We start from the raw sequence: 112,353 nt of genomic DNA on the forward strand, positions 1-112,353 counted from the left end.
AATGTGTATCTGCTCTTTCTGAACATTCTGTGTGTGAACGTCGGGTATGTGCATCGAAACCGCTGCTACCATTACCGTAAAGAACACAAGAAGTGTTTACAGTGCTGCTCGTATCCTCATCCAGTGTTACTTGTTGCAAACTCTGTGTTATGCTTGTTTCATCGCCCAAAGGTGAGGCTGTCTGTGAGGTCTCCTTACTGGATTCGGGGTGTTTTTTTCCCGAAGAGCTCTGAAGTCTGTCCTTACTGAGCCTCTGATCATCCACAGCAGAAGAAACATTCCTCTTTGGATCAGTAGGCGACATTGGAGGGTCTTGAGGTTTATCCACACCAGCGGCAGAAGTCGTATCCTCCTTCACTATTCTTTTTACAGAGAGCTGTTTCTTTTCCTTCTCTTTGTCCCTGATATTAGCGATTGCGCACCTCACATCAGATGATAACCACGATTCATCCTTCTCCAGAAGTACGAAGTCCTCCTCGGTAGGCTCTGAGACCACCATCTCTGTCGTATCTTCTGTATCGGAGTCACTGTGCCCACCGCCAGCCGGGGATTTACTCCTCACTTGTCCTTCCATTGTAGTCACCCCTTTCTTACTACCCACAGCTTTCTTCCGTGTTTTGGGTTCTGAGCGCTGTGTGCTCTTCTCAGAGTTCAGGGCACTTTCTGGCATCTCTATATTATGTGTGACAGCCCTGCCTTCACTGTCCCCTCCCTCGTTCCCTCCCCCCACGATCAAGGGGCTCTGTTCCTCACCTAGAGATGGGCTCATTGGCCCCTCACTGAGGGTGTCTGTCAGGGCAGGGGTGGCAGTGAGCTCATCGCCCCCCTGCTCAGTGGCCAGGCTGCTGCTGACACTCAGTCCCTCTACTTTCCCATAGCTCCCAGTCCCAGCGCTACTGCTATCGCTGCCCTGTTCACTGGGCTCCAACTGCGCCTCTAGGTCCTCCACTCCCCCTTGCTCCGACTGCTCTCCTCCATTGGAGGCATTTGTTGAGACTCCCTCCTTTTCCGATACTTTGTCCAGTTTCTGACCCATTTGTTGTTGTAGTTGTTTTTTCTCTAAAAGGAAGAGAGATACATGTCAAGACACAGCAGTGGTAAAGGAACAACTCAGTGTACAGAGGAATTCTTCTTGTCCATCTCTTAATTTGACATAAGGCCTTGTGCCAAGCCTCTCACTCGCTCACCATCTCACCCCCTACCTTTCTATATTTCTGTATATAGAATAGGAAATAGAAATGAAATATATTACTCTCTCTTTCCACTCTCTTCAGTGAACTCTATCTCTCCTCATTCTGTCCTGTTGGAATGTTGTGGTGCTATAATTAAAGTGGCTCTCACTGCCACCAGTGACTCACAGGGCCAAAAGGGAAACGGAACAACTGGGATAATAGAATCAGTCACCAGCCAGGTGCCAAGGTCAAACACTGAGGGCTGTTTGGAATGTGAACCGAACAAAACCAATGTCCATTTCCCATTTCAAATAAATATATTAGGCATATTGACATATATCTACAGAGCATGATCTAAGCTCACTCTTAGAATAGTACAGTAAGGCACACAACATAATTAAACCAATCCACTCATGTCCCATCAGTAGCATCATGCAGTCTGAGGTCAGCTCCGTTTCCATTGACACTTTGAAGTCAACCCAGGTTGGGCTGGCATTGGTGGGCTAGCTCAAATTGTGTTTTCACTGCCTCCAGAAATTTGAAATGATGTCATATTGCTTGGTAGCCAATATATGACTGCAGCTGGCTTCGCTAATGTTGCTAGGTAGCTAGCTAGCTAACAAGTTGAATAATTTAATTCACCCTCACCCTTTTTTATTTCACCTTTATTTAACCAGGTAAGCCAGTTGAAAACAAGTTTTCATTTACAACTGCGACCTGGCCAAGATAAAGCAAAGCAGTACGATAAAAACAACACCACAGAGTTACATATGGGGTAAACAAAACATGTCAAAAATACAACAGAAAATATATATATACAGTGTGTGCAAATGTAGTAAGTTATGGAGGTAAGGCAATAAATAAGCCATGGTGCAAAATAATTACAATTTAGTATTAACACTGGAATGATAGATGTGCAAGAGATTATGTGCAAATAGAGATACTGGGGTGCAAATGAGCAAAATAAATAACAATATGGGGATGAGGTAGTTGGGTGGGCTAATTTCAGATGGGCTGTGTACAGATGCAGTGATCAGTAAGGTGCTCTGACAACTGATGCTTAAAGTTAGTGAGGGAGATAAGTGAGGAGGTGTTTGCTTTGGGAGTGACCAGTGAGATATACCTGCTGGAGCGCATACTACAGGTGGGTGTTGCTATGGTGACCAATGAGCTAAGATAAGGCGGGGATTTGCCTAGCAGTGATTTATAGATGACCTGGAGCCAGTGGGTTTGGCGACGAATATGTAGTGAGGACCAGCCAACAAGAGCGTACAGGTCACAGTGGTGGGTAGTATATGGGGCTTTGGTGACAAAACAGATGGCACTGTGATAGACTATATCCAATTTGCTGAGTAGAGTGTTGGAGGCTATTTTGTAAATGACATCGCCGAAGTCAATGATCGGTAGGATAGTCAGTTTAACGAGGGCATGTTTGGCAGCATGAGTGAAGGAGGCTTTGTTGCGAAATAGGAAGCCGATTCTAGATTTAACTTTGAGATGCTTAATGTGAGTCTGGAAGGATAGTTTACAGTCTAACCAGACAGCTAGGTATTTGTAGTTGTCCACATACTCTAGGTCAGACCTGCCGAGAGTAGTGATTCTAGTCGGGTGGGCGGGTGCCAGCAGCGTTCGATTGAAGAGCATGCATTTCGTTTTACTAGTGTTTAAGAGCAGTTGGAGGCTACGGAAGGAGTGTTGTATGGCATTGAAGCTCATTTGGAGGTTTGTTAACACAGTGTCCAATGAAGGGCCAGATGTATACAAAATGGTGTCGTCTACGTAGAGGTGGATCTGAGAGTCACCAGCAGCAAGAGCGACATCATTGATATACACAGAGAAAAGAGTCGGCCCGAGAATTCAACCCTGTGGCACCCCCATAGAGACTGCCATAGGTCCAGACAACAGGCCCTCCGACACATTGAACTCTATCTGAGAAGTAGTTGGAGAACCAGGCGAGGCCGTCATTTGAGAAACCAAGACTATTTAGTCTGCCAATAAGAATGCGGTGGTTGACAGAGTCGAAAGCCTTGGCCAGGTCGATGAAGACGGCTGCACAGTACTGTCTATTATCGATTATCATATTGTTTAGGACCTTGAGCGTGGCTGAGGTGCACCCATGACCAGCTCGGAAACCGGATCGCTGCCAAAGGTGATTCTAAAATGTATTAACTCAGGGGGTTGAATACTTATCTAATCACTATATATTTTATTTTTCATGTATTTTTTTAATTTTAATTTATTTTTCTTCCACTTTGACAGAGTATTTTGTGTAGATTGTTGACAAAAAAAGGATAAATAAATCCATTTGAATCCAACTTTGTAAGACAACAAAATGTGAAAAAAGTAAAAGGGGTGTGAATACTTTCTGAAGGCACACAATAGCAATACATTTTCAATGTTCATAGGGTGTTGATTTAGTAGACTACAACATGGACAGTGACTAAACATATAATAGCCTATGGAAGGAAACCAAATGAAGACATCCTGTAGCCTTTAATTCAATTTCCTTGTTCCAGGCTCTGTTTGATTCCGCAGGGTGACGTGATTGAGGACAGACAGGTGACAACCTCTTTGACCCTGCATCACTAATCCTGCCCGCTGCCTCTCTAGCTATTTCAGGCTTAAGTGGTGCTGAGAGCCACTCACTGATTTTTTTTAGGCTTATCCATGTAGGCCTAGGAACACGCTTGTCCAGGGCTACTCATATATGAAACATTATTTCAGTAAGCACTCCAGACAATTATACTGCATTAAACCCAGCCCCGCAGTGATCAATGTTTTAATAATCGTTGAATTTGAAATATATTTTTTTACATTAAATTCTGACAGGTCAATACAGTAGGGAAGAGTGGGTAAGTTGAGCCAAAGGGGTAAGCAGAGCAACCATTGTTCATAGGAAACCATACACAAAATTCATAATTTGACTAAATATTTAGGAAGGGGTCATCATTTCTGAAAGAAGTGGTAAGCAAGTCAGGTCCAAAAAACTGATTTTCACCAAGTCAAATGTATTTGTGTTAGTGGTTTCATGATGCTTGTATCTAAACCAAAGTAGATAATTTTAAGATTGTTCTATACATCAGTTGGAGTCTCTATAAGCTTCAATATGAGGTCCTAAACCTAGCATTAAAGTGCATCCTTGTAGCTAATATAATCAACATGTTTGCCTTGGGGTAAGTTGAACCAATGGTTGATCCAATGTCAAGTTGAGCAAATGGAAGTGTTTTCTTCCCAGGTGTAATGCAAGGCATTATCACTAGGATATGAGGTAATACCAGGGCCTATGTTAAAAGTGTTTAAAAAAGTACAAAAGTGTTTGTTAGGCGTTAAGCCTGTGTTAAAAAATTATACAAATGATAAAAATGCAAAAAGCGATTGTGATTGTGTTGGGGTAAATAAAGATAGACATGGTTTTAAAAAGGTAGTGGTAATATTTCATTCAGTACAGACATTTGTAGGCGGCTAAACTTACCCTGTCCCGTTGCTCCATTTACCCCATAAGTAAGTTGTGGGGTAAGTTGTGCCAAGAGACTACTTTTTTTGGACAAGCTATATTTTCAAAACTGTAGTGTTTATAAGAATTCTGATTATTTCCAGGGATACACATCATCCTGAAACATATGCCGATATCGTTGTTAGAAAGAATACTATACTTCCCTTGACGGAATGATGCTGAATGTAAAAAAAGGGCTCAACTTATCTCACTCTCCCCTACAGCCTCAATTTTGTGGACCAGTTGTTGAATTGAATAAGAGATATAAACAGGTCTGACGACTTTGTAACCTTCAACTGTCGAGAAACTAGCCATGATCATATCATATATACATATCATGTATACATAATAAGAGTGGTCCAATTAATTTATTATATTCTCACAATGTTGATATGATGTTGCAGCAACTAAATAACATTAGTGGTATGCGCATTGCAGAGTTCCTTCCGTCTTGTATCTAAGGGGTTATTTTGAGATGGATGTGTACAGGGTCTTAAAATGGCAGCAGCTGGCAGCTGAGGGAGGCATCTGTGACAAAGCCCTCACCCAAATATCCCCTCCCTCCCGCTCTTTCCATTTCTCCCCTATCATGCGAGGACACTGAGCCTTTATGAGAGACGTGTGACTCAGATTGAACAAACTATTAGCAACTCCTGAAAGTCCCAATATAGGCTGTTTGGAAAAAAAACAGTCCCAGGCCCTTATGAAAATTAGTGCCACATAGGATACACATTTAAAGAACTAATAATACAAGCGGCAAATAGGTAACAGCTATGCAGAGCCTAGTGTGACAATAAGCCTACTTTGTAATTATTTGGTAGGCCATAAACAGAGAACGACACAAATACCTCTGCTTACTTTTGTGGCCAACTTCAGAACAGTCTATTGAGGTGCAAACATGGAGTTGGCTCTGAATCATCATGGCCATGGATGGAGTGGGATGGTTGAGTGTCGATTCCTTTTACCCAGGAGTTACATCATGACATAAACAACTGAGGCACATGCACCATGTTGACTGACACATGAATGCAGAAATGTGTCACTCAGCGTAACATCAAATAATATGCTGCTCTAGTTGATTCCCCAGAGAATTGAGAGTATAACATTGCTTTAACCCACACATCAACAAACACAACACAATCAGAATTGATGTAGCCTATGCATAAAGTATACATCTCTGTCATCATGTTAGAGCATTTGCTTCGTGTCATCTGAGGATAGAGGTGCAGAACGGAGGTAGGTTAGGCACTCACCTCAATCGGAGTTGTGGAAGCCGCAGGCCTGCCTGTCTGTCTAGCCTGTTGACCTGAAGGACTAGTCTTTTTGTTGGAGGTACTCCTTCTTCCACTGTCACCAGTCTCCTTTGCACATCCCTGCCCATCCCGTGATGTCAGAATGACTTAATTTGACTAACTCAATAAGAGTTCTCTGCCTTGTGGATTTAACCAAGCCCATGCAAAAGGGCTAACGCAAACAGATACTGCTGTTCACAAGAGACCAAACCCTCCTTGCAAATCCCTGCAAAACAAAAGCAGATCTCAATAACATCCCCTTTATTTGACGCACAGCAGTAGACTATCAGTCCTTTCTTCTAGTTAATATAAAGCTGAAACTCTGCAAGGTCTATAAACGGGTAAACACAAATCAGTCATTATATGGGTACCATAACATTAAGATTCCAGTGAACCATATTTAAAACTATAAATAAATGGCTTGTATTTTATAAAATGTTTGCTTCACGCAGTGTGTAGGAGGAAACGGTGGAAACTTCAACCTGGCTGCTTAATATAGCCTATTAGATTGGCTTTCCTTGAGACATAATTTCGTTTGATGCAGGAATGTCAGATTAAGGTGAGCCTTGGAACTTATTTTCTTGTGTGGTGTGATTCAGAAAAGATTGGGAACCAATGGTCTATGTGCAGTGTGTAGTATGATCCACTACAGGCCAGCAGATAGGTTATGCAAAGAGGAAATGGTTTATTCCCATGATACACATCCACTTGACATCCTTTTAACAAAATGTAAAATAAAATGTAAAAAAGTGCATTATACATTAACATAGTGCAAACAATAAGTTACAGCTTAAAATTTAAAAAATATATAATATTAACAAAAACAATCAATGTAACAAAACTTACTCTCAACATGATTATGTATGTTTTAGGAGTTTTCATTCATTTATGCCTTATATGCAAAAACATCTCCTTAACACTTGTTTATGGTGAGGAATTAAGATCAGGGAAAGATGGCAACTTGTACACTTGACATACTCTTGACATTAACTACTAGAAGTTCCTCCTCTTCCTATGTCTCAGTGTCTCTATATCCAGCTTTCTGTCTCACACTCAAAGCATTGACCAGTTTAAGGATTGTCAGTAAGGGCGTGTGAACCCTAAGATGCCTGGGAATGTATATATAAAACTCTGTTCTGTGTCCATTTGTCCAAATAAACCCCTCAGACTTTGGTCTCAATAATAGCAAACAAAATACTAGCAACTGATGAGCCTGTCAAGCAAATGCTCGTGTGGGAGTGAGACAGCTTGTGTGTTTGTGTGTCAAGATGTAGCTAACGAGGGGCATCAGGATAATTATTTTGGGGGCAGAGGGCAAGTGGCCTTTCCATGGATACACTCATTTACAATGAGTCTGCAAAGCCTGCGACGAGGTTAGGACAGCCAGAGCTAAGGCCAGGGTTAAGGCACTTATGTAGAAATATAAAAACACTAAATCAAAACAATGATGCCAAAAAATCTAACATAGTGCAGTAGCTTTAAACATAGCATCAGTTGTGATGGACTAGTTCAAGACACTCCTTTTGACAGCACTTCAATCCTCCATCATATGGCCTACTGTTCACTGCTACGAGCATGACGTAACACTGAGCACCACTGGCCAACCAAACAAATTCTATAATAATGTCATCATCACAACATCATGAAATAAATAGTTGATCTTTCGGGATCTAATTCCACTCTTTATAATATTATAGGGTATTCTGTTAACTTTTATAACCTGCTATGTCAGAAGTTACATCATGCTTATAACAGCCACATGAAGGCATTATAACAGTGGGTTGGAACAAAGCGCAAACCCAAATTATATAAATAGTGACCTCAAGTGCTAGACATCTGATTGGCTGAACTGGATTCAATTAAAAAGCGACGGGACAGTTTGAGACAAATCTCAATTTAAACCCTACTAATTCCTATTTCATTCTATTAACTGTATTTTCTGTGAGGCAACCTCTTTAATAATTGAATACCTACCGTTGAACACAGGCAAATTCATCCAGTGCCATAAGTGCAGTAACTCAAAAGCCACAAAGTGTTCACTGACCACAGAACCCAACCCATTATGTGGCTTGAACCCAAATTAAATGCAAATTTGCTTTGACCAGTACCTCTGAGTAACAAACACTGACAATAGTTACTAATATAACAAATCCAGAGACACTCAGCTGATTAAAGGGATAGTTCACCCAAATTACAAAATGACACATTGGTTTCCTTACCCTGTAAACAGTATACAGTATACAGACAAGGTATGACAGCAATCCATGCTTTGGTTTAGTTACCATGGCACGGTTTCCACATGCTAATGTTTTAGCATTTGTGGCACAAACTCAAGTCATGGGACCGATATTAGCATTTTCTGCACATCATGACCAAATCATCTGAAAGTATCCAAAATTGATTGTGAAACTCAAAAAATGCTAATATCGCTCCCATGACGTTGAAACAGTGCCAGGGAAACTAAACCATAGCATGGATTGCTGTCATACATTTACATTACATTTTAGTCATTTAGCAGACGCTCTTATCCAGAGCGACTTACAGTTAGTGAATACATTATTTTTTTTTATACTAGCCCCCCGTGGGAATTGAACCCACAACCCTGGCGTTGCAAACGCCATGCTCTATCAACTGAGCTACATCCCTGCCGGCCATTCCCTCCCCTACCCTGGACGACGCTGGGCCAATTGTGCGCCGCCCATGAGTCTCCTGGTCGCGGCCGGCTGCGACAGAGCCTGGATTCGAACCAGGATCTCTAGTGGCACAGTTAGCACTGCGATGCAGTGCCTTAGACCACTGCGTCACTCAGGAGATAACCTTGCCATACCTTGTCCATATACTGCTTACAGGGTAAGGAAACCAATATGTAATTTTGTAATTTGGGTGAACTATCCCTTTAAGAGCGATTTTCATTTTCTTTGTTCAGTTATCACAAATCAAGCGCAATGTTGTCTACATATAGTATAGGCCGTTGCATCAGTGGCAATATGTACCGTTCAATTGAAAAATGTTGATTGATCCCCTACTTTAAAAGAGTAACAGTTGTTTTGCACTCATACACAGCCAGCTTTTCCATCTTCCCATAGCACTCATATTACAACCATGGTAATTTACTCCTGATATATGCAAGCGCCTGCACACACACTGCCAATCATCACACATTTTATCCTTGCACACTCAACATGCCAAATACAGTAGTTATAAACAGCCAAACATCTTCCAAAGCATAATAATACCCTTGTGGCAAAGTAAGTTTAGGCTGGCCACAAATAACTCAACTACCTGCATAATATGTGCCAATTTATCAAATTAGAACACGTACAAAATAAATACTCTAACTAACTGATAAATAAAGGATAAGTTAAGGGAACATTGGTCAAACAGCATGCGGGATGGCAGTGCCCCCAGTCAGACTTGGCCTGTTGTACTGTACTACTGCTTAACAGACAGCTTTGGAAGTTTCTCATGTCTGCTCTAAACGAACAAAGATCCTAGTAGCTAGCTAGTGATATTCGACTGACTGCAACAGAAAGTAGAATTGTTACCCCTTTCTGAGCAACTATGACGGTAGATAATAGTCTGTTCCTTCCAATGCCTCAGCTTGTTTTTGTCCTAACTTCCTTGTTTGGCTGTTAGCGTTGCTCTGCTAATGCAAAAGGCTGAGAAAAGCTGGTTCTTTCTTGTGCCCCAAACATATCCAGCTAAAGCCCATTAGTCTGTGCTGCTAACATCACAAAAACTGCTGGGTCACATTTGGAACTCCCAGGTCTGGGAAAGCAAAAACAAGCTGTTCAAACAAATATGTGACAGTAGTTCTGCTTCAATGTATGGCAACGATTCCGTTTTTTTTTTTTTTACAGTACAAATAAAGGTAGTCCAATGTTGCTCTGGCACAATGACAGTTGATTAAAGCCGGTTTCACAAAGCTCCTACATCTACTGTGCAGTAGCACAAACGTGTGTGAATAGGGAGGGGAGGAGAATAAATAAAAGATCAATGTTGTCAGAAAAACTTGAACCTACTGTATGTGATTGCCTTTTGAGATTGATGCAGAGATGGAGGAAGAAAAGCATGGTGTCAGACATAGTATGGCTTTGACTACAGCTGGTCTGGAGAGGAGAGGACAGTGGACTATCAGTGGTAAAGTAGAGTAATACAGCGTTGTGAAATCCAATCCCAAAACAATTTCAACTCTTTCAGTTGCCCACAAATCCTCTCAAACCATACAAGGATGATGATGAGTTCTCAATCAGATCATTGAACTACTGTACCTATTGCCATTGCACAGCAGTGGTGAAACAAATCCAACGTTTATATGCTCCCTCTAAACTGCCTCAAAAGAAACAAAGGAATCCAGGAGAGAATGGAAAAAAGGATTTCGTCAATATTTCTTCCCATCATCCCTAGCATGCTCAAGAGGCTGTAGCCGCGACGACGAGGACACGTTGTGTAACACTAGACTGTCATGAATAGAATATTGACCACTTTTCAAGACATTATTCCATGAAGTACCTCAATGGAGGAGGGCTGGTTGAGCCAGTCTATGAGAAGAGAGGCAAGTCAACAAAAACAGTCATGGACCAAAATATTATTGAGATGCTTGTGTTCCGACTGAGGTACACTGCTTTGCTTGAAGAGGCAGGAAGATGCTCATATGATGAAGTTGTTATTCTGCGACACAAAAACGGGAGAGGAAAATACAGTGAGTGAGGATTCAATATTCAACAGTCAGTCTGTTCAGGGGCACATGAGGAGATGTTGAATGAATCAAAACAGAGGCTCAGTTGCACACATTCATTGAGCTCCTTTGAGAGTACCTTCTCAAATAGTATCTCTTATTTGGATTGATAAACAGAGTACATGTATGTATAATAGGAATTATTTTGTTATTTTTCTTTCTTCCAGCTAATGTGCTGCTAATATGTCTCGAGAGACCGAAAGGAATCTCCAGGCATGTCTCCAGGACACCTCTAGCAAACCTGGCAAACCTCTCCCTGCTCCTTCAAACCTGCTCCCTCTGCTCTGACACTGTCTGGTGGTTTAGACACAAGGAACCTGTCTGGAGTAGACACACTGGAAACACAGTCAGCTCCTGGGGGTGGATGGGGGCTCAGAGGGCTAACCCTCCCCCTGGTGTGGAGAGGGCAGGCTGGGGGCTCGGTGGAGAACAGCTGGGCCTGATCGTCAGCCAGGTCTGAGAGGTCCTCGGTAGAGAAGGTGAGGCCTCCCAGCTTGGCCAGGGAGCTGGAGCGTTTGAGCAGGGAGGGGACAGTCAGGCCGGCGAGCCTCATGCGGGTCTCTATCTCCTGGGTGCGCTGCTGGACCAGGCCTTGGTGTCCCCCGCGGTTGCTGTGGAGGCTGTCGCTGCTGGAGCTCCGGGTGAGGGTGGAGCCGTGGGGGGAGGACACGGGGGTCCAGGTCTGGGCGGACCCCTGGGGGTACGACACCGGAGTGGTGTTTATCTGGGGGTCTGCGGCTGTGACTGTGCAGCTGGTAGATGGAATGGGGATTTCAGAATGCACCCCTACACCCCCCTCCACCTCCATTTCCTCCCCCGCCAAGTTCAGGTCCATCTGCTCAGCCAGCCCAGCCCCTGAGAGTAGACCCTCCATGGCCAGGCCTGAGAGCCTCTCCAGCTGCTCTGCTCTCTGCCTCACCAGCCCCATCCCCAGCTCCAGCCCTGTCCTCTGTAGCTCCACTCCATCACCACCAGGAGGCTCCAACTCCACCCCAGCAGGCTGCAACTCCACACCCTCACTAGGAGGCTGACCCACTGGCCTCTCCCCCCCCAGGCTGAGCTTCATAAATGTGAGCTCCGTGATGGCTCCGGTCCCAGCCTCCCTGCCTGGCCTTGGCTCCTGCTCTTCCTCCTCCTCCTCCTCATCCTCCTGCAGCTCGTCCATGTCCTCTGTCTCCAGGGAGCAGTGTCTGTCTCGAGGCAGCTCCTCGCAGCTCATGGGCGACACCAGCCGCTGGCGGTAGGCCTCCAGGCGGGCAATGGTGGCAGGGAGGGTGCAAGGGGAGTGGGGGGCAGGGGTGTTGGTGAAGTGGGTGTCAGGGGGGTCTATGGAGATGGTGGGGACCACCCCGCAGTGGCGTGTGGGGTTAAGGCGGTGGGTGCGGCCTCCTGCCGGGCGCTCACAGCGCCGCCCTGGTGGCAGACGCAGGCAGTCTTTACACGACTGGTAGGAGGGCTTCACTTTGTAAGGGTTTCCTGTGCTAGCACTGTCCTAAACAGAAGAAAGAGAGCGAGGGAGGGAATGCATGGTCAGGCAGAGGGACCTGATTAAGGTCTCGAAGCTAATAAAACACAGATATTATGACACCTATAAGATGATGATCCCTGAAATGGATGGGATCAAACAATGACAGAAACATTAGGCATTACAAGGCATTACAATTACCCTCATATAAGCTTAATATCTTCACCCTAACCCCAAGCCAGTTCAAGTCAAAATTAACCCAACTTTTACATCATCATTTTTTATAGATACAGGTAGCTATTGACTGCCCCACTCACGTCGAAGGTAGCGGGGCAGCTGCGCTTGGCAGCCAGGCGGTTACTGTTGTTGGCGTTCTCGTTGTTAAAGCGGTTAATGTTGACCTGCTCCTTCCTCTCTTCGTCCTCCCTCGCTCCCTCTCCTCCTGCAGGAGTCCAAGCCAGGGCGGCCATCTCTGCCTCCTCCTTCTGTGCCTCCTCCTCATCCTCCTCCTCCACCGTGCTGAACTCTAGCCTCAGCCTCATGTCCTCCAAGGGCTCCAGGCGGCCCCCACAGGTCTGGGCAGCGGTGCCCTCCCCGGGCAGAGCCAGCTGGGCCATGGGGAAGCCCTCGTCCTCCAGAAGGGCGTCCCTCTCCACATCCTCGATCTCAATAAACACCCTCTCCATGCCCAGCAGGGGAGGACCGCGCACTGGGGTGGAGGGCTCGCTGTCTAGGGCCGTGTCCGACAGCCGTCTGAAGTAGTAGTTGTAGTTGAGGGGGTCCAAGGGCTCCACCTCCAGGCCCAAGCCCCGGCAGGGGGAGGCTCCGCAGCCCTCTCCCCCCCAGGCCTCACCCTCCACGGGGGTCTCCTCTCCACCACAACACTGGCCAGACGCCTCATCAGGGTTGTCCTCCCCTCCCTCGGGCCTCCACAGCTTGTTGTGGCGCTGCTTACTGGGGGACGGGGTTAGAATGACCATAGGTACAGAGCATATGCATTGTACAGTATACAGACAGACATCATAGACATAATGTGATGCTTAGCAACTAATAAAGTTTTTAGAAGGATCATTCAGTCCCCATGATCTGCAGTCTGTAGTCTCTCTAGCAATACACTAATAACCTTACAGACTGCTTACCTTAGCTGACCCGGTCTAGACAGCTACTGTGGTAATTTAACGGTCACATTTGATCTGACCTCTAGGCAGCGAGTTAGGTTGAGCATAATTCGGTTGAATACCTCATGACTGCAGTGGAGTGAGAATGTAAATGAATGGCAGATACTCCTCGTGAGAAAAAGTATTCATACCCCTTGACTTCTTCCACATTTTGTTGTGTTACAATCTGAATTTAAAAGGATTAAATATATTTTCTTTCTCACACATTTACACACAATACCTCATAATGACAAAGTGAAAACATGTTTTTAGAATCTTTTTCAAATGTACTGAAGTTTGGACACACCTACTCATTCAAGGGTTTTTCTTAATTTTTTACTATTTTTTACATTGTACAATAATAGTGAAGACATCAAAACTATGAAATAACACATATGGAATCATGTAGTAACCCAAAAAGTGTTAAACAAATCAAAATATATTTTATATTTGAGATTCTTCAAATAGCCACCCTTTGCCTTGATGACAGCTTTGCACACTCTTGGCATTCTCTCAACCAGCTTCACCTGGAATGCTTTTCCAACAGTCTTGACGGAGTTCCCACATATGCTGAGCACTTGTTGGCTGCTTTTCCCTCACTCTGCTGTCCGACTCATCCCAAACCATCTCAATTGGGTTGAGGTCGGGGATTGTGGAGGCCAGGTCATCTGATGCAGCACTCCATCACTCTCCTTCTTGGTCAAATAGCCCTTACACAGCCTAGAGGTGTGTTGGGTCATTGCCCTGTTGAAAAACAAATGATAGTCCCACTAAGCCCAAACCAGATGGGATGGCGTGTTGCTGCAGAATGCTGTGGTAGCCATGCTGGTTAAGTGTGCCTTGAATTCTAAATAAATCACAGACAGTGTCCCCAGCAAAGCACCCCCACACCATAACACCTCCTCCTCCATTCTTTACGGTGGGAATGTTCACCCACACTGCATCTCACAAAGACACAGCGGTTTGAACCAAAAATCTCAAATTTGGGCTCCAGACCAAAGGACACATTTCCACCGGTCTAATGTCCATTGCTCGTGTTTCTTGGCCCAAGCAGGTCTCTTCTCATTATTGGTGTCCTTTAGTAGTGGTTTCTTTGCAGTAATTCGACCATGAAGGCCTGATTCACACAGTCCCCACTGAACAGTTTATGTTGACATGTGTCTGTTACTTGAACTTTGTGAAGCATTTATTTGGGCTGCAATTTCCGAGGCTGGTAACTCTAATGAACTTATCCTCTGCAGCAGAGGTAACTCTGGGTCTTCCATTCCTGTGGAGTTCCTCATGAGAGCCAGTTTCATCATAGCGCTTGATGGTTTTTGCGACTGCACTTGAAGAAACTTTCAAAGTTCTTGAAATGTTCAGTATTGACTGACCTTCATGTCTTAAAGTAATGATGGACTGTCGTTTCTCTTTGCTTATTTGAGCTGTTCTTGCCATAATATGGACTGGACTTGGTCTTTACCAAATAGGGCTATCTTCTGTATACCACCCCTACCTCAAATACCTAGGTGTCTGGTTAGACTGTAAACTCTCCTTCCAGACTCACATTAAGAATCTCCAATCCAAAGTTAAATCTAGAATCGGCTTCCTATTTCGCAACAAAGCCTCCTTCACTCATGCTGCCAAACATGCCCTCGTAAAACTGACTATCCTACCGATCCTTGACTTCGGCGATGTCATTTACAAAATAGCCTCCAACACTCTACTCAGCAAATTGGATGTAGTCTATCACAGTGCCATCCGTTTTGTCTCCAAAGCCCCATACACTACCCACCACTGTGACCTGTACGCTCTTGTTGGCTGGTCCTCACTACATGTTCGCTCGTCAAACCCACTGGCTCCAGGCCATCTATAAATCACTGCTAGGCAAATCCCCGCCTTATCTTAGCTCATTGGTCACCATAGCAGCACCCACCCGTAGTCTGCGCTCCAGCAGGTATATCTCACTGGTCATCCCCAAAGCCAACACCTCCTTTGGCCGCCATTCCTTCCAGTTCTCTGCTGCCAATGACTGGAACGAATTGCAAAAATCTCCCTCACTAACTTTAAGCATCAGTTGTCAGAGCACCTTACCAATCACTGCCCCTGTACACAGCCCATCTGAAATTAGCCCACCCAACTACCTGTTATTTATTTTGCTCTTTTGCACCCCAGTATCTCTATTTGCACATAATCTCTTGCACATCTAGCATTCCAGTGTTAATACTAATTGTAATTATTTTGCACTATAGCCTATTTATTGCCTTACCTCCATAACTTGCTACATTTGCACACACTGTATATATATTTTCTGTTGTATTTTTTGACTTTTGTTTTTTTACCCCATATGTAACTCTGTGTTGTTGTTTTTATCGCACTGCTTTGCTTTATCTTGGCCAGGTCGCAGTTGTAAATGAGAACTTGTTCTCAACTGGCTTACCTGGTTAAATAAAGGTGAAATAAAATAAAAATAAAATAAAACCTTGCCACAACACAACTGCTTGGCTCAAATGCATTAACTTTTAAGAAGGCACACCTGTTAATTGAAATGCATTCCAGGTGACTACCTCATGAAGCTGGTTGAGAGAATGCCAAGAGTGTGCAAAGCTATCATCAAGGCAAAGGGTGGCTATTTGAAGAATCTCAAATATAGAATATATTTTGATTTGTTTAACACTTACTACATGATTCCATATGTGTTATTGTCTCCCGAGTGGTGCAGTGGATCATAACCCTACAATGTTGTTGATCCATCCTCACTTTACTATGTAACTGTTTTAAAGTCACCATTGGCCTCATGGTGAAATCCCTGAGCGGTTTCCTTCCTCTCCGGCAACTGAGTTAGGAAGGACGCCTTTATCTTTGTAGTGACTGGGTGTGTTGATACACCATCCAAAGTGTAATGAATAAACTCACCATGCTCAAAGGGATATTCAATGTCAGCTTTTTTTTTTTTTTTTTACCCATCTACCAATAGGTGCCCTTCTTTGCGAGGCATTGGAAAACCTCCCTGGTCTTTGTGGTTGAATCTGTGTTTGAAATTCACTGCTCAACTGAGGGACCTTACAGATAATTGTACGTGTGGTGTACAGAGATGAGGTAGTCATTCAAAAATCAAGTTAAACACTATTATTGCACACTGAGTCCATGCAACTTATGTGACTTGTTAAGCACATTGTTAATCCTGAACTTATTTAGGCTTGCCATAACAAAGGGGTTGAATACTTATTGACTCAAGACATCTCATCTTTTCATTTTCTTTATTAATTTGTAAAAATGTCTACAAACATAATTCAACTTTGTCATTATGAGGTATTGTGTGGCACACAATCTCAATTAAATCAATTTCAAATTCAGCCTGTAACACAACAAAATGTGGAAAAAGTCAAGGGGTGTGAACACTTTCTATATACAGTAAAACTTAGCAAATAGCCGTCTGTCCCTTTTAATAGCCGGGCATCTGCACACATTTCAGCAAATAAACGGCTATTTCAAATAAACGCAGGGTCTAAGTCAACTGTTTATGAGTGAACTTCAGTAACGTAAAGATTATGCGAAATAAGATAAAAAGGAGAGCAACATCATTGCCATGGATGAGACAGCAGTGTGGTTTGACATGGTCGGCTCAACATACAAGGCGCAACTAGGCGCAACGAGTGAGAATGGTGCCGAAGCACGAAATCGGGGTGTATGATAAGCAGCCTAGTCTTTGCAAGTCTGCGATGGATTTGTTATTCTAATATTTATACTGGTCACAAACAGTGTGGTAGTCTTTTCAAAATTGTATTGAGCAAAAGCTGTGTGCATTAAGGAAATACACGCCTGGCTCAAATAAGCACCGGTTGTGTGTGATTGAAGCAAACAAATGCCCTGGCTATTAATCTAAGTTTTACGGTATACCTGTAGAGTACCCCAGTATACCCTGACTGACTCACCTAGCATCCAGGATGCCCTCGTACTCGGCCAGCTGCCTCATGAAGCCAGCGTTGGGCCGAGTGATGCTCCTCTTCTGCTTCACAAAGTTGTAAGCCTTCTCCAGAGTCCAGCCATACTCCTTCATGGCATACGCTATGACCGTGGAGGCTGACCGGCTCACACCCATCTTACAGTGGACCAGACACTTAGAGTGGTTCTTCCTGTGGGGCAATAATGTGTTTTACATTGAAAGCCTGTTCATTTAGAAGAAGTCTTATCCATAGTTACTAGGCTGTCCACATAGTTTTAGTTTATAGAATAACTTAGACCGAGACACTACCCACTATTTAATAGCCTACATTATCTTTATTGATGTTCTGTGGTAAACGCTTCACAAGCTGCCATACATTTGAGCTATTCAGGGAGTTGGGTTTAGTTTGTTTGAGAAGTAGGCACTCACTTGGCTCTGACGATGAAGTTGTAGGTCTCGTTCCAGTGAGCCAGCAGGTCTGTGGCCTCCTCGTCGTACACCCGGATGTTGTGGTAGGTGAACGTGCCCGGGAAGAAGTTGTCTATCTCCCTGGTCACGTTGAGGATGTAGCCCACACTGCATCAAGAAGAAAAAACATGTCAGTATTTAGTTCAGTGGTGCTATCAATGTTCTAACAACATACCTTTATGTATTGGTAGGCCTTTTGAAGGAGAGATGGAACAATTACCTGATATACATGTATTGTCCTTGGCATGGGAATACAGAATAATACAACACTATGTTTGTGAGCCAGGGCTGGTGGTTAGGGAGCAGTTCTAGACATTGCTTTAGTGTTTGTGAGACACCCACTCACCCACAATCCCGTAGTTCCTCTAGATTGGAGGCATTCCACTCAGAGCCCTAGAAAAGACAAAACAAAGGAATGCGCATCAAGACAACTTAGTCAGGTTACAAGGGTCAAACTAACTGTAACTACACCAGGGTTACAGTGAGAGTTGTGGCAGGAGTTCAGAGGTTAGCGAGGAGGACTGTAGTTACAAGTTAGTTTACATTTTACATTTGAGTCATTTAGCAGACGCTCTTATCCAGAGCAACTTACAGGAGCAATTAGGGTTAAGTGCCTTGCTCAAGGGCACATAAGCAGATTGTTCACCTAGTCGGCTCGGAATTCGAACCAGCGACCTTTCGGTTACTGGCCCAACGCTCTTAACCGCTAGGCTACCTGCCACCCTGTGTTAGGGATACAAAAGTATGTGGCAGGGTCTACAGACAATCACGGATTACAAAGGGAAAACCAGCCACGTCGCGGACACCGACGTCTTGCTCCCGGACAAGCTAAACACCTTCTTCGCCCGCTTTGAGGATAACACAGTGCACCCGACGAGGCCCGCTCCCAAGGACTGTGGGCTCTCGTTCTCCGTGGCCGACGTGAACCCTCGCAAGGCTGCTGTCCCAGACGGCATCCCTAGCCGCCTCCTCAGAGCATGCACAGACCAGCTGGCTGGAGTGTTTATGGACATATTCAATCTCTCCCTATCCCCACTTGCTTCAAGATGTCCACCATTGTTCCTGAACCCAAGAAAGCAAAGGTAACTGAACTAAATGACTATCGCCCCGTAGCACTCACTTCTGTCATCATGAAGTGCTTTGAGAGGCTAGTTAAGGATCATATCACCTCTACCTTACCTGAAAACCCTAGATCCACTTCAATTTGCTTACCGCCCTAATAGATGCACAGACGACGCAATCGCCATCACACTGCACAATCCCATCTGGACAAGAGGAATACCTATGTAAGAATGCTGTTCATTGACTATAGCTTAGCATTCAACACCATAGTACCCTCCAAGCTCATCATTAAGCTCGGGGCCCTGGGTCTGAACCCCGCCCTGTGCAACTGGGTCTTGCACTTCCTGACGGGCCACCCAGAGGTGGTGAAGGTAGGAAACAACACCTTCACTTCACTGATCCTCAACACAGGGGCCCCCACAAGGATGCGTGCTCAGCCCCCTCCTGTACTCCCTGTTCACCCATGACTGCGTGGGCAAGCACGCCTCCAACTCAATCATCAAGTTTCCAGACGACACAACAGTAGTAGGCCTGATTACCAACAATGACGAGACAGCCTACAGGGAGGAGGTGAGGGCTCTCGGAGTGTGGTGTCAGGAAAGTAACCTCTCCCTCAACATCAACAAAATGAAGGAGCTGATCGTGGACTTCAGCAAACAGCAGAGGGAGCACCCCCCTATCCACATCAACGGGACCACAGTGGAGAAGGTGGAAAGCTTCAAGTTCCTTGGCGTACATATCACTGACAATCTGAAATGGTCCACCCACACAGACAGTGTGGTGAAGAAGGTGCAACAGCGTCTCTTCAACCTCAGGAGGCTGAAGAAATTCGGCTTGGCCCCTAAGACCCTCGGAAACTTTTACAGATGCACAATTGAGAGCATCCTGTCGGGCTGTATCACCACCTGGTACGGCAACTGCACCATCCGCAACCGCAGGGCTCTCCAGAGGGTGGTGTGGTCTGCCCAACGCATCACCAGGGGCGGTGTCATCCGATGTCATAGGAAGGCCAAAAAGATCATCAAGGACATCAACCACCCGAGCCACGGCCTGTTCTCCCCGCTATCATCCAGAAGGCGAGGTCAGTACAGGTGCATCAAAGCTGGGACCGAGAGACTGAAAAACAGCTTCTATCTCAAGGCCATCATACTGTTAAATAGCCATCACTACCCAGCTACCACCCGGTTACTCAACCCTGCTGCCCTATATACATTGACATGGAATCACTGGTCACTTTAATAATGTTTACATACATATGTATATACTGTATTCTATTCTACTGTATTTTAGTCAATGCCACTCCAACATTGCTCGTCCTAATATTTATATATTTCTTAATTCCATTAATTTACTTTTAGATTTGTGTGTATTGTGAATTGTTAGATACTACTGCATTGTTGGAGCTAGGAACACAAGCTACATCCGCAATAACATATGCAAAAAATGTGTATGTGACCAATAACATTTGATTTGATTTGAAAGAGACAATTAGGATGTCAAGTTAGGGAAAGGTTTTCACCAGGTAGAGGTGGTCGAAGATGAGTGTGGCTTTATCCATTTGACCCAGGATCAGCAGCATCTCGTTGTCGATGAACTCTTTGTACTCCTTCAGGTTACAGCTCATATGCTGCTCCAGCTCCACACGGATCTGAGGGGGGCATATCAGGTATTAGGCTGCACCATTGTACTATACCATCCAGAGTTAGTCACAACAAACTCATCTGTGTGATATTTATGCCTCTTAACTTTCTCACTCATCATTACTCACGATTCATTCAGGATTATGCATAATCATGGTACCATCCACATTAATATAGACGTGTTTAGAAACATATTCTATTCTTATTTAAAATAAAAGTGACTCCAAAATTACACAATACATTATTTACCATTCATTTCTATTGGGCACAAAATAATCTGAAACACAACCAAAACAAACAGCAAATGCATCCAACAAGTTTGTAGAGTCACAAGCTTGATGTAATCATTGTGTGCTAGGAATATGGGACCAAATACTAAACCTTTGACTACTTTAATAAACATAAGTGAAGTTGTCCCAATAATTTTGGTCCCCTAAAATGGGGGGACTATGTACAAAAAGTGCTGTAATTTCTAAACGATTCACCCGATATGGATCAAAATACCCTCAAATTAATGCTGACAGTCTGCACTTTAACTTCATAGTCATTGTTTCATTTCAAATCCAAAGTGCTGGAATACTGAGCCAAAACAACAAAACATTTGTCACTGTCCCAATACTTTTGGAGCTCACTGTACCTCCTTGGAAGTGACATTCTCCAAGTCCCGGAACATCATGATGCTGCGTAGTTTGGCTTTGATTGCACACTCGGTTCTCTCGCTCTCCGTTGGCCTGATCAACATACGTCAATATATTAATACAATTATGAATGTAACCAATACATGTAATCACATTTAATTTCAACTAAAAAAAGGCCTGGTTAACACATTTTTTACATTTACATTTTAGTCATTTAGCAGACGCTCTTATCCAGAGCGACTTACAGGAGCAATTAGGGTTAAGTGCCTTGCTTAAGGGCACATCGACAGATTTTTCACCTAGTTGGCTCGGGGATTAGAACCAGCGACCTTTCGGTTACTGGCACAACGCTCTTACCCACTAAACTACCTGCCGCCCTAATGGACATACATTACCAATCTGAGAAGGTACTGTAACTGGAAATGAATCATCCTAAAATAATTGAACTGAATTTCACTAAATCGGATGACTGAGGTCTTACCGGTCAACGAACATGGCAGGTGAGTCAGGCCGTGTGGTCTCCAGGTCCGTCATAGCGTTCCACTCGTTGATGCAGCTCTGCTCTGAGGTGATACAGCTCTCATAGTAGCCCATCCAGGTGAGGGCCATGCCCCCTGGGAAGTAGTTGTACCTGCGAGACACTTCGCATGCCTTATGGAGGATCTGCAGGGCAGACCTGAAGACACAGGTAGAAGAAGCTCTCAGTCATAGCACAGGTTCAGAACAGCAACTGTTCAGCAGCTATTCCACTGATCTAATGATATGGAGAGTCAAGTCTTTCGATCATTGATTTTTAATGACGGCAGGAAATTCAGAGCACATTAAGGCGGCTTGTCAAATCCAGAGCAAAATATGAGTCTGCTAAGAATGAAAACAAATTCTAACAGTCTATTAACCAGTAGATGGTGCATGGACTCAACACTGTCAGCGTTTTTTTAGCATCACACAGTGTTACCTGCCTGAATAATTCCACTAGTAGTTTATGATTTTCCTTCCATTTATTGTTGATATTAAGATGGAACCAACACCACAAGCTCAAGGTGGTACAGTACAGTCCATGGACAGAGTCACTGTATGGTTTCAGGGAATATAAGGTCACCAGACAATGATATTTTAAAGTACCCAAACACAGTATCAAATAAAAACACAAAACAGACACTTACCACATGGCCTGCACAGAAACAGGCTTGAAGACATGTGATCGTCCTCCTGTGGTCACACTAAATCCTCTGAGGAGAGAGAAGATGGGAGGATGAAGGATAAGGTTGGGTTCATGGATAGAGAGAGAGGGAGATTGAGAGAGAGTGGTTTGGGAACACAAACAGGGGCTGAGCTATAGTGGCTCAGGGGACTATTCAGGAAACAACCCAATGGAACATTCCTCCAGCATAGAGAGAGGGATGACTTTAACAGCTCAGCAAGAACTCATCTGCCACATGGAGGGATGAAAACGGCTGTAGTTGACAGTACTGCCCACTGGAGGGCAGATTAACTCATTCTGTGTCACTTACAGGGCTGAGCCGTTTGAACGGGCTTAACGATCATAGATACTTCATGGTTAACGGTGTGAATGCAGCTTGATTGTCTATGGGATGTACTGTGTGTGACACATACCAAACCTTTGTGGAAAGTTCCATGTATACGTATGTGGGGGGTAACTCTACTGACAGCTATGTTATTGAGGAAAAATATACTTTCTATGCCTGTGATATGTGGTTGTCCCACCTAGCTATCTTAAGATGAATGCACTAACTGTAAGTCGCTCTGGATAAGAGCGTCTGCTAAATGACTAAAATGACTTACCCATCTCCATCTAAATGGATCTTCGTATCGCTCCATAGCGGTAGCACCATCCCGATAGAGCAGCTTTTACTGGGAATAATACAACAGAATACATTATTTCTCTACGATAACAAGCCACATTGCAGTGTATTGCTGCTGGCTGAGGAGGAAAGAAGGGTGGGTACCTGTCCTTATCAGTGAAGTCCATCCCTAGCAGGATATTCTCCTCTGTGTCCTGGCGACCGCTGGTGTAGACCACAACCATGTACCGCACACGGTCAGACCAACCACTCTCTAACCGTACAGCCTGGGGAACAGCAGGAGGAATAGGTTACACTGTGCAGCATCTGTGTGTCAATCAAAATGGATGGTAAGTACATTTGAGATGTCCTTCATGGGGATTTGACTCACCAGTTTAATGCGGTCCTCAGAGCGGAGGGTGTTAATCATGACCTGCAGGTGTTGAGGTAAGTCACCTGGGAGAGAAGAGAACCACATACTGTACCATAATCCACTCTACTGCTTCAGGTGGTGTGGCCTTGATCAATCAAACCTATCTACCCATCAGCCATATCTTGTATAACTATGTCCCGCTCTGCTATCCAGGCCCCTATTTTGATTAGTACCTCCGATTATACCCACCTGCAGGTTGATCCAGTTCCAACCACAGCAACACATGTCTGTACTGAAGTTACACTGAGCAGAGCAAAGCCTGAACATCTCATGACAGGACATGAAAATAATTGGGAATGGTGTACCAGAACATCTCATCTCAAGTACAACCCTCAGCTAAACTGATACAAACATGCAGAAACACAGTCAGTCATATGCGTAAACACACAGACAAATGCATGCCAGGTTTATCAGAGCTAAGCATTGACTTGAACGTCTGGTGATGTAATCAAGGAATCCGGAGTGCTCCTCACATTGATCTTGTGATTAACCTGCGTATCATAGGGGAGGAGAGGGGAGGGGTGTGTTTGGACTCCAAAATGAGGGGATAGCACTCCCCCAATCTAACAAATCTCAACAACAACCCTGCTATGAGACATGCTGTATCAGACACACATAGACCTACAGGTAACATCAGCTGCACTGCGGGCCGGTTAGTCCAGCTTGGTGAGCTTATGTAATATCTTGATGGGAAAATCAAACAAGCAGGATCTAGAAAACCAGATCTACAAAGCCCCTTAATGCTAAAAGCAATACCTGCCTTGAGGGCACTCAATCAAAGGCCAGGTAATCATTCAGTGAACATGGGTTAAACACAGGCTCCACCACAAAGGCCAAGCCAACCTCAGCAAATATGACCTTTTCTTTGAATAGAGCTTTAGCAGTGGCATTGTCACAGTTCACTGAACAATGGGCCCAGTGTGTGTCAAGAGTGTTTGTAGTTACCTGCGAGTTTGTGGTGAGTGGGTGTCTTGGGTCCCAGTGCATTGGTGCCCTGCTGCAGGAAGAGGGCAGCTCCTTTGACCATGAAGAAGCTCTCGCTGAGGCTGAAACACAGACAGACAGGAAAACACAGACAGACAGAGAAACACAGACAGACAGGAAAACACAGACAGACAGAGAAACACAGACAGACAGAGAAACACAGACAGACAGGGAATCACACACAGACAGAGAGGGAAACACACACAGACAGACAGACAGGGAAACAGGGTTTACAGACGTCTCAGACAGCATCAGAATCTAGCGGTTTGATATTGTAACACAGAGAATGGGGAAGCATTCATTTGAGAAGTGAAAGAAAGAGTACATATTGTACTGTAAGTAGGCAACAGATCATCAGAAAGCCTAAATAGCATTTTGGGCAAATCATTGTACTGCTCAAACAGCTTAAGCAGTGTCTGTGGGACACTGTAATTCTACGGCGTTCTACTCTAGACCAGAGGACATTAGAAATATTCACTCCATTCTACAGCTGCTGGGTCTCTCTTCCCCGTTTTGTTGTGTTCCATTTATGTAGGTCTACAGATTAACAGGATGTCTGTTGTTGCAAAATTACTCAGCCATTCCCTACTTTACTTTCCATGTCTTTGACAGACACCAGTGAGTTCACTTCAGTGAGGTAAAACAGCCATAGAAAGTTATGTGGAAGCTCTGCTGCAGACTATCCTAAGGTTGATGTGGTTCAACTAACTGTCCAACCCACAGTATTCTTCTCACTTATCAATAAGTGAGGCTGTTTTTCTCTAGAGCCAGGAATAGAGACAAATGGCCTGGAAATGTAGAAACACACAGAGTGAAAAATCAGGGAGCAGAGCTACAGTGGAAGAAAGAGACAGGGTGGGAAGGCTGTTAATTGCTTTTCTAAGGTTCAGTGACCAGCAGAAAAGGACATTCTGAGCTCATCAGTAAGTGAATGTCAGCAGTCTTTAGAGACCTTTCCTTGATGAAAAATTTCCCTCAGATAATGAACTGACAGAATATGATTAGGTCCCCTGACCTTTCGGGGGGCAGATAATTGTGCCCACCACTGTAATATGTCCTCTCTCCGGCCAGCACCATCCCTACCTTGTCTGACCAGGGATGGGCTCTCCTGACTGCCCTGTGCTGGAGGCACTGACCACCCCCGGATTAAAGCTACTTTTTCCTTGGACTCCGCAATGTCCAGGAGAAACAGAGCTAAGTGTTCGCTGGCCATAACATTGACCAGGAGGATCAGAGCTGGGCTTTGTTAACAGGCAGGCTGCCTTCTCGCTCTGCCACCACACAAAGCCTGGTATGACAGAGTGGGTCCGTCACAAGAACTTTTGTTTCTGCTCAGCTGTTACTGTTATGTGGTATTGTTTCTTTTCAGAATGTCCTGAAAAGATGAGGATGATGATGAGGATCATGAGGGTGGCCTCGGTCAAGATGTCAGAGAGCGGGGTACCGCAGGAAATCAGTTGGGTACATAATACATAATATTATGTAGCTCATCTTTAAAATGACCAATGTACTGGAAATGGGATGTACTGTATCAATAATCACAATCCAGAAACAAGAGTGAAAGATTATTGAATAGGCTCCAGCTACTGTTACTGAGAACAATCAGAGTCTGTCCCCATGTCTCTAAGACAGCTGGGAACAGTAGACACTCAAGAAGATATCTCAACAGCCATTAAAACAATACCCGTAAGCAATTCTAAAAGTACGATCAAATGTAAGATTAAAGTACACTTTGTATTTATGTCTTAAGAAAAATAAGTTGTCAACCATTGGAAAAAAAGCACAGAGCTATAAAAATGTATGTTACACTTTTATACCAATGACTAATACAGAAAATTCAGGTTGCACAATACATACACTTACAACCATTCAAACCATCTTTGCTACCACTTATCAAGGTAATAATGCCAGTGAGAGATACACTTAGGATAGCCTATCCTGGAGTGAGTGTGCTGAGGACTTACATTCGGTAGATCTCTCTCTGAGTCAGGACTGCGTTCTCCACAAAGTGAGGCAGCATGGTAAGCATGGCTTCCTGCGAGGGCTCCACCACAAGATGCATCCTGATGCTGGTTACTGAATCTCTCCCTCAGTCCCTCTGCAGCTCTCTGGCGTCTACTGGCTTCCTCACAAATTATAGCTTCATAGCACATCCATGTGCAAAAATTACATTCACAACCATTTTGTGCCTCAGAAACTACATTTGGCTTCTGAAGCACAATAGCCAAGATTGCTCTGGGTTTCTTCTTTTTTTCATGTAAAAAAGGTGCAGATTGGGTTCAACTAGTCTGATCATGTATCCTGTCTTGGCCTGGTGTGTCCGTGTCTCCCTCCTGTCTGTCTGTGTTGTGAGGATTAGTCTTCAGACTTCTGCGGTGTCTGCTCAGCTCTGCTGTTTATCTCCTCCTCACAGTGCGCGCTTGAGCAATCAGCACTCCCTCCGCAACACTCCTTCACAAAAGCTCTATTCAAGCATATTTTGCGTTGGCTGGGTTGGGTGGCAGGGAATCTAGCTCGGCTCAGCTTCAGTCTACAAAGCACGCGTCTGTAGAGTTGAGGCTGTTTGACATGAAGGATCCCAGAGGATCTCTGATGAGACACTGAGCCAAAGGAAACATACTACTCGCTGAGTGGCATATTCAACTTTGTATGAAGCATAACTCGTTCACAGAACACATCCAATGCCATAACATTCCAAACATAGAGTGTGAAGCAATTTAAGCATGCTGCTAATTAGACAACACACATACCAAGGATATCTCCTCTTTCTAAGTCCCTGCACGTAAGAACACATACATTTCCAGTCGTGAGGTGAGCTCTCTCTTTGGCTGTTGCATAACCCTGTCTGGTGCTTGGGGTTTCTGGCTGAGGCAAGCATGGTGCTGTGAGAACCAAGGGCTGCTGGAGGGTAGAATGTGGATCAGGTTTCTGCCTGACTGATACAGTACGGCCTTCAGAGAGGGCAGGTTGACGTTTATTGTCATGAGTCTTGTCCTGCAGGCAGACCTGAACGATTTCCCCTTAGATATGCCAGCTGCAAAGTGAAAATTGGCTATATTGTAAATATTCATGAAAACAAAAATTTGCTTTTTGGTCTTAAATTAAGGTTAGACATTAGGGTTAGCAATGTGGTTAAGGTTAGGTTTAAAATCAGATTTTATGACTTTGTGGCTGTGCTAGCTAGTGACCACACAAAGAACAAGATTCATGATGAAAAAAGCTAACCTGCTCAGAGAGGCAGACTCGCTGACATCACTTGGTCCTCAGGACTGAGAGAGGACGAGAGGAGCAGGTCTAATGTGGATTGGGCAGGGCCGCTTCCAAAACAGACTTTTCAATAATCAATGGTGTGACTATTCCGCCCTACAGCGTGTCTCTGTGTTGGTGACTCTTTATCACTTTCAACTCAAGTCTTTGCTTTAGCCCAGGGGTTCTCAAACTTTTTGGGGTCTGGGACTCCTTTTGTGGTAGCAATTTCATCAGGGATCTCCTCATAATCAGAACACAACTTGAGTTAGATAAAAATAGCATACCAGGCGTTTTACTATGACTTCAGCACCCAGACCAACCAAGTCTCGGGTCCTGGGAAGGAACATTTTAAAGGCCTGCCCCTTGACATCAGAGTGAAAATTTTGCAGTTTTCAAACAAATTTCCTGCAATTCTACACATCATCATAGGCAGAGATGTTTTGTTGTTGCAGCTTTAAAAGCTAATATTCTGCAATCCTGCACACTCTAAACATATTCCAGACCCCTTGGCCAAAATGTATTTAATCTGTTGTTAGTAATATAAAATATAAATTATGATTATTTTTGATCTGGCCGCGGATCCCCTGCAGCACCTCCACTTTGCGAACCCCTGCTTTAGCCTTTTAACCAAAAAATAACATGCAATGATGCTTGATGCAAAACCACTCATATCAATAATTTGAGAGAGCAGGCAAAAGCAGCTCTGAGGAAACATTTTACATCATCAAAATCTGACTCCATCCCAACTTTCAAACATTCCTCTATCTGCCTGGTACCACCAATAATGTATTCTACCTTGTCAATGTGTGTATCTTGTCTACCAGATGGGGGAATATGTTGTGTAAGACTGAAACCCCCCTGGCCCAGCCAGGTTGGACTAGAGAACTGAGTGTGCAGCCAACACTAGGCCTACTACAACAACATGGCTGAATAAGTCTTATCACCTCTCTTACCAAGAAACTCTGACAGTCTAATCTAGAACAAAACAAGCCCCGGCACAACACCATGACATCACATCCTGCTGTAGCCGAGCAGAGGATTCCATCTGTGCTACTCACCCCCAGCTCTGCGATACAGCTGGATAGTGTTTCTGGTTTGATGGAATGTATGATGGTGGTTGATGGGAATGGTAACTGAGGGTTGAACCATTATCACTGTTATTACCGTGGATACAACTAGGCCTACATCTGGGTGTATAAGGGTCCTCTGATGTACTACTGTAATGGACTACAATGGTTCCATCCCTTTTGCAAGCATTCAAGGTGTGGGCCTATGCTTTTTAATGGATATAACATTAAAGCAGGAATAATAAATTCTTCATCCAGACCAACATAGACCTACAATATGTGTAATTCAGCACCAGCGTCCATGTTATTTCTCCAGGACATTTCTGTGTGCCTCCTGCTGTAACTCAACCCTGGAATTCCCAACCCTGGCTTACCTCTGATTTGCTCTCCGGTCATCATCAGTTCCAAAATCCTGCAAGACAAATACAAAGATAAATTATACATATACTGTAGGGCCCACTGGAAACATTAACCCTTCCATCATTGCTGTGCAGACAGTACAGTCGTAGCATGGATTGCGCAACAGCAGCACATGACCATATTATGACCTGCTATTTCCTTATATGCTCCATTTACTGACCTTGCTATCATACCTCATCACAATGTCACAGTAGAATGACTCAGAGGATTCCCCTCGACTGGTGGGGGACATCAGAGAATCCTTTTCTTTAAAGGTTTGGGTATATAGACCATTACTATGGTGTTTTTGATTTATGTGAACAAGTAACTAAATAAAGTCCTAAGGCCTACTGTACAGTAACAGTTAGAGCAATGCTGTAACTCCCTGAGGACAGAGGGCAGAGTAATTGTGGTTGTCCGTTGCATTAAGTAAGAGATCTGCATAAAGCTCTCTCTGTGTTCCATGAAAGGTTACAGAGGTTATGGTGCCCAAAAGAGCACTGACATAGGCCTAAACTCTGTGCTTGATCTGTGGTAATGTCGAAGAGGTTATTTAATCCAACAGCTCAAACTAATCCACTCACTTGTAGCAACATTCTCTAGATACTTTCAGGTATAGAAGAGAGGAATACACAGGATTATACTGTAGGTCACCAAATCAGTATGAAATCATTTCTGCAGCAGTATCTTTAATGATGTAATTAGTATGACATCATTTCTGCAGCAGTCAGCCATGTGTGTGTGCGCAATTGCCTGCCACGATAGGAATTCAAGCCATGATGGGTTCATTGGCCTTTGAAAGTCATGGTCTAAAAAAAATGCATCATATGCTTCATAAGGAAGATCAGAAGCCCGAGTGCTGTACTACTGTGTATGTTTTAACTGAACTTAGGTTTTAAACGTTCAATACACTTGCATTGAATTTTGAATACAGTGTATCATCGCTCTCTACTGGCCATACCATGTCACTATCTATGATCTCATATGTTTTGAAATATTAGCTCACACCTGCCACTGCCACCGTAGTATTTTGCCAGTGAGTTGAACCCTTAAAACGAGCGGGTACCAACCGCAGCATCCCTGACTCACTAGTGATGTCACGGTGCATATTACTAGGTAAGTACGTAGTTGTACAATTCTGATAAATCTCACTCTATTCCATATGCAAGCCAAAGCAAAGGAATTTAAACAAATGACTTTCAAAATGTGCAAAAGCCTGAGATAATGCTTTCATTAAAGTACCTACTGTATAAACGCATATTTGTCTTTAAAACCACACAAGCTGAAGGCAGATATAAAATGCTGCCACATGCAATGAATGCATTGTTCTGGTAACTAATCCCCGGCTCAGATTTTGTTTACAAGCTAACGTCGCGGGGCTGGACTAGTTGACCATTCTAAACGCCATGGATTCCATTAAGTCAACTATTAAACAATGTCCATACAAAACTGTTTTACCGTGTTATATAAAACGTTACTAAATTTCAAAAATTATATTGACAGCTGAACGCGTTCTCTGCAATGCTGGGCCTAGTGGATGAGGGACGTGGGTATAGGGCGCATCCCCGGCGTTTCCTCCACGGCGCTGCCTATAGCGAACAACCCCCGCGCTAGACAGTTTCCACTTACCTCCCCCGCGTTGGTGGTGGCGGTACTGGCGGTGGATGCTGCGCTGGGGGTGGGAGAGCGCTGCAGGGTTACCAGGGCCATTGTGGGCTGCTGCTACGGAAGAGGGGAGTCCTTTGAATGGGAGAAGGAAGGCGCGTTGCTCTGGGACAAGATGCGCCGAAATTGTCCCTGTGCAGCACAGGAGAAAAAGCTCAGGATCGCATTAAATATTTTTAGCCCCTGATTTCACCATCCTGATAAACCCATCACCGGCTTCCGCCTCGCTCATCCTCCACAATTCGCTTTAGAACAGTCATTTATAGTTGTAAAGGCAAGTATAACATTTCATCCATCTGTGTCATATGCCACTTTATCACGCAGACAAACAAAACATCTCAGGTTGCATGCGGAGCAGAAATTACATGCGCTTCTGTTTTACTGCCGGATGCTATGATTGGCCGCTTCAATTTGCGTGCGTGCTGTCATTGGGCAAATGTCGTCAAGGTGATTCTGGCCAGACTATAATTTGAGACTACAGACCACAGACCATTCTCTGCCGAGTCCCCATCAACCGGATGTTCCGGTTCTCTTTCGTTTTAGTAACTGGTCGCCGAACGACCTATGGGAACTCCTTCCCCTTCACGTGATGTGATTGAGATGCTTAATATCACAAATATGTTTACAGTGTGTCACGCCACACCCTTAGTGTATCCACGTGACCTGTCACTATAAATGGCGATGCGGCTAGATAGGTCTGTCGTTTTTTCCCCCACTCTCACATTTTTGTGTTTTATATTATGAGAATGCTATTAATTCCCTTTGGATTACGTCCTTACTGAATTACAATTATTCAATGACTAGTTGAAGTAGTTGAATTTGATCAAATCTACTCCCCCTCTCTCTCCTTATATTGCCTGCCCATACTAGCTAACTTTTATTGCTTTTTCGGGCATTTCCATCCTTGTGTATTAGCTAGTTAGCTTCGGGTCTATCCCGTTACCTCAGAGCCACACATACACTATACATACAAATGTATGTGGATACCCCTTCAAATGAGTGGATTCAGCTATTTCAGTCACACCCGTTGCTGACAAGTGTATAAAATCGAGCACACAGCCATACAATCTCCATAGACAAACATTGGCAGTAGAATGGCCTTACTGAAGAGTTCAGTGTCTTTGAATTTGGCACTGTCATAGGATGCCGCCTTTCCAACAAGTCAGTTCTTCAAAATTCTGCCCTGCTAGAGCTGCCCCGGTCAACTGTGAGTGCTGTTATTGTGAAGTGGAAACGTCTAGGAGCAACAACGGCTCAGCCACTAAGTGGTAGGCCACACAAGCTCACAGAATGGGACTGCCGAGTGCTGAAGCACGTAGCGTGTAAAAATCGTCTGTCCTCGGTTGCAACACATTAACGAGTTCCAAACTGCCTCTGGAAGCAACTTCAGCACAATAACTGTTCTTCGGGAGCTTCATGAAATGGGTTTCCATGGTCGAGCAGCCGCACACAAGCCTAAGATCACCATGCGCAATGCCAAGAGTCGGCTGGAGTGGTGTAAAGCTGGCCGCCATTGGACTCTGGAGCAGTGGAAACACATTCTCTGGAGTGATTAATCCCTACGGACTCAATGTTATGTCCACACCATCAGTGGGGTCTGTGGTTCTGGACACGGCACGCTCTCTCAACCCAGATAAGTGTGTGTACCGTGAACCTTGTACATACTTCCCAACTATCAGTGAGATGGATGTTCTATACAGAGGCCTTCCCTCTTTGTGCTGTTGCACCCAATTGAAGCCTCATGTTGTAAGTTCTAGCTTTCAGCTTGCTTGTGTATACGGTTGTATACAACAGTTGAAATTCTGTGTTGTGTTCTGTTGGGTAATTATATTCTGTTGCGGATAAAAGGACATCTCAGGGACTCATCTGGACTAAGTTAAATGATGAGTCTCCAATAGGTCGTTTGGAGACCCGTTCTGAAAACAAAAGAGAACGTTGAATTACGGATGTAACCTTGGTTCTCTGAGTAGAGTAATGGGTCGCCAAGCTTTCATGTCGTTCCTCCACCTCCGTGAGGTTCGAGTGAAGTAATTGACAGTATGTAAAAAATAGAAAGACAGTATGTCACACCACACCCCCTTTTATAGTGACAGGTCACGTGGGTACCAGTGGAGGCTGGTGGGAGGAGCTATAGGAGGAAGGGCTCATTATAATGGCTGGAATGGAATTAATGGAACGGTATCTAACGCAAATTGGATACTGTTCCATTAATTCCATTCCAGCCATTACAATGAGCCAGTCCTCCTATAGCTCCTCCCACCAGCCTCCACTGGTGGGTACAGTAAGGGTATGGCGTGAATGTAAACATCTTTGACATTAAGCACAATCACATCGTGTGAAGGAGTTCCCATAGGTCATTTGTCGACCCGTTACTCTACTCCGAGAACCAAGGTTACACCCATTCCCCAACGTTTTCAGGTGAAATGGAATGTGCCTTGTTAACGCTTTTGGACGTTAACAAGGCGACACTCCAGCTTAACTCCTCCTCCACATTTACTGGATTGGTTAAACAGTGCAGAAGAGAACTTCAACAGTTTTTTTTATTTCTCCTCAAGACCAGTATGTAAGGGCTCTAGTTTCAGGCGTTTCTTTTACGCCTGCTACGTTAGTCTGTAGTAACCTATCACACTCCCCACCCAGAAACCAAATGCTATTTATCATGAAATGTATTGATGTGAATATTTGCAAATTTATATTTATGTTGTATTTTTCTCCCCAATTTTCGATCTTGTCTCATCGCTGCAACTTCCCAACGGGCCCAGGAGAGGCGAAGGTGGAGTCGTGCGTCTGCCGAAACATGACCTGCCTAACCGCGCTCCTTAACCCGGAAGCCAGCCGCACCAATGTGCCTTAGACACTGTTGAACCAGTGACCGGTGTCAGCCTGCAGGCACCCGGCCCACCACAAGAAGTCGCTAGAGTGCAATGAGCCAAGTAAAGCCCAGGCCAAACCCTCCCCTAACCCGGACGACGCTGGGCCAATTGTGCGCCATCCTATGGGACTCCCGGCCACGGCCGGTTGTGGCACAGCCCGGGAATGAACCGCTGCGCCACTCGGCAGGCCCCCTTATTTGCACATTTTAAGTGGGAAATTCAAGCAAGGAACAATAGTAGACAAATCTCAGAACTCATGCACCTGCACAGATATTCATTATTGCAATACATGGGTGCATATGGAGGTATTCTTTATTGGCATGTCTATATTATCTTAAATTATCAAAATAATTATAGGAAAATTCATAGAGAAATTTGAAGGGGTTCTCAGTCTCTCAGGCTATACAATATCTATAAATACTCAGTCATCAAAGTCCTGTAAAAAAAAATGCTGGTGTAGAAATTTAAGTGTAGTCTTGCTAATGTGCTGTAACTTGAGGTCTCTTCCCATCTAATAAGGTCTGCGTGGCGTTCCAGCTTGTAAACTGTCCCATCTTTATTATGCTTTTGTGTGGCATCTGAGGGAAAGACTGAAGTGGGAATAATCAAGTCCTCTTCATTTCTCTCAACGCCTTACTCCACCCTATTGTCCTCATCAGCTGTTATAGGATGATCCATAGCTGGTGTGCGTTGGAGAATCGTCAGAGCTATTTGACATCTGGCCTGTTTCCATCTCCTCCTGACCGGCTGTGATTCGACTAGACTCCTGCAGGCCCAGGCCTGTGGTCTCAATGGGCAACAGCATGGACGCGCCTGTGGCCAGCAGGCAGAAGATGCAGTACACGGACAGTGTCAGGTACACAGACTTCTTGAGCAGCACCTGTAAGGGACAAACAGCTGAAGGTTAGCAGTGCTGGGGAGCCAGAGGGCCGTAAGTCCTCTGAGGGGTTAGGATGTCTTAGATTCAAATTAAGTACAGGGTTATGATTACCTGTGCTACAAAGGGAGTTAGGAGGGCACCCACCCTGGCCATCCCACTGCAGGTCCCGATGCCCAGAGCTCTGGTGGCTGTGGGGTATACCTACAAAAATACTAATTTATACAAAAAGTCCTCAACAGCAGAAGTTGAGGTTTTGTATCTACCTAAAAATGCTTACCTCAGGTGTGTAGACATAAGCAACTTGGAATCCCCCAGTGATGAATGCTCTGGCGATGAAGATGAAGACTGTGAGAGCCACCCTGTAGAGCGAGAGTATGAGACATCAGCAGAGCATGAACACAGCTGTGTCACCCCCACACAGTGTTAAGAGAATGGGTGAAGCCAATCAGTGACTAACTGGGCCAGTTCAGATTGAAGGCCCTTGATTACCAAGGTTCTCCAATCTCGGACCTGGCCAAGGTGAAGAGAGCACTTACCTTCCAACACAAGCGTACAGGGGCAGAATGCACACAGAGAACATCAGGAAACACATCGCCATGCTTTTCTTCCTGCCAATCCGATCGATCACAAACAATGTCAAAAAAAGTCCTGCAGAGACAGGATAAATAAAAACAACTGACATGGCCGCACACATACAGAATGTCCCACTCAGCACATCAACAAAACACAAGATTCAGTTCCGTTGAATTACTGCTGAACAGTATCTACGGTACATAAATGCCTTAAATGTTATTCACCTGGAAATTCAGCTAAGGTGGTCCAGAGTAGGTCTTTGTAGTCATCTAACGTCAAGTATTTGCATTCCAGCTCGCACTTTGGCTCAGTCTTGGCACCTTGGGTGATGGCTGGAGGAATTTTTGTATTTTTTTTTAAACATTAAGTCAAAGGTTCTAAAAGAGCAACTAGAAGTGCAGGCTTGCAGTACTGTTTAACATGTTTGATTGTTAGGGCGGTGCAGAAGTTTCTGCTTAAGACTATCAAAAGGAAAGTTTCAACCTTTTAGAGTAACATACAGACCAGCTGTCACTCACCACCACACGCGTCTCCTGCCTGAAATAGCTCAGTGGTCAGGAGGACCAGGCCATAGTAGGAGAAGGCATTGACAAACCTGAGACAGACACCATGCAAACACAGATCACACAAAGGGCCCAACTCTGGGTTTCTGAGGTTCTCCGAACTGGGAGGACAGGGTGCACTGGTTGAATCAAGATAGTGAGCTAATGAGAGGTCTGAAAATGAGAGCAAAATCGACTTACCATATAAACCACAGGAGAAGAGTGGTTCTGCGATATTGAGGAGTTAAGAGATCTCGGATCCTACCACGATCCTCCTCCTTTACAAATATGGAAAAAGCACATCCAAGCAATTGTCGTGAATACACAAAATGTTGTAAGCTAAGATAGTCTCAGATAAACACATACCACATGAATGCACACACACCACACCAATTATACGGTCTCACATGTTTATTGTCAATAAGCTCCCCAACTGGCATGCTCTTCCCGTTGTTGGCAGCGATGAGTCTTAATGTTTTCATAGCATTTTTCCTGTTTCCCGAAAGCACATCAAAGCGGGGACTCTCCGGCAGCCACTGTATCAGACACAGACACACATGCATATGACACACTTCATCCACTACCTATGTGTTCAGTATCACCCACCTTTGTGATGCATGTCAACCATTGTTTCAGAACAATACATACTGCAGGTCTCAGTTCAGTCGTATTACTTACAAAACAGAGGGTAACAAAGACCACCAGGGGTGCAGTAGACAGGCCAAGCAGCCAGCGCCAGCCCATGGTAGGCATGATCCAGATGGCCAGAAGGACCTCAAACACAGCGCCAAGGGCCCAGAATATCTGATGGCCGCCAAGACAAGAGGATTAGTCACTGTAGGATGGAACACTACTCCAGAAATGGTTGATTTTCTTATGAGATAAAACTAATGCAATAGTAAAAATATGATAAAGGCCAGTGGACAGAAAGTACCTCAATCAGCATAATGCAGGTGGCTCTTGACTTCCTTGGGAGGAACTCAGAGTACAACGTCACCCTGAAAGAAAATGTCCATTAATGAATCTAAAAATTACTTTTCTACCTGATGCAGAGCACACCTATAGGGAATTCAAATAAGCATTGCATACAACATTAACTTATACAGGTAATAGGGCGGCCCGATATTGGTCAGAAAGTTAAACCGTTGCCTTGGCTATAAAATAACAGGTTCAACAGAATCAGTTACATTCAGTACAAAATAAACTACTTTAACAGTCAGTATTTCAATAACAAAAGCATAACAAAAGGCAGTATGTTCTGGTTCTGAATCATTGAGTCTGGAACCAGTTCTATCACTCAGACTCAGGGCTAAAAATACACTTGTTTTGTTCCTGGTTGGAGAGTTATTGTCGCTCTGCCATCTTCACAGGTCTAACTGTCCCAAGAGAGAATGCCGGTGTGCTACAATAACAGTGTTCTGTTAATTCAGCCTGATCAGCGCCACTGCAGATAAACCACATTTAGAAATGTTCAACTCAGAGACTAACGCAGTAATTTCAAAGACATCAGTAATTTCAACAGTATTTTACAGTGCATCTCGATGATACTGTACAAGTGGCATTTAGGATGAATTTATGATGATCATCTTTCATGCATGACTGTCATCTTGGAAATCTGGACAGTGACATTGTTGTACAACAAAGTCTGATGTGTTCTATTCCACTGCATTGCAACAGAGTGCAGCACTGAGGAAGCCAGGTCAGGTGTGCTGTCTGTGCCTTACAGAGTACATCACTCACGACTGTGGGGCTCCTCCGATGCCAAAGCCCACCAGGCCACGCAGCACCAGGACCCAGCCATACGCCGGGGAAAAGGCACTGAGGAAGCCGTAGTATAGGACCCACACCATACACATCGTCAGACCCTGTTCAGCACACAAATACAGTGTACAAAACATTAGGCACACCTTCCTAATATTGAGTTGCACCCCCTTTTGCCATCAGAACAGCCTCAATTTGTAGCGGCATGGACTCTACAAGGTGTCAAAAGCATTCCACAGGGATGCTGGCCCATGTTGACTCCAATGCTTCCCACAGTTGTCAAGTTGGCTGGATGTCCTTTGGGTGGCAGACCATTCTTGATACACACAGGAAACTGTTGAGCGTGAAAAACCCAGCAGTGTTGCAATTCTTGACCCAAACCGGTGCACCAAGCACTTACTACCATACCCTGTTCAAAGGCACTTAAAATCTTTTGTCTTGCCCATTCACCCTCTGAATGGCACACATACACAATCCACCAACTGGACTATAAGATAAATCCATTATACTTCGTAATACAAAAAAAATAACACCCTTCAAACTAACCCTACACTCACAAGCCATGTCTCAATTGTCTCAAGGCTTAAAAATCCTTCTTTAATGTGACTCCTCCCCTTCATCTATACTGATTGAAGTGGCTTTAATAAGGGATCATATCTTTCACCTGGATTCACCAGGTCAGTCTGTCATGGAAAGAGCAAATGTTTTGTACACTCAGTGTATTTCACCATCACATGACCAAATCATAGCTGTAAGATCTCAACCTTTTATACATGTTAAACAATTGCAGACTGAAACTTACTACTTTTCTGCCATACTTGTCAGATATATTTCCCCATAGAGTCGAGCTGAACATCATCCCAATGAACACCACCTGAGAGAGAAGAAGTGACCTGATGACATCACTGTAACATTGACATCAAATGAATGATTACTACAAATACTTTTTAAATGTTGGCTGTATGCCTAAAGCATTTCCTCTCTAGCTGGTGGCTACCCTTACAAGCCTTAATGAAGCCTATATGATTAGGACAAATGTGATGAATACATGGCGTAATCAAACTAATGCGATAAAGCTTATGAGAGAATAACCCCAGTCTAAAAGCCTAAGAGATTATGTTTAGGTGACAGAATGAGACTGACCGCTGTTAGCATAGCCACCTTCCAGCTGGGCAGCCTCCACTCACAGTGCAACTGAGGGGATATGATGCTCAGGATCATCATCTCCATGGCGTCCGCCATCTACAGTAAACACAACATGAGAGTCAGTGAGCAGCTCATGATTAGAAAGGGTTGTTGATCCACAAATTGAAAATATTTAAGATCATGTCTGTCTTAGGAATCAATCCCAGTCTCTAACCCATGACAGTCCAGTAAGGATAGAAAGCTTCCACTGGAACTTTCCAAAGCCAATGGCCTCCACTGCATCCTCCACCGTAAAGGTATCTGACAGGGCAGAGAGAAAGAGGTGGCAAGTTATAATAAAATCCCAAAACAACATATATTCAATCACATTTTCTGTTGTTCACAAACTTACCCATACATGCTGCTTTTTCTACAACAGACCAGGAACTACTTAATTAATATTATGAACCATGATCAGAAATGGTTACTAAAACAATGTAACAATTGGACAAGCGCTAACATGATATTAGGCGCTGAATGATGATGTCAGAAGAGTATTCTAGTTGAGAGAGATTGATTGGTTGTTTAACTGGCATAGACGTTTGTGTCCAATTAGTGTTAATTGGATGAAGAGTTGGGTAAAGTTCAAGATAACAATGCCATAGGCGTTCTCGTATCAATAAGTAAAGGTAAACTGAGAAAAAGTGTTGATGAATTGAGTGGACAGTGGTTTAATCAAGCTCAATCTTTGGGAAATGTTGTATGGTTCAGTATTTAGTTTGAATAGCATATTTTCATAAATCCATGGGTTCAAGAGCATCAGGTAATTCTAAACAACAAATGAGCAGTCAATAGATGCTAGACGAAACAAAATATAAATCAGTGAAACCTTCAGTGGGGCTGTTGTGTGATACGTGGGGTCCTGTACTGCGCTCCCCAAGGTCCACAGTCTGCATCCCCGTGGTGTAGACCTCATAGTCTCCACACTGATCCTCATCATCGTGACACAGACTGTCTCCCCCTGTACCTCGAAACGTCACCACACTGAAACCAAACAATACACATAATAAACAATACAGAGAAAGTAATAGATCAAGAGAATGACAACATCCTGATGTGACTTCATGAATGCCATAGGTTTATTTCATACTGAATCTACTGTATTGTCCATGATGACTATTCAATATGCTATTCAAACTACTCCAAATAGAGAAATTATGTGACTAAACTGAATAAAAAGAAGAAACTATACTATGAAACAAAGATAAATAATATAAAGAATGAAAGTAAAAAGCTTTGGAGCACCTTAAGTTATATTTTGGGCAAAAAGGTAAACTCAGCTCCATCATTCATTGAATCAGATGGCTCATTTATCACAAAACCCACTGATATTGCCAACTACTTTAATAATTTTTTTCATTGGCAAGATTAGCAAACTTAGGCATGACATGCCAGCAACAAACACTGACACTACACATCCAAGTATAACTGATCAAATTATGAAAGACAAGCATTGTAATTTTGAATTATGTAAAGTGAGTGTGGAAGGGGTGAAAAAATTATTGTTGTCTATCAACAATGACAAGCCACCAGGGTCTGAACTCTTGGGTGGAAAATTACTGAGGATAATAGCAGACAACATTGCCACTCCTATTTGCCATATCTTCAATCTAAGCCTACTAGAAAGTGTGCGCCCTCAGGCCTGGAGGGAAGCAAAAGTAATTATGCTACCCAAGAATAGTAAAGCCCCCTTTACTGGCTCAAATAGCCGACCAATCAGCCTGTTACCAACCCTTAGTAAACTTTTGGAAAAAATTGTGTTTGACCAGATACAATGCTATTTTACTGTAAACAAATTGACAACAGACTTTCAGCACACTTATAGGGAAGGACATTCAACAAGCATGGCACTTACACAAATGACTGATGATTGGCTGAGAGAAATTGAGGAATAAAAGATTGTGGGAGCTGTTTTGTTAGACTTCAGTGCAGCTTTTGACATTATCGATCATAGTCTGCTGCTGGAATAACTTATGTGTTAAGTCTTTATAAGTCTGCTAAGTCAGTTAAGTCTGCTATAACAGAACACAGAGGGTGTTCTTTAATGGAAGCCTCTCCAACATAATCCAGGTAAAATTAGGAATTCCCCAGGGCAGCTGTGTAGGCCCCTTACTTTTTTCAATCTTTACTAATGTCATGCCAGTGTGTCTATGTATGCGAATGACTCAATACTATACACGTCAGCTACTACAGTGAGTGAAATCACTGCAAGTCTTAAAAGAGCTGCAGTTAGTTTCAGAAAGGGTGGCAAGGAATAAGTTAGTCCTAAATATTTCTAAAACTAAAAGCATTGTATTTGGGACAAATCATTCCCTAAACCCTAAACCTCAACTAAATCTTGTAATAAATAATATGGAAATTGAGCAAGTTGATGTGACTAAACTGCTTGGAGTAACCCTGGATTGTAAACTGTCATGGTCAAAACATTTTGATACAACAGTAGTTAAGATGGGGAGAAGTCTGTCCATAATAAAGCGCTACTCTGCCTTTTTAACAACACTATCAACAAAGCAGGTCCTACAGGCCCTAGTTTTGTCGCACCTGTACTACTGTTCAGTCGTGTGGTCAGGTGCCACAAAAGGGACCTCGGAAAATTACGATTGGCTCAGAACAGGGCAGCACGGCTGGCACTTAAATGTACACGGAGAGCTTACATAATAATATGCATGTAAATCTCTCATGGCTCAAAGTGGAGGAGAGATTGACTTCATCACTACTTGTTCTTGTAAGAAGTGTTGACATGCTGAATGCACTGAGATGTCCGTTTAAACTACTAGCACACAGCTCGGACACCCATGCATACCCCACAAGACATGCCACTAGAGGTCACTTCACAATCCCCAAGTCAAGAACAGACTATGGGAGGCGTACAGTACTACGTAGAGCCATGGCTACATGGAACTCTATTCCACATCAGGTAACTGATGCAAGCAGTAGAATCAAGATTTAAAAAACAGATAAAAATACACCTTATGGAACAGCAGGGACTGTGAAGAGACACACACACAGGCACAGATACACGCTTACACATACACATGATAAGACACGCACTCTACACACACGTACACATGAATTTTGTATTGTAGATATGTGGTAGTAGAGTAGTGGACTGAGGGAACACACTTAATGTGTTTTGAAAAGTGTTATGAAATGTAATGTCATGTCATATTTGTAATTGTATATAACTGCCTTAATGTTGCTGGACCCCAGGAAGAGTAGGGTCCAGCAATGGGGATCCTTAATAAATACAAATACAAATGACAACAACAGCAACAGGAATCAATCTACTGATAACATGGCAAGCCCAGTGTACCTGGGTCGTTCCACCAATTGGGTGCCTTTTGAGTAGTGTAACTTGGTAAAAAAATAAATAAATTTGATTTCACCTCATTTTAACATTCTGTCATAAAGAGCACATGTTCTACATTAAAAAAACAAATCTTCCCATCTCTAGAGAAAAAAAAAAAAAGTGCCAAAGAAAGTATCAAGGTTGACTGTAACAGGTTGAAGATTTCATCTTAAAACAGCCATAAATCACCTTGTGACAAGGGGAATGGACGTTTATTGTGTGCAACACGGAGGGGCAATTCAAAGTAAGCTTCACAATTTTTTTATATTAAAAACTTTCTAGCCTGTCTATGTATGGGTAACAGGGTTGACATGTTATCTTTGACCCGCTCAAAAACAGTAGAACCAGCTCTATATCTTTTTTAAAGGACTAGTTTCACCACATTAAAATAAGAGTTCAGTTCATGTAAAAGGGTTGACCTTAAAATGTAGGACAGATGTAAATAAATCACTAATGAATCACACATTTAATAAATAATAATCTTTAGAAATGACTTTGTCAAAGCAATTTAATAACTAGGACTTTACAATGGTGGTGAAAACTTGGAGAAATGTTGGGATTAAGTGGGTTAAAATCTTCCTAGAAGTCACAGAGGGTGCATAAAGGGACACATCAAAATACAGAATTTATATTAAAATTCAGATTTATTAAATTCTCTATCTGATCTATATTAAAGGGCACTTTAATATACTGAACAACAATATAAACGCAACATGCAACAATTTCAACGATTTTACTAAATTACAGTTCATATGAGGAAATCAGTCAATTGAAATAAATTCATTAGGCCCTAATCTATGGATTTCACATGACTGGGAATACAGATATGCGTCTGTTGGTTACAGATACCTTTTAAAAAATGGGCCTCAGGAATTCGTCGCAGTATTTTTGTGCATTCAAATTGCCAATCGATAAAATGCAATTGTGTTCGTTGTCCATAGTTTATATATCTGCCCATACTATAACCCCACCGCCACTATGGGGCACTCTGTTCACAATGTTGACCTCCGCAAACCGCTTGCCCACACAACGCCATACACATGGTCTGCGGTTTTGAGGCTGGTTGGACGTACTGCCAAATTCTCTAAAACGACGTTGGAGGCGGCTTATGGTAAAGAAATGAACATTACATTTGCTGGCAACAGCTCTGGTGGATATTCCTGCAGTCAGCATGCCAATTGCACATTCCCTCAAAACTTTAGACACCTGTGGCATTGTGTTGTGTGACAAAGCTGCACATTTTAGAGTGGCCTTAATTGTCCCCAGCACAAAGTACCCCTTTGTCATGATCATGCTCTTTAATCAGCTTCTTGATATGCCACACCTGTCAGGTGGATGGATTATCTTGGCAAATGATAAATGCTCACTAACAGGGATGTAAACAAATGTGTGCACAACATTTTAGAGAAATAAGCTTTTTGTTTGCATGGAACATTTCTGGGATCTTTTATTTCAGCTCATGAAACATGGGACCAACACTTTACATGTTACGTTTATATTTTTGTTCAGTGTATAACAGGCTTTTAGAATTCAATATTGGTGCACAATTTCTACTTAAAATATAAAAGGCACTCATTTCATGGAACGACCCACCTATGCAACTTATCCGGTTTCCTTCCCCCTATGATTCCCCTACAGGTATTATCTAATGGAAAACTAGGTCATTCACCTTGCACTTCAACATATCATTAAGTGTGATTCCTTTCATAGAAAACTCCAGTAAGCTACAATTTATGAGAGTTTGATATTTACTGTACCTGATTTCAGGATTCCTCCATTGCTGGTAACTTATCTTGGATGTTTTCCCCCAGTTGCTCATGTCGATAAGGCTGAAGAACAGGGACTGAGAGCACCTGGTTTCAGGTGTTGTTGAGTTGGTTAAACCTGCTGGGGTATCTTCTATCTCAAATTACAGTCAGTCATCCAATAGGAATAAAGCCCTCAGGGAAGGGAGAGGGAGGAGTTAAATCTACTGTAAACAACATTTTGGGAGTGGTAGGAAAAAGAATGTAAAAGACAATGAACTTAAAACCATTGGCCTCATACTGCCTAATTGTACCATTGTCACTACTATGTATTACGTTTACATAAGGATTATACAACCACTTTTACAAATGATACTTGGGATATGTACAGTATGGATATTAAAATAACCACTTTGTCGCAATACTCTAGACTGACAATAGACGGTGCTCTTGCATCACACTATTGCCTACCTCAGTGCACTATTGACATTCAAGCGAACAAGCTGAAAAACCTCAAGGTCAAAGGTCAAATAGGGGGCACTTATATTTGTCCAGATTCACACAAGTGTGTAACCTGTACAAGTGTGAGATGTGAAATGGAAATGTGTTTTTTGCATATCCCACATCCCTTGAGACACCCTCAGAGAGCAGGGTCACGGCCATCAGAGGGGTATAGCTGTCTGTCAGATTCATCTCAAGATTGAAGTCTTTAGTAACAATAGCAAATGGCATCTGCAAATATTTCTTCTGTAAATATTTACAGTTAGACAAATCCATAGTAGCCACAGGAGTCTATTTTCAGTTTCAAATAGGTGAATCTGCTAAGGCTTTAATACCTTCACATTAATAATCTTTAGTTAAAAATGTTTAGTTTTCTAAAATACATGAACATGTAAAAGTCCTCTATATTACAATAAAAAATAATTGTTGTAAGGCATGACATCAAGAGTTTACTCAGAGCATAGTAAATAAATACAAATGAACCCAAATAAATACACAGAAAATGCAGAGATAATACCTGCCTAGCAGTACTATAGTACTTCAAACAGACTATCAAGCTACAGTACCAAAGTCAAATCCAGTAAAATAAAAAGTATTGTTTGCACAAGATAGTAAATCAATAAGACTTTACCTCCACAAGGAATAGCCTAGATAACAGAAGAGTTTCACCGACAACATCTACGTATCTTCACAGAAACCAACATTGACACCGGCTCTTGTAGAGATAAAGTGGCATTGCATTTTACCTCCAAAGATCCACACACACAAACACATTATCCTCATCACTGTAAAAAGCTGACAGACCCAATCAAACATACCTACGCTTGTTGATTTTGGCTGCTTCTTATGTGCTTTGGTGTAGAAACAGGAATCAGTAAAAAACAAAAAACATACATAAAAGGGGCGAGACATCCTGTCAGGTGGGGAAAAGTTCTGGATTCTCATACAGTTGGTGCGGGGACTTGCAGGTTCAACAGTAGTGGTCTTCCCATAGTCTGTCCTAGTGTATATCAGTGTTTAATACACTGTATATCAGTGTTTCACAGTCAAAGTCAGAGCTGGGCGATGGCCTGGCCCCCGGCCTCTGTGGTGGTGATGTACTGGGAGGGAACAGCTGGGGTGGTGTGGCTGGTGTACAGCCCGGCCACCTGTCGGTCCACCAGGGGCTGTCCAGTGCTGGGGCCAGTCAGCCCACAGTCAGACAGGCACAGAGGAGAGTGGTTAAAGGTACCCAGAGTCTCCAGGCTGAAGCTTTCCTCCCTCATCTCCTCCCATAGGCTCCCTGAAAGACAGAAACAAACACGTTATCACAGGTTAAAACAAATCATTAACCAAATCACCATAGGTTAAAACAAACAGTTATGGTGAAGACAAATATGTCATTTTCATTTTAAACATATGGTAACATCCCTCCTATCCTCATCAGAACCTACCGGCAAACTCCATGATACTGGGGTCCAGAGCGTCCACCTCGGCTGTGACGTCTGGGTGGAGGCCGTACAAGCTGTGGCTGTGGGGATGTCTGTAGGGCTGCTGCTGGGGGAAGGGGCTGTGGGAGTAGTCTGGGACAGCATGGAGGGGAGGGGTCCGGGCGGGTACAGGGGAGCTGGGTTCTCCTAGGAGGGTGTGATTCTGGGCCTGGTGGTGGAAGGGGAGGGAGGCCTGCAGATGTCCAGACAGCGGGGGACCACAGGGGCTGGAAGGGACACATGTCATCCTAGGGTCACAGGGCTTTCTCCGGCAGCCGTCCGGTCGGTCTGTGATCAGCCTATCCAGCTCATCTGAGAGCCAAGACAAGAGCATTAGCTATAAATACTCATCAAGCAATATTATATAATGAATCAGAATGTCGCAATTCTTGTCTTGTTTCCTCTCCCATCCTCCCCTGCCAGGTCTCACCAGGGTTGGCCATGCTGCGGCGGATGGCAGTCAGGTCCTTGCGTTTCCACTTCTGCATCTCCTCCTCCATCTTGTTGATCTTGGCTGGGTTGAGGGCCCATAGACAGCCCTTACGAGTGGAGGAGGAGGAGCCTCCCTGCTTGTTCTCCACCTTCTCAAAGCACTTGTTCAGAGACAGGTTGTGTCTCACAGAGTTCTTCCAGCCGTCAGGTGCCGTCTGTAGGGTGGAGAACCATACATCAGTAAAAAACATTATACTGATCATATACAATGTTGCTGATGTTCCCAAACTTCCACGAGCCCTGAGAATCTCATGTGTGTAAAGCAGCATCTCCCTGCTCCTCACCTTGAAGTAAGGGAAGTGCTCCTTCATGAAGCCGTAGATCTCACTGACAGGAAGGCTGCCTGTCCGGCTGTTCTTCAGAGCCATAGCAATCAGGCAGCTGGCGAAAACCGTCAAAATATCATGCATTTTCATTTTTGCTCAGTTCCAATTGTTCTGACCACTAGTCTGCTTTACAAACTGTGTTAAAACGGTACAGATGAAATGTCAATGGAAAATGGAGAATTGAATGCGTTAGTGTGCCCTACCTGTAGGAGTAGATAGGTTTAGGAAAGGCCTTGAGTTGTTGTAGCAGATCCTGGTTGCTGTGGGGGTTGGTGATGCTCATGACTGCTGCTTGCTGATCATACAGGTTATGGTTATGGTAGGAGGTGCTGTTGTACAGGCTGCTGGGGGAATGCTGGGAAAAAGCAAACCAAGCCACATATAAGGCTGTCTTTGAATGAATTACAAGTGATAGAAATACTCTGCATCTCTCTGTTATAAAGTCTTACGTTCATAAGAGTTCAGAAACACTTCTGAAACAGTCGGTGGATGTGTTACCTGTTGCACAGCCTGAGCTGGGCTGTAGGCCTGCTGGGGGGAATGGAAGCAGTGGACCGGGGAGGACTGGTATCCTGAGGCAGGCACACCACTTCCTGGGAATCCTGCCATCTGAAACACAAAGACACACAGTAGGAGGGGAAGAACAGTGTTGATTAAAAAATAACTACAACAGTAAGACCTCAAAATATACTTACATTTCCATTTTGATTGTTGAGGTAGTTCATTCCAATATAAGTGTTTTGCATGTTGCTATGTGGAGGGGCCATGGTATTATGTCCTAGTGCTGTACTCATGTTGCTTTGCTGGTCTGAAAAAAAGAGTTTATGTTTCAGGCCAGATTGTTTTTTGGTTTGTTTGTGTGTGTGTGTATGTGTGTGTGAGTGTGTATTGTGTCTCACCTGTGTGTAGTTCCAGTATGCTGCTTTGGGGCCCTGTGTTGTTGAAGGCCAGTCTGCCTGTGGCCATCTGCTGCAGCCTGGGTACATCCACGGTGGTTAGCCAGGACAGAGACTGCAGGTCCCCCAGCTCCTCACTCTGCAGGGACGGCTCAGTGGTCAGCAGCCTGACAGATACACACACAAGGAGCTGATTATATCTACTGTAAGGGACTTACGGGATAAACATATTCCTTATAATGTATATTACCACTGCCCTCAGCTTATCAAGACAAGAGGTCACTGAAACTTTAGCAACTCTTCTTTTTCTGCTTGCATTGAGTTGAAATGTAAAATACACTGAACAAAAATATAAACGAAACATGCAACAATTTGTAAGATTTTACTGCGTTACAGTACATATAAGGAAATTAGTCAATTGAAATACATTCATTAGGCCCTAATCTATTGATTTCACGTGACTGGGAATACAGATATGCATCTGTTGGTCACAGATACCTTAAAAAAAATGTGGGGCGTGGATCAGAAAACCATTCAGTATCTGGGAAAGACCACCATTTGCCTCATGCAGAGGGACACCTCTCCTTCACATAGAGTTGATTAGGCTGTTGATTGTGGCCTTTGGAATGTTGTCCCACTTCAATGGCTGTGAAGTTGCTAAATGTTGGTGGGAACTGGAACACACTGTCGTACACGTCGATCCAGAGCATCCCAAACATGCTCAATGGGTGACGTCTGGTGAGTATGCAGGACATGGAAGAACTGGGACATTTTCAAGCTTCCAGCAATCGTTTACAGATCCTTGCGACATGGGGCCATGCATTATCATGCTAAAACATGAGGTGATGGCAGCGGATTAATGGCACGACAATCTCGTCACGATATCTCTGTTCATTATGCCTGCCCATACCATAACCCCACCGCCACCATGGGGCACTCTGTTCACAATGTTGACATCATTAAACTGCTCACCCACACAACGCAATACACGTGGTCTGCGGTTGTGAGGTCGGCTGGACGTACTGCCAAATTCTCTAAAATGACGTTGGAGGCAAATTATGGTAGAGAAATGAACATTAAATTTTCTGGCAACAGCTCTGGTGGACATTCCTGCAGTCAGCATGCCAATTGCACACTCCCTAAAAACTTGAGACATCTGTGGCATTGTGTTGTGTGACAAAACTGCACATTTTAGAGTGGCCTTTTATTGTCCCCAGCACAAGGTGCACCTGTGTAATGATCATGCTGTTTAATCAGCTTCTTAATATGCCACACCTGTCAGGTGGATGGATTATCTTGGCAAAGGAAAAATGCTCACTAACAGGGATGTAAACAAATTTGTGTACAGAATTTGAGCTAAATCAACTTTTTGTGCCTATGGCACATTTCTGGGATCTTTTATTTCAGCTCATGAAACATTGGACCAACACTTTACATGTTGCGTTTATATTTTTGTTCAGTATACTTTTCTGACCTAATTTGCATAAAGGACATTTCCAGACACTGAAAAACAAGGTGATGTAACATCAGGTGACCACTGCTCCTAATGCTCCATTGGCTGAATCACAATACACAGGGGCACACCCACAGTATTGAAAATGTGTAGTAGGGTCAGGGACACTGTGCACATAGGGTCGGGTACACTGTGTGCAAATTGTCTGCAACAGTTGGTCTGGCCATTGAATAATGATTAGTTTTTGTGTCCCGAACAACAGTCCCCAGCCCAGTGGCACGTGGCTCTATTGTTTCCAGAGGGCTGTTCCCTGATTGTCCCAACCCACTCCACCCCCATCCCCATGATGACCAAAGCCTGCATTAATCTGGTTGAGTGACAGCTAATTGACAAGAGAGTTAAAGGAGAGCCATCTGCTTCTCTGTCACCACCAGACCCTATGCACTACAACCAACCGCTCTCTAGTAAAGGGGACTCCCTGAGGGGAGCAATAGCCTGGCAGGCAGGCTTAATGCTGTTGACTCTGCTAAACAGACATTACAATAACATGCATGACTGTAATGCATTTTTTTTGTGCATAAAAATGACATCAGTCTGGCCTTACAGTTTTTTTTTACATAACCTTTGAGCTCCACCCACACACACTGTTATCAAAAGGCAGATTTATTTTTAGTCACTTGATAAATGTGTTGCTTGGAGACCCTGTGTGGGCGGTTTCATACCAACAAGCCAAAAAGGGAATGGTTAATAACTATAAGTACTATAATGTGAAAACCCGGTCTATAAACTGTAGCAGGCCATTAAAGTTTGATTGTGGTTCATTTGACAGTCAGGGTTTGGTCAATGTGTTGAATTAACTCCATTGAAAGAAGGCTAATGACTAAAGAGCTGATCTGGTTTTCAATCAATGGGCCATAGGCTTTAAGTTAAGAAACTAGTTAGTAAACATAAGAAATTAGACTACAGTGAGAACATTACAATAAAGTTATATTAATGTGGGAACAGAATATCCAGCATGATAAAAGTGACTGAAGTTCATTCAATGACAATTTGACTGCAAACAATCTCTGAACTTGATTGCTTGAAAAGTAACTTCACATAAAATCAGAAAAAACACCAACCTTTTGGAGGGAAACATCCATGTAACTGTGCCAAAAATAATACCCCTCAATTTAGCTTAGCACAAAATAATGATTCCTTCTGATGTAAATGTCCCTTTACTCAACAACAACAATGTCGCTAGGTGAACTCCAAATAAACACAATGAGAAGACTAGAGACAAGCAGGTCCAGTGCACTGAGCCACAACCTAGCTGACATAAGCTCTGATTGACGAGGAAAAAAGCTGTTCTTTACTCTAACTTGTCCACTCTAGGAAGAAGTGTTCGATGTGTGAACGATGTGTTCACCCGTTTCGATTACCAGTACAAATTAGAAAGGCAGTGAAGCAAGTCCTCCCCCCAGGGGTAACCATAAGCACTGTCCCCTTGTTTTCTATTTTTGAGGCCACCCCCTCCAAAGTCCCCACCACCAGACACCCAGGGATATATATCCCCCTCTCCTCCCTTTCCCCAACAGCAGGACTGAAAACAAAGCTGATGGGCGCTGACATATCCATTCGGACCAAAAATTATTCATTGTAATGTTTTTTGTGTGTGCATATTTTCACACACACACACGCGCGCGCGCGCGCGCACACGCACGCACACGCACACACACACACACAGGGGAGGAGGGGGGGGTGATGGAGTGAAAGAGAGAGAGAGGGGGGGTAGGCTCTTAGCAAACCATAACGTTAACCTAAACCATAAGGTTTGCCTGCCAAGCTTTCCAGAGTTAGCTAGTTCAGACAAGTGACAGCCTGATGATGTGATTAACGTTAGCTAGCTCTACCTGAAATCCTGTGATGAGGTGTGATGATTAACGTTAACGTTACTTCCAGAATTTCTGAGAATTGCCGTCATTCTGGGGGTGGTATCCTCTCCTGAAAGATAAATAGCCACTGTTACTGTAGCTAGCTAGCTAACGTTAGTTCAAAGATTTTCAATGTTCTATTTGTGGTTAGTTGACAAAACTGGCATACTGACAGATACAGCTAGCTAGTTAACATTTAGCTATCCCGCTTAGTTACCTGACCCATACCTGACTGTCTAGTTAGCTAATTAACGTTGCAAGCTAGCTCCCAATGCTACTACAATAGTATGGGACAAGTATTTAACGTTACTGTGCCAGCTAGTTATCAGAGATAGCAGAGATAGTTATCAGAGATAGCTAGCTACGTTACATGAAATGTAAACAGCTGTATTAACAACACCTTGCTAACATGTTCTGAAAGAATCCAAAGGTGTTCTTTTCAACGTTAAGTTTGATTCCATTCATTCACCTTCCAAAGCGTTTTAAAACTCACTCTTCTGTCTCCGACTGTCCAGTGTCGACTCCACTCTGGCGAGGAGCTGTTCATCAGCACCACTGGCACTGTTTGGTTCGAATTTCGACCCCGCGCGCTTGGCTGCGCGGTTTGATGGGCTGCGGCGGGAAGGTGGTCGATGAGGCGCGGAGAGGGGAGGAGGAGCAGTAGCGTCTGTTTTCAGGCTCAATGATAGCAGTGAAATAAGCAGCAAACAACATGGACAAGTGGGGATGATGCTATTTGAAAGGGGAGGTTATTCAACAGTTTGCAAATATTTATATTGCTTGTATAAAACATGTTTAGCGTATATTTTGCTCAATAGGCCGAGTGTTCCTGCTAAACAATTACTTAGCCTAGGTCCGTCCACCTCCCAATTTTTTTTAGGCGATTTCAATACTTTTTAGCCGTGCCAATGGAGTGGGCAAGTTTATCGTCTAGTTGCTCTTGAAATGTATCCCCCCCACAATCATCAGAACTGTTACACATAGCCTCGTTCCCATAAATTAATAATCTGAACACACTCAATTTGCCCCAGGTATGGTATGTTATCAACAGCAGCAAACAGGAAATGATTACTGTATATTATTTGGATCGTTATCAGTATGTTGTAGGCTATACTAGTTTCTATCTAGCTGACTTAACTCAACGCCATGGTGAAGGAAGTTTCTGAGTTGAGTTTAGTCACCTAACTAGTTGCTATCAAGAGTTCCAGACAGAAAAGTGTTAAAATTACAGTGATATGTGCCGTTTTACGACACAGAGTATGATTCTCTGTATATTGCAAGAATATTTTCTCAAATTGGGGATTTGTCTAGGTCTAGTGGCATTATGTCTAGTGATCTCTGATGAACAGAACAGGGAACGAGGCCAACCTAAAAAAAAAAAACAGAAGGAAATTAGGACACTATGACAGCAAATTTGCAGGGGCTGTTGCATTATGGGTTGTCCATAAATCCAGGTGCTATAGGTAAGGATGTGTGTCCACAATTAATGTTTATAGAGCTGCTCTCACCCTTGTATCAACTTCCCACTTCTCAGCAAGCATCCCTCAACACACAGATGAGCTGGTCTCCTCCTTCTCTGTCATATCCAGATCAGATTCAGCTTCTATTGGCCGGGCTGGATTTGTCAGAACGACCTGACCAGAAGAATCCTCATTTTTTATGCACATTATATAACACCATGTACATGTTCTCAACGGTAAGATTTTTATAATTTGATTTGTCATTCGATTTTCAGTAGTGCATGCTAAACTATTTTTCCATATCTACAACAATAACCTCCACTATCTCTACATTTAAATGTTACCAAACTCTACAATGCATTTGCCATTAGCCATCATGAAATTGACTCCTCTATTGAAATGATCTTTCAGCGTTACCATATTGTAGCTCAGTCAAGTTGCATTTAACCTAAATGATTGCGTTTTAGAATACTTTTATTTTATTGCTATCGCATGCATTTGGTCATGGTATCCTAGCAGAACGTCTCTCGCTCACAGAACGTGGCAGAGATACAGAAGGCTACTACAGCAACCTGGCTAGAGTTGCCCTTCAGTGTCCATCTCTGTCCTCGGCTATCTATTTGATCCTATAAATAAAGCATTAGTTGAATGTTGAGTTGTGTAAGACAAATTGAGCCTGTGCATATTCATTTGTCTATCCTGTGATTCCCTCTGGAGGCAGAGTTGTGCTGTAATTGGTCAGATCGTTTACTCATGATGTTCTGAGAGGTTAAGGGGTCACTGTTTTCCCCAATGCACATATTACCTAATAGGCTGGTATATCTAGTTTTGTGTGTGTGTGTGTGTATTGCTTGGAGAAAGTTAGTGGTTAAGTGCCTTGCTCAAGGGCACAATGCCATATAGCCCTGGGAATTAAACCGGCAACCCTTTGGTTATAGGCCAGCCTCTCTAACCTTGAGGCTACTGCCACCCCTATTGATGAGGTTAAGGTAGAACATTGAAATTGCTGTGTATGGAATCGGATATCCCATTTCATTGAATGATAGAATGAGAGTAAGGTCAGAGAGGTTGGATGATGACCTTACCGCATGACTGGAGTGGACTTTGATGACTAAGGGATACCTCTTGTTCCTCCCATTACAGAGACATAAAGTGTCAGGAGGAAGAGAAAGGGAGAGTTTGTGTGAGAGAGGGGTAAGGGGGCTGATGTGTGGGGTTTTCAAATCGTAGTCCTCAAACTCAGCATGAAATCTGTAATGGGAAAATCAACCCGCTGACTCTGGTGTAATTGGATTTTACAGGGACTCGTGCTAAATCAGAGAGCTGTGGGTAGGTAGCACAAAGCTTGTTAAGGCTAGACAAGCCACACCACAGGCTAAAGGGGCAGGACGTGTGGTGTGATTGTGAGTATATTAGTGGGTGTGTTTGGTAGGGGGCTGTTACCAAAGAGAAAATTAACTGCTCAAAATGGTTCAGTGTTGCCCATAAATTAACTTAAAAGTTACAGTAGTCTCTGGGAATGTAAGCCTCTGTAACATTGATTGGAAAGGTAATAATCCCTTCTGTTCTGATTTGGAGCAGTGGTTACTTTTAAAAAGCTATGTGGCTTTAAAATATAACTTCTTTGTTGTGAATGTCTCCTCTCTGTTTAATCGATGTGGCTGTAATGCAAGATGCCTTTGTTCATGTTTTACAGGATGCTTGACTTTAAATTTTAAACAGGCGGAATGAGAGGGCAATGTTTTGCTGCCCGCAAGACTTTCACAACCCAACACATCACTTAGCACTGAGCTACAAGATATAGAGAAGGTTATACAAACATCTCTACTTTGTTTTTTCTTAAATAATCATTCTGGATAGCAATGTCGATCAATAACTCATTTATGGTTAGGTAAATCATGTATGATATGTTTGAATGAAAATGAGAACAAACTTGAAATATATATTTTTAGATGACATAAGAGCCACTAGAATACATAATAGGAGTTTCTCTGACACATGAAGGTTAAGCAGGAAAGCCAGCATAGTACTGTATGGCCCTCTTACTGCAGCACAGGCTGGTGTTGACAGTAGCTGTAAGATGCACTGAAAGGACAATAGTTTCATCCCAACTGGCCCGATACTGTAGCTTCAGCATGGCAGTGATGAGTGGTTTGTAATTAGTCAGAATTGTATCTGCCTAATCAAAGATCAGTAACACAATACCTGTGCTGTAATTTTGTGCGAGGAGGAGGATGAGGAGATCGACTTTCCGCATCCTTGTGTTACTCACGCAGGCACACACACACACACACACACACACACACACACACACACACACACACACACTCTGTGGGTCCGTGGACGCTCAGGTGATGTGCTGAATGAGACCTTCCTAGGCTTAATGAATGATTAACTATCTTAGAGCTCCCAGAGCCAACTATATCATTATGGTCTCATTATGGACAGGACAGGAGTGACGCTTTAGCAGGAAGTACTAGTCCACACATTGGCACTCCCCACTGAACCCCTCCCCTGGTCCCCAGAACCTGGCCAGTTCTGTCAGAGGGACAGAGGAAAAGCAGAGGTAGAGCAGTGTGACGGTGAGGTGATACGGTCAAAGGGACAAACCTGCATCTGAATCGCCAGAGGCTAAAAGTGGCTCTAGAATGGGAGTGCTGCTCAGTTGCTAGCCCCAGGACGAGAGTCCACCTCTACTGCATACTCTGGGACGATAGTTGAACGTTGTTTGGATTCTATCTGATCCATTACAAGACCGATTCAACCATGACTCACATGGCTTTGGAGATGAGTGAGGTAATACTGTGGTGTGTGTTTTTTTGTGTGTCTGTGTAGCCTGTTTATACCTGGTTCTAACTTACGTCCTTTGTCGTGTCCACATTCTGATTGTGCCCACATTTTTTGACAGGTGTAGACAATCAAAAGACATTGTGATCAGATCATCCTGTCCACCTCCGTAGGTAGTCAGACACTAAAATCATTGATAAGTGGCACCATTGACTGATTACATAAATATGTGTCTTACAATAAATATATAAGTATTCTTTTGAAAGAATAGTTGTGAAATAATTTGCATAAAGGAAAGGGACCAGGAAATCTGGTACATTTACATTTTAGTCATTTAGCAGACGCTCTTATCCAGAGCGACTTACAGTTTGTGAGTGCATACATTTTCATACTAGCCCTCCGTGGGAAACGAACCCACAACCCTGGCGTTGCAAGCGCCATGCTCTACCAACTGAGCTACAGGGGACTTATACAGGGTACCAATGCATACATAGTGTAGACACATTTCTGGAAATGTGGGCACAATCAGAAATTAGACCAGATCAGGTAAAAGGACCCATGTTAGCACAAGGTATAAACTGGGCTTTTGTTTCTCCTCTGTTTAGAACAACATATTGATAAGGTATTTTATGCTAAATAGATTTTTACCCAATGTTATGAAGACCACCACCTAAAGGTTCAACCTTTGCCAGACTTTTTAAAATCTTTAATAGCAATACGGTACTCATATTGTTTTCTACCGCATTATAGTACCCTGTATTTTATCCAATCTCTATAATTGAAGCTATATAAAGGGAGCATTGTATGAAGAGATACAGGTGATACCAGGTTTCTCTAGACACCTGGAGCCCCCTAAATGTGTGTTTGTTGCCCTGAGTGATGTGATGTGTGGTGTTAGTCAGTGGCCCACGCACGAGGAGTGCTATCTCTTTCAGGAGCCTAACGGCCACTTTGTGACAGAGTAACAGGATCCTGTGCCATAGTGGAGAGCCTGGGACAATGGGCTGGCCTCTCGGGTGATGGCCGCTGGGTCAGATAGGCTTTCCTGTACCGTTTTAGCCTGCCATCAAATTTAGGTATCTTGTTGCTCATTTTCCGCCTTTACGAGTGTCATCCTTTTCTCTCCACATCCTTTTCCATTCTTTGTGTGTGTTATCACCTGTTTCAGACTTCTTCCCACTCTCATTATCCTCTCCTTTAAAACAAAAAAGACTCCTGTGTACCATTACCATTAGGTGACACTGTTTCCTAGATTACAGTAGAACTGTGTTGTGCAAGTGTATCTATCTCTCTGTGTGTGTGTGTGTGTGTGTGTGTGTATTCCTATGTATGAGTTTACATGGATCGTGTCCTTGGGCCATGCTGGTTGGCCTGTTGTTATTTTCTCATCTGCCGAGTGTTCTCAGATTTTCAGCTCAGATTCCCCCTGAATGGCTGTAATCTCTGCCTTGCCACCGGCCTGCCCAGCCTGATGCCAACAGAGCACCAACAATGGGTGGAGTGCCAGGGTCAGGCCTGGCATGCAACCTGACCACAGGGCAATTGTCTCTGTTCAGTATTTTAGGCCTGGTACAGGGTGGTCAGGTGTAGCAGGGCAGTGTGCGAACTTGATATCACTTTGGAAGGAAATAATGAATTTAATGTACAGTTGAAGTCGGAAGTTTACATACACTTAGGTTGGAGTCATTAAAACTCTTTTTTCAACCATTCCACACATTTTTTGTTAACAAACTATCGTTTTGGCAAGTCGGTTACGACATCTACTTTGTGCATGACACAATTAATATTTCCAACAATTGTTTGCAGACAGATTATTTCACTTATAATTCACTGTATCACAATTCCAGTGGGTCAGAAGTTTACATACACTAAATTCACTGTGCCTTTAAACAGCTTGGAAAATTCCAGAAAATGATGTCATGGCTTTAGAAGCTTCTGATAGGCTAATTTACATCATTTGAGTCAATTGGAGGTGTACCTGTGGATGTATTTCAAGGCCTACCTTCAAACTCAGTGCCTCTTTGCTTGACATCATGGGGAAATCAAAAGAAATCAGCCAAGACCTCCGAACAAAAAAAATGTAGACGTCCACAAATCTGGTTCATCCTTAGGAGCAATTTCCAAACGCCTGAAGGTACCACGTTCATCTGTACAAACAATAGTACGCAAGTATAAACACCATGGGACCACACAGCCGTCTTACCGCTCAGGAAGGAGATGCGTTCTGTCTCCTAGAGATTAATGTACTTTGGTGCGAAAAGTGCAAATCAATCCCAGAACAACTTGTGAAGATGCTGGAGGAAACAGGTACAAAATAATCTATATCCACAGTAAAACGAGTCCTATTTCGACATAACCTGTCAGCAAGGAAGAAGCCACTGCTCCAAAACCGCCATAAAAAGCCAGACTACGGTTTGCAACTGTACATGGGGACAAAGATCGTACTTTTTGGAGAAATGTCCTCTGGTCTGATGAAACAAAAATAGAACTGTTTGGCCATAATGACCATCGTTATGTTTGGAGGAAAAAGGGGGTCGCTTGCAAGCCCAAGAACACCATCCCAACCGTGAAGAACAGGGGTGGCAGCATCATGCTGTGGAGGTGCTTTGCTGCAGGAGGGACTGGTGCACTTCACAAAATAGATGGCATCATGAGGAAGGAAAATTATGTGGATATATTGAAGCAACATCTCAAGACATCAGTCAAGAAGTTAAAGCTTGGTCGCAAATGAGTCTTTCAAATGGACAATGACCCCAAGCATACTTCCAAAGTTGTGTCAAAATGGCTTAAGGACAACAAAGTCAAGGTATTGGAGTGGCCATCACAAAGCCCTTACCTCAATCCTATAGAAAATGTGTTCTCAGAACTGAAAAAGCGTGTGCGAGCAAGGAGGCCTACAACCTGACTCAGTTACACCAGCTCTGTCAGGAGGAATGGGCCAGAATTCACCCAACTTATTGTGGGAAGCTTGTGGAAGGCTACCCGAAACGTTTGACCCAAGTTAAACAATTTAAAGGCAATGCTACCAAATACTAATTGAGTGTATGTAAACTTCTGACCCACTGGGAATGTGATGAAAGAAATAAAAGCTGAAATAAATCATTCTCTCTACTATTATTCTGACATTTCACATTCTTATAATAAAGTGGTGATCCTAACTGACCTAAGACAGGGCATTTTTACTAGGATTAAATGTCAGGAATTGTGAAAAACTGAGTTTAAATGTATTTGGCTAAGGTGTATGTAAACTTCCGACTTCAACTGTATATAATTGGATGGTTCTTCCGTTGTCAGCGATTTAGAGTGTGTCAAACACAAGTGCCTAGAGAAACTCTTTCTCACGCACGCACAGAATGGAATGTGAAGACATTCTCACTTTCAGTGTGGATAAGAAGGCTCCAGTTCCAATGTTTGTGCTAAGGAGGGGAGAAAGGGACTTTCTGTATTGTCAGATTGATTCTGACATCTCAAATGGGGTGCCTTCAATGATATTGTTCACTTGTCTCATTGGTTTAACTTCATGATGAACTGGGCAGAGATTGGAGGGAGGGATGGTGGAGGGGAAGAGAGTGCAAAATAAAGAGTGTCTTGGAGGTGGGAGAAATCAACCCCCCACCCCTTCCACATCCCTAACCCAGTTACCCTCTTTCCTTGAGGATTGGAGTAACAATTCAATAGTAATTAAATCAGACAAAAAATGAGTTTCCATGTTTTTTTCCTCATGATAACTATAGAGACCATTACTTATCTTTAAAGTCTGTTCCTTGTCTTATGAAGGACTTGCTTTTGGGGTTCACAGATTAGACTAACATGCCCCCCCCCAACCCTCACCCACATCTCCTGTTGCTCTTCCTCTTGCTTCATCGTTGCGCCCAGCATTGCCCTCCTTGCATTAAATAGGCCAAATATCTTTTGTGTTTTGACTGCCGAGTGTGAAATTGACTGTGACGTTGAATGTGTTCTAATGAATAATTACTGAATAGATATACTGGCTGAATGTGTGTAATGGATTGTAGACTGCTCTTTAAAAAGTTTTCCACCATCTTTTTATTCACACGACCAAAAATGCTTTTCACATGCAAGAGGGACGGGAGGAGCATTGTGTGATAAATTGATATAAATGATTATCTTTTTATGGATGTTTTCTCAACTTAACAGAACATTTAAAAAGCCTTTCTTGCAGTTCAGGGAAAAAAGTACTATAGAATTGTATAAAAGAGGTTTTCAGTGTTGCAGAGCTGGCAACCATGTAAGCTTTGACAGTTCCTGTGCCAGGCTAGGGAGAGGGTGGGAGAATGGGGGTTGGAAGAGGAGATTTGAGTTTTTTCTCAGAGGAGTGGATTGAAGAAGTTTTTAGCACTCCTCCGCCCCCCTGTGTTTTCAGAAATACATAATGGAGGGCTAGTTTTAGGCAGCTTTAGCCTTATCCCACTGGGCAAAAACTGGTTCAATCAACGTTGTTTCCACGTCATTTCAACAAAATAAATCAATGTGATGACGTTGAATCAATGTGGAAACCTGATTGGATTTGCAAAAAGGAATAAGTGTAAGGGAATTTAGTCTTTTTTTCAACCACCTTTTAACCTAAATCCAATGGCATGGTGACATTCTTGGTTGATTTCACGTTGAATTCACGTTAGTTGTTGTCAACCAAATGTATATCAAAACTAGACGAACTGAAGTCTGTGCACAGTGGGATATGTCTTCAGGTAGCATGGTGGGAGCCTGGGTGTGTGCCTCTGGATCTCAAATGAACTTTTAACTCATGCCCGGACATTTACCACACGGCTCCTAGTAAACTATTCACTGTAGCTCACTGAAGCTTAGAAGACACGCATGACGTACAGTCACCTCCGAAATGATTGGCACTCTTGATAAAGATGAGCAAAAAAAACAGTATAAAAGAAATCATACAAATACTAAGCTATATTGTATGCAAAAAAAAAATGAAAACGATATTATTTTATAGTAATACAATTGCTCAGAGAAAGAGATTGTGTTTAACAAGGAATATTTTTTTATCTCAAAAAGGATAGGGGTCAAAATTATTGGCACCCCTGTTTTCAAGACTCCAGCACCCTCCCCTTGCGAGGATAATGGCACAGAGCCTTTTTCTAAAAAAAATTATGAGATTGGAGAACACATTGGGAGGGATCTTAGACCATTCCTTCATACAAAATCTTTCCAAATCCTTAATATCCTTCGTCTGCGCTTATGGACTGCCCTTTTCAATTCAAACCACAGGTTTTCAATGGGGTTCCAGTCCAGAGACTGAGATGGCCTTCCCTAGGGAAATGGCATCAGGAAACCACGATGAAAACAATTTAAAAAGTGATGAATCGCCTTGTGTGTTGGTGCCCTTGGCCCATCTTCCACCTGGTAACTGGGACTGGTAGTGTTGCTTTCCTGTAAGTGGGGCTGAAAATAGCCCTGTTTCCCCTATAAATAAGAGTCCAGAGGGAGATTGACATCCAGTGCTTTGCTAAGCAGGACAACGGGGTAATTTGGTGTAAAGGGATTTGGAGAGAGCAGCCTTAGAACAGTCCAGTCATCACTATACATGGAGCTGTCTTTCTCACCTTTATGTCATAAAGTAAGCTGACAGTTTTATTTAAGACTTAGTAAGTAATAAAGTTATACACGTGACTCCACATACACATGCACGTACACACTTACTATCACTTCTGCTTCCTTTCTCGCTCACTTTTTACATTATTGATGGCTTCCTATTGGTGGAAATGGAGGGGGCAATATGTCAATGTTTCCTGCCATACTGTCCTTTCCCTAAATAAACCCAGATGTTCAGTATAAAAAGGGATTGAAGCTCACAGCAGTCTGAGACAGAGGACTTTCTTTCACTCAAGGTAGGGACTTAGCTACTTTTAAAATCTTTGTAAAGAAAAATATATATTAAGATACATTTTGTGTATGGCAGTGTTTAAGTTGTACATTTCAAAATTGCAGTCACCCTGAGGGTGGATTGTTGTGGATATCAATTACGATACCATGGGACCTTGGGACCAGGTTAACTTGGCACTGTTGTGAGCCAAACCGGTGGAGCATTCAAATATTATGGATGGTACTTTCATAGCACTGTAATTAAGGAGCACAGATCTGACTGATAATGTTACTTGATGCATATTGTTGTCCAAGAGCTCATTTGTTTGGGATACAAAACTTCAGCAACAATTTCATTCCATGTCGGTACACTGTGCCTTCTGTTCAGTATATACATTATGGAAGCACAATAGCATTGTACACTATCATTGGGATAGCATTATTTGCATTTTCTAGGAGTTGATTTCAGTGCAACATCTTTAGAGTTGGTCTTTTGACCCTGCTGTTGGGGTAAATGACAGGGTGGAGTCTGCCCTATAGTTGTGTGGGGAGGGGGACGTGTGTATCAGTGACAAGAGACTGATTGCTCCTTGAGGAACATGGAAGTATATTAGATAGGGATCCCTAAACTGACCTCCTATCTGTGCTGAGAGGATGTGGTCAAGGCCACCACACACTCTGAGTGGAAGTGAATGGAGGGCCAGAGATGAGGGCAGATTGAGAGTAAATTAACTGGTTTAGGGCTAGATTGTCTGTGTGTGTGTGAGAGTGTGTGTGTCAGTGAGCACTGCATGGCACGGCATCAGACCTGACAGATGCAGATAACTACAAGGAAACAGGACACAGAGGAACAGGACATTAGGCAGTGAAAGGTTCCTTGAGTTATTGCTGTTAAAACACCACTAATATGAAAAACACGCGATTGTAAACATGTTGTGTATATCTGAAAATAATACAGCAGATAAGTTATGCTGGAAGATGTGGAACATCTAATCTGGTTTGTCGTAAATAAACGTTTACAGCTGTCATGTCTTGATGAGATTTGTGACAGTGTTGTTGTGTTGTGCTTCTGGGGCATTTGCACAGCTATAAGATATCAATGTAACCATCCTGGACCCTGTCTCTGATTGGTCAGAGCCTGGAGGAGCGCTGTAACCGGATCCTCCGGGACATGGAGGGTACCCTTACAGCCCGGGATCGCGTGGGCATCCAGGATTTTGTTTTGCTGGACGCCTACACCAGTGAGAGTGCCGTCCTGGACAACTTGAGGAAACGCTTCAACGAGAACCTCATTTACGTGAGTCTATCCCCTACACAGTCCGGAGCTATCACATAGCCTTCCTTTCAGCCAAAAAGCCACCCTACCTCAAGACGCCAGGGAGAACACAGTGTTTCTCCCCTAATTGAACTGGCACTTTGTTCTGCTGAAACAGCAGCTACTGTGCTGTAAGTACAGCCACAGGGTGAGCTACCTTACTTTCTGTAAGGCCATGTCTGATAATTACTCACACTGTAGATAACAAGCACAGCACATTCTCGTTGCACCCATGCAGTGAGGCATCCATCTCTCATCCAATTCTAATACATTTCCCACAGACCTACATTGGTACGCTCTTAGTGTCAGTCAACCCCTACAAAGAGCTGGGAATCTACACCAAGAAGCAGATGGATATTTACATGGGCGTCAACTTCTTTGAGCTTCCACCCCACGTGTAAGTTGCATTTGTGTACGTGTATAACGTGTGTGTGCTTGTATGTGTGCGCCACAAGATATGAAATAGAGTGCTGCCAATCTATCTATATCCATCAGCAGTGTTATTGAACCTGTTCAATTGCCCTCCCTTTCAGCTACGCCCTGGCAGACAATGTCTACCGCACCATGTTAACAGAGACCAACAACCACTTCATCTTGATCTCAGGGGAGAGTGGAGCAGGGAAGACGGAGGCCTCCAAGAAGATCCTGCAGTTCTACGCTGTCAGCTGCCCCAGTACCAAACTGCTGGACAACGTCCGAGACCGACTGCTGCTCTCCAACCCTGTGCTCGAGGTGAATAGCATAGTAGAGCAAACACGACATGAGAAATGAACATTGTTTGCACACTGCCATTTACAAATACAATGACTGATAATACAGTCTGTACCTCTCTAAGGCTTTCGGAAATGCCAAAACCCTGAAGAATGACAACTCAAGCCGCTTTGGGAAGTACATGGATATTCAGTTTGATCACATGGTAAGTGTCAAGACGTTGAGCACAGCATTCCCATAGTAAAACATCAGAGGAATATCAAACATCAGTACGTCAATCACTGTTAGATATTTAATGATCTAGGGGGGAGCTGTTGGTGGCCACATCCTCAGTTATCTACTGGAGAAGTCCCGGGTGGTACATCAGAACCATGGAGAGAGAAACTTCCACATTTTCTACCAGCTAGTGGAGGGAGGAGAGGAGGACATGCTACGCTGGCTGGGTCTGGAGAGGAACTGTCAACACTATAGCTACCTGGTACAGGTGGGAGAGGTAACCTATCAGCACTACAGTTACCTGGTACAGGTGGGAGAGGTAACCTATCAACACTATAGCTACCTGGTACAGGTGGGAGAGGTAACCTATCAATGCTGTAGTTACCTGGTACAGTTGGGAGAGGTAACCTATCAACACTACAGTTACCTGGTACAGGTGGGAGAGGTAACCTATCAATGCTGTAGTTACCTGGTACAGTTGGGAGAGGTAACCTATCAACGCTGTAGTTACCTGGTACAGTTGGGAGAGGTAACCTATCAACGCTACAGTTACCTGGTACAGTTGGGAGAGGTAACCTATCAATGCTGTAGTTACCTGGTACAGTTGGGAGAGGTAACCTATCAACGCTGTAGTTACCTGGTACAGTTGGGAGAGGTAACCTATCAACGCTACAGTTACCTGGTACAGTTGGGAGAGGTAACCTATCAACGCTACAGTTACCTGGTACAGTTGGGAGAGGTAACCTATCAACGCTACAGTTACCTGGTACAGGACCTTTACAATTGAACAGTATGAGTATGTATTAAAGAGGCAAAGAATCAGTGATTCCATGGAGTGGGCCATTATCATCTGGATATTATCTCCTGTCTCACCCAGGGGGAATGTGCCAAAGTCAGCTCAATCAACGACAAGAGTGACTGGAAGATGGTACGGAAAGCCCTCAGTGTCATAGAGTTCAGTGAGAGCAATATAGAGGTGAGTCCTAATCTCTCTACACTACCATCAGAGACTGAAAAGTGAACAGATCATATCACTTATCATAAGAAAAATGTATCACTTATGACCGGTGTCTTCTCTTGCCCATAATGTAGAGCCTGTTTGCAATCATTGCTAGCGTACTTCACCTGGGAAATGTTAAGTTTGTGGCTGACTCACAGGGATACGCCACTCTCAACAACAGTCCAGAGATACATTGGCTGTCCAAGGTGAGACACTTCTGACAGCAAACTACAAACTAATGGACAGTCACTCTATTTAGCAGTATACAAATCACAGAAAACGACCTAAGTACTCTCCCTTTTCAGACATTATGGCAACTTTTCAGATTAAGTTAAATCCCTTTTCAATTAGAGTATTTGGTGATGTGTGATTGGTTGTTTCTCTGCTGTGTAGTTGCTGGGCATTCCTGCACAGGTGATACAGGTGGGTTTGACCCACAGGAAGATTGAGGCCAGGTCAGAAGAGGTGAGGAAGATTTTTGGGCTCATTCATAGAACTTCATACCATCACAGTAAATGTGCAACCTGTCTCTTGAAAGCCAATCTCTGTGGTTTGTCTGTTGTGCTGGTCAGTTGCTCAGTCCCTTCACCGTTGACCATGCAGTATACGCCAGGGACGCTCTAGCCAAAGCCATCTATGGCCGCACCTTCACCTGGCTGGTTAACAAGCTCAATGAGTCTTTAGCAAACAAGGTGAGTGACCTTTTTCAGTGTTCCACCAATAAGAGTGATGATGTCCTGGTCCAAAACGACATCTAACCAATCATGACACTGCTAACAAGTATAGGATATACAGTAAGTAGGAAGACAGTAATATAGGAGGCTGACTGATATTGTGCGTCCATGTAGGATTCCTCCAGGAAGACAGTGATTGGTCTGCTTGACATCTATGGGTTTGAGGTGTTCAAAATGAACAGGTGAGGGGAGACGCAGTTGGTCAACACCTGTTGTATTCGGCGCATGTGATATAATTTGATTTGACAGTGACATTTTTGAGTGTCTGAAATGATGAGCCTAATGACTTGTCTCTATATATTTCAGCTTTGAGCAGTTCTGCATCAACTACTGTAACGAGAAACTGCAGCAGCTCTTCATCCAGCTCACCCTGAAGTCAGAGCAGGAGGAGTACGAGATGGAGGGGATTGACGTAAATGCGCCTCCTCTACTCAAATCTGGTTTGGACTGGGCTACAAATCTGATGTAATGGGCTACACAGCTTCATGTTTTGTATTGTTGTTTTTCAGTGGGAGCCAGTGCCATACTTCAACAACAAGATCATCTGTGACCTGGTGGAGGAGAAATTCAAAGGCATCATTTCAGTGCTAGTATGTAGATACTGTAGACTGACTGGTTGACTGATTTACTGACAGTCAGATTGAAATGTAGTCAGACACGATATCTTTGGATTGGTTTAGCGCTTATGTTCAGTTTCATTTCCACTAGGACGAGGAGTGTCTACGTCCGGGAGAGGCCACAGACATGACCTTCCTGGAGAAGCTGGAGGAGAAGATGGGAGGTCACCCCCATTTCGTCACGTGAGTGAGGCAGTGTTTGGATACTGTAGCACAGTAATACATTTCAAACAAGACCTATTGGATAAAGCTGAGCTCCCCAGCTGACAGATGAGGATGGAGGGGTCACGGTCTGCCTCTGTAACACCTGACTAGAACATCCTCTTCTCTCTGTCCACATCCTGCAGACACAAGCTGGCTGACCAGAAGACCCGGAAGACTCTGGAACGAGGAGACTTCCGCCTCTTACACTACGCAGGGGAAGTCACATACTGTGTGGTCGGTGAGAGATGAGTTCCACAACGTAATATACTCTTCCTCTCACACAGTTTCTGTATACTGCTCTCCATATTTGTCTCTCTAATGTGTCTCTTTGATATTGTTTCAGTAAGCCAAATATGTCCCAAGAGTCGCCCCCAGTTCTCATCACTTTCTGTCTCACTGACATAAAGTGTTGGCAGTCTTTTTCAGTTTACTCTCAACCATACCTCTCTGTTTTCCAGGATTCCTGGACAAAAATAATGATCTCCTGTACAGGAACATTAAAGAGGTAAGTATGCCCAGGGCTCTCACTGGCACTGCTGTGGTCCGGAATCTACATCCTGCCAACTGCTGTATTATTCATTGTTAAGCACACCTGTGAATTATAGAGGAGCTGATTGTTAAGCATTGCTTTGGGATAGACTGACAGGACTTTTAAGAGGGAGGACAATGGGAGTGTTTGTTCTACTGCCTCTTGGTTTTGAAAAGAAACCAGTTCTTTATCTTTCATCCTGAGAGATTTAACTGAGAGATTTTCCACCTTCAGGTTATGCGCCAGTCTAAGAATGCCATTGTTAAACACTGCTTTCCCACCACTGAGCCGGACAGCAAGAAGAGACCTGAAACAGTAAAGAGACTTTCTGATGACAAATGATCCACCAAAGTGAATTAGAAACAAACCCATCCTTTACTGGTATGTGTGTATGGTGATCTGATCTTCCCATAAGCTTGCATGTTAATCCCCTGTCTCCTCAGGTGGCCACTCAGTTTAAGAGCAGTCTGGTAGGCCTGACTGAGATCCTCATGTCTAAAGAGCCCTGGTACGTCCGCTGTATGAAGCCTAATGAAGGCAAGCAGCCAGGTGAGGCCTCATCTATAAACCTTAACTACCACCCACACATACAGTACGGTAGTCTATTTGCCTAAGCCCTACACACCTACATACTCAGTACAGCCATTACACCAAACGGAACCTTCCCTAATGGACTTGACCAATGCATGCCCTACAACGTGTTACTTGGTGCATTCATTCATAGTGCATGACCTGATGCCTGTAGCCTTGTGACCTCTCTCTCGCCTCGTGCAGGGCGCTTTGACGATGTGTTGGTGAGACACCAGGTGAAGTACCTGGGGCTGATGGAGCACCTGAGGGTCAGACGGGCCGGCTTTGCTTACCGCCGGAGATATGAGATCTTCCTGCAGAGGTCAACACAACCTGCACTTCACAGTTCTGTAGATCATGTGCAGTTGCTCTGTCCAGCACAAACTGCTCTGATACATGGCTGCATTACAGTATGTTGATCTGGTGCTCTCTAAACAATATTATTTAACACAGGTGTTTCCTGTTGTCCCTGTCAGGTACAAGCCCCTGTGTCCAGACACCTGGCCTAACTGGAAAGGTACAGCCGCAGAGGGGGTGGAGTGCCTGATCAAGCACCTGGGCTACAAGCCTGATGAGTACAAGATGGGAAGGTGAGGTGCTCTCCAGGATTGTAGGGTTGGGTTCACCTGGTAATACACAGTCTGGCTGTTTCTCACTGGCTTGTCTTTCATGACACAAAAAAAGGACCAAGATCTTTATCCGGCATCCCAGGACTCTGTTTGCCACCGAAGACGCCTTTGAGGTCTGCAAGCATGAGCTGGGTGGGTCCTGGCTCTAGCTTAACATTTTACATTTACATTTTAGTCATTTAGCAGACGCTCTTATCCAGAGCGACTTACAGGAGCAATTAGGGTTAAGTGCCTTGCTCAAGGGCACATCGACAGATTTTTCACCTAGTCGGCTCGGGGATTAGAACCAGCGACCTTTCGGTTACTGGCACAACGCTCTTACCCACTAAGCTACCTGCCGCCCCACTTAAGCCTTTCAAACAACAGATCACTACAAAAATTATGGAATTGGATTGTTAAATGGCGTTGGATTATTTCAAAGATGTTAGAAATTGAACCTATTTGCCTCTGAAGTCAGGTTTTATGTATGCCTCTTTATCTTAAAGCTACAAGGATCCAGGCAAAGTACAAAGGCTACAGAGTGAAGGGACACTACATGAGACAGAGGCAAGCAGGTAACTGCTGAACGAGACACAACAGGCCTCTACTTTGACTTCCTTGGAACTAGTTTAACAAATATGATACATAAGTCTATGATAACTTTATCAGCTTGTGTTGTCTTGTTAGCTACAAAGATTGAGACATGCTGGAGAGGCATGAAGGCCAGGAGAGAGAGGGAGAAGAGAGCCTGGGCTGTCAAGGTCATTAAGAGGTAAGAGACAAAAATCTGAAGAGACTTCCAAAGACAAAGGTCCAACATCTACCACACAGAATGAAATGACGTAAAACTCACCAATCAAATATCTTGTACTTATATTTTGTAGGTTCATCAAGGGCTTCATGACTAGAAATCAGCCAGCCTGTGTTGACAACACAGAGTACCTGGCGTTTGTCAGGCAAAACTACCTCACACGGCTCAAGGAGAATCTACCCAAAACAGTCCTGGACAAGAACACCTGGCTAACCCCTCCTCCCATTATGCAGGAGGTGAGTCTCAATAGGGAATTGACTGTATTTGAATACTAACCTCGTTCTGCACACCTGTGTGTCATGGTATAATGAGTATACTCATTACATACATTTGTACTTGTAGGCCTCACAGATGTTGAGGAAACTCTACACCAGGCACATGGTACGGAAGTACGTACACGGAATCATGACAGAGAGGAAAGCACAGGTAGGCCTACCCTACAAGCCAGGGTGCTTTAATGCATATGTGTACTGTATTTGACTATAGGGCCTCACTGATCCCTCTATATATCTCTATTGTGTTTGCTTACCCCATTTACAGTTGCATATCAAAGGAATGACCAGTTCCTTATTCAAAGGAAGAAAAGAGAACTACCCTCACAGTGTGGGCATACCATTCATGGACACCAGGATAAGTAAGGCATGATGTGCCCAATTGTGTGCCTCTTATAATAATGACCAGCATTTATGTCATTTGACCAGTTGCATTGTTATCTGGTCAGGTGAGGAAGACATCCACATTAAAGTCTACCAGATGATTAGGCAAGAACGCATCAAGGTAAACACACAGAGCTAAATAAGTTATGTAAAAGTTAAAATAAACTTGAATGTTCAAATTAAAGTATGCTCCATACCTTCCCACAGTACAGTGTTCCTGTGGTGAAGTACGACAGGAATGGCTTCAGGCCTCGTTTCAGACAGCTGATCTACACTGGAACTGCAGCCTACCTGGTGGAGGAGGCCAAGATCAAACAGCGGGTCGAGTTCAACAACCTCAAAGGTTAGCACCACTGAGTGTGGATTAAAGCTGACTAGATGTGTGTGCATGTGTCAAGTTTTTTCTCTTTCAATGGAATAGTCTGTGTGTGTATACTGTGTTAATTCAACCACTGTTCTAATTATCTGGGTGGTGTTCTTCCAGGTGTGTCAGTCAGCAACCTGAGTGACAACTTCCTGATCCTCCATGTCCAATGTGAGGATATCAAGCAAAAGGTTGGCTGCTCAAAAAGCTTTTCATTGATGTGTACAAATGTTTTTTTTATGATTAAGCTTTGCACCGGTTCTTTTCTGAATGGATAGAACTAGAATAGTAGAACATGTGCATTTCCATTGTTGCATTTTCTATTTGCTCAGGGGGACCTGGTGCTGCAGTGTGACTACCTGTTTGAGGCCTTGACCAAGTTGTGTCTGGTGGCCAACAAGCACAATTTTATCAAAGTAGTCCAGGGCAGGTAAGACCTATGTTCAACTCGTTACTTGTCTTTTTAAAAAATACCAACTGTCGCCAAAGGTATTAACGTAATGTTATATATTATGTCTGTGGTCATTTGCAGTGTAAAGTTCGACATCCAGCCGGGCAGAGAGGGGTTTGTTGACTTCAAGAGTGGCCAGGAGACCATGATTTACAGAGCAAAGAATGGCCATCTGATGGTGGTGAGTATGAAACTAAAGACTGTGTGGCCATTCAATTCTCAAATGAACAAATACATTTTCTAAACTATTGATAAACAGTAGGCTAGGACATATAAACACTTCTCTTATATTTACTCAGGAATCAACTCGAACAAAGTCCCGGTCAATGATAAATTGAACTGGATCCCCTTACACTCATCAAAGTAATGGACTGGGCCAATAATCAGATTCTACAAGGTTTTAGGCATCTTGGGACTTACATCATGAATGAGAACCTGCATCCTCTCAATAAGGGTTGGACATAATGAAATGAACAGAAATCTCAACAAATGGTTCATCCTGTGGAGAAAACCCCAAAAGAACGACTACTGATGTTCTACTCTGAAAATGTCACCGGTTATTAAGCTATACATCAAATGCATAGGCTCAGTTGTGACTTATCAAGCAAAGCTGTCATTATAATAGGGCTCATTTGTAAAATATGGTTTTGCTTTTGGTATATTTTCATACGTTGAAATGTATGCACGCATGATTGTAAGTCGCTTTGGATAAAAGCGTCTGCTAAATGGCATATTATTATTATGTCCCATTTTATAGAGATATAAACAACATGGTTAAATCATTCAAACATTTTGTGATTGTGAAGCCATACGTGTCATACTTTTATACTTTCTCACGAAGATGCTGTACCATATTTACATTAAAACCAACTATAAGTATTTATAAACATCTTTATTATTGTAAGAAAAATATGTGTTAAATACAGTGCAAAAGACACTTGTACATGTGAAATGATTGCGTAAAATGGTGACATTCTTTACAATGTCTGGAGGTGCTTTGTCTTTTCAGCTGTGATCTATCTTCCAAACAAGCTTCATCTTGTAACCACGTCACCCTCCAAGAATTCTTGTAACAGGCAGCAATGACATCAATTTGATCACACAGAAGAAAACCAGATTTCATACATGATCCAGCATCTCAAAAGGTTATTTGGGATGCCAAAATATCATTAATCCATGACTACAGTATAAAAGGTGGCTTTATTCACACCACTTACAATTCAGAGGTGGGTTGTAACGTATTACTTCAGGGTTAAGTTCCCCTAGGTAAAGATCTAGGATCAGCTTCCCCTCCAACAATCCTTAATCATTAGTGGGAGAAATACAAAGCTGACCCAAGATCACCATCTAGGGATAACTTCAACCTAATTTATCACACCTTTCAGTGTCTTTGTACATACCACCCTCTGATGGACGAAATGAGTACATACAGAAAATAGAAGCACCCAATTTCTAAACACATGATAAAATGCTGTTATACAGTTTACATATCACTTATTCAAACTAATGAATATATATTTTAATACATGTTTTATCTAAAACTGCTGTGGTAGGAAAAGGTATTGTTCCACATTGTACATAATGTATATAATCCTTTAAATGCAATTGACCTGAACTAGCTATACTGCGACACATTCCTGAACCTCAAAGCAATGTTGTAGTGACATGATAAAGTAAATCAGATTGTAAGCAGCACTTACACCCACAGACTTAAGGCACAAGATCTCTACTGGGCACAAGTAACATGTCTACATATAAAGACAAAACATTTGGAAATAAAGGAGGTAAAATACATTTTGACCACTGATAAATAGATGAGCTCTTATGGAGGGTTTAGAAAACACTGATATGGCCATTTGGGACAGCACATTAACTACAACACCCAAATCATGTTCTACTTATAATGATAGGAGACTAGCAACAGTTCGTAAGTGGCTGTGGTGCAGAAGCACAGAAGTCGCTTGTGGTCAATGTCAAGGATGTAAGATTACCTGTGGGTATACCAGTAGTGTGATCTCAGTGATGGGTAATGGTCACTGGCGAGGACTGCGGAGACTGATAATGTTGGTTGGCTGTTATAGTTACTGGTGGTGGTGGGTGCGGTCATCAGGGCGTTTGATGTGGATGCGGCGTACTCTCTCGATGCGTTCCCGTTCCTCGTCCTCGTCCAGATGGTGGGATCGGCCTGCAGCGCCCCCTGTAGCCTCCAGTAGAGCGTTGTCTGGACCACGCCCGTCCTGAGACTCATACAGCAGGATGTTAAGCGTCTCCTCATAGATACGAGCCTCTGGGAACTCCACCTGAGGAAAGAGAATACTGTTTAGACCACTGCTCTAGGTACAAAGACAAGACTACTCACTGACAACCAGGCTAGTCTATGATTTGGTCAAAGCAAGAAACATTCATATCTTCCTTTTCTGTGGTCGTGCTGTGGGAAACTGCATACCTTGGTTTGCTTCTTCTCTGTGGCATAGACTATGGAGGTGCAGCACACCTCAGCGATCTTACGGCCCTGCCCATAGAATGACCAGCAGCAGATCTCATCCCCAATCACATCCTTGATGAAGAGCACACGGCCGTTGAACCGCAGAGAGAGCTTGTCAAACAGCTCAATGTTCTTCAACATGTTGTCATCTGAGTTGCTGTGAAAAGGTAATGACACCAGATGTTTATGTCTAGTTGTCAATCTGTTCAAATCGCTATGTACATCAGTCTATCCATGATACAATCCAATTCACACATACATGTAAGAAATACAGTATAAGCTCATTATAAGTATTTTACCACAATCATATGTAATGTTTAGCCTACCTGGTGTAAGAGTACTTGTTGTTGCTCCTGTTGTATAACAGCTTGACTGTGGGCTGTAATCCAAAATAAAAAAAGAACAGAGGTAGTCAGGGTTGAGAAACATGTATGTCAAATCATACATGTCAATTGTGAAATATTATTTTTTACCTTGGAGGTAGAGATGAGTCTCTGTTCTTCCTTTGAGGATGTGACCAAGGGCACTTTACAGAAGGGCTCATACATATCTTTGTTCTGAAAGCATGGAGGAAACAGGACCCAAATAATTCAATGAGTACAGTGGCCATACCAGCATGCAGAGAAAGAGAGACACCAAGATAGAGATTGATTACAGGTAAGTGTTTACAGTGTGTTAAGGTAATACACAATACAGTGGAGGTTGGTGGGAGGAGCTATAGGAGGACAGGCTCATTGTAATGGCTGGAATGGAATCAATGGAATGGAGTCAAACATGTGGTTTCCATATGTTTGATACCGTCCATTTATTCCATTCCAGCCATTATAATGAGCCTGTCCTCCTATAGCTCTTCTCACCAGCCTCCACTGACACAATACCTCCAAGGCAGCGTGGCACTCGTCAGCTAGCCCCTGCACCAGGTAGTACTTGGCCTCTGCCAGGAGCTCTTCCACCTCTCTCCGGATTTCAGGCAGAGGTACAGAACCATCACGCAGGTAGTTCAGAATGGTCCCAAAGTGCTTTCCACACCTGTCAATAAGGATCCAACCTGCAGGAGAGGTCAGGATTCATTACATTGAGAAGTGGCAGAGACAACACAGTGGAGATAGTAGACTGTGTGTGTATCTTCATTTAGAGCCATATCAGATGGGAGGCATGCAAGGGGAGCTATCAGATGGGAGGCATGCAAGGGGAGCATGGAGCATGGACTTTACAGGACTCAAGACTTTGCAGTGGACAAAAGGTTTGGGAAACCCTGGCTGCAGTCAACCCATGTCATCATCAATGCCTTCTCCACAGATAGAACAAGGAGCTGTATAAATCTGAAACATCCCGTTGAAATTTCCACTCCCCATCAAATATGGTGAGGAGAGGAAGCCCAGTGGCCAGCGGTGGGAGAGTATGGAGCGAGATGGAACTGGGCCGACATTCTGCTGATTTTCTCATCTAAGAAAAGCCCGATCTCAATACAGTTTTCAGTTCCCAAAACTAGAATCTGTTACGAACAGAGTGAACTACGTTTTGTAGATGTGGCCCCTTTGCCAAAGCTTACATTTTCAAATTGCGTTGTTAACAAGAAGTGCAAGGACAAATTGAGTTATTGCACATGCGCACTTCACAGAGAAGGTGTTCCCTAATGGAAATATGCAAATACATGCTAGAATGCGCCACTAGGATCTCGCTAACTCGTGCCCAAAACGACACAGATGAACTATCTTGGTTTAGTTATAAATATCTTTGCCTTCGCTGTCTGTGAGGACCTCCATCCTGCCACTGAACATGGCCTTGAGCATGGTGTCCTGCTTGGTGAGGGTCTGCATGGTGGTGTAGTAGAGCGCCCCGCCCACATTCAGCTTCACATACTTCGAGCTGGGGCAGGAGCCCTTGAAGGAGGTGGTACGGGTTGTAGACGCTGGCAACGCCGAGCTCACCGCACTTACTCCTGACATCTCTTCCTGTGGATCCAAACAGTCCAAATGGAAGTCATGACAATGCAATGGTATTCACAGATGTTATCAATCAGGCACCCCAAATAAATTGCATAATAACTATCTAGCTGGTTTGTTGTTTATATCATTGTTTATAGCTAGCAGAAAAGTACACAGAACAAAACCTGTTCTTAAACTAGCTAAATAGTTAGCTATTCTGGGTTCTCAGAATGGGGTCAATGTGACAAGTCTGTACTAGCTAACGTTAGTCATCAAAAGTTCATTAGCAAGCTAATCATAGAAAACAATACTTATACTAACTAGCTAAGGGACTTAACTCCAGGTTTAACATACACTCAGTGTACAAAACATTAGGAGCGCCTTCCTAACATTGAGTTGCACCCCCTTTTTCCCTCAGAACAGCTTCAATTCGTCGGGGCATACACTACAAGGTGTCGAAAGCGTTCCACAGGGATGAATGACAGTGTAGAATTTCATCAACCAGGAAATGACAGAGAGATTTACACTAGAGAACACTGTCACAAAGTCGGAACAGCTTTCCCCTTTTGACAACAAATGCCGCTCTGGCGCGAGAAATCAATAGTCGAATATCACAGCCAATCACAACACTGCTGGCGGGTAAGTAGCTACTACCACAACTTTGGTAATACTGTGAAACACTATCATTCCACTATTAGTGCCAGATATATTGTGGACATTTTCTGAAATAACAATGCAAAAAAATCCTATGTGTAGCACCTTTAAATATGTCGAACCTGGAGTTAAATCCTTTCTTACTAGCTATAATAACGTTAATTTACGTATTCTAACTAGCTGTAGTAGCTACTTAATAGTTATCTAGTTATTTGGATGTAAATTTCTAACTCTGGTCTGGCTAGCTAACTGACTTCATATGAATGCTACTGACTGTAGCCAAAAACGCTAACTTGCTAGGAACGGTTGTTACAGGTTGGCATGCATTCCGCTAGCTTGCTATATGCCTCCGTCCTGTCGATATAACGTCGTATGTGCACTATAACATTAGCTACATTGTCGACTGGATTAGTTCCTAGCTAGATAACATATGTATTTCTTTTTACCATAGAACCCTTGGTCAGTCAGCCTTGAAGAACAAAGTTGGCACCAAACATAGAGAATGATAGAGGCCTCTAGTGGCCAAAAGGCTATTTAGCATGGGCAACGCCAACTTCATTGGCTGATCCCTCCTGGTGACCCTGTTGGAGTCATGTCCAACCGGGTCATCAGGAGGAGTCAGCCAATCGTGAAGAAGAACATGGACTACTTCAAAATGGAGATAGCCTCAATGGCAGTGCCCATGCTGTCACAGACGCTTAAATTACACAGATGAGTCCTCTATCTATCTCTATGGCACCAAACCACTAGCTAGATTTTGTTATGCACATAAACTTCCGGTTTAGCAGATGACGTCCAAAGAAAATAATGAGGTACGCGCTACTTCAGTGGGTACAAGTCACATACACGTAACCTATGCTATGATAAATTATACTATAAAAAAAACTAGAACAATTATGATAAATTAAGATTACATAATTCATTATAGATTAAATAAGCATTTCTTATCTTGAGTAGGAATGAAATGGAATGCTCTTTTTTAATTTCTAAAATAAAACATGAATGTGGATGTGACTGAAGATTATTCAAAATTCGGACTCTGTGCCATTATTACTACATAAACATTACCTGCGTGCCACCCTGATGGTCCAAGGGAAATTATTTATTTATTTATAAGTCCAAGGGGGGTGAATACTTATTTGTAGGCTAATAATTTCTGCTTTATTGAGGAACATTTTACTTTTAACCCTAACCCTTTTTACTTAGATTTTATTTGAAAATGTAAAATACATAAACATGTTACATCCAGCAACATATACTGTACATATACTTTCAATGACTATTTATACTTTTAAACACAAAATAGATTAGTTGAAAGGCACACTGTAAGGCTTGGAGCAAATGAGGCCAACATATCCACAACAAACTAATAAAGGTGAACCTGCTGCTGTCTTTTCCTCAGACAATGGAATTTGATAAATAGACTCTCCTCTTTGCTGCACCCGTTGTACAGTACCAGTCAAAGGTTTGGACACACCATCTCATTCAAGGGTTTTTCTTTATTCTTACTATTTTTTACATTGTAGAATAATAGTGAAGACATCAAAACTATGAAATAACACATATGGAATCATGTAGTAACCAAAAAAGTGTTAAACATATCAAAATATGTTATATTTGAGATTCTTCAAATAGTCACCATTGGCATTCTCTCAACCAGCTTCACCTGGAATGCTTTTCCAATAGTCTTGAAGGAGTTCCCAAATATGCTTAGCACTTGTTGGCTCCTTTTCCTTCATTCTACCGTCCGACTCATCCCAAACCATCTCAATTGGGTTGAGGTCGGGGGATTGTGGAGGCCAGATCATCTGATGCAGCACTCCATTAGGTGTGTTGGGTCATTGTCCTGTTGAAAAACAAATGACAATCCCACTAAGCCCAAACCAGATGGGATGGCGTATCGCTGCAGAATGCTGTGGTAGCCATGCTGGTTAAGTGTGCCTTGAATTCTAAATAAATCACAGACAGTGTCACCAGCAAAGCACCCCCACACCATGACACCTCCTTCTCCATGCTTTACGGTGGGAACTACACATGCAGAGACGCGGTGTGGACTCCAGACCAAAGGACACATTTGCACCGGTCTAATGTCCATTGCTCGTGTTTCTTGGCCCAAGCAGGTCTCTTCTTCTTATTGGTGTCTTTAGTAGTGGTTTCTTTGCAGCAATTCGACCATGAAGGCCTGATTCACACAGTCCCCTATGAACAGTTGATGTTGAGATGTGTCTGTGACTTGAACTCTGTGAAGCAATTATTTGGGCTGCACTTTCTGAGGCTGGTACCTTTAATTAACGTATCCTCTACAGCAGAGGTAACTCTGGGTCTTCCATTCCTGTGGTGGTCCTCATGAGAGCCAATTTCATCATATCTGCTCTCGATGATTTTTGCGACTGTACTTGAAGAAACTTTCAAAGTTCTTGAAAGTTTCCGTATTGACTGACCTTCATGTCTTAAAGTAACGATGGACTGTTGTTTATTTTTGCTTATTTGAGCTGTTCTTGCCATAATATGTACTTGGCCTTTTGCCAAATAGGGCTATCTTCTGTATACCCCCCTACCTTGTCACAACACAACTGATTGGCTCAAACACATTAAGAATGAAAGAAATTCCACAAATTAACTTTTAACAAGGCACACCTGTTAATTGAAATGCATTCCAGGTGACTACGTCATGAAGCTGGTTGAGAGAATGCCAAGCGTGTGCAACACTGTCAGCAAGGCAAAGGTTGGCTATTTGAGGAATCTCAAATATATTCTCATTTGTTGAACACTTTTTTGGTTACTACATGATTCCATGTGTTATTTCATAGTTTTGATGTCTTCACTATTATTCTACAATGTAAAAATAAAGAAAAACCCTTGAATGAGTAGGTGTGTCCAGACTTTTGACTGGTAGTGTATGTGCTTGTCTGATGCAACATGGGGATTTCATAAAAGGTAGCTTTATGGTCATATAGGCTATTTTAGTTTACTGAAAGCTACACAAATCTGATCCATTCACTTTTTTATGAGGACAACCAGACAGGTATGAAAAGTTAAGTCCTTAGTTCACAGTACTGAATTAAAGACAATGTCGAAGGGGAAACCCACGCTTTCCATACTCCATCCATCATCATATACATTTTTACATTTTAGTCATTTAGCAGACACTCTTATCCAGAGTGACTTACAGTTAGTGAGTGCATACATTATTTTATTTTTTTCATACTGGCCCCCTGTGGGAATCGAACCCACAACCCTGCCGTTGCAAACGCCATGCTCTACCAACTGAGCTACATCCCTGCCGGCCATTCCCTCCCATACCCTGGACGACGCTGGGCCAATTAAATAAAAGCGTCTGCTAAATGGCATATTATTATTATTAATTCCAAGAAGGGGACAGCATTCTGCATTGTGTACTAAGTCTGCCACAAGAGGGAGCACTGCTGATGCAAGTGGAAATAAGAATGAATGAACAAGTAATTACTTTTTTTGTTTAAATATACATTCTTTATAGAAACAAATGACAGGTTTTGTGAATATTTACAGAAGGTAAAAGTCAATAACATTTTCAGGTAAGAAACATGGTTACATCTAAAACGAACAATCAAGAGGAGAACATCTATTTTCTGTTTTACCTGTTGATAAATGTGTAATAAAGAAAAATGTAATGCATTACACAACATAAAAAATATACAAATTCATAAAATCTACTTCTGTACACAGAAATCTTACAAACATAAAAAACATCATATATTACTATCAAATAACATTATCCAACATCAGTTATTCAACTTATTCAACAATTTCTATGCAAACTCACTACTTAAACTTCTGATTTATTAACATATAATCTACAATACACAATTTTGACTTAGAGCTTTTTCATTTTAGAAAGCGAGACATTTCATCAAGTTGAGTATGTACACTGTATACATAAAAGGATCCCAGTCTTGTCGCTTATTTCTGAGAAACTTCCATGCTACTGTGCCTCCACCTCTTTGGGTTTGCAGGATGGGGTGGGGTCCCCAGAGGGTGGGGCACTGGTGGGTGTGGTCTTTCGAGGAGTGGCAGGTCTGCCAGGGGCTGTGGTGGTGGAGGTGGGCACCAGAGGGGGTGGGGCACTGAGAGTGGCAGTCTGAGGAGTCCTGTTCTGATGGCCACTGTGTGGAGCTGAGGGGCTGAGCCTAGGGTACATCACCCCACCCAGAGAGGACATAAAGGTGGGTGTGTGGGCTAGGTGGCCCTCCATGGGAGAGCCCTGGAGCTGGTGCATCCTGGCCCTCTCCTCTGCCTGCCGGTGCCTGTCCTGTAAGTACTGCTGTGAGTGGGGGTGGGGGTATTGCTCCCGCTGTCTGTGGCCTCTCTCAGGGTCATAGGTCATATGTACCTGCTGGCTCTGCAGGTACAGCCCTCTGTAGGGGTCTCGTAGTGGGTCCCAGGGGCCTGAGAGGTGAGGGGACACACGGTGGTCTCGACCTGCGGCTAGTGGACTGACCCCCATGAAGGGCTGGACACGGGCTCGCTCCATTGCACTAAGGCTACTCACTGGGTGCACGGGGCTCATGGAGAGGGGTAGAGAGTGAGGTAGATGACTGCTCTGAAGCATGCCTGCAGTGGGGAAGTGGTTGCGCCTTGATGAGGGTTGTGGAGCCTGAGAGTGAGGGTGGCCTGGTGAGAGTAAGAGGGTAATCTCCGGTGGCCCGGCCATAACCTCTGGCTCATCTCTGCGCTCCTGCTTTATGTTTAAAGATCCCTTCAGGGTTTGTGTGTTCTCGCTGGATTGGTGGTTCTTCACTGTGGTGTAAGGGTTTGAGGATCCCCTATCCTGCACCTCCAGCGCTGGAGAGGAGCTCTGCTTCACCTGGACTCTCCCAAGAGAGGTGCCCTCCCTCTCAGCCTGATGGCCCTGATCTGGGCTGCTCCTCTTCCTCCCTGGGCTGCTGCTGCCAATCAGATTACTAATCTGAAAGCCTGAGGATGTGTGGGTGGACTGATGGCTTCTTTCCAGAACATTCCTATAGAGAGGACAGAGGTGGGGAGGTTAACAGATGGTAGATATGATTTCTAGACTATGTGGATTGAAAAATAGGCAATTCTTTGAATATCAGGTGCTCCCCCTGCTACTCGCTGTTTATTATCTATTATCTATGCATAGTCACTTTACCCCTACCTACATGTACATATTACCTCGACTAACCTGTACCCCCGCACATTGACTCGGTACCCCCTGTATATAGCCTCAATATTGTTATTTTATTGTTGGTCTTATTTTTTTATTTAGTTTATTTAGTAAATATTTTTATTAACTCTTATTTTTCTTAAAACTGCATTGTTGGTTAAGGGCTTGTACGTAAGCATTTCACGGTAAGGTCTACACCTGTTGTATTCGGCACATGTGACAAATAAAATGTGATTTGATTTTGTTTCAAAATATTATATCACAACTTTTGAAGGCCTTTATGGATAGGAAATGCCATCTCCACACTAAGGCTGTCACTGACCCGTCTCTCTCCGACTCCTCCTTGGTAGCAGAGTGATCCCTTTTCTTAGCTTCCCTTTCCCTCTCGCTGCTATGGACCGTGGGCTTGCGGGCCACATCAGCAGGCCTGGACAGTGCTGGAGGCGTGAGGAAGGAGGGGGGCGTTTGGTGCAGGCGGTTCCAGGCTTCCTGAGCGGGGCTGACAAAACCTGGCAACCCATGGCCCTGCCTTCCACCAAACATGCTGCCTGGGCCTGAGAGAGGAAGGATTGATGTATTTTCAATCAAATCAATCAATTCACCAATTTAGTTGAAACAGTAGGTTGCCTTTGGTTGGCAATTATTTGAGAGCGAAAACCTACCAATAGATGGGGCACCCAGGCCGCCAAATGCATTAGTTGCCAGTTGTCCAAGGTTTCCATAGTGACTGGCTCGACCAAATGGATCTGAGGAACATCACAAGGAGAGCACGTCTTAATGTCTGTTATAAAACTGGTTGTTTGGATCCTGGATGCTGATGCTATCGCGTTGGGCCGAACAACGCCATTTACCTGTGACTGTATTCATAATACAGCACTGCCTCTTGTGCCTTATTGCTTAATTGTCTTGTACTTTAAACATCATTATTTCAACATTGCACCAGCAGCCTATGGCACTTACCAGTGAGGTGGCTAGCAGGTAGATAGTGGGCGTGATGAGTGGTGGCGCTGAATGGTGATGCAGACAAATGACCTGTAGGGGGTGAAGGGACAGTAGTGAGCGAATCAACCACACTGATGAAGGCTGTTGCCGAAACATGTCCGTTTGTTGACCTCTGCTGCTGCTAAAATACATTAATACAGTACCAGTCAAAAGTTTGGACACCTACTCATTCCAGGGTTTTTCTTTATTTAAAAAAAAAACTATTTTCTACATTGTAGAATAATAGTGAAGACATCAAAACTATGAAATAACACATATGGAATAATGTAGTAACCAAAAAAGTGTTAAACAAATCACCCTTTATGACAGCTTTGCACACTCTTGGCATTCTCTCAACCAGCTTCATGAGGTAGTCACCTGGAATGCATTTCAATTAACAGGTGTGCCTTGTTAAAAGTTAATTTGTGGAATTTCTTTCCTTCTTAATGGGTTTGAGCCAATCAGTTGTGTTGTGACAAGGTAGGGGTGGTATACAGATGATAGCCCTATTTGGTAAGTCCAAATGTGAGATTTTTGGTTCCAACCGCCATGTCTTTGTGAGACGCAGAGTAGGTGAATGGATGATCTCTGCATGTGTGGTTCCCACCGTGAAGCATGGAGGAGGAGGTGTGATGGTGCTTTGCTGGTGACACTGTCAGTGATTTATTTAGAATTCAAGGCACACTTAACCAGCATTCTGCAGCGATACACCATCCCATCTGGTTTGGGCTTAGTGGGACTATCATTTGTTTTTCAACAGGACATTGACCCAACACACCTCCAGGCTGTGTAAAGGGCTTTTTGACCAAGAAGGAGAGTGATGGAGAGCTGCATCAGATGACCTGGCCTCCACAATCACCCGATCTCAACCCAATTGAGATGGTTTGGGATGAGTTGGACCGCAGAGTGAAGGAAAAGCAGCCAACAAGTACTCAGCATATGTGGGAACTCCTTCAAGACTGTTGGAAAACCATTCCAGGTGAAGCTGGTTGAGAGAATTCCAACATTGTGCAGCGCTGTCATCAAGGCAAAGGGTGGCTACATTGAACAATCTAAAATCTAAGATGTATTTGGATTTCTTTAACACTTTTTTGGTTACTACATGATTCCATATGTGTTATTTCATAGTTTTGATGTCTTCACTATTATTCCCGAGTGGCGCAGCGGTCTAAGGCACTGCATCTCAGTGCTTGAGGGGTCACTACAGACCCCCTGGTTCGATTCCAGGCTGTATCACAACCGGCCGTGATTGGGAGTCCTATAGGGCGGTGCACAATTGGCCCAGCGTCGTCCGGATTTGGCCGGTGTAGGCCGTCATTGTAAATAAGAATTTGTTCTTAACTGACTTGCCTAGTTAAATAAAGGTAAAATAAAAAATAACTAAAATTCTACAATGTAGAAAGTAGTAAAAATAAAGAAAAACCCTTGAATGAGTAGGTGTCCAAACTTTTGACTGGCACTGTATGTGCCTTTTCCTTCTTCACACCCAGCACCGAAGACTTTCTGTTAGTCTATAGACTTTTGAGTTGCACGCCAATTTATTTTTCTACGAATCAACCACACTCACATTGACATAAAGGAGTAAATGTGTCATCTCTACAGTAAGCAGACCGTACAATATCATCATAACTGCTCGTAGATCCTCATTTAACATCCACAATAATGAATATGACATGGAGTGGGCTGGCTAACCTGAGGAGGACAGGAGAGGTCTGGCCAGGTCATGGCCATAGGACAGTCCAGGAGGAAGACCCGGAGCAGCTGGCCGACTAAACAAGTCCAGCTTCACCCCACTCATATTCAGCTTATGTGGATCAAAGCGCATGTGCTGTTAAAGATAGACAGATACAATGGGGAGGAGAGACATGGACAGAGGGAGAGAGAGAAGAAAAAAAAGCTCAATAGAAATTGAGAGGTGAGTTGCTGAGACAGAGGAGGATACAGAAAGCATAACTTCACTGATTATCAATATTTGAAACCTTCGCTCCATTGAGTGAAATAAATGAACACATCTTATGTACCTTCATCCTCTGTTGGTGGTGATGAATCTGCCAGGCGATCTGTGCATGCATTGCACACCATTTGCCAGCCTTCTGCAAGAATAAATAGAAGGAAAATAATTTGATTAGTCTTAAACCTGAGGGCTAGAATTCTGTCAACAAGTTTACATAAGGCTGGCGAATGGCATATTCTTACCCTAGCAGATGATCTGAATGGATCAGTTATCTGTGAACGGAGCGAGAACGGAAGAAGAACAGAGGATTAATATCTGAACATACACTACAGTATTTTATTCATACTTTGATGGATAGATTTATTGTACAGAGAACAGAGGCCTACCCGTGGGCCCTTTGGTAGGATATTGTGAGGGACTTCTCCTGGCCGTGTCACCACATCCATAGGATTAGACTAGGGGGAGATGGGAAGTCACATGTTTAGATTGGGAAGAGCATGTGTGGGGTGGTTAACACTGGGTAATGAAGGAGAGACAGACAGAGGGAGTCAGTGATGTGTTATAGACCTTGGGCTGGAAGGCTCCTTGCAGAGAGCTGAAGGGTTCTGGGGCTCCTGAGTGGGGGTGCAGGGCTTGCATGCCTGGCATCGCTGGGGGGTAGGAGGGGAAGAACTGGGCAAGACCACACACAGGTTAAGATAAGAATAAATGAGGTGCGACTTTAGGGTAAACAAAAGGATAACAATAGGGTAACAATCACTTTGTATGCTCAGAGTAGATCTGTGACTGTACTGCTGAGAGAGTACAGAGTAAAACAACAGCAAATATCTGAATTCATTGAGAATCATATTATAATACGAAATAATTCATTTGAAAGCTAATCCAACGGAACATATCCCATCTTTCTGAAAGCAGTACTTTCACTTACATTTTGATGTCTTTGGTAGGGGCTTTCCAGATTAGCTGGGTACTTTTCCAACTGAAAGAGAAAAATGTTGTAAGAAAACATTAGTAACATTAACAATATTAGACAAAGAAGAAACATCGATGTAAAAACGCTACTAATGATTGTTTTTGAGCATTTTGTAATCTTGAAGTCCTGATCTAGTGCTAACGACTATGCACAGCAAGGTGCATTCTTCTCAGCTCATTGACTGTTTAACAGATGCATGTACACACTTCAGATGTCTATGATAAGAGTTTCCATATATTGGCTGCTTAAACCCAACTGAAGCCCTGCCAATGCTGGCAAAAGCGTCCATGAGCAATTACCCACGATCAAAAGCACTCTAATGACCTCATTCCTTTTGCTGCGGCACAGTCATTTATCCTGACAGCAGGGCTTTGAGTGTGTCAAAACAGCCATGAGATCGATTTCCACTGGCTTTACCAAGCTGTCAGTGGAACAGCCAGCCATTTCAGGGCTCATATATTTTTTTCCCCTATGATGAAATATTTCAAACTGTTCCCTGGTGGGTGGAAAAAAAGTTTAAAATGGCTGAAAGCGAAAATGTGTCTCTCAGGGACTGTATCTGGTATTTCTGTTTTGTTGAGATACTGTAATAAAGGTTTTCCCCAGATTAAAGGAGGCGGCTGCTGAGCCTGAGGCTACACTATTAAGAAGGTTGAGTTCGGAAAACAGCAAAAACAAAGCACAGCATTATCTCTCTCTCGTTTCTGGGTGACCTAAAATGTTCCTCACTATGAATGTGGGTTTTGATAACATTAAAGAGTAACTTTTGTGAAAAAACATACCAGATGTTTTAGGCTTAGTTATAGTGAAACACGTCAATTCTGGTCTTCATTTTGACAGTTCGTCGCAAAAGTTATATATTTTAGTATTTTAGTAGTAGATCTAGCTATTTTTGCCCCTGGCGTTTCAACTCTACCATTCAAATCGTGATGTAGAGGCCTCTACGTCATCTCAAGGGAGGGGATCGGTATGAAATACACTCCCTTCTAGATGTGTTCGGTGGTACCACCTCAAGGCTTACTATAAAAGCAAGATGCTTCCTTGACTAGACTACTGACGTTATACAAATTTCAAATGGAAGTAAGGCACATTTCCGCATATGACCAAATTCAAAGTTTTTGCTTACAGTTTCATTCCTCCTTTTACGAAGGAAGAAAACAAGTAGACTATGAGGATTATATGTTTATATTCATAGCTACATCCACCATAACAAGAAATAGATGACAATGGCGGTCATGTCAACTCGTTGTCTTTTTTCCTAACTGCTATGACTTATTGGTGGCATACTCCACTAAGACAGTAGACTCATAGTTACTGCGTAAACACTCCAATGCAGGTTGGATTGAATTGAGCACCTAATCTTCATTGTCAAGGTGATGATTGCACTTTTCTTCCCAACACAGTACCGCAATAAAATGTGATTCTACATTTCAACTATTTGTTTTGCGCCCCATGGGGGATTCGAATTTACACCGCAAGTGGCAATAGATGTCAGGAACTCGGCGCCTTACCACTGTGAGCTAACGTCCAGAATCGTATTTACTCATGATGCACATAATGTTATTATCAGAGTGTGCTAGTGGACTTCTGGTAAGTATGCTTTAGTGAAAAAGTGTTCAACTATGTTTACCCACCCCCAAAATGAATATTTATGAGCAATTCCCCCCACCCACAACTTCTCACCTGAATGCATTTTTTTTTAATTGAAGGGGTTGGGCAAATGCTGCAATTGGGGTTGAGAGTTACCCTTTAAATCATATGAAGCAGTTTGTGGTGGCCATGTGCTGGACTTACATTTAGGTCAGCTGTGCGACCCATATTTGGGGGTGTAGAGAGGATGCCTAGTGGAGGAGGCAAACTGTTGGGGTAGGGTGAGAAGGTGAGCTGGTGCTGGTGTTGGTGCTGATGTTGGTGCTGGTGTGTGTGCTTGTGGAACTCTGTCCTCAGCAGAGGTGGCCCCGAGCCAGCCCCTCTCTCTGCAGTCTGCGCCAGGAAACGGTTGTTCAGTTCTTGGCGAAGCAGGTCGTGCTCTGTTGTGGGGGAGAGGTGAGAGGTTAAAGGTCATACTCTATGACGAAAACTGCTCTTTCTCACCCACAACCCCTATCACCACCTACACCTGTTGTACATTAAACACCAATGTATCCTTCAATATCTATCTCCTTTACTGTTCAAGACTCTTACCTGAGTAGCCTGCTTCAGTGGAGTGTCCTACGATGACATTGGTTGGTAATCCCAGAGGGCTTGTGAACATGGCCGGGCGGCGATGCCCGTGACCTGGCAGGAAGAAGTGGGGTGCGGGCAGCGCCGAGATGGACAGGGGGAGGGCCGGCAAGGGAGAAGAATGGCGCCCGAGGTGGAGGGATGGTGGGAGGGTTCGCTTGTGGGACCCCTCTATGCTGCTGCTGTAGGGAGGAGAAAGGCAAGGTTGTAAATAAATAGCACCTCATCTAGGATATCAGTATTATTAAATGGTTTGAACAAGTACTTTCAATGCCATGTCCTACCTGTTGTGGAGACCAATGTACAGGGGATGGCCCTGGTGATGTGACGATGGTTCTCTCTTGACTTGGGATAGGCCTGGCCCTGGCAGAGTTGGGGTGGTCGGGTTGTGAGGGGACGTCCTCTCCTTCTTCACACACACAGCAGGAAGTGGGCTGGTGAGAGGGGCTGCAGGGGCAGGGCTGCCTGCAGGCTGAGAGCCAGGGGCGGGGCTGGCAGCAGGCAGATCGAGGGGTGTGTCGCTGCTCTGCTCCTGGCTGCGTTGTAGACCTGACACTGTGGCAGCGCAGCACACCTTCTCCTCGTCCACCTCATCAACACCTATGTCTAAGAGCAACCAGAGAACATTGGTTACCAACCACAGTTTGACAGAACTGACAGTCATTTAAAGCTGCAATATGTAACTTTTTGGGGCGACCCGACCAAATTCACATAGAAATGTTGTTATAGATCTGTCATTCTCATTGAAAGAAAGTCTATTTGCGCTATTTCTATGCTTCCCGTTCTTAAGTTTCGTTTTTTTGTGTCTTTTACTTTCGGTTTTGTACACCAGCTTAAAACAGTTATGGAACAATTATTCTCTACACTATACTTGCTTGCTTGTTTTGTCACATAAACTGAAATTAGGCAAACTATAAAAAAAATTGCAACCAGGAAATGGTGGAGTGATTTCTGCATTGTGCATCTTTAATATTCTTTCACACTTCAAAATTAGTGGATTCGGCTATTTCAGCCACACCCGTTGCTGACTGGTGTATCAAATCAAGCACACAGCCATACAATCTCCATAGACAAACATTGGCAGTAGAATGGCCTTACTGAAGAGCTCAGTGACTTTTAAAGTCGCACTGTCATAGGATGCCACCTTTTCAACAAGTCAGTTCGTAAAATGTCTGCCCTGCTAGAGCTGCCCCAGTCAACTGTAAGTGCTGTTATTGTGAAGTGGAAACGTCTAAAAGCAACAACAGCTCAGCCGCGAAGTGGTAGGCCACACAAGCTCACAGAACAGGACCGCCGAATGCTGAAGCGCGTAAAAATCGCGTGTCCTTGGTTGCAACACTCACTACCGAGTTCCAAACAGCCTCTGGAAGCAATGTCAGCACAAGAAGCTCAGTCCCGTGTAGCTCAGTTGGTAGGGCATGGCGCTTGCAACGCCAGGGTTGTGGGTTCGATTCCCACAGGGGACTAGTATGAAAACAATGTATGCACTCACTAACTGTAAGTCGCTCTGGATAAGAGCGTCTGCTAAATGACTAAAATGTAAAATGTAAGAACTGTTCTTCGGGAGCTTAATGAAATGGGTTTCCATGGCCAAGCAGCTGCACACAAGCCTAAGATCACCATGCGCAATGCCAAGCATCAGCTGGAGTGGTGTAAAGCTCGCCGTAATTGGACTCTGGAGCAGTGGAAACGCGTTCTCTGGAGTGATGAATCACGCTTCACCATCTGGCAGTCCGACGGACGAATCTGGGGTTGGCGGATGCCAGGAGAACGCTACCTGCCCCAATGCATAGTGCCAACTATAAAGTTTGGTGGAGGAGGAATAATGATCTGGGGCTGTTTTTCATGGTTCGGGCTAGGCCCCTTAGTTCCAGTGAAGGGAAATCTTAATGCTATAGCATACAATTACATTCTAGACGATTCTGTGCTTCCAACTTTGTGGCAACAGTTTGGGGAAGGCCCTTTCCTGTTTCAGCATGACAATGCCCCCGTGCTCACTACTGCTTTTGTGGCTGAATGGAAGCAAGTCCCTGCAGCAATTTTCCAACATCTAGTGGAACGTCTTCCCAGAGGATTGGAGGCTGTTATAGCAGCAAAGGGGTGACCAACTCCATATTAATGCCCATGATTTTGGAATGAGATGTTCGACGAGCAGGTGTCCACATACTTTTGGTCATGTAGTGGTGAATAGCTCCTAATCTGTGTTGTCTGGTGATAAAAGCCCTAGTCCTGTGGCCTCCAATACTGAACACTAGGCCTACATCTAGAAACAATGAGGCAACTAACGGGTTCAAGTCTTGGGCAAATGAGCATGTTCATTTTACAAAGTGCTTACAATTTGTTAGTTGCACCATTATATTTTCCATTCACCGCCAGACAGTGTAAGAAAATGTAAGTGTAAATTCAACAAACAGCCTATTTTCCCAGCACCAAACAACACTAGTCTCTATTCCCTGCAGTCTTTGAGCTCTGACAAAAGCCGAGGGCCCTGGGGAGAGACTAGTGGTGTGTTTAGCATTCTTTGTAATCATAACATTCAATAGGCTGAAGTCCAGACGGCTCATTGGAAGACTCAATGAAAGACATCCAAAGCAAACAACAAATGCCCTCTCCAAAGCCCACCACAAGCAGCTTGGAGGTAGGGAGAGTTAAATGGAGACCTCCTAATCACTTTCACAAGGCATATTAAACCCCTGGCTCAGCTCTAAAAGGTTCTCACCGCCAGCCAGTGGGATTAGAGCATGCTTTATGCTGCCTGGCCCTGGATGCGCGTCTCCGCTTGGCTCTTACAGGCCAAATGAGGCCAAATGTGACCACGTTAGTTCTAATGAGCTTTGAGTTTAAGAAATCGTGGGTTGTAATAATAATAATATGCCATTTAGCAGACGCTTTTATCCAAAGCGACTTACAGTCATGCGTGCATACATTTTTGTGTATGGGTGGTCCCGGGGATCGAACCCACTACCTTGGCGTTACAAGCGCCGTGCTCTACCAGCTGAGCTACAGAGGACCACAATCTATCAAGCTGCCCATATAAGGCAACAACACCTCAGTCGGGTAAAGAATACTGAATGGGAAAAATACCATTCAGTGATGTTGCTTTGAGCAGCATTCTCTTGGGTGAAAATTGGGTGAATTTCAGCTATAGTTAGATCACAATATGGAATTGATGGAGACGCTAAGGATGATAATAGGGAACATTGCAGTAGATTACAAAATTGCTTGAGCCAGTAGTCTCATTAAGAATGACGTGTGACTCCAAGCATCACTTCTTGCTAGCCACAACGAAGCAGCTAAGCCACTGAAAGTGGAGGTTCAATCCAATTTATAGCTAAAAGATTGTGTAGAAAACATTTATCAACTATTTCACACAACTCAACACATTCAAATGCACACATATCTCTGTCAAAACACTTGCATCATTATTCTGTTTTACTTCAACATAAATCCCTCTAGCTTAGAGACTTTCCACAGGGTAGAGTAACATTCAGTGTCATACCCACGTTGTGCAATTAAGAGTGTGTGGGTATCCTTAAATTACAATGGCCACAACACCTTGACAACAATTTGGTAATACTTGATAATTGTGTGGTTTGAATAAGGATGTTGCCCTTATTCCAGGGAACAGAAATGGAATGTCAGAAAAAGCATATAAGAGCACGTCACTTAGAGAGACAAATATATCTATTCTGTATAGCAACAGCTAAGCAAGGACAGAGAGTCAAGTACAAAAACATAGAGAGTGAAAATATTCTTACCATTAGTTGTCCTTAGTGTGAAGAGCTTTTCAGACTCAAGCCCTGAAACCTGAGTAAAAATGAGAAAATAAAAATGTTAGCCTAGTTAGAGGCTAAATTAGGATTTTGTAGGTGGTGGAACTGTCCCCAAAAGTGATTGCTTTTCCATGGTAATCTTTAACAGGACCATCCGGTATGCTGGCTCTTGCTCCACTCCCAGACTCGACGTGAGCTCCACACTCAAGGGGGGTGTGTTCAAGTTCCCAATAAATGTATGGTCCCGTGTGCCTCAGTTGGTAGAGCATGGCGCTTGCAACGCCAGGGTTGTGGGTTCGATTCCCACGGGGGACCAGTATGAAAAAGTATCCACTCACTACTACTGTAAGTCGCTCTGGATAAGAGCGTCTGCTAAATGACTAAAATGGAAAATGAATGGAAATGAGATCAGAGGAACCAAAGGTGAGGCATAACTCTTGGTGAACCCAGTCCAATGACATGAGAAGGAACGTTTTCTGAATGAGATTAAATCGAAACCATTCTAATTTCATGTAGTATGTGACAGCTCCATGAATGCATCTTTTTGACCGGATAATAAAAAGCATCACAACATCGATTACACACTAAGAGGCAATTAATGTAATCAGTCATATCTTTCATGTAAGAGCACTCACTAGAAATACGTAAATGCCCATGACATTTATCTTGTGAAAAACAAATTAGAAAGTGGATGACACAAATTAAGTTAGTAGCCAAGTATCATATTACAATCCATAAATTACATTTAAAACAGTCTGTTTCTAATTACACTGCTTAATATTGGCCAGATTCTCATACCAGGCAGCAGAGGACTCACACACACACAGACTAGAGTACTCAACCATTTAAAATAAGCTATGTAGTGATATTATATCTGATGTTCTCCTGTGTATTCTTCATCTTTAAGCATTATGTCCTTTGTAAAGTGTAAATCATACGGATGCTGGGAAAGCGCATGATTATAGACTAATGACATCAAATAGACATCAAACTGACCAGATTCAATAGCTAAATGAAATTGTTGATTTACTGGCTCTGAACTCAGCTGAAATTCAGCTGTGGTAAACCATCATGAGGTTCCTTTGGTGTTGCAAATGTAAGGACCTTAGTTCCAGATATTCCTGGAATCCATCAGTTGATTAACAACCTTGCAAAATGCCACATTACCGTAATCTGGTTCATATGACCCTTGTCATGAGTTTAATTTCAGTATTGGAGCTTCCATATTTAACAGGAGGTTGCTGACAAAAATAGATCATTTGGAGGAAATAAGAGACTTGTTGTGATTATCAGAACGTCCTTACTTTCGTAAGAAGCCCTAATGATATTCACAGTGTAATCAAGTTAGCTTCAGCGCATTCCTTAGATCAAATCCAATAATGAAATCAAAGAGGGCTGGCATTATTAACATGTAGACATTTTAAACAGGGTTAAATGAGTATAATATCCATAAGACACACAGACTGAACCTCACACTCACAAACCAGTACCAAAACACAAGTTAGAGTTTGTGGCCATTTACCCTCCTTGACGTCAACTATCTCCCAAAAATAGTCTGGTCAGGACGGAGGAGGACCACCACTGAGACCAAAGACACACTGTTTACGCTGCCCTGACCTATTAAATAAAAAGGTCAGCTAAAAAACCTGACCCCATCACAACTCTTTGGAGGACCCCCCTCCCTCTCAGTACAATACAGCCTGGCCAGCTGACAGCACCGATGGAAATACATCAATACATAACAGAACATGTAAAGCACTGATAAGTTAACAGTTCTGAAAAGTGAGAATGTTTATCTGACCTTGTCATCGATGTCACTCTCACTGTCACACTGCGTGAGAAAGGAAGTAAAGTGCTGCATTAATTCATGAGAACAGCTTCATCCATCACCAACACTCAAACTGAAACTCTATCAAATCTATCTATAAATAATGCATTAAAAAAACCTTGAGATCCATTGAGAAACGTATCATGGTTAGATTAGGACTAAAAGCTGTGGTTATGTCTAGTAGAAATGTGTTTATGCTTGGAGTAATATGGCAAAACCAGTCTGTTTACATATCGAGAGAGAGAGAGAGAGAGAGAGAGAGAGAGAGAGAGAGAGAGAGAGAGAGAGAGAGAGAGAGAGAGAGAGAGAGAGAGAGAGAGAGAGAGAGAGAGAGAGAGAGAGAGAGAGAGAGAGAGAGAGAGAGAGAGAGAGAGAGAGAGAGAGAGAGAGAGAGAGAGAGAGAAAAGGGACATTATTATCCATTAGGTCTGTCGCCTCGTTCCAAGTGACAGACGTGTGTTTAACGGCTGTGTGTACTGAACCGTTTGCTTTAAGGGAATCATCACGCCAGGTGACACAGCAACACAGCTGCGAGCTACTATATCAGCCGGTCAATTTCTACTGAAACCACTGATAAATCATGTGTCAGTCCCTCCCTCAAGTCCTGCTCACTGTCAAAGTGTCAAGATTACTCAGATATACAAATCACTAATCCATGTTGACGTGACACCTGTTTAGCTGCATTACTAAATATCAGCCTGTTAGCTTCTGAGGACATTTTGTTACAGACTGTTCTTCTCAGTATGCATGCGCTAATCACTGACCCGGTTTTGTCCTCACACTCTGAGCAGTACCATAGGCAGATCACTGACATTAATTCTGTCAGAAAGGATTGAAGTCACTCACCGAATAGCCCCGACCAGAGAATGAACTCTGTGGAAATAAATTATAACGTTCATGAGCAAGGGCTTATAAAAGACTGTGATAAATGCCTTCTGTAATCAGTCATTAGGTTGTTGTTGGCACAAAAAAATCCCTTTATCCAGACAATACTGTTCATACCTCACTGTGGTGTTCTTTAGAGTTGCTTCTCTGAGGCGTGCCCTGTGTTCTGGTGACCTCAGCTCTGTCTTGCCTTCCCAGAAGCCCCTTCACCTGAGGGACAGACCCAGAGGACAGATCAATCCCTCACTCAAAGGCTTCCAATTTAACTAATTATCATAATTTCTTTGAGTCCAGGTTTATCTACATAACATTGAGTTGGTAGACAGTGAATTTACCAGCTCATAGCCCCTCTACCCAGAAGAGAATTTGGCCCACCAGAGGGCACTGGTGTATTACAGGAGTGATTGACTACACATCAGTGAGGACATCCATTTCAATGACACAGTTAACCCGATTTAAAATAAGCAGAGTTCATGTCCAGACTCATTCACTGACCGTGATGGGCAATTAGCCCTAGCCCTGACCCATCTCAGAGCCGGAGGTGGCTTTTCTTTAAAGGCAAGATCAATGCAGTGCATGCATAAATGGGTGCGCACGTACACACACACACACACACACACACACACACACACACACACACCAACATTAGGTTGGAATGGAGACCTTGAATGATCCATGCAGCATAATGCAGATTTTATACAGATATTGATTCAGGAGAGAGCAAGTTGTTTCAGGACAAAACAGAGAAATCATATTGACTGAAAATTCAGCATTTAGTGATGACACAGGAACAGTATAATAATGTGGTGTTGATCTGGGGTTTCATGGTTTAAAGCTACCGTTCCATAATGTTCAGCCCATCCTGCAGTGTTAATTTGACTGCTACACTTCACTGCTTTGACAGGCAGGCACAGAACACTGTATGTCTATCTCCTGTGTGTGTGTGTGTGTGTGTGTGTGTTCGTGTAAAAATGATTAAATAGCATAGGTGGGATTTTACAGCGGCAGTGAACATGTCAAACAGCCATCTTCCAGCTAGTCTCATGACTTGATTTGACACAGTGAATGTGCTGTGTCAATGTGCAACGTGCTGCAGCAAAGTACATGCTCTTCCTGGTAGTCAGGTGAAACAGAAGAAAGGATGTTCTGAGGTCATTCTACTCCCTAGAGCACTCTGGAGGTTGCTTCAGTGACACAATTAAACTGCTCGATTGAACAAGTGTGAGTAGGATTCATCCATTTCGTAGAGTAGATCCCATTTACCTACAGTGTGCTAAGATAAACAGTAAATTCAAGGAACAAAATACATTTAGAAACAAACCTGATAATAGCTCTCTCCTGTATTGCATAGGAGGCTACCACCCAACATACTGTTTTGCATACTGTTCAGAACACGAGAGATCCACAAGGGGTCGTCTAGGCGATACCTTACAACAAGTAGTATCTGATCAACACATACAGATTGGGGTGCAGGAATTGGCTAGGCCAGGGACTGATATGGAGTAGGTATAAGTGTGTGTTTGCCTGGTGTGCTCTCTGTTACAAACACAGACACATCCTGCGCTGAGGAGGAACCTCTTCACAAAGCACCTTATCTCATCTTTTTATTGGCCCTCGTTTCCTGTGTGGCTCCCTCCTAACTTCCTGCAAAGCAGACAGGCTTGTGTGAGGCAATTACTAGACCAGGATGAGAAGATTCGGAAATGAACCTGATTACACAGTTCATTGACTGTCTGGTGCCGACAATTAACACCTCATGACGGAGACGTTTTCTATTTTATTAAAAAATGTTACAGGACAAAAGCCGTATCACCATTAGAAAAATATCTGTGGGATTGAAAGTGAATGACTTGAAACAGCTAAGGAAGAACTCCAGATTAACATATAGGTTCTTAGCTAGGTAAACAACCCATTAAGAAGACAAACTGTAAGACCTCTTTTACTTCACTGGGCAAAATGCCCACACACATTAGGAGGTAGACAGGTTTTGGTGTGTAGGAGAGCATATTCATTAAAATAGAATGAAGGTTAATTGATCCATAGACTACCTGCTTGTTCTTCTTTGATCTGTTTTTCACCTTCCCTCGCTCCTTCTCTCCATCCTGCTCAAAGTCAGCTCGATTGTCAGTGAATCCATTCATAGGGATCACATCCCCCTCAGCAGTCTGTTCAGTCTTCCGTTTCTTCAGCACCTGGCTCTCCCACTTCTCCTTGCCCTCCTGCGACCTCAGGCTCTTTGTGCTCTTCCTCAGAGCCACCTACGAAAGAGCAAACACAGAAGAGGCTTAATATCTACAGCACAGAAGGAGAGCCACCTCGGTATGGATGATGATAATGCTTACACTGAGTCAATATATATATATACACATACAGTGAGGGAAAAAAGTATTTGATCCCCTGCTGATTTTGTATGTTTGCCCACTGACAAAGAAATTATCAGTCTATAATTTTAATGGTAGGTTTATTTGAACAGTGAGAGACAGAATAACAACAACAAAATCCAGAAAAACGCATGTCAAAAATGTTGTAAATTGATTTGCATTTTAATGAGGGAAATAAGTATTTGACCCCCTCTAAATCAGAAAGATTTCTGGCTCCCAGGTGTCTTTTATACAGGTAACGTGCTGAGATTATAAACACACTCTTAAAGGGAGTGCTCCAAATCTCAGTTTGTTACCTGTATAAAAGACACCTGTCCACAGAAGCAATCAATCAGATTCCAAACTCTCCACCATGGCCAAGACCAAAGAGCTCTCCAAGGATGTCAGGGACAAGATTGTAGACCTACACAAGGCTGGAATGGGCTACAAGACCATCGCCAAGCAGCTTGGTGAGAAGATGACAACAATTGGTGCGATTATTCGCAAATGGAAGAAATACAAAATAACTGTCAATCTCCCTCGGCCAGGGGCTCCATGCAAGTTCTTACCTCGTGGAGTTGCAATCATCATGAGAACAGTGAGGAATCAGCCCAGAACTACACGGGAGGATCTTGTCAATGATCTCAAGGCAGCTGGGACCATAGTCACCAAGAAAACAATTGATAACACACTACGCCGTGAAGGACTGAAATCCTGCAGCGCCCGCAAGGTCCCCCTGTTCAAGAAAGCACATATACAGGGCCATCTGAAGTTTGCCAATGAACATCTGAATGATTCAGAGGAGAACTGGGTGAAAGTGTTGTGGTCAGATGAGACCAAAATATAGCTCTTTGGCATCAACTCAACTCGCCGTGTTTGGAGGAGGAGGAATGCTGCCTATGACCCCAAGAACACCATCAAGCACTGAGATGCAGTGCCTTAGACCGCTGCGCCACTCGGGAGCAATATGACAAGGGAATCCATCCAAAACCTCTAATAAATAAATAAAAACCCATCTTAAAGAAAAAGAGAATTGAACAAAAGCCAAAGCTCATGATACTTCTGGGCATGGTTGTGTATTGAGGTCATATCCTATGAGGCAGGCCTGTGAGACTAGAATATGGGCGGCCAGCTGCTGCCCATTGTCAGGCTGTGGCGTTTGGCAGTCTGGGCTAAATGCCCCTGGACTAACCATGCCAGTGGCCTGTGAGGGGGTTGTCAGTGGTGTTGATATACAGTACCAGTCAAAAGTTTGGACACACCTACTCATTCAACGGCTTTTCTTAATTTTTACTATTTTCTACATTGTAGAATAATAGTGAAGACATCAAAACTTTGAAATAACACATATGGAATCATGTAGTAAGTGTTAAACAAATCAAAATATATTTTATATTTGAGATTCTTTAAATAGCCACCCTTTGCCTTGACAGCTTTGCACACTCTTGGCATTCTCTCAACCAGCTTCACCTGGAATGCTTTTCCAACAGTCTTGAAGGAGTTCCCACATATGCTGAGCACTTGTTGGCTGCTTTTCCTTCACTCTGCGGTCCGACTCATCCCAAACCATCTCAATTGGGTTGAGGTCGGGGGATTGTGGAGTCCAGGTCATCTGATGCAGCACTCCATCACTCTCCTTCTTGGTAAAATAGCCCTTTACACAGCCTGGAGGTGTGTTGGGTCAATGTCCTGTTGAAAAACAAATGATAGTCCCACTAAGCGCAAACCAGATGGGATGGCGTATCGCTGCAGAATGCTGTGGTAGCCATGCTGGTTAAGTGTGCCTTGAATTCTAAATAAATCACAGACAGTGTCACCAGCAAAGCACCCCCACACCATAACACCTCCTCCTCCATGCTTTATGGTGGGAACTACACATGCAGAGATCATCCGTTCACCCACACCGCATCTCACAAAGACACAGCGGTTGGAACCAAAAATCTCAAATTTGGACTCCAGACCAAAGGACACATTTCCACCGGTCTAATGTCCATTGTTCATATTTCTTGGCCCAAGCAGGTCTCTTCTTCTTATTGGTGTCCTTTAGTAGTGGTTTCTTTGCAGCAAATCGACCATGAAGGCCTGATTCACACAGTCCCCTCTGAACAGTTGTTGTTGAGATGTGTCTGTGACTTTAACTCTGTGAAGCATTTATTTGGGCTGTAATTTCTGAGGCTGGTAACTGTAATGAACATCCTCTGCAGCAGAGGGAACTCTGGGTCTTCCATTCCTGTGGCGGTCCTCATGAGAGACAGTTTCATCATAGCGCTTGATGGTTTTTGCGACTGCACTTGAAGAAAGTTCTTGAAATTTTCCGGATTGACTGTCCTTAATGTCTTAAAGTAATGATGGACTGTCATTTCTTATTGCTTATTTGAGCTGTTCTTGCCATAATATGGACTTGGTCATTTACCAAATAGGGCTATCTTCTGTATACCCCCCCTTACCTTGTCACAACACAACTGATTGGCTGAAAGAAGGAAAGAAATTCCACAAATTAACTTTGAAGAAGGCACGCCTGTTAATTGAAATGCATTCCAGCTGACTACCTCATGAAGCTAGTTGAGAGAATGCCAAGAGTGTGCAAAGTTGTCATCAAGACAAAGGGTGGCCATTTTAATGAATCTCAAATATAAAATATATTTTTATTTGTTTAACACTTTTTTGGTTACTACATGATTCCATATGTGTTATTTCATAGTTTTGATGTCTTCACTATTATTCTACAATGTAAAAAAAATATAAAAAATAAAGAAAAACCCTTGAATGAGTAGGTGTGCCCAAACTTTTGACTGGTAGTGTACATACTATCAAGCACAGTGGAGGCAAGCAATGAACATGAACAATAATCAGTTACAGGTCATCTAAGACACAGATGTCTATGAGAACTTGGAAAGGAGCAATGCAATAAATACTCCCCTGCCCCGATGGCTTTTGGGGTATTGTTCAATGCAAGCACAACTAATCTCACTTAGCCAACGAGTGTGAACTGTGAGCATTCCCTGCTCAGCGTCCCCCTGCCTACAGCTTCAGCTATCCATGAAAACAAGTGATCTAATGGTACAAGTGTAAAGCACTACCGTGAGCTAATCTCCACAACCATTGCCATAGTGATATTAATATTCATGGCACTGCTAAAAGACTAGCGGCGTGTGGTAAATTATGTGTCATTGTGTTTCTCCACCTCCCTGGACAGTTACCAAGCATGTCTGATCAAAACAATCACTGCTAGCTTGGCTCTGAATTAGCATCATGCATACACATCTGTGGAGAGGCAGAGGGGGAGAGGGGGAGAAACTAAACTAACCCAAAAACCAAACAAGGGCTGAATGAGAGAGAGTGGGTGAAAATAATCTGGCGTAGATCCGTTTTGCCAGCTACAATGAATAGAATAGGGTGAAACCAGCTAAATCCAGGTTAGGGTTTGCAGTGAGAATGGCTTTGAGAGCGAACATTGGATCTAAATCCCAGGTAAAGCCCAGCGGCTTACAAAGGATTCAGTGGATGGAATGCTCTCATCAAGTTCCACTATCACATATGTACCTCCATCCAGTCACTCTCACCATCCATGAAGCCAAAAGTGAATGGCAGTAACATGCATGTTATAACACGGTCTCTCCTCGGTGAACAGAAGACATGAAAATCAAGCTATTAACAGCTCATGTGCCACAGCTTCTGCAATCAGACCTCGCATATCAGCTCTCACCAGGTAGCTGAACATAACCTGGCCTGCAAACGTTCCACAAAAGACATGAGATAGAAGAGGCCAGGGAAACAAGGGGGAGGTTACAGTATTCTATTCAAATCCAATTTGCGTCCAATCAGCCAATGGCACAGTAAGTGCTGCTTCAGCCTCCATTAACTGCTCTGTAAATCACTAACTCTATTGATGTGACATAGATTTCAAAGGTGCAACGCAAGCAGGGGTACAACAGAGTCAGTCAGTTAACTGTATAAAGCTAATAGCATCCGCTAACATGTCTTTACCAGAGTAATAGATAGCTAATTTCAGAGAGCTATTTTCCCATGACACGATATCATACAAGACAGTAGTGCACAGTTCCTTCTAGATATCTGGAAAGATCAGTTACTATGCCTACAGTTATTCCTTCCTATGTTCATTTATTAAAGCACTGCACTGTAGGAGCGTGGACCTAGCAGATCTGATGTTCCTGGGCATTGCACCATTAGATTCATGATGGATTCCTAAGCTGTGTGTAAAGCTACAGGTCTACAGATAACACAGCTGCTGCTTAGCTGTTTAACAGCTTAAGTCCTAGAGGCCTGAGGAGATACAGTCCATGGCTCTACCTCATGTACACACTGTAGATCATCTGCATTTATATGCATGATTATTTGTCTTTATCCTCCTGACCACGACAGAGATAATAGTGTTAACAGCCTGTCCATAGATCAAGCACTCCATCCATCCCAACATCCCCAGCTAGACCGCTTTCTGTCATTAGGAACTGTTCGATCACATGCCACTATAGGCCAACATCTTCTGGTACAAGGTTCACTTTAAATGCCTGTGACTTTTAAAGATGCCATCTGTAGTGTGGCCAGTGGTGGAAAAAGTACCCAATTGTCATTCTTGAGTAAAAGTAAAGATACCTTAATAGAAAATGACTCAAGTAAAAGTGAAAGTCACCCAGTAAAATCCTACTTGAGTCAAAGTCTAAAAGTATTTGGATTAAATATTCATAAGTATCAAAAGTAAATGTAATTGCAAAAATAGACTTAAGTATTAAAAGTATAAATCTTTTCAAATTCCTTATATTAAGCAAACCAGGCGACACCATTTTCTTGTTTTTTTAATTTATGGCTAGCCAGGGCCATGCTCTAACGCTCAGACATCGTTTACAAATGAAGCATGTGTTTCGTGAGCCCACCAGGTCAGAGGCAGTAGGAATGACCAGAGATGTTCTCTTGATAAGTGTGTGAATTAGACCATTTTCCTGTCCTGCTAAGCATTCAAAATATAACGAGTACTTTTGGGTGTCAGGGAAAATGTATGGAGTAAAAGGTACATTATTTCCTTTAGGAATGTAATAAAAGTTAAAGTAGTCAAAAATATAAATAGTAAAGTAAAGTACAGATACCCAAAAAAACTACTAAAGTAGTACTTTAAAGTATTTTTACTGAAGTACTTTACACCACTGAGAGTGGCTATAGGTACACTAGGTTCATAATCACTTGATTATTTGAATGCTGAAATGGAGTTGGCATGTCATTTCCCACAGTGCTTGTGACACATAATTAAGTGGTAGTGGTAATTAGACACTTAAAACTCTATTTCCCATGACACATCCAACAGCCTAAGGTCACAGGTCCTGCTACTGAATTACTGGACCTGCACTGACTGATTGCAATTTATACACCAGTAATGGACTGGAGACAAGTCATAAATATTCTGACACTGCCATGGCTTTGCCTTACAAGTGTAAATGTGTAGGCTACTTTGTCACATCAACTGTCAAACATATTTTAAGGAGGTACTGGTGGGCAAAAAATAAACATTATGAAATTGTAATAGAACATAATGTCACTTTTCTTGTCTCACAACCTACAGTAATGATAAACACAAGAGCTGAAAATGGAGCCAGTTTATTATCACCTAGATCTATATGTAAACACTACTGTACATTCTGTCCACATATCACAGTATCTAGACTATCTACAGTCCCTGGATGGCTGTTGTCTTTATTCTTAGAGGATACATGCCTATTGTATTCAGTGTAGCTGGAAAAACAGATCTATCCCAGATTATTTTCACCCACTCTCTCTCATTCAGCCCTTGTTTGGTCTTTGGGTTAGTTTAGTTTCTCCCCCTCTGCCTCTCCACAGATGTGTATGCCTGATGCTAATTCAGAGCCAAGCTAGCAGTGATTGTTTTGATCAGACATGCTTGGTAACTGTCCAGGGAGGTGGAGAAACACAATGACACATAACTGTGTGAAACAATGAGTGATTTCAACGTGGAGCTTCTCTTTCTCTGTGCAGTACAACACAGCTACAACGCTTCTGCCAAGTACAGATATGTTCAAGGACATTCAGTGCTTTTATAGACTGATGTTGTCATTCATAAGAGTGATATCAGTATCATACAGAATCATGTCTGACTTACTGTTCATCGACTCAACACATTATCTGCACTGCCAGCTCAGGTGAATCAGATAAAAGACAGACACTGACAAGTGATCATAATCAGAACTTTGATTAGATGTTCCTGCTGACAAAAGCAGACAGACAACAAACCTCTTTGCTTGACATCTTGGGAAAATCAAAATAAATCAGCCAAGAACTCAGAAAAATAATGGTAGACCTCCACAAGTCTGGTTCATCCTTGGGAGCAATTTCCAAATGCCTGAAGGTACCACGTTCATCTGTACAAACAATAGTATGCAAGTATAAACACCATGGGACCACGCATCTGTCATACCGCTCAGGAAGGAGACGCGTTCTGTCTCCTAGAGATGAACGTACTTTGGTGCGAAAAGTGCAAATCAATCCCAGAACAACAGCAAAGGACCTTGTGAAGATGCTGGAGGAAACAGGTACAAAAGTATCTATATCAACAGTAAAATGAGTCCTATATCGACATAACCTGAAAGGCCGCTCAGCAAGGAAGAAGCCACTGCTCCAAAACTGCCATAAAAAAGCCAGACTACCATTTGCAACTGCACACGGGGACAAAGATCGTACTTTTTGAGAAATGTCCTCTGGTCTGATGAAACAAAAATAGAACTGTTTGGCCATAATGGCCATCGTTATGTTTGGAGGAAAAAGGGGATTGCTTGCAAGCCGAAGAACACCATCCCAACCGCGAAGCACGGGGTGGCAGCATCATGCTGTGGGGGTGCTTTGCTGCAGGAGGGACTGGTGCACTTCACAAAATAGATGGCATCATGAGGAAGCAAAATTATGTGGATATATTGAAGCAACATCTCAAGACATCAGTCAGGAAGTTAAAGCTTGGTCGCAAATGGTCTTCCAAATGACCCCAAGCATACTTCCAAAGTTGAGGCAAAATGGCTTAAGGACAACTAAGTCAAGGTATTGGAGTGGTCATCACAAAGCCCTGACCTCATCCTATAGAACATTTGCGGGCAGAACTGAAAAAGCGTGTGCGAGCAAGGAGGCCTACAAACCTGACTCAGTTACACCAGCTCTGTCAGGAGGAATGGGCCAAAATTCACTCAACTTATTGTGGGAAGCTTGTGGAAGGCTACCCGAAACGTTTGACCCAAGTTAAACAATTTAAAGGCAATGCTACCAAATACTAATTGAGTGTATGTAAACTTCTGACCCACTGGGAATGTGATGAAAGAAATAAAAGCTAAAATAAATAATTATCTCTACTATTATTCTGACATTTCAATAAAGTGGTGATCCTAACTGACCTAAAACAGGGAATTTGTACTAGGATTAAATGTCAGGAATTGTGAAAAACTGAGTTTAAATGTATTTGGCTAAGGTGTATGTAAACTTACGACTTCAACTGTACATGACATAGCTTTCACCTGGATTCACCTGGTCAGTCTATGATCCCTTATTGATGTCACCTGTTAAATCCACTTCAATCAGTATAGATGTGGAGATGGCAGGTTAAAGAAGGATTTTTAAGCCTTGAGACAATTGAGGCATGGATTGTGTATGTGTGCCATTAAGAGGGTGAATGGGCAAGACAAAAGATTTCAGTGCCTTTGAACAGGGTATGGTAGTATGTGCCAGGTGCACCGGTTTGTGTCAAGAACTGCAACGCTGCTGGGTTTTTCACGCTCAACAGTTTCCCGTGTGTATCAAGAATGGTCCACCATCCAAAGGACATCCAGCCAACTTGACATAACTGTGGGAAGCATTGGAACATTGAACGCTTTCGACACCTTGTAGAGTCCATGCCCTGACAAATTGAGGCTGTTCTGAGGGCAACTCAATATTAGGAAGGTGTTCTTAATGTTTTGTACACTCAGTGTATGTTTAGGCAATACAGACATAGGCTAGAGTAAAACATAACTGTGCTATCCTTGATGGCTGTTTATAGTGGCTTGATTAATGCCTCTGCTCCCCTCTTCTGCCAGGTACTAAGACAATTAGATTACACACCATCAGTACCTAATGATGACTTTTCCTCAGAGAGCCTATTCACAATGGCCTCCTGACATTACACTGGGATCATCTCCTCAGCTTTGGGCATTGTAGTGGAACCCTAACCTAACTGCAAAGCAGTAGAGCTGAAAACCCAACACAGGCAGACACACAGGGGTGACCAAAAAAAAAGAGAGAGCGAGAGAGCGAGAGAGAGAAAGAGTTAAACAAGAGAGTGTTTGCACTACGCCCTGGAACTCTAAATTTGGCACTGTACCATATTCGGCAGATAGCCCTACTTATCAGGGCTAAATAGTATATATCCACAAAATGGGGCCAACAGTCATTATTAAACCAGTGGATTGAGGTCATGCAGTAGCAGTACATTCTACATTTTCATTTTCTAAATAAAACTAGCCGTCTCTCTCTGTCTGTCAGTCTGTCAGCGCACTGCAACAGACAGACATAATGGTGTTCCATGTCAGTTCCAGGCCGTTCAGGGCGACTGATGGTTTATTTACAGCACAAGCCGACAGCAGCAGAACAAAGGCTAGGAAATCACAGAGGGGGTTTATGGCAGGGAGAGTCAGCCTGTTTCCTGTCTCACAGCCTGGCTGGGCGGTGGGCCCAGGGAGAGATGGACACACACACACACACACACTTTTACAACTGCGGCCTGCGGCCCTGCAAGTTGTCCATTATGTGGAACTGTGACGAACAGGGGTAAAACATGAAACGTTCAGCATTATTTGGCTGAGTGAAATCATTGTGCTACCACCATGCTTAAGAGAGGAGAATGTAATCCTTGGACATAAGAGTCTAGCTGGAGACTAAGGGGGGTGGCAAGGACAGATAACATAGAGGAGGGTAAATCAATGAGGGCCTGAGGGAGTAACACACTAACCTAGTTGTGGGACTATATTCAGGCAAACTGAACAGGCCACAGAAATATGGCCACAGAGAGGTATTTTCAGTGTTCCTAGAACTAGAAGATTGATTCTACTGAAAAAAGGATGAAAGCACACCATATTATCAGCTGTCAGTGAACACATTCACATACACAGACAAGTGACACCTGCTTGTTTAAAGTCCTTGCAGGTCCCCTGAAACCCAAGCACTTTCTCAATCTTGTCCACACAAGGAGCTTGTAAAAAGCATTATCCGAACAGACAGACACACACCACAAAGAGACGAGGAGCTGCGGAGCAGCAGCCTTTCCCCCTCTTGACTGCCTGGAGAGCTCTCAGCTGGACAGATGGGCCAGAGATCTGGGAGGCTGGTGCACATTAACTATGCAGCAGGGCCATGGCTGTAATAAAGAAGCACTAGAGATTTACCAACCAATAGCTGGAATATTTCAATGATATGCTTCTTGATAAAATAAGACCACTGTGCCACTGCCTGTACAAGTTCCGCCACAGAAATAATCTTGAATATAGCAACAACAACAAAAATACACCGAGAGCAGTGTGTGTAGAATGCTCTGCGACAGTGTTTCTCACGTGTTGCTGCCTATTCAATTAACCTTTAGCTTTTGACATACTGGTAGTGTTTATCAAACAGTTACTTAGATGGCATCACCTCTGGGGTGTACAGTACACACCTGACTGGGAGGGTGGACTCCGAGAACACATCAAACATATCCTTTTATTTCTGCAAATAGGATGTCGAAATGTCTGCTTGGGGGGCCTACTGCAGTAGGATATTAAACACTTGTAACAGTCTGACAGCTCGCTTTACAAATGACTAATCCTAGATTTAGTATTAATGTAATTCTATCTGGTGAAATCCTAGGAGCTCAGTCATCATAAAAAAAGAGAGAGAGCAGGGAGAGATTCTCTCTGCTGGCAGAGCAGAGCTAGAGAAGAGAACAGACTGTATAACAGAGAAGCGTTTCGCCGTTTAAAGGGTAGAGCTGCTGCAGGCGTCCCTCATTCATACATACATTTAGACTAGTGACAAAGCCAGACTAGCTGGTTACAGAGCTAATGAAACTAACCCTGTGCAAACAAACCAGAGTCATGTCCTGGTGAGTTACACCATCTAGGTTACAGCACTCACTGCAACAATCATTATACAATTATGCAGGCCTCCTTTATTACAATCCAGGCCAGGGTCATGTTGCGCTGGAGTCATCATCAGTCATCCTCATCCAGAATATACTGGAAATGATGTTGACAATATGCAACAGCTGTATGCAGCAGCTGTTTCTACAGTGATTAATGTACAGTTAGCCGACTACTGTGTATCCATATAGCAAAGCAATTCCATGAGTTACTTCTGAGAAGCAAGGGTTGACAGGAATAGATAATGATCATCATTATCGATGAGAGAAGATTCTGTTGAGTCCCGTCTTGTTTTGCGCCCCTGACATTTGGTATAACAATAAGTTTCTCTTTCTAGACAGTAAATGAATCAGAATGATAATGAGTCTTCTGTCAGGGCCATATGCACCACTCACTGAGTCAGCTCTGGCTTTTTACTGCCGGGTTGTCTTTCACACAGTGTCACTTTGATACCATTTATCATGTTTACTGTTAGTCACCATCTGGCGGGAAGCATTAAGAGGAAAAGGTCATTTTCAAGCATTTCAAGCACTTGGTTTTCTTGAACATAGAAGTATCCAATGCCTTTATTATTGTCTATTTTGTATCTCTTTTGACATATGTCCCTGTGGTAGCCTAGCGGTTAAGAGCGTTGGGCCAGTAACCCGAAAGGTCGCTGGTTTGAATCCCCGAACTGGCAAGGTGGAAAAAATCATATACACTAAAACTCCTGCTGATGAACACTGCACCCGGAAGCATTTAAGAGAAAGAGAGGAGCTTTCTTTAAAAATGGGTCAAGCATAGGCCCATTTGTGGACCATCAGCAAATCAGAACATATTCAAAATGTGTGACATCTACCAGTTCTCTCTGACAAACACCAGGAATTATCATGACATTGACCAAACCATCCAGTGTGCAGTTGTGAATCAATAAAAACCATTCTTCTGTAATGGAAGTAAGTCTGATCTATAGAAATACATGGACTGAGTGACACCTCAAAGCATCATAATGGCTGTTGTTGGAATAAATCAATAGTAACCTAACAGCATATGTTCAGTCATCAGCCTCTCAGCATATTGGCCCTGCAAACCAACCAATGTGTGTTTACAGCAATGTCCTGAAAACCTTGTTACAAGGCAGGTACAGTATATTTACATTGTAGATAGCCTATACAGTGTTACATAAAATGGTTATTATATAACTTTTACACAAAATCACAATGGAGATAACCTGGTCAACTGCACATAACCCTGGCAGAGATCATATTGAGCCACGAGGGCCACACAGGAAGATTTAATCGACTTATCGACTTATGTGCATCATGCCCAAACATACAAAAGTGTGTCAAAAACAACATACATACTGTAGGCCAACGTTCTTACCTCTAAAGCATCCAGACTGAGAAAGCTGGCTATGGCAAATCCATCAATAATGTCCTCCTCCTGTGACACTGACCCTCGTCTCTTTCTCCGAGAGGGGCGCGGGGGCCGGACATAATGCAAGTTGGTAATTTTTCTATATTTACACAGGGCCTTATTCTTGACCGTGCTTTGCCCTCGGTCAGAGCCAGATGATGGACTCCGGTTTTGGTAATTCCTGTCAATCGCATCCCCTCTTCGCACGCGGTCTCGTTGAGATCTTGACCTCCGGCTGCGCTTTATTTTCCCGTCCATTTTAGAACTCAGAGCCGAGGCGAATACCACACGACAGAGCGAAATTCGTTCTTTGTCCATGTGAAGTAGCAGTGTGCAGAACAGCACTTACTTTGTTTTACAAATTAAATAAACGATCTGAGAGAATCCTCGATCCAACAATAACAGACAAGAACATTTTCGAAGGATGGTTTCGACTAGAATGCGAACCGTGGCTGCCTTTCTAATGGCACCACCACGACAGCAGATTGTTACTTTGTTGCGCCTAGAGTGTAACTCTTACAATAATATTAACTTGGTTTGCAACTTTTTTGCTTGGATTGTTTCCTGGCTGCGACAGAGCGACCTGTCAGACAAAGCTACAACGCTGTATCATGTCGGACTGTTCTTCTTCCATCACCGCCCGGACAAATCTATGGTCAGTCCACTGCGATATCTTAATAAAAAACGATTGTGCTTGGCTAGAGGGATCCAGTTTGTTTAAGTAAAATAGCCTAAACAACCTCTCACTTTGATGGTGTTTGGCCGATTGATTGATTGTTACTCTGGCCTTAGATATGCAAAAGAGAGATACATGAATAATCCACACAACTCAATGAATTCCGTGATTTGTAGAATCATTCATTCACAGGCTAACGTTATTTGTTCAAAGCTTGTCAATATTCACGCCAAAGTAAGCAAACCCCAACGATTCGCCTTTCCTGAGTCGGTGTTGTTTCTAAATAAATCCAGCCTCGAATGCTTCTTTCCTTGGTTGATATGGTTGGTTCGAATGGCCCGTTGATCTTGAGTAAAACGTTGGGTAAATGGTGTTAAAACACACGTTAGATTTAAAGCCCACTTCGCCCTACATTGCATTTTCGTTTGTACAGTATATCCTAGTACCCTGAACAACTGACGTATTTCCGCCACTTCTGCACGGAAGTGTCTGAAATGATCAGCGACTTAACGCTGAGGGGAGGAGGTGAATGATGTACCCTTTAACGACCATACTTTTACCTTATTTACTGCTTGAAAAGGTTTGTTTTAGTTCTGTTCTTCATACTGCATTATTATAGGGTTGGAGGTTATTACAACACTGAGTAGCCTAGGCTGAGAATAGGCAGATCTTATTGATACTTGCAACAAACAACAACAAAAAAGAGTTAGTGATGGTGAAATAAAGGGTTTGGAGGGAATGTGATTAATTTATTTCACCATTAGTCATGGATAAATACAAGCAAAACAGTTTTTCTAGATGGATTCTCTTTTTTGCATAATAGCCTATTACTAATGGGAAACTGTAGCCTAAGATGTGTGTTAAATATATATACAGTACCAGTCAAAAGTTTGGACGCACCTACTCATTCAAGGGTTTTTCTTTATTTTTTACTATTTTCTACATTGTAGAATAATAGTGAAGACATCAAAACTATGAAATAACACATATGGAACTTGGGAATGGCCGGCAGGGATGTAGCTCAGTTGGTAGAGCATGGCGTTTGCAACGCCAGGGTTGTGGGTTCGATTTCCACGGGGGGCCAGTATGAAAATGTATGCACTCACTTAACTGTAAGTCGCTCTGGATAAGAGCGTCTGCTAAATGACTAAAATGTAAATGTAAATGTTTGGGATGAGTTGGTCTGCAGAGTGAAGGAAAAGCAGCCAACAAGTGCTCAGCATATGTGGGAACTCCTTCAAGACTGTTGGAAAAGCATTCCAGGTGAAGCTGGTTGAGAGAATGCCAAGAGTGTGCAAAGCTGTCACCAAGGCAAAGGGTGGCTACTTTGAAGAATCTCAAATATAAAATATATTTTGATTTGTTTAACACTTTTTTGGTTACTACATGATTACATATGCATTATTTCATAGTTTTGATCTCTTCACTATTATTCTACAATGTAGAAAATAGTAAAAAATAAAGAAAACCCCTTGAATGAGTAGGTGTTCTAAAACTTTTGACTGGTACTGTATATGTGTTACACTAAGGCAGTGTTAAATTAATCGGAGTGGCCACAGATCCGACTTTTCCGGATCCTTCTTCCCAACAGCTAGAGAAGGATTCTCTACTTTATGCACAGTCTCTGCTCTACTCGTTCGGCTGCTCAGAGAACAGGCTACTCTGGCAAATGGCTCTCGTTAATTAGTTAGATCAAAGCTGAATCGATGTCTGCAAGATCACTTAATGATAGTGTTCTACATAACAGAACCGAATATAATAGCATAGTATGACGTTACTGTAAGACAAAAAACACCAACTAATTTCTTATGAGATTTTAGGATGATTGTGCGAATTGTCACATTTTTCTCTCATGTGGCCACAACTCAACAGTGCGCAGCACTAGGCAAAATATGTGCTTTGATTGAAACAAAACACAGGTATGTTACAGTTTGTTAACACCATCTACTCTACAATTCACTCACTGTAGGCTACATGATCTAAATGCATATCCCCATGAAACTGATTGAGATGAAATGGTTGGCATGCAGATGCTGCATGGACGTTTCACCAGTAAAACTGGCAGTGATAAATGTAAAGGGAGGCCACAAAAGTGTGTGCATAATGTAGATCATAATGTGATCTTGCAGACGTTGATTCAGCTTTGATCTAACTTTATTAAACTAGAGGCATTCGCCAGTGAGAATCCCGCACATGCGCAAAAGCTTCGGGACCTTTAGCTGTTGGGAAGAAGGGTCCGGTGCAGCCTAGGCCAGAAAATTATTCAAAAAATGTAGGCCTAATTCTGATGCACAAGCATGCTCGGCATCTGCATTCCTGTGCCGAGAAAACAAACAAACCTCCATAGCTGTAGGACCTACATTGATTCACGTCAGTGCTCAAAGTGTCCTGCTACAATTGCCTCAGGAATAGGAAATAGTAGAAACACTTCCTTAATCCGCAGGTTGCCATTATCAGTAGCATCCAGCCTTTATTGAGCCTGCCCATGGTTTGAATCTCTCCCAGAGGAACCTTAGCAGAATGCTAAAAGATGCATGAAGCATGAAGATGCTCATATTATCCTCTCTGTTGTCCTCTGGGTTTCTGAACAAAGTTGATCTGATAACTGCTTTATGACTGCAGTTCTACATTATGCTCTATTATCATTTAACATTTTCCTAACTCTGTTGAGTTTAAACCTCTTTGATGTACTATCCTTGTATAGTGAGAGCTGTGCTGCAATAGTTACTACATTCCCCCATTCCCCATGTGTCTCAGGTCTCTAGAGGTGCGCTGACAGACTCTGTGAGTTTATCCTAATTAAGTGCTCCATTTAGAAAGGTCCTGGAAGTTGAATTTGTACAGAAGTGCATCACTAGGCTGCTGGGGAGCATTGACAAATTGGACATGTATGCTCTGAAACATTCAATACTCATAAATGTCAATTTGCTTCATTTTGCTCTTATTTCTCTGCTATTACATTGGATGCAATGGCGATGCTAGCTGGCAGACAAAATATAAATCTCAAATCAAATCAAATTTTATTTGCCACATGCGTAGTTGAGGTAATATGTACATGTGGGTAGAGTTAAAGTGACTATGCATAAATAATTAACAGAGTAGCAGCAGTGTAAATATATGGGGTGGGGGTGGGGGGGCAGTGCAAATAGTCCGGGTAGCCATGATTAGCTGTTCAGGAGTCTTATGGCTTGGGGGTAGAAGCTGTTGAGAAGCCTTTTGGCTTGGGGGTAGCAGAGAGAACAGTCTATGACTAGGGTGGCTGGAGTCTTTGACAATTTTGAGGGCCTTCCTCTGACACCGCCTGGTATAGAGCTTGGCCCCAGTGATGTACTGCGCCGTACGCACTAACCTCTGTAGTGCCTTGCGGTCGGAGGCCGAGCAGTTGCCATACCAGGCGGTGATGCAACCAGTCAGGATGCTCTCGATGGTGCAGCTGTATAACTTTTTGAGGATCTGAGGACCCATGCCAAATCTTTTCAGTCTCCTGAGGGGGAATAGGCTTTGTCGTGCCCTCTTCACGACTGTCTTGGTGTGTTTGGACCATGATAGTTTGTTGGTGATGTGGACACCAAGGAACTTGAAGCTCTCAACCTGTTCCACTACAGCCCCGTCGATGAGAATGGGGGCGTGCTCAGTCCTCTTTTTTTTCCTGTAGTCCACAATCATCTCCTTTGTCTTGGTCACATTGAGGGAGAGGTTGTTATCCTGGCACCACACGGCCAGGTCTCTGACCTCCTCCCTATAGGCTGTCTCATCGTTGTCTGTGATCAGGCCTACCACTGTTGTGTCGTCGGCAAACTTAATGATGGTGTTGGAGTTGTGCCTGGCCATGCAGTCATGGGTGAACAGGGAGTACAGGAGGGGACTGAGCACGCACCCCTGAGGGGCCCCCGTGTTGAGGATCAGCGTGGCAGATGTGTTGTTACCTACCCTTACCACCTGGGGGCGGCCCGTCAGGAAGTCCAGGATCCAGTTGCAGAGGGAGGTGTTTAGTCCCAGGATCCTTAGCTTAGTGATGAGCTTGGAGGGCACTATGGTGTTGAACGCTGAGCTGTAGTCAATGAATAGCATTGTCACGTAGGTGTTCCTCTTGTCCAGGTGGGAAAGGGCAGTGTGGAGTGCAATAGAGATTGCATCATCTGTGGATCTGTTGGGGCGGTATGCAAATTGGAGTGGGTCTAGGGTTTCTGGGATAACGGTGTTGATGTGAGCCATGACCAGCCTTTCAAAGCACTTCATGGCTACAGACGTCAGTGCTATGGGTCGGTAGTCATTTAGGCAGGTTATCTTAGTGTCCTTGGGCACGGGGACTATGGTGGTCTGCTTGAAACATGTTGGTATTACAGACTCAGTCAGGGACATGCTGAAAATGTCGGTGAAGACACTTGCCAGTTGGTCAGCAGATGCTCGGAGTACACGTCCTGGTAATCCGTCTGGCCCTGCGGCCTTGTGAAGGTTGACCTGCTTAAAAGTCTTACTCACATCGGCTACGGAGAGCGTGATCACATAGTCATCCGGAACAGCTGGTGCTCTCATGCATGCTTGAGTGTTGGTTGCCTCGAAGCGAGTATAGAAGTGGTTTAGCTCGTCTGGTAGGCTTGTGTCACTGGGCAGCTCGCGGCTGTGCTTCCCTTTGTAGTCTGTAATAGTTTTCAAGCCCTGCCACATCCGACGAGCGTCAGAGCCGGTGTAGTACGATTCAATCTTAGTCCTGTATTGACTCTTTGCCTGTTTGATGGTTTGTTGGAGGGCATAGCGGGATTTCTTATAAGCGTCCGGGTTAGAGTCCCGCTCCTTGAAAGCGGCAGCTCTACCCTTTAGCTCAGTGCGGATGTTGCCTGTAATCCATGGCTTCTGGTTGGGGTATGTACATACGGTCACTGTGGGGACGACGTCATCGATGCACTTATTGATGAAGCCAGTGACTGATGTGGTGTACTCCTCAATGCTATCTGAAGGATCCCGGAACATGTTCCAGTCTGTGCTAGCAAAACAGTCCTGTAGCTTAGCATCTTGACTTAAGGGAAGGTTATGACTGTGTCTGCTTTTCTTGTTGCCATTCCCAGGTGCCAAGGCATTGAGTCTAAACGCACACTTCAGATGAACCTTTGTTATGAGTGTAGTGGTCTACTTTGTAATTAAATATGGTTGATGAGTTGCAGTGAAATGATATGAAACACAGAACAGAGGAGGGACAGAACTGAAACCATCTTTTGTGAGAAACAGGAATATATGGGCCTTGTTTTCTCTGTCGTACTTATCACAGTTTTGGAATGGTTGGCTAGTAATAAACTAGTCCTGAACATATCTAAAACTAAAAGCGTTGTATTTGGTACGAATCATTCCCTAAGTTCTAGACCTCAGCTAAATCTGGTAATGATGTGGCTGTTGAGCAAGTTGAGGAGACTAAACTTCTTGGTGTCAATTTAGACTGTAAATGGTCAT

General features: G+C 43.3%; 6 protein-coding genes across 10 annotated transcripts; 1 reads left to right on the top strand and 5 right to left on the bottom strand.

Annotated features, from left to right (window-relative positions):
- Positions 1 to 9,776: 9,776 nt before the first annotated feature.
- LOC121582353 (protein phosphatase Slingshot homolog 1) lies at positions 9,777 to 31,123 on the bottom strand. Its single transcript, XM_041898085.2, has 15 exons — positions 30,614 to 31,123; positions 28,960 to 28,997; positions 24,231 to 24,331; positions 23,244 to 23,308; positions 23,018 to 23,139; positions 22,854 to 22,922; positions 22,214 to 22,279; positions 21,532 to 21,726; positions 21,050 to 21,143; positions 20,292 to 20,420; positions 18,057 to 18,103; positions 17,672 to 17,818; positions 17,232 to 17,432; positions 12,478 to 13,114; positions 9,777 to 12,187 (listed from the first exon to the last, which is right to left on the bottom strand). Exons 1-15 carry the CDS (start codon positions 30,692 to 30,694, stop codon positions 10,928 to 10,930), a joined length of 3,252 nt encoding a protein of 1,083 aa, XP_041754019.2. The 5' UTR covers positions 30,695 to 31,123; the 3' UTR covers positions 9,777 to 10,927.
- Positions 31,124 to 33,750: 2,627 nt separating this feature from the next.
- Positions 33,751 to 44,396, bottom strand: LOC121582355 (synaptic vesicle 2-related protein). 2 transcript variants are annotated; one of them, XM_041898088.2, is made up of 16 exons: positions 43,570 to 44,396; positions 39,293 to 39,447; positions 38,639 to 38,724; positions 38,422 to 38,520; positions 38,081 to 38,152; positions 37,258 to 37,382; positions 36,452 to 36,515; positions 36,196 to 36,321; positions 35,925 to 36,053; positions 35,719 to 35,795; positions 35,494 to 35,570; positions 35,200 to 35,307; positions 34,939 to 35,050; positions 34,680 to 34,761; positions 34,514 to 34,603; positions 33,751 to 34,402 (listed from the first exon to the last, which is right to left on the bottom strand). In XM_041898088.2, the coding sequence occupies exons 1-16, from the start codon at positions 43,629 to 43,631 to the stop codon at positions 34,178 to 34,180; spliced, it is 1,689 nt and encodes a 562-aa protein (XP_041754022.1). In that variant the 5' UTR covers positions 43,632 to 44,396; the 3' UTR covers positions 33,751 to 34,177. The 2 variants fall into 2 exon arrangements, with proteins under 2 accessions (XP_041754022.1, XP_041754023.1); XM_041898089.2 differs by lacking the exons at positions 39,293 to 39,447; positions 43,570 to 44,396 and adding an exon at positions 38,816 to 38,919 and having other exon boundaries at positions 33,753 to 34,402.
- Positions 44,397 to 44,494: 98 nt separating this feature from the next.
- On the bottom strand, positions 44,495 to 51,240 carry LOC121582357 (forkhead box protein N4-like). Its single transcript, XM_041898090.1, has 10 exons — positions 51,101 to 51,240; positions 50,587 to 50,677; positions 47,245 to 47,408; positions 47,041 to 47,153; positions 46,844 to 46,954; positions 46,549 to 46,700; positions 46,304 to 46,400; positions 45,958 to 46,174; positions 45,492 to 45,839; positions 44,495 to 45,340 (listed from the first exon to the last, which is right to left on the bottom strand). The coding sequence occupies exons 2-10, from the start codon at positions 50,655 to 50,657 to the stop codon at positions 45,111 to 45,113; spliced, it is 1,503 nt and encodes a 500-aa protein (XP_041754024.1). The 5' UTR covers positions 50,658 to 50,677; positions 51,101 to 51,240; the 3' UTR covers positions 44,495 to 45,110.
- A 983-nt stretch (positions 51,241 to 52,223) lies between these two features.
- On the top strand, positions 52,224 to 70,270 carry LOC121582352 (unconventional myosin-Ih). Of its 3 annotated transcripts, none has more exons than XM_041898082.2 (32): positions 52,224 to 52,303; positions 61,828 to 61,989; positions 62,289 to 62,404; positions 62,541 to 62,739; positions 62,843 to 62,923; positions 63,023 to 63,211; positions 63,812 to 63,910; positions 64,027 to 64,140; positions 64,328 to 64,399; positions 64,507 to 64,626; positions 64,783 to 64,850; positions 64,975 to 65,080; positions 65,178 to 65,258; positions 65,377 to 65,468; positions 65,633 to 65,727; positions 65,948 to 65,994; positions 66,253 to 66,333; positions 66,462 to 66,567; positions 66,793 to 66,910; positions 67,065 to 67,178; positions 67,273 to 67,349; positions 67,703 to 67,771; positions 67,884 to 67,968; positions 68,081 to 68,243; positions 68,350 to 68,433; positions 68,548 to 68,641; positions 68,729 to 68,784; positions 68,871 to 69,006; positions 69,148 to 69,218; positions 69,360 to 69,457; positions 69,560 to 69,659; positions 69,778 to 70,270. In XM_041898082.2, exons 1-32 carry the CDS (start codon positions 52,286 to 52,288, stop codon positions 69,814 to 69,816), a joined length of 3,150 nt encoding a protein of 1,049 aa, XP_041754016.1. In that variant the 5' UTR covers positions 52,224 to 52,285; the 3' UTR covers positions 69,817 to 70,270. The 3 variants fall into 3 exon arrangements, with proteins under 3 accessions (XP_041754016.1, XP_041754018.1, XP_041754017.1); XM_041898084.2 differs by lacking the exon at positions 52,224 to 52,303 and adding an exon at positions 53,796 to 53,876; XM_041898083.2 differs by lacking the exon at positions 52,224 to 52,303 and adding an exon at positions 60,682 to 60,718.
- An 85-nt stretch (positions 70,271 to 70,355) lies between these two features.
- On the bottom strand, positions 70,356 to 75,073 carry LOC121582363 (BTB/POZ domain-containing adapter for CUL3-mediated RhoA degradation protein 3). Its single transcript, XM_041898097.2, has 7 exons — positions 74,992 to 75,073; positions 73,705 to 73,918; positions 72,842 to 73,011; positions 72,437 to 72,520; positions 72,290 to 72,342; positions 71,925 to 72,120; positions 70,356 to 71,778 (listed from the first exon to the last, which is right to left on the bottom strand). Exons 1-7 carry the CDS (start codon positions 74,992 to 74,994, stop codon positions 71,560 to 71,562), a joined length of 939 nt encoding a protein of 312 aa, XP_041754031.1. The 5' UTR covers positions 74,995 to 75,073; the 3' UTR covers positions 70,356 to 71,559.
- Positions 75,074 to 78,025: 2,952 nt separating this feature from the next.
- On the bottom strand, positions 78,026 to 107,355 carry LOC121582350 (autism susceptibility gene 2 protein homolog). 2 transcript variants are annotated; one of them, XM_041898081.1, is made up of 19 exons: positions 106,200 to 107,355; positions 94,372 to 94,581; positions 92,441 to 92,533; positions 92,285 to 92,311; positions 91,412 to 91,441; positions 89,596 to 89,644; positions 86,122 to 86,443; positions 85,799 to 86,016; positions 85,409 to 85,644; positions 83,570 to 83,620; positions 83,209 to 83,313; positions 83,028 to 83,096; positions 82,884 to 82,913; positions 82,709 to 82,780; positions 82,380 to 82,515; positions 80,667 to 80,738; positions 80,369 to 80,452; positions 80,029 to 80,260; positions 78,026 to 79,542 (listed from the first exon to the last, which is right to left on the bottom strand). In XM_041898081.1, exons 1-19 carry the CDS (start codon positions 106,548 to 106,550, stop codon positions 78,507 to 78,509), a joined length of 3,423 nt encoding a protein of 1,140 aa, XP_041754015.1. In that variant the 5' UTR covers positions 106,551 to 107,355; the 3' UTR covers positions 78,026 to 78,506. The 2 variants fall into 2 exon arrangements, with proteins under 2 accessions (XP_041754015.1, XP_041754014.1); XM_041898080.1 differs by having other exon boundaries at positions 85,799 to 86,019.
- Between the last annotated feature and the right edge of the window lie 4,998 nt (positions 107,356 to 112,353).

The sequence above is a fragment of the Coregonus clupeaformis genome, chromosome 15, assembly GCF_020615455.1.
Source record: "Coregonus clupeaformis isolate EN_2021a chromosome 15, ASM2061545v1, whole genome shotgun sequence".
NCBI lineage: Eukaryota > Metazoa > Chordata > Actinopteri > Salmoniformes > Salmonidae > Coregonus > Coregonus clupeaformis.

Excerpts from the sequence above, each read along its gene's own strand:
- LOC121582353 (XM_041898085.2), bottom strand. The coding sequence starts at position 30,694 with ATGGCCCTGGTAACCCTGCAGCGCTCTCCCACCCCCAGCGCAGCATCC. Across the intron at positions 23,309-24,230 it reads CACTCACCACAAACTCGCAG|GTGACTTACCTCAACACCTG; the intron begins GTAACTACAAAC and ends CTTCTCTCCCAG. Across the intron at positions 21,144-21,531 it reads CCTGCCATGTTCGTTGACCG|GCCAACGGAGAGCGAGAGAA; the intron begins GTAAGACCTCAG and ends TATGTTGATCAG.
- LOC121582355 (XM_041898088.2), bottom strand. The coding sequence starts at position 43,631 with ATGAGCAACTGGGGGAAAACATCCAAGATAAGTTACCAGCAATGGAGG. Across the intron at positions 38,725-39,292 it reads ACACAACAGCCCCACTGAAG|ATACCTTTACGGTGGAGGAT; the intron begins GTTTCACTGATT and ends CTGCCCTGTCAG. Across the intron at positions 36,516-37,257 it reads ATCGGAGGAGCCCCACAGTC|GGTGACGTTGTACTCTGAGT; the intron begins GTGAGTGATGTA and ends ATTTTCTTTCAG.
- LOC121582357 (XM_041898090.1), bottom strand. The coding sequence starts at position 50,657 with ATGACGGCAATTCTCAGAAATTCTGGAAGTAACGTTAACGTTAATCAT. Across the intron at positions 46,955-47,040 it reads TCAACAATCAAAATGGAAAT|ATGGCAGGATTCCCAGGAAG; the intron begins GTAAGTATATTT and ends TTTGTGTTTCAG. Across the intron at positions 46,175-46,303 it reads AGCACTTCCCTTACTTCAAG|ACGGCACCTGACGGCTGGAA; the intron begins GTGAGGAGCAGG and ends TCCACCCTACAG.
- LOC121582352 (XM_041898082.2), top strand. Across the intron at positions 64,851-64,974 it reads GAGGTGTTCAAAATGAACAG|CTTTGAGCAGTTCTGCATCA; the intron begins GTGAGGGGAGAC and ends TATATATTTCAG. Across the intron at positions 66,568-66,792 it reads TAATGAAGGCAAGCAGCCAG|GGCGCTTTGACGATGTGTTG; the intron begins GTGAGGCCTCAT and ends CGCCTCGTGCAG.
- LOC121582363 (XM_041898097.2), bottom strand. Across the intron at positions 72,521-72,841 it reads AGTGCCACGCTGCCTTGGAG|AACAAAGATATGTATGAGCC; the intron begins GTATTGTGTCAG and ends CCATGCTTTCAG. Across the intron at positions 71,779-71,924 it reads CAGAGAAGAAGCAAACCAAG|GTGGAGTTCCCAGAGGCTCG; the intron begins GTATGCAGTTTC and ends CTCTTTCCTCAG.
- LOC121582350 (XM_041898080.1), bottom strand. The coding sequence starts at position 106,550 with ATGGACAAAGAACGAATTTCGCTCTGTCGTGTGGTATTCGCCTCGGCT. Across the intron at positions 86,444-89,595 it reads CACACTAAGGACAACTAATG|ACATAGGTGTTGATGAGGTG; the intron begins GTAAGAATATTT and ends GGTTGCTCTTAG. Across the intron at positions 83,621-85,408 it reads GTCGCACAGCTGACCTAAAT|TTGGAAAAGTACCCAGCTAA; the intron begins GTAAGTCCAGCA and ends TTTCTCTTTCAG.